The sequence below is a fragment of the Drosophila innubila genome (assembly GCF_004354385.1).
Source record: "Drosophila innubila isolate TH190305 chromosome 2L unlocalized genomic scaffold, UK_Dinn_1.0 4_B_2L, whole genome shotgun sequence".
Taxonomy (NCBI): Eukaryota; Metazoa; Arthropoda; class Insecta; order Diptera; family Drosophilidae; genus Drosophila; species Drosophila innubila.
The window spans coordinates 15,090,042-15,223,558 of record NW_022995372.1 but is presented as its reverse complement, the minus strand read 5'-3'; the positions used below and the strand labels follow the sequence as shown (position 1 = coordinate 15,223,558).

The window sequence follows — 133,517 nt, the reverse complement described above, 5'->3', positions numbered from 1 at the left end:
GCTAATTGCATTGAAATTAAAGTTTTATTTCACCAGACATATTGACAATAAATGGTAACAGTAAAGTACAGCTATAGCTATGATTTCCAATTCGTACAAAGTACAAAGTATTATCACTATCCCAAATTAATTCCCTGCGCACTACTTAAAAATAGAAAATTAATAGCAGAAAAATGATAAGCCATAAAAATCAGACAGACTTAATACGAGAAAAACTCATGAAACCAAAACAAATACACAAAAGGTTAAAAGCAATTAAAGAAGTGGCCGGCTCCTTCGCCTAGATACAATTAATACTATAATTTTTCATATGCGAGTATGAGTACGACTACGAGTTTGTACCTGTATCTGTATCTGGTATTGCAGTTCGTATCTGCCCCATTGCTATTGGGTTAATTCGTATCGGAGCAATCGATCGTGCGATTTGCTTTGGCAAATATGCGAAAGAAAAACATTCAATTTGGAATGTTTGCAATTGTATTGTAGCATCTAACCTGAAGATTGTCCAAGATCTTTTTTTTTGCTTGAGTAGGCGTGTTGCTTAATCATCGTTATGAAATTAATTTTTTTTGCTAACTATTTGAAAGGGTTGATTGGTTATCCCATGGAACTTACATATAACTTTTGCATGAAATATTTTCTGTGATACATATATATATATATATATATAAGAAAATTGTGAGTTGTAGAGAAAGCACGAATTTACTTAGATTTTATTTATATTATTCAAGGCTACAAGCCGGTTCTGAACCAAACCTCCCTAAACCGGTTCGGCTCGTGTTTTTAAGCAGCCTGAGCCTGATCATGAACCAAACCCTGAAAGTTATTTACCCTGCGAACCCGAACCTTAACCGAACCTTTTTCCTTATTAAAGGGTTTGGTTCGAAATAAAAATAATTACATACATTTTATGCTTTTCTAATATTACTTAACTATCTGAGACTTCGGTTAAAAATAGGTCAGATTAAAACCTTTAAATAAATTACGAAACTTAGTAAAGTCCTATTATTTTTCAAAATTTAATTGGTCAAGAAAAAATGCAATCAATAAAAATATATTTTTGAAAACCTTAGGTTCAGGGGGCACATAAACCGGTTCGCGAACAGAACCCAAGGCTTGGTCTATGGTTCGAACCGCCGAACCGAATCTTTATTTAAATGTTTGTGGCTTGCAGCCTTGATATTATTTATTTAATTTAGCAAGGGTATTGCAATTCCTGTAAAGCCTTTTCAAATTCTTCCAAGGCTCTGTTCGCGTGTTGTGCATCATTTGGCAGTCAGAGTCGCGTCGCGCTTGCAGCTAATTCGATTTGCTTTTTTTCCTCAATTTTTTTGTGTTTGTACCATCAACTGCAAAAAACGATCGAGAGATGTGCGTTTTTTTTTGCTCTCTGTGGCATGGTTTGGTTCGACTTCAGACAAACATATGTTGCATTAATTGTTCATGTTGCTCAAAAGCAACTCATGTTCAATGAGTTTTATTGCTGCTCAACACACAAACAACAACAGGAACAACAACAGCAACAGCAACAGCAGAGGAAATAAATGAAAAGAAAAATTGCAAACAAAACATTTTTCATTACGTGATATTTAAGCATGCCACTCTGCAGGAGAAGTAAGTTTAGAGGGTCGAGGGTAGAGTAAGATGCTCAGCTCAGCATAAGTGGCGACAGCCGGCAAAGTGCCATGTATACAATAACTACAACTACAACTACAACTACAACTCCCAATACAACTAAAACTGAGAGAGGATTGTTTAGGGTCGTCGCCAAACCATAAGGATCGACATCGCCTCGTCTGCATTCCCACACGCGATCCCAATCGCAGTCGTAGTCAATCGCCTAGCCCGTCTTTGGAGCTGCGAATGAAAAACCCGAAGAAGATTCAAACGTATTTATCAGCTCAGCTCAGCTTCGCTCCACTAAGCTCCGCTCAGCTCAGCACATGACCTCAGTCGTGAATCGCGACTCAATTACAATTTATTAAAAGCCGCACAACTGATTTATAACCAGAGTCCCCGAGTGTATACGAGTAGACCCTTTTTCCTGGCCAATGTTAACGTGTCTGGCCATTGACGTTTTGTTGCTCCGTTGGTTGTTCGCCTGTCATGCTGGTGGGGGCAAATTGGCGGCTTATTTGTGTGGAAATTGCCGGCAAACAAAAGAGAAGCTTTAAAGAGGAGCTTTAAGAATATGGCGCTGGGGCGCTGGTGGTGACAGTTCCTTGTCAGCAAGTTACACGGACCGAAGGAGTTACACACACACATACTTATTGATGATGATCTATGTATCTAGCTGCATCGGTTATGTGTTTATAGAGTGCAAGATCTGTAAGTAAAGAAGAAGTTTTCTATCCCCAATACCATGAACACTCATTAGTCATTGCATCTGAAGTCATTTTTGGGTTTGAAGTATATTGTCCTAAATAAATAAATTATTAACGATTGAAATAGATCATAAAGTCAGTAACAATTAAAATAATATAAGATTTAATAAATTGAATTGCAGAAAAAATCTGTATATTAAATCTTTCAATTTCAATATTAAATTAGTTATTGGAGTTCAAAGTTTAAAATGTTTTTTTTTCTCTAAAATATTTAAAAATATAATCCAGGCGTAAAATAAAATCCATTGAAAAAAATTTGTTTCTTAAATCTAGATATTAAATCAATCGGTTAATAGAGTTGTAGAAGTTTTGGGTTCTCAATTTCAATTCTAAAATTTTTTTCGTTTCAAAATAACATTAGAACCACAGGAAAAATTTCATAAAATTTGCAATAAATGATACGATTAATAGAAGAATTGAGGGAAATTCAAAAGAACATCTGTATAAATTTTTAGCCTCTATCTGTATCGCATTGATCCTTAGGGTTATCCATGTCCTCAATTGCAATGCAATTCGATGTAACTGGTTGTAGTCGAAAAGAAATCCGCTCAGCACAAGAGAAACCGCTTACAATATGCTATGTCAGCTTTTGTTCATAATTCTCCCTTTTGACAATGATTATGCCCGCAGAAGGAAAAGTAACAAAGAATTATAAAAAACATATTTTGCGTCCATTATTTCATAAATCCTCGAGAATCCCGGCGCTTCTGTGGCGGCATCGACCCCGATTCTACTTATATGTATATGTGAAAAGAAAAAGAAAAAACGATTCTAATGCATTGAGGCGAACAAGTTTTGCAATGCGGTTTCCCTTGCAACTATGGATAAAAAAAGGACCTATACTTGTATAGGTCTTATGAATGTAGCAACAACATGCAACAACTTGGAGTACTCGTACTCGTACTCATATTTGGAATTAGGCTTACATATGTCGAGGGCGCGGAAATTGCGGTTTGATTTCGTTGTGTAACTGGTGCAAGCTACTTTGAGAGTAGAGGTCCTGGCAGCTGACGTTACCCCGGGGTAATTACAACAATCTGCCCATAACATGACCAAAAAGGCAAGTGTGAGCCAGACTCTGGGCCAGAAACAGTAACAGAGACAGAGACAGAGTCTGATGGCTGTTCAAGTGGAAGTGGAACTGCCAGCAGTAGTTACCTCGTTCTCTCTCTGGTTCTCTCTCTCTCTTTCTCTGTCTGCAAAGGACATCTGATATTATTTCGCTAATTCGATACTTTTATTTCGTGAAACGGGCCAGCACACAATCAATAGCACTTTTCTTGTCTTTTGTGTTTTACTTTTTATAATAATTTTTTTTCTTTTTGCATTTCTTACATATTCTTAACACCCTGTAAGCATTGAAAAGGGTATAAGCTCTTTGAAAAATGCTCACGTAGATTGTCTATATTTTTTTGACACTTTCTTTCCTTCTGTCAGAATATTTCAGCTAAAAAATTATATACATTTTCTCATTCGCTGTATCCAGAATTTAGATGTTCGATTTTTTCTAGTTCACCATGCTAAAAAAAATAATAAAAAGAATACCTACATTTGTACAGGGTATTTCCCTGTCCAGAATCCTCGTCTAGAGCACTGCTACTTGTGCATAATACGGTTTGGCGGGTTGCTTATAGAGCAACCTTTGATTATACTTAATAATTTCCTGAAAAATAAACATAAATTTTGTGTGAATGCAATATGATCCGTTATTTATTTGCATTATCTTCTCAGTCCTCTGCAGTCTTCTTTACTGTCTGCGGGCTGTTCGTGTCCGAGAAATGCACAAAGTGCCCCCTGTCCCCTTTGCGCCCCTCTGGGTTGTCGCTCCTTTAAAATATTACCGTTATGTGACCAGACCACACATTATGTTAATTTTTTGGCGCGCTCATTGAGCAGGTTCTGTGATTTATACATGAGGTCTGGACACAGGTGACAACAGCTGTCAATTGCTGCCAGAGAATTAAAGCAATCGGCAACAGTTGCTGAGCATATTATTTTTTTTCCAATTTTTTTTTTGATTTATTTGTAAAAAATCTGAATCTGAGCGCATTCTCTCTTCCGGATGATGTGCCTGGCGAGCCAAGCAAACCACAACTTGTGCACGTTTCTTGTTTCAGTTCCCCCAACATTTGCCTAGATATGTATGTACATAGAGCCCCGTGTTTAATTTCACAGCAGCTTCAGTGCCCGCACAAACATAAGCACAATATCCATATCCTTATCCTTCTTGCTTAGCCTCTGGCAAGCAATGGGAAGATGCGAGGGAGAGAGGTAGAAAGGAGGCGGCTTGGAGTGGGCCGTGCCAGGAAAAAGAAAAGAAATGTTAAATTTCTTATGGGAAGTATGAATTACGGGCACTTTTTCCGCCTGTGCTCCTGTTTCTGCTTCTTGGAATGGATGTGGCCTTTCTGGGTCTTTGTTTTGTGAATTTAACAATGTATGTGCGCACTTACTTATATATATGAAATGTATATGACTTTATGTGGCGAAGTCTTATGAGAATGAATACTGTGCATGCCCCCATACAGGGTGATGTTGCAAAGCAATCTTGAGATTCTTAGCAGCAAAGAGATTTTTTCTTAACATGTTATATTATTGCATTTTCGCTGGGTAAATTTTTAATAATGTATATTTTAATATATATATATATATGTTTATATTAATTTTTAAAATTTTCTAAACTAAATTGATTTGAGTGAAGTCTTCAAAAATTTTTTATATTGCTTTATTGAACAAAGTACATTTGTTCAAGAGTCGCAAACTATTAGGACGGTAACTAAAACCATAACATACCAATTTATTTCAATAATATATATTTATGTTATCATATTAAAATTATAATTTTAAGTTTTATTTGTTTTCAAATTTTTTACGTGGATTCTGCATGGTAAAAAAAAACAATTCACGTCTTTATTTACGTATTTTTATATTTAACTTATCATTTAAATTTTGATTTTTTTTAAAATCATTTACCTTCCATATCACATTTTAAACTGTATATATTTCAGTTCTTTATTTAGTCTGTTTCCATTCTTACGTATCAATAATAAATGCGCCTGTATGAAATTCGCCTTATTCTTATACACATACGCATACATACACAGATTTAGACACACTCCCACACCCGTATTCACATATACATCGCTGAGCAAGTTTTTGTTTGAGTAAAATAAACGCCATATTGTAGACATTGTTAAGGTTTTTGAAAATTTTATAATTAATTTTCTGGTTAACATGTTTTTCATACATATGTGTAAATATGCGCAAAATCCATACAATACTAGCGAATTTACCACTCTGCAAATGTATGTGTGCATGTAGATGTGTGTGTGAGCGTGTGTGTGTGTATACTTGTCATAGTTGTTGCTATTGCTTTTGCTTCGCAAAGTTCAGGAAGTGTGTTTACAAAGAAAAGCCTTTTGTACAAGTATCAGATTCCTGTGCTGATTACAGAAGCACAACCCGACGAAAGGGGAAGAGTTCAGAGTGCACCCCCATGCCTAGGCATTTCCAGTTTCCCAACATACACACTAAATGTGTGTGTGTGTGCGAGGAATATTTATTAAAAATTTAAACATTATAAATGATTGTATGTTCATATCCTGTGTGTGCTGAGATCTTAAGCAAAATCGTTGAGGCAAACGCAGCCAAATGTCTTGTGTCTTGTGGCGCCATGACTGGACGATTTGGAGTCGCGATATTAACCATTAAGGCATTAAAGTCGGAACAACAACAGCAACAGCAACAGCAACAACAACAACAACAACAACAACAACAATGAGAAACCCAAGGAAAATCCTGTACATACGTTCGCATCTTGTAAGTTTTCAACGTCATTTACTTCGATTCAATTCAATTTGAAATTCAAACTCTTTTTGTGGTGAGTGGTGAGGGGACAAGGGATTGCATGAGATTGAGACTGAGTGACATGACCATGACGATAGGTAGCCAAATTGCTGTGTCATGCCGCCGCTTTTAGTGACTGCACCAAATGGCAAAGTCGCCGAAGATGTTTCGGTTTCGGTTTCGGTTCTTTCTTTTTATTATTATGCATCGATTTCATCGGACAATACTCGTAATCCTAACTCTACTTGGCTTCCACATAGTTACATATATTCTCCCGTTGTTTATCCTTTTTTTGTTGTTTTTTTTTATTAACACTACAGTGGGTCTTTTACTTCTGCTTTTTATGGCCGTCATGCCAAGTGATCCATCTTAATTCGTACAACATTCGTCATCAGTTTTAGAAATTCTATTGTGCAAGTCAACTTTTTGTTCGAGTTTTCCTTTTTTTTTGATTGTGCATTTTAATTTGTCAGTGCTATGTGGAAATGTGTTGCATAGAATTGAGCGCTCTGGCAGCTGTACTCAGATCTGATCGATGACGATTTTATTTGCCAGGATATATAAACTTCCGAGTACGTGATGGATGGCGACAGAAGGGATTTCTGTAATCTATTTAATGCAAATGAAAAGTTTGACGCATTTTAAAGTAGGGCAAAGAAAGTATGTAATATATATCCTGTGACCAAGTCTACACAGGGTGCATTAAAATTAATTATGTATGATTTCTACAGCCAAAGTCTTTCACTCCGGCAGACTGACTATAAAAATATAATCTAAATTTTATGATATAGATAAATTCTAATTCTAATGCATTTACATTTACTTTAATGAATCTCATTACGTATTTAATGAGATTGTGGAAATAATCATAATACTTTGGATAATTTGTTTATATTTCACATTTCACCTTCAAAGGCTTTTTGCGACAAGCGAATGATAATATTCTGATTATGATATTAAACATGGAAAGTAATATAAAATATATGCAACAAAAATATCCCGCTGTCTTGATTTGAAAACCAGAAACCTTCGGCCAACACATCACTTCATTTTTATTATTTTGATTTGATTTGATTTCATCACATACCAGATGCAGTACAATATTTGCTGAGATTTCCTGGTCCTGTGCTTCAAGGAAATTAGTATGCAACCCTTTTGCCGATGTTGAAAATAAAACGGGAATGTCAAACGCGGTTTAGCGATACGTCATCGTGATTTGGCAAATTTGACAGCCGATAACACCGAGAGAAAAGAAGCCGAGATGAGCATTAAAATGAAATAAACAGAGAGCAAGGGTGAAGGCAAGAAAGAGGTGAATGTTTGCTTAATTTTCGCATAAATTGTTCAACGTTTTTGTGTTGTACTCGTGCATTCAAAAGGTTGTCTTCTAACAGCAGCTGAGATGACAATGATTACATGTAAAGGAATATCAACAGCATCAACTGAAACGACAACAACAACAACAACAACAACAGCAACATCATCGACAACAACAACCACTTCGACACTTTGACATAAACACAATCTCTCATCATTGGTTGCGTGTCACGCACAGATTTCTCATTTGGTCGCAAAACGAACTGCCAACTGTCAAATTGTTGTTGATAAGATGTGCGTGTGTAACAGTTGTATAAATTGAATGCAAAAGGACCACTACAAATACACAGTCTCAGTAGAAGTCCAAGTCCCAGTCCAAGTTCCATGTTGTCTTTTGTCCAGCAAATAACAAAAATTAAATTATCAGTGGCTGGTGCATCAGGCTTAATTCGTTTTGGCGCTGTACGCGTGCGCACGCAATTTCCCAAGAGTGCGCCCAAGACCAGGGCCTCCAAGACCCCACGCAGGGATCCAAACACAAGCGACTGACATAATCGTGATATATTGACACGCCAGCAATATCCTTCTTCTTTCCCAAGGCAAGCAAAGTTAGGACCATTTTCAAATGCAATAGAAATGCGGATTGAATTATGTTCTACATGCTAAGGATTAAGTACATATTTTAAGCAGGTAAGATTGACAATTGCATTTAACTATAAATTTTGTGTAAGTCATTTTAAATAAACATAATTTTAAGTTGAAATTTGCTGAAGAAATATTTTAAGAAGCTTGAATTACAATTAAAAAGTTATTAACTAAAATTGTTTAATAGCAATTTTGGATTTTTGAAAATTAAACAATTTAATTCTCAAGTTTTCACTTCTAATCGACTCCTTATATTATAATTAGTATAAATTTGATTCTGAGACGCTAACATTTTTTTTTGTCAAATATTAAATATTAAAGTCAGAGGCTTGACCAACTTCAAACTGTCAAAGCTTTGTTAAAACAGGATCGATTTTGAAAGCTTAGGATGAAAATTTAGCAGGTTGATTAAGTTAGTTAAGAATATTTTCATAAATTAATTTTATGGGTTTAAAAATACATTTTGATTAGGGTTGATTTTGTTTAGATGGATAAATGAGTGCAAATATCGAATAAAAAATCATTCACTTCAGAAATATTGACAAGCAATAATAGTATAGAATCATTCGATTTGGAAATGTTTACAAACGCAATTGAAATACTCGTAGCATCGTCAAATACCAGGCGACGTTTTACGAGTGTTTATTTGTACATCTAAACATCTAAACGGTTCCGGATATCCCAAAGCAAACATCGCCAACACACGCTGGGTGGCAGTCGTGGCGTTTTGGATCGTTTTTGATTTTAATGATACACGGGCAAGTATTTTTTGAGTTATTGTACAGGGCCGTCGTAGTGTGTAATAAAATCTCACCCAGTCTCGATACTGATATACGTACGTATGTATGTGTGTATTCATCGGGATGCATGTAGTTTTATTGTTTTTCCGTCGATTTAATTAAAGCCAGAGCAAAGCGTACCGCCAGCGACGTTGTTACTTGGACAATTTACTTGGCGTTTATTTGTTTGTTTTAGGCGCGTCGTCATCAGTCTAATCCTCCCACCTCACACCTCCCACCTCCTGACGCCTAGCCCTCAACATCAGTTCATCGTTCAGTGTTTCAGTTGCAGTCAGATATTGTAGTTGCTCTTAATCTCTCAAGTCATTTCACACGTTTTCTTGTGTTATATGTGTATGGTATATATTCTGTATCGTGCCGTTTTTAGTGTGGTAATTAAAAGTTGTAAATGTTTATGCTCATTCTTTTGGTGACCACAAGTCTAGGGCAATCCAAATTGCGCATACACTGACTGATTGCAGGGGAGCATCGGAGTTGCGACTGTTTACGTTGTATTAAAGTGTAACAAAGAATAAATAAATTATTGCTAAAACTGCACACGATGTCCATTTGGATTTTGATACCCTATAAAATTTAGAATCGGTATTAAAACTGGCAGAATTTAATATTAGTAGTATAGGCTTACATCAAATTAAGTGTTCCATGCTCGGCAAACCAAAAATAAATCGAGTACAGAATGTATCGATTAATAGTTTATCCATAATTAAATGTCCATCTAAATATTTTAAAAATGCATTCATTTAAATATATGTATATACATTGTATAGTGGATCGATTTATAGCTCAGCTATAACTAAATAATAGGTGCAAAGGAGTTATCAAAGTGATTAAGTTAACTCCAAAAGTAGTTTATCCACGATACTCCAAAGATATTCACCTGTTATACAAGTATTCCTTTTATACGTAATCCATAAACTGCAGTATACGTTTCTTCATTAATTCCACGTGTTTATTTGTTTAAACTAACCTTTTATGGCGCAGTGGCGCTAGAAAAAGCTGCGGACATTACACACACACATGGTGGGGTAAATGTGAGAGAGAGTATTACATACACACACACACACACCCACACATACACAGCTTGTGTATCCACATCATAGGGCATCGCTGCCACTGCCGACAGCTAATTGAATTTAATTGGCGTGAAAAATCTGTAGAAAAATAAACAAAACTTTTAGTTTTTAAAATTGAACTTCTTGTTCATTTTCTTTTTTCATTGTTGTTGTTGTTGTTGCATAATTTTATGAGTTGTTTATTTCGTTTAGCAACAATAACTTTAACTTGTGCCAGACCACCATTTATGGCACATTTTTACTGTCGCTTGTAAATGAATAAAATAAAATAACGAGAAACAATAACAAAGTTAAAATAATTGTGGTCAGAAACCACGATTTGGGCGTTAAAAATCTATAAGCGAATGCGAGGCCAACTCTGCACGGTGCCAGTGAGATTTCATTTTTGGCGCCACTTGTCGAAACTTAACTAACGTCCAGACAGGTATCGTCATTGGGCCACTAGACTTAAATCATTCTGTGTGACAACCCGCTGAAAATTGTACGAAAACGAACAGTAACATCTCAATTCACGGTATCCAAATGATCAACTTAAAGACGAAGACGAACTGCGTCCATTTAACGATGCACTGCATCTTCGGTTGCTGCCAGTTGACTTATGGGTTTCAAATGCCAGGAGCAAGGCGAATACAACCATAAAGTCGCGTGGTTTATTTAAAATTAACAAAGCAATAAAAATGCAGACCAAAGGCATGCAAAACAATAACAAAGAATAAAAAAAGGCACCCAGTGAGCGAAGCATTGTGAAATAAAATGAGAAGCTGCCAAAAGAAAAGAAAAGAGAAGAAAAGACTTCATGTTGCGTTTTTCCATCTTGAACACATTATAAATATTAAAAGTAGTTTATTCTTTGCGATTCCTTCTTATCAGGAAACTTGAATGCATTTCAAATATAAAGAGGATATTTTAGAGTGTGCTAATTTTTCTGTTTGATATAACATTATCTTCTAAAGTGTACTTATAATTCGATTTTTTTTTTTTAACCTGCGCACAGTGACTGAATGATTTTTAATCTTAGAGACTTTAATTGCTTTAAAATTCTAGAGTGATTTAAATTTTAGTTTAGTTTCAAATAACTTTTTATTTTATTTGTATTCTTTCCATTTTGAATCAAAATAAAATAAAATGTTATTTGAAATTAAACAATTGAAATTTTTGAAATTAAAAATTATAAAATAAAAATGATGTGTTGATTTTAACAAAAAACTTGAAAAATAATTGTAAATTTAATTTTGTATAATAAAAATTAGTTTTTAAATAAATATGTATTTTTTCATCGACAAATAAGAGTTAAAATTAGCTTCAATTTATTTGCGATTCTTGTTCAAGCAGATAACAGATATTATATGTTAGGTTTTTTGATAAAGAGCACTTTAAAAACAGACTTATTAAATTGAGCTTTTTAAAAATTTTAGTTGAACATCTTGAGTATCAAAGATGGTATAAAAAATTTGGTAGTATTGTTAATCCACCAACATTTCTATGGAAATCTCTATTGATATTGACAGTGCCGCAGCTGATATGATATATCAGTAGTAGCCACAAGCCAGAGTTAGCCAAGTTGACCAGATTCAGTTAGCCAGCCATGTACTCCATGCATCTCTTATCGTCATCGTGAGCATCGACAAAGCAAAACAATGCAACGCGCAATCAGCGACACTTCATCGGCCACCGAATAAAAAAAAAAAAGATGCAGAAAACAAAAGGATACACAGAGCGTAATGAGGGCGAAAATATCTTTATTTAAAGAGGTAGCTTGCCCAGAGGTTGCTTGCCTTCCACAGAAGAAGGTAGGAGCATGGAGTATGGTGTAAGGAGTAAGGAGAAGTACGGAGTAGCATAAGCAACATATTTGTCATTCGCATGGGGCGCAGGCGCAGGCTGGCAATAATCGCAGAGCAAATATCATGCAGAGATCTTGTTGTCCCACTACGACCAATGCGGCTTAATTAGATGAGGCGACAAGCTGCCAGGAGACTTGCAGTCGCAAGTCAGAGTCAGAGTCGAAGTTTAAGTTGGAGTGGAGTTGGAGTCGGAGTGGAGCTAGGAGCAGCCACGATCGGTGATACTTTCGAAGGAATATGGCACACAGCTGAGATCTTAGACTGTAGACTAAGTTTGGCGTTGGCTACTGTTAAAACAATACCATGTTTACAAGTTGTAGGCATGCATATGTACTCGTAGCTAGTCTGTAGATAAGTTTCTTTCTTTTACCCTTCGACTCGCAGGCGTACTCGTACTCGTACTAAGGGTCTTGGCGTCAACTTGGTTTCGGGTGTGAGCTACTTTGGGAGCTTGGGAAGCAGCTACCATCCTCGATTGCCACTAATGGCATATTTTGCATTCCAAAAGGGCATTGCGCCAATTGCAAATAATTTTAGACTGTAGTTTGCTTAATAAGATCACGATTTACAAATAAACAGCAGAGACTAGACCACAACTGGCTTCTGATTTAGTTGAATATGGATAAAGTCTACGAGTTCTATGCTAAATTAATGAAGAACGTAAAAGCTTATAGTTATAATAAAATTATAATTTATCGAGCCCCAAAAGCGATTAAAAATGGTTAATGTTAAAAAAATTTTTTTAACGATTTTTGACTGAAAGTATTGTTCGACACAATATAGTTTATAATAATGTTATTATTTTAAGCGTTGGAAGTTATAAAAAAGAAGTAAAAAAACACCTTATTAAATGCTTTTATTTAATTTTATTATTTTGCATTAAAATAAAAAAAAAACAACACCTTAATGAAACATTTCAAGTAAATTCTAAAAATTAAAGGTCTAATATTCTTTCAGTAATTATTAATAAAATGAATATTATTGTTTTGCACGACATAGCATTATTTTGATTTTAAAATGCTGTTCGAAGTGTGTTGTGAAGTAAATTGTTGAAAATTTCTTTTTTTGCATAGTGTATACAAAAGTCCTTGTGTCATTGCCTCGTTTCGCAGAAACAATAACTTAATTTAGTTGTCTTACATCGTGTCGATGCCAACCGTCGGACAGTCCGACAGTCCACAGCCCAAGAGCCATGGTCCAGAAGGCGAATTCAATTGGTTGCCAATCGCCCTCTTACTTACCTACGTACTACCAGTACGACATACTCAAAAGACGGGTGGTATGTCAGTGTTGGCTTTTGCCTAAGACTTTGGGCTTTAACAGACAGAAAAAACTACGCATATGGAGCTCAGAGCACAGTCCGACTATCGAACGTAGCGCCAATTATACAAACGAAAACAAGCAAAAGCCCAGCCGACGCGAAGCAGACCGAAATCTGTAAATCTGCAAAGGAAAATAAGTAAAAAAGCCTTATGCAAAAAATACTCGACTACGAAATACCCTGGTTCAGTTTCTTACGTACTTAGATACTTGTCATGAGTGCCAAATATACATTTTCTTTTAATTTGCTTAATGTTAAAATTAATATTAACCTATTTTTCGATAAAATTATGAAATAATTATTTTTAATAATTTAATTTTTTTATTAAAAAATCATAAATTTACTCAAAATTTCAAATTTTTTGATAAAAATTAATAAAACAAAATCTGTTTTTAAATTTTGTAATAAGAATTACTTATGATGACTGCCAAAACTGATCTGCCTGCACATATGAAGCTAACATGGCAAATTTGGTGCTTCTAGCTCTTACCATCTGTTAGATCCTTTCGCCTAGATGGACAGGCAATATCGAGCGGACTTTTGATGCTAATCGAGATATATATTTTACTTTGCTCCAACTCAATATACTCGAGCAGGGTATAATAAGCAAAGTCTCACAAGGAACGATACAAAAACAAAAATGTACAAAAAAATACAAAATGCCATTTAAGCAAGATGGTTGAAAGGCGATAAACGAGAGGCGACTCCGTTGGGTGCCAAACCGAACCCGAATCCAAATCCAAACCCATACGCAAGCCAAATACGAGTACAATTAAAGCCAGATCGAGAGTAAGTCAAATGCGGCACTGGTAAGGAACAACTTCTTAATGAATTAATTTGCGGTGCATTTTAGTTTACAACTTTGTAATTAATTTGCAAGCGGGACAGATACATATACAGATACAGATACACACACAGATACAGGCTCTAGTGTACAGTGAGTACTCGTGCTCAGTGACATTTGGAGCAGCATGAATGGCACCAAAGCAGCTTAAAGTAGTCGAAATTTGATGGCACGCAGCATGGGGAATCGATCGCCAGTGCATTGACCTCGGAAATCGTCCAGCGTCAAATCGAAGAGAGCAAGACCGCCAAGATTCTTGGCCCGCACATACTGCGCCTTGCTGCCCGCCGTATCGGGATCATCGTAGCTAATCCACAAGCCGTGAGCTCCATCCGAATCGGCCACACGAAATGCAAAGCTGCCATAACGCTTTGTAGGATCCGCAACACGCTTTATGGGCTCAGCGGCGCCTTTGGCATTCATATTGTTGGGATTGGGAAGCAATTGACAGATCTCAGCCCAATTGAAGAGTCCCTCGGTCTTGGTTTGTAATCCCGCTGGTGCTGGGCCATTGGTGCTCGACACCACGGGCTGTGCCACACTGTCCGAGTCCAGAGTCAGTTTCCAGGCACGTCCATAGCTGGCAACTCCAATGTTCAACTTGTTGGCTGGAAAGCGTTGCAACAGCCAATGTTCCATTTGGAAGTTAACATTATAATGGGGCAGGCGATTCTCGCCAAAGACTTCGTAGAGTGGAGATGAGTAGTCCGCCTCCTCGGGATTGCGGGCAGGTGTGACAAAGTCAAAGGTGCCGAGATTGACAAAGTCCACCTTCGGAGCAATGGCAGGTGCATCAAAGTACCCTGTAAATTGGACACAATGAAACGGAGTTTTCTACATAAGTTGACCGACTTACAGCTGGAATTGACATTGGGTAAAACCGTGAGACTTAACAGCAGATCATTGGCCTTGAATGCGCTGCTCAGCTCCTTGATAAGCTCCGTCATCTGTGACTTGTGCGTATCGGCATTGGGATCCACAATAAAGTCGCCGGTAAAGAGCTTCTTGAAGCTCTTCCAGGCCGCACCTGTTCCGGAATGAACCTTTCGGGGCTTATTGCGGGGCAGCTGGAATGCCAAGTCCAGGCCATCGAAGTTAAAGCGACGCACAACATCCCTGGCCGACTCAATGAAGCGTCTTTGACTTTGAACACCTGCCTCCAGTAGCTTGACATATTTCTCCTCCTGCTCCAAATCCCGATCACCACCGACACTCAACAGAAACTTGACATATGGATACGTTTCCTTCAGATCAGTGACTTGGGCGAAATGACGACGTTCATAGTCCAATGGTTGATTCAGACTTTGCATCTCATAGGTATCTGGATGAATACCCGCATAGCCATAGATCACGTGAGTGCAAAATTGCAATGCCAACTTCAAATCGGTGAGCGAAAACTGAGCGAGACCTGTGAATCCACAACGGATGAAATGTGGAGAGTACGTTCAATTAAAGTGATAGATTATCCACATACCTTGTCGCAGAAAGCCGCGAGAGTCATAATAGCAAATGAGATTGGGACCAGCGGCAATGACTTGCAATGGAGCTGAGAGCAGACAGCTCAGTGCCAAACCGAGCCACAAAGAGCGCATGTTTGGAGACTTGGAGAACACTTATCAGAGACAGAGACAGAGACTCAGACAGTGAGAGAGTCTGAAGAGTTGCAAAGCGATCACAATTAAAATACGTCCGCCCGTAACGAGACACAAAACGAAACTGAATTCAAATGGAAACATCATCAACAGAGCTTTAAAAAGCCACAGAGACAAACTCGAGCAATAGGCTTGAATACTATCAACAAATTTCTACGGAATTGCTTGTTGTGTGTGAATACGGGAATATCAACACGACAGATGACGTCAAGGTCAATGAGATCACTCAGTTTGGGTGAATTACAAATCTTAAACGTATTTGTTTAGTGACTAGTTTAAGCACTATATAACAAAGTCTTAAATAATATTTATATTGGGCTTAAAAAAATCAAATATTTGCTGATAAGCCCGGAGTAAAGCATCATAGTTCAAACACGCAAATCTTTGACTGATAAGAAATTTTGTTAATTTAATAAAAATAACCAAATAATTTTATTAAGTATATTAAAACAGAGCAGAATTACATTTATTGTTCATTTGACTCAATCAACTGAAATTACAATCGATGTTTTATGGAGCGCAGTAGTGGAAACTTGTCACCGGTGCATAAACCACGGAAATCATCGTATCCCAGATCGAATAGAGCCACACCACCCAAATTCTTGACGCGTACATAGTCCGCCTTGTTGGATGCCGATTCAAGATCTTCATAGCTGATCCAGATGCCCTCAGTTACAGACTCGGCTACAGCCCGGAATGCGAAGGATCCATAACGTTTCATTGGATCGCTTACACGTCTCAATGGCGAGTCATTGCCCTTTAAAAACTCATTATGTGGATTCAACAGCTTGGCACAGATCTCTGGATAGCTGAGCAGTCCAGCCTTTTGGGATTGCAGACCTTCCGGAGCAGCACCCTCGGTGTGTGGCACTACGGGTGTGCCTTCTATGCCGGATTCGGCGGTTAGTTTCCAAGCATTTCCATAGCTGGCCACTCCCAAATTGAGCTTATTCGAGGGAAATCCTTCCTGCAACCAATATTGCACTTGGAAGTCGGCATTGTAATGGGGCAGTCGATTCTGTGTGGCCGAATCGTACAATGGCGCCGTATAGTCAGCTTCCTCGGGATTCCGGGCGGGTGTAAGAAAATCAAAGGCGGCAAGATTCACAAAGTCAACGAGGCCATTTAGAGCGGGAATGTCAAAGTACCCTGCGTAAAAAGTACTATTGAAAAATAATAATAATAAACATGTTAAATGTATTTACACGTAGAGTTGACATTTGGAAGCACAGTCAAGGTCAGCATTAATCCATCTGGACGTAACGCATCCTTTACATCACGAACAAATGCCGTAAATTGTTCCTTGTGCAGGGCTGCGTTGGTGTCCACAATGAAATCGCCAGTAAAAAGATTCTTAAAACTATTCCAAGCCGATCCCAGAAAGCTGTGCACCTTCTAGGTTGTTTCGAGGAACTGATATGCTAGATCAAGGCCATCAAAGCCATAGTTCTTAACCAGAGAGTAGGCTGACTGAATAAATCCAGCCTGTCGAAGTTTTCCCCCTTCGAGCAGCTCGATATACTTATCCGGATGATCCGCATCGATGTCATGATCACCGCCCACACTCAGTAGCACCTTCAAGTGTTGATGCTTGCTTTTTAAGGCCGTCACTTCGGAATACTGATGCTTATAAATGTCCAGATTTTCATTCAAACTCTGCGCCTGATAGTTGTCGTTCCGAATGCCAACATATCCGTACACCAAATGGGAACAGAACTGTAGAGCGACATCCAAGTCTGAATTCAAGAACTTGCCTAGACCTGTGTCAATTATTGAATAGAAATAAAATGTTCACTTTGTTAACTTCAATTGAATTGAGTGAAAAATTACCCTCACTTTGAGAGTTCTATCTGAAAACGGTACGCGACTATAATCAGATGACCCCCACTGTCACTGAGACTTTGGCCCCTCTGGTCTCCACAACATATTGTGATCACTGGCACTGGCTGTGACTCAATTTAGATTGAACAACAACAATCTTGTTGACATTATACATATGTATATTGAGAAATTTATCGTTCACTTGAAGTGCGCACAGTTGCCTGAGAGTCTATGAAAGTTGCATATAATATATTGTGTACAATAATTACTTTAAATTAATTTGTATGATTCATTTCCTGTTTTTTAAATGTTAACCATTTCAAGAGTACGTGTATGGCAGTATAATAATCGCTTATCGTGCATACCGATTTAAATACACTTTTGCCCTCGATTTGAATTTGGCTCCACTGTGCGTTGTGGTTTTCCAAAGTCATTCACTTGTTTGGTCTCCAACTGAGCAATGTTGCTCTGGCAGTTGTCGCGCTGGACTCGCTGAGAGTTGTACACTCAGGTTTCGGTTTCTAGTGCGTGGATTGTGTTGTTGGCTTTTCAAAAATACACTAGCTTATATATCGATATTCAACAGCATTAAATACGTTATACTATTGTCGGTAAGTTGACTTTTCGATCTATTCCACATGTGCAAATTGTTTACCTCAAGTGCAATACTGCAAACTAATCACGTTGTTTTTAATTTGTACAATAACATTGAGCGAGTATGTGAGTAAGCTTGGATTGTTTTTGTTTAAGAGAGAGCTGACTCTCTCCAAAAGCTCGAATGATAAGCCACTGACCTCCAGACCTGTCCACTACTCGTCTGTCATGAAGCTGCCTTGTCTCTGTGCCTACGCCATAAGCATTTTCAATTGAATTAATTCAAAGAAGCTTATTTGTTTTGTAAAATCCAATATTTACATATCTAGCTTTTGATATTGTTGGACCTACCTACTTATTTTTTGCACTCTTCTAGCTTAATAATAAATATATAAAGCTCTTTTAATACCGAAAAACACTAGAATATTGACTAAAAATAATAAATTGATCGGCAACTTCTAAAGTAAAATCAAAATTAAACAATATTAAAAAATCATAACATTGCATAATAAAGATGAAAACAAAAATAATACGATTAATTTGTGATCAAAACGAATGAATCAGTCGAGCTATTTTTATAAACTGTAATAAATATTAGCTAAAGAAATCTTGAAATTTATTGTCATGCTTTGAGGTATTTTTGTTTTAATTATTTATTTATTTATTTATGCACGACTAAAGGCAGTTGGAAAAAAAATACTAAGAATAAAAATTATGTTTAGAATTAACATTTAAAATGAATATTAAAAAGTAAAACAAGAAGATAAGTTTATAATTCTAGTTAATTAAAATGGGTTATAAGCATTTAATAATCACTCAATATAAAACTGTTATTCTTATCTTAAAATTCAGTTTAAAAATGTGCAATATTAATCACAATTATACAAACATTATTTTAATTCCGGTATTCTTATATAACACATTGTTAAAATTATTATTTTGTGTGTTCATTTCAATACAGACTTAATATATCTGGCAAGAGTGTTAATTGTCTAAACAAATTTTTTTACAAGTCAAGGTTTCTTGTATCAAAATGTGTTTATCAACATAATAATATTATTTGCAATTATTATAAGTATTAATGGGGATGCTTAGAAATTTAATTTGCAAGACTTTGCCTTACCTTCACGTGTATAGCTGGCTGAGTCATAATAGCAGACCAAGTTAGAGGCGGCACTTGTGACAGTCACATGGAGACACGCGAGAAGCGAGAAGAAAACCAACAGGTTCATGTTGATCAGCTTAAGAAAAACACTCTACAGACACTTTAGAGATACACGACCGCTACGCCGATTAAATGAAATCGCACTAAAGCTTAAACTGAAATCGAAACCGAAAATGACGAGCGACAAGCGACAAATTGAATGAGCTGAGCTTATGTCGATGACGATAGCAAAAGCTTACACAGAAGAGAGCACAACTTCAGCCATGTGTAATATTTATATTACTGGTAAAAAAGTATTCGGCTGATAAGCCCAAAAAATAGAAAAATTTAACTATCTTTTCTAATAGATGATCAAATATTTTTTTAACCTATTAACCAATTTTTCAATGTCTTATTTGAAATAAAATATTTTTATTGTGTTTTTAAGCCTTTTGATAATTTAAACCTTCTTTACTTAAATTATATTTTATGGTGTGCAGTACTGGGTATTTTCCAAAAACAATTATAACTTTATTAATCTATATTTTTTGCGCACCGTGTGTTAATTTCTATATGTTTTATGTTTGCAGCACTTAAATTTTTAAAATTTTATGAAAGTAGTATCGGAAAATTTTGACGTACCTTCAGGTGTAAAGATTGCTGAATTATGAAGACATACGAGACTAAAGGTTAAATTGATTTGAAGGATAATTATCTTTTTTAAGGTAAAATATCCTTTAGGATATTGAAAATGACACTAAAAAAACAATCAGCAAATGAAACTACACGCTAAACAAGTTGAGTTTATGAATTTTGATGACGCTAGCATAAGCACAACCTTATCTCCATACTTATATAAAGTGAGAACAAATCGAATCGAATGAAGTCAAGTTTTTATTTACAATTTCCCTGGCAATCTATTAATTGCGTAAATTAAGATTTTGCATGCACTTTTATTATTTTTATAATTAGTTCATTGGATAGAAGGCATGGCACAGTTATTAGTTAAGCCAGAAAATATTTGATTGATCGAACAATGGGAAACTTCTCTTGCGTGCAAAGGCCACGGAAATCATCGTAGCTCAAATCGAAGAGGGCAACACCGCCGAGTCCCCTGCTCTTGGCATAGGTTGCCTTGATGCCCGCAAAGTCGGGATCATCGTAGCTCACCCACATTCCATGATCGCCATTTTCATCAGATGGGCGTAGTGCATAGTTTCCATATTTCTGCGTGAGATCGGTGACCTTGCGAAGGGGCGCATTGGCACCACGATAGACAGTTGTTTGATTCAGTGGCAATTTCGAGCAAATTTCCGGCCAGCTTAGCAAACCTTCGGTGCTGGCAATTTGCAGTCCACCTTGACCGGCTCCACATGTATGTGGTACCACTGGCAATCCGCTTAAGCCAGAGTCTTTGCTGAGTTTCCAGGCGCGTCCATAGCTGGCAATGCCCAAATGCAGCTTTTTAGGTGGACAATGATTCTGCACCCAATAGTTTAACTGGAACTCAATATTAAGATGGGGCAGACGCTCTTGCTCGTCCAAAAAGAATATTGGCGCAGTGTAATCAGCCTCGTCGGGGTTGCGAAGGGGTGTTAGGAAATCAAATGCTGCCAGATTTATATAGTCCAAGTGATTATGTAATTTGGGAACATCAAAATACCCTGAAATTTACAAATTTGTTGTATTAAAATTCACTTAAATTATTATGAACTTAAACATAGATTTAATTTATAATATATGCTGTTCTAATCAATGATTACTTACAAGTTGAGTTTACGTTGGGCAGTACAGTCATGGTCAGCATTAGATTAGCGCTCTGAAATGCGGTTTTGAGATTCACCACAAGGTCTGTAAACTGTCCCTTGTGTTGATCTGCCGTACGATTTGCCTCCAGCAAAGCTATATATTTATTCGATTCCGATTGATCCACATCGCGATCGCCACCGACACTCAAGAGCACCTTCAGCTGCGGGAATTTTGAGCGCAATAGCGTAATGTCCTTGAAGTGGAACTATCGAGATCGACATTTAAGCTACTCCAAAGCGATCACAATTAAAATACGTCCGCACGTAACGAGACACAAAACGAAACTGAATTCAAATGGAAACATCATCAACAGAGCTTTAAAAAGCCACAGAGACAAACTCGAGCAATAGGCTTGAATACTATCAACAAATTTCTACGGAATTGCTTGTTGTGTGTGAATACGGGAATATCAACACGACAGATGACGTCAAGGTCAATGAGATCACTCAGTTTGGGTGAATTACAAATCTTAAACGTATTTGTTTAGTGACTAGTTTAAGCACTATATAACAAAGTCTTAAGTAATATTTATATTGGGCTTAAAAAATCAAATATTTGCTGATAAGCCCGGAGTAAAGCATCATAGTTCAAACACGCAAATCTTTGACTGATAAGAAATTTTGTTAATTTAATAAAAATAACCAAATAATTTTATTAAGTATATTAAAACAGAGCAGAATTACATTTATTGTTCATTTTACTCAATCAACTGAAATTACAATCGATATTTTATGGAGCGCAATAGTGGAAACTTGTCACCGGTGCATAAACCACGGAAATCATCGTATCCCAGATCGAATAGAGCCACACCACCCAAATTCTTGACGCGTGCATAGACCGCCTTGTTGGATGCCGATTCAAAATCTTCATAGCTTATCCAGATGCCCTCAGTTACGGACTCGTCTACAGCTCGGAATGCGATGGATCCATAACGTTTCACTGGATCGCATCCACGTCCCAATGGCGAGTCATTGCCCTTTAAAAACTCATTTTGTGGATTCACCAGCTTGGCACAGATCTCTGGAAAGCTGAGCAGTCCAGCCTTTTGGGATTGCAGACCTTCCGGAGCAGCACCCTCCGTGTGTGGCACTACCGGTGTGCCTCCTATGTCGGATTCGGCGGTTAGTTTCCAAGCATTTCCATAGCTGGCCACTCCCAAATTGAGCTTATTCGAGGGAAATCCTTCCTGCAACCAATATTGCACTTGGAAGTCGGCATTGTAATGGGGAAGTCGATTCTGTGTGGCCGAATCGTACAATGGCGCCGTATGGTCAGCTTCCTCGGGATTCCGGGCGGGTGTAAGAAAATCAAAGGCGGCAAGATTCACAAAGTCAACGAGGCCATTTAGAGCGGGAATGTCAAAGTACCCTGCGTAAAAAGTACTATTGAAAAATAATAATAATAAACATGTTAAATGTATTTACACGTAGAGTTGACATTTGGAAGCACAGTCAAGGTCAGCATTAATCCATCTGGACGTAACGCATCCTTTACATCACGAACAAATGCCGTAAATTGTTCCTTGTGCAGGGCTGCGTTGGTGTCCACAATGAAATCGCCAGTAAAAAGATTCTTAAAACTATTCCAAGCCGATCCCAGAAAGCTGTGCACCTTTCTAGGGTTGTTTCGAGGGAACTGATATGCTAGATCAAGGCCATCAAAGCCATAGTTCTTAACCAGAGAGTAGGCTGACTGAATAAATCCAGCCTGTCGAAGTTTTCCCCCTTCGAGCAGCTCGATATACTTATCCGGATGATCCGCATCGATGTCATGATCACCGCCCACACTCAGTAGCACCTTCAAGTGTTGATGCTTGCTTTTTAAGGCCGTCACTTCGGAATACTGATGCTTATAAATGTCCAGATTTTCATTCAAACTCTGCGCCTGATAGTTGTCGTTCCGAATGCCAACATATCCGTACACCAAATGGGAACAGAACTGTAGAGCGACATCCAAGTCTGAATTCAAGAACTTGCCTAGACCTGTGTCAATTATTGAATAGAAATAAAATAAAAATCAGTTGGAAAAAAAAATACTAAGAATAAAAATTATGTTAAGAATTAAAATTTAAAATGAATATTAAAAAGTTAAAACAAGAAGATAAGTTTATAGTTCCAGCTAATTCTTATGGGTTATAAGCATTTAATAATCACTCAATAAAAAACTGTTATGGTTATCTTTAAATTCAGTTATAAAATGTGCAATATTGATGACTATTATACATACATTATTTCAATTCCGGTATTCTTATATAACACATTGTTAAATTTATTCTTTTTATTGATTTTTAAATTTGTGTGTTCATTTCAATACAGACTTAATATATCTGGCAAGAGTGTTAATTGTCTAAACAAATTTTTTTACAAGTCAAGGTTTCTTGTATCAAAATGTGTTTATCAACATAATAATATTATTTGCAATTATTATAAGTATTAATGGGGATGCTTAGAAATTTAATTTGCAAGACTTTGCCTTACCTTCACGTGTATAGCTGGCTGAGTCATAATAGCAGACCAAGTTAGAGGCGGCACTTGTGACAGTCACATGGAGACACGCGAGAAGCGAGAAGAAAACCAACAGGATCATGTTGATCAGCTTAAGAAAAACACTCTACAGACACTTTAGAGATACACGACCGCTACGCCGATTAAATGAAATCGCACTAAAGCTTAAACTGAAATCGAAACCGAAAATGACGAGCGACAAGCGACAAATTGAATGAGCTGAGCTTATGTCGATGACGATAGCAAAAGCTTACACAGAAGAGAGCACAACTTCAGCCATGTGTAATATTTATATTACTGGTAAAAAAGTATTCGGCAGATAAGCCCAGAAAATAGAAAAATTGAACTATCTTTTCTAATAGATGATCAAATATTTTTTTAACCTATTAACCAATTTTTCAATGTCTTATTTGAAATAAAATATTTTTATTGTGTTTTTAAGCCTTTTGATAATTTAAACCTTCTTTACTTAAATTATATTTTATTGTGTGCAGTACTGAGTATTTTCCAAAAACAATTATAACTTTATTAATCTATATTTTTTGGGCACCGTGTGTTAATTTCTATATGTTTTATGTTTGCCGCACTTAATTTTTTTAAATTTTATAAAAGTAGTATCGGAAAATTTTGACGTACCTTCAGGTGTAAAGATTGCTGAATTATGAAGACATACGAGACTAAAGGTTAAATTGATTTGAAGGATAATTCTCTTTTTTAAGGTAAAATATCCTTTAGGATATTGAAAATGACACTAAAAAAACAATCAGCAAATGAAACTACACGCTAAACAAGTTGAGTTTATGAATTTTGATGACGCTAGCATAAGCACAACCTTATCTCCATACTTATATAAAGTGAGAACAAATCGAATCGAATGAAGTCAAGTTTTTATTTACAATTTCCTGGCAATCTATTAATTGCGTAAATTAAGATTTTGCATGCACTTTATTATTTTATAATTAGTTCATTGGATAGAAGGCATGGCACAGTTATTAGTTAAGCCAGACAATATTTGATTGTTTGAACAATGGGAAACTTCACTTGCGTGCAAAGGCCACGGAAATCATCGTAGCTCAAATCGAAGAGGGCAACACCACCAAGTCCCCTGCTCTTGGCATAGGTTGCCTTGATGCCCGCAAAGTCGGGATCATCGTAGCTCACCCACATTCCATGATCGCCATTTTCATCAGATGGGCGTAGTGCATAGTTTCCATATTTCTGCGTGAGATCGGTGACCTTGCGAAGGGGCGCATTGGCACCACGATAGACAGTTGTTTGATTCAGTGGCAATTTCGAGCAAATTTCCGGCCAGCTTAGCAAACCTTCGGTGCTGGCAATTTGCAGTCCACCTTGACCGGCTCCACATGTATGGGGTACCACTGGCAATCCGCTTAAGCCAGAGTCTTTGCTGAGTTTCCAGGCGCGTCCATAGCTGGCAATGCCCAAATGCAGCTTATTAAGTGGACAATGATTCTGCACCCAATAGTTTAGCTGGAACTCAATATTGAGATGGGGCAGACGCTCTTGCTCGTCCAAAAAGAATATTGGCGCAGTGTAATCAGCCTCGTCGGGGTTGCGAAGGGGTGTTAGGAAATCAAATGCTGCCAGATTTATATAGTCCAAGTGATTATGTAATTTGGGAACATCAAAATACCCTGAAATTTACAAATTTGTTGTATTAAAATTCACTTAAATTATTATGAACTTAAACATAGATTTCATTTATAATATATACTGTTCTTATCAATGATTACTTACAAGTTGAGTTTACGTTGGGCAGTACAGTCATGGTCAGCATTAGATTAGCGCTCTGAAATGCGGTTCTGAGATTCACCACAAGGTCTGTAAACTGTCCCTTGTGTTGATCTGCCAAAGGATCTACAATAAAATCGCCAGTGAAAAGTTTCTTAAACTTTTTCCAGTAGGTGCCAACTGTTCCATGAACTTTTCTCGGTTTGTTCTTGGGCAGTTGGAAAGCCAAATCCAAGCCATCGAATCCATTACGGCGTAACATAAGCATGCTGCTATCAATGAAATTCTGTTGTGCCGTACGATTTGCCTCCAGCAAAGCTATATATTTATTCGATTCCGATTGATCCACATCGCGATCGCCACCGACACTCAAGAGCACCTTCAGCTGCGGGAATTTTAAGCGCAATAGCGTAATGTCCTGGAAGTGGAATATATCGAAATCGACATTTAAGCTATACAGGTCAAATGTATCTGGCTTGAGACCCGCATAGCCATAAACCAAATGCGTACAGAACTGCAGGGCCAGGTCCAGATGGTCGGAATCCAGCCTGGCTGGACCCTGACGTAGATACGATGCCGAATCATAGTAGCAAATCAGTTTTGAATTGGCATTGCCCAGAGCGAGTGTTAAGCTCTGAATACCGAGTACACAAAGCAATAACAGCTTCATTTTTTAATAAATTGAATTGCGACACTACGTGCTGACTTTGTGAATGCTTAATTAAAACTGTGAATTGATGCTCACACTCTCAGCTAAAAAGCTTTTATTCCCACTTACGCCTCGGGAGCTTATCTCACCCCTTACTGATAATCGTTTGTCTGATGATTAATTTCTAGTGTTTTTTGCTTTCTGTTCAAATAATGAGCAATTCTCTCAAATTTTTATTTGTATTTACATCCGCAGTTTTTACAATGAATGAAAGGTTGTAAATTTTAAAAATTTGCAAAGCTCGAGAACCTCTATGGCCTTTAGTAATCTGTAGCACATAATATATTATTTTCATTATTTTCTTGACCTGTAATAACGGGGAAAAGGAAGCAACATTCCTCTCGATTCGGTAACAAGACTGTTAAGTAGCAGAAACAGAACTGAGTTATTATTCTTTGTTGTTTCGAGTACTTTGCTTTTGTGATTCACAGTGTGAAACCTCTGTGCGCATCATAAGGCCTAAATGATCAGCAAGTTGTCTTAAAGACTTTAAGGAAGGCAACCTGCTGGGCTTTACAAACAGGCAGACTATGAACAGCAGCTGCCATTAAATTAAAAATCAATTGAAGCATTAAATACCCGAAACAAATACGTAAAAATATTTGTGGGCTCACAAAAAATAGCTAGAGTACTAATCACAACCGTCACAACAATACCAGTTAGCCATATACATAGGTACATTTGTGTGTGGAAGAGGGGACGAGAAGGATGCGTATGTGACACCACCAATTAGACAAAAGACATGCGAACAATATTTATCAGAGCCTGTAAAAGAATGCCATGCACTTACACTCACGAATAATCCTCACACGCTGCTTAGTGTTGACAATGGGACAGATCACAAAGGCGAAAGGCGTGTACCGAGTGCGAGGAGGCGCACAGTTAATCTGCTATGTCCCCTGATTTCGAGTGTGCGATACAGTGATGGACAACATCATAGAAACGACGGGCAAATATTTACTCAAAAATATTTATATTTTCATATTTCATATTCATATATACAACTAATATTTATTTTAAATGCATAAAAAAATAAAATAATACAACAAAATAAACAAAAATGTATAAAGTTGTAAGGCAATATGATAAAAAGCGGCACAGATAATACAGTGTTAACGGTTTCAGGATATCAGGACTTTCTTTCGGGTTAGCTTGAAATGTTACCATTTTATTTCTCGGTAGAAAATGTTAAAAATAAAAAAAAATTGATCGTTTATATTATTATTTCCATTACTGTAAATACGTACATATACTCGTTTGTATGTGTGCTTTACTTTGTATTACTATCTGTGTTTCCTATTGTTCGTTGATTTATATCAGCTAGAGCAGTGTATAAGTTAAACAGTCCCAGACCTATCCATGGACTTAGATTGAAAGAGAGAAAGAGAGAGAGAGAGAGAAATATGTAGGTCAACCAAATATGAGAAATATAATACCAGTTTTATATGTAATATTTATGGTTAACGCTCATTGTACAAAATCCGCAAATCTGTCACACTATGCTCATACACATTCGTACATATCTCAGTCATATCTCAGTCACTAATGGAGTGCACTTTTTCGATGATATGTACTGTTGACATGGCTTATAAACAAACATGAACAAATGTATGTTTTGTGTGCTAGTTGGACTTAAATGGGACTGGCATTTGCAAATATCATTAGTCAATCTGCTATTGAAATATGATATTTATTTGAGAATCGATCTGTTTTCATATAGTATATTGGGTTGTATTTCTATAATATAATTATAACATGGTTTATCAAATATTTCCAGAATGACTTTATAAAAATCTTTAAGATATTTTTGTTGGTAATTGCTAGCAGTGTATTTTATTTATTTCGATGTATCTTTAAGTAGCATTATTTATTTCTATACAGTAACATTTTCCTTTTTACTTTGTAATTCTCGTCTGTTTTTCATGTTCTTTCTCTCATAATTTCTGCAAAGTTCTGCGCCTTTCTTGAATTTCCACTTTAGTTTGGCTTCTATTCACTTCACTTTCTTTGTTTCAACTGATGCCGCCCCTCAGGTAAGCCAACATGGCATAATTAAGTCCAATAATAATTTAAATAAATACCTTTACCAATTTAGGGCTCCCGCCCCATTCACCTTTCATAATTATCTATGCTCGGTTGGTAGCAGGTGCACAAAACCGAAAAGCATTTGCCTTTTTACTTATTTGTAATTAGAAATCCAGCAACTTGGATGTTTGGCGGGCTTTTGGAGGGCTGCCTTACAATGCAATATAAGATACAAAAGAAAATTCACTTTTCACAAAACAATTGCCATTAGGAGCGCACACCAAATTTATTTAGTGTGCTGCCCAATTGATGTGCTTAATCAGTTTATCTGCAGAGTTTTCTTCTGTTATTATTCTTTTTTTTTTTTTTGCCATCTTTGAGGGTGACTCCCCTAGCAGATTCATCATTGTCAAACGTGGCTTGACAGTTTTTTAAGGTTGGCAACTGAAAAAAAAAGAAATACGGTAAAAATGTAAACTTTTTTGAGGGGTTTTTTGTCGGTTACTTTAGTCCGGCGCTATAATTAGAAATTCATAATGAATTTTATTTGCTCTGGCCACAAAAAAAAGGAAACAAAAATACGTTGTGACGTTGTGACATAAAAACGTTCCTTCAAATTGATGCGCATTTTTGTGCAAATAAAATTAAAGGCCTCCCCGCAACCGACCCCGGTATAAGCCAAAGGCATATCAAATTATCAGCCAAGGGCCGGCTAGTCCGTCAGACAGTCGATGAAATGAATGGGGAGGGTGTTAATGCGGCATGCAGGTATCAAAGCGACGCGGCGTTTGAAAAATGAAATTAAAAATTTTTGTTGACTTAAGCGCAAGGGAAATGTACAAATAAGCCAAAATGAAGAAAAGTTGACGAATTCCGAATACTCTCTGAAAGGTTGTACCTCCATTTCAAAATGTAAAAGTCAAATTGACAGAATCTATTATTTACAACTATAATTAAAAATTCATATTAAATTTGACTTTAAAAATATATTAAAAGTAAGCTTCACCAATACAACATTTTTGTAAATCGAAACGAAAATGTCTTAAATATAATTTTGTAAGTTTAAGATATATAATATTGGCATTGATATCTCATAATTTTATTATTCCAACAAAATAGAGAGTATTTCTATAAATTAAATTTTTTTTAATGAGGCGAAGTGCTTTTCCCTCACAGACTATAATTTGAGGGCCCTGTCATTCATTAGACATCAACATTTTGTATCTTCATTAGAGGTTGCATCAAAAGAAAACTTCTGCATTTTTGTCTTTATCCTAGCAAGAAGCGAGTCCAGTCCGCCATTTGCTTTTAAGTTAATTCCAGTAACGGAAATTGCTTTGGGTTTTGCACTCTGATTCTTTGGCGCCACATGTCATCGAGCTTGAAGGACTTTGCTTTCGGGGTGACCTTCGTGCTGTTGCTCATATTCATTATAAGCCTAAATAACTGTTGTTTACAAGCGGTGGCAAGTGTCAAAATACCGGCACAAGGGTTCGAGATTGAGATTGACCATCGACTGGCACTGGCGCCTTCTGGTTTTCTGCTCAATTTGCTGATGTCTCAGTCTCAGTGTTCAGTGTTCAGTCTTCAGTCTCGGGTTACCAGTTGCAACTAACTGAGTGACTTCTTATTGGGTTAGCCAGGGTTATTCTTGGTTTTGATTCGACTCACGGACCACGGTCAGGCACTCAAGTGTCAGAGACTTCTCCCTGAAAGAAACCATACTGGCGTCAGACGACAGTTGGGCATTGTTGTTGTTAGTATCTCAGTGCATTTGCTGTTGGAAATCAATATCTACATTAAGTATTATATAAACGAAAAAAAGTCGACATATTTTATAATTATCTGATGGTGTTTATTTTAAATTTATATACTGGTTTTGAATAAAACGTTAATAAAATGATAACGGTATTAATTTGTCATTGTTTCTTTGTGCGTTTTAATTATTAATTAATGGTTGAGACACAAAACAATTTCAAATTCAATCAAAGAATAATTCAATAATGCAAGTAAATATTATCACAAATATTTACAAATTAAAGAATATATTTTTTTTATAGTCAGGAGAGATCAAAGTGTTGGTTTCATGGATACCCTACAATATCTCGTAAAATTTGTATTCCTCAAGCTAAACTATTGAAAACTAGTTGAAATATTTTAAAAATTCTGGGATCGTAGTCTACATTGCTTATATTTATGCTTCCTTCTTTATCAATTTCTAAGGGATTTAAATGATACTAAAAATAAAATGTAATTTACACAACTTTATCATTATTTTATGTATGTTTTTTCATGTATCTATAAAGGAACACATATAAAACATTTTTACAACGTTTGTTAGTTTTGAACATGAATAAATTAATGGCAACGGCTTTCATTATTCTCATAAAAAAATGAGATGGGAAAATTGGACGCAGATGAATTTTTAATTTCATATTTAACGCTGCATATAAAATGTAATTAAAACAGAATAACAACAAATTAAGTGGTTTGTAAATAAATTAAAAAGTTGCCATTGCTGTGACGCCAACTGCCGTGGTTAATTTCCAATATGAATCATTATATAAATTATTATACAGAGAAGTGCATTAACGTTGTTTTTCTGGTTTAATCGTTTTTGGATAAAATAAGCAAAATACTTTATTTTATTTATTTCCAATAAACCCACATCAACCATACTTTATCATTTAAATGGAACAACGACTTATAACTTAGTTTCACTTAACCCTGCCAAAATTAAAATAATATTTTCCCCACTCGAACCAACCCCGAACTTTGCCACCACTACCAAAGGAAAATCTTATGCCCTACAGGCCAATATCACGGACAGCCAAAGACCTCACCACTCGCATTTTCTATTTTCTATTTTTCTATGCAAATGCCGAGGCCGCAGACTAAAACACAGTTCTATAACTTGAGAAGCAACCCTTTACGCATAATGCGTAAATCTCGAAATGTTTTCTTTGCTGCCTTATTATACTCTTACAGCGGGTATTCTAAGTTTGTCATACAATAGGCAACGATTAAATAAATTTGTCCTATAAACTGGTACTTTTAATGCCCCAAACATTATTACTAAAATCAAATAAGCTAACATGAAGCATTTAATACAATGTTTTTTGACTAATTCTTGTGGCTTTCCTTTAAGGGTATCACATCTTCGGCACTTCAAATTTAGTTGCTATTTCTTGTTTTTTAATTGTTAAGTTTTGTTTTCTGCCACCCACCTTACAGCATTGAAGTACAAATGTCGAATCCCGTAACACCGAAAAAAAGATTCTCCCCAGAAACCCCAACCCTTGAGAACTTAGCCACTGCCAAAAGTTTAACGAAGTGTGTAAAGTTTTTCTGCCTTGCAGAACAGAAGCGGCTTTTGCATTAAATTTGTGTAAATGGATTTTGCTAATGGATCCAATAATTCATTTAGAATTTACTTTTCAGCTGGCAAATGTTGTTTGCGCTGAGGTAAATAGACAATAACTTGGCGTCATTTTCGTGGTAGCACAGATACCAAAGCTGTCTTAGAAGCCACTGATTACTGCTGGAGGTTGAGAGGGAGCTAATATATAGAGTCTTCTCGGCATGAATTTTTAAGTATATTTAATTCTATATTTATATAAATTCATGTATACATTTACTTTTTGAGCTGATTGGTGAACTAAGCTTCAATATATTTTATTCATTTAAAACAAGGCTGCAAACCGGTTCTGAACCGGGTTTTGAAGCAGCCTGGACCGGATCATGAACATATATTTATTATATTATTATTATTATTATTTCAGTCTTCGGATTAAAATAAGACATATAAATAATTAAAATTTAAAATTTGATTTCTTTTTAAAAAGAAATTTAATTACTTAAAAATGTAGAGAAAAATGTATATATTTGTATGAAATTGAACCAAGGCTCGAACCCAAACCTTGAGCTCAGTGGGTATATAAACCAATTCGAGAGCCGAACCGATGTCTAGCTCTATGGTTCGAACCGCCGAGCCAAATCTTTAACAACATTTTGGAGGGTTGCAGCCTTGATTTAAATAAATGTAATATAAATTTCATTCGACTATACCATATTTTATTGAAATTTTCGATTTCTTTACAGCCTTTTCTGTCAACTAATTTGATGTTTATTCAAACACACAATTAATTATAATTTGTGCGCGCAATAAATTTATTGAAAAATACATGAGAATACGTTTGTGCCCTTTTTTTTTTGTTATTCGTCTGCTTAACAATATGAAAAATAAAGCTGACCATTTTTTTCACACGTCAGACACGCAAGTGAAAAGAGAGGGAGGTTGAGTTGGAAATTAAAGTAGAGGGAGTAAAGGGAAATATAGGGTAAAGGACGCGTGCTTACGGAAAGGACGAAAAAGGCCAAACAATGGACATCACTTTGTCTTTTGTTGATACACAAACAAACACACACACTCACACACACACACTCACACACACACACGCACACACACACACACACACACGCACACACATATGAGTATGTATTTCATACTGATAAAAAAAGTCAGTGCCGCGTAACGAAGGTCCTTTTAGCGTTTTGTTGTTGATGCTGCACCATTATTTTACTTAATTATTTACATGAGTAAACAGTTGAGTTAAATTGAGTTGAGGCGCGGGCTTTGCGTGTAAGTCTACAACGCCAGTGGTTTTCATATAATTTTATATCAACACTCACATGTAAATGTTACAAAAAGGATATAGGCGTCTGTTCTAGGCTATAGTATACAATATAAGCGCAAAAAGTGTCATCAAGTAGTTATAAAATCCTCAACGATCCGATTATAAATTTGAAACTAATTAAATAAACTCTATAGCATAGTTGCCTATTAGATGTAGCATGACAGATTGGCTTGTGTTCTTTTACAGGGTATTTAAATGTCGAGTTAATAAAGTTAAATTGGGTGTTTTTGCTACAGCTCCCTCATATTTATTTTGTGTATTGTGAGGCGATTCGAGCTCATTCGTTTAAATAACCGCAAGCGCGGCGGAAAAATGGTCAAAAGCACATTTAACGGGTCGCTACGTGAGAAAATTGGAGGAGTGAAGGATAATTTGGTCAAAGGAAATATACACTGTGGTAAAAACTGGCGGAAATTGCCCATAAATACTTATGTATATGTATGTTTCCATATAAATATTTCAAGACCATTTCATTAGATACTCAGTAACGTCTGAAGTTCCTTCATTTCCGCTAATGTCTTCTCACAGCAAATCAAATCGAAAACAACACAGCGCAGACTCTATTCCAATCACACAAAAGTTGTTTCAACAGCAGATTTTGTTTCTTTTTTTTGGTTTTTTTCATTTTGTTTGCCAATCTGAGTTCCATCAACGCCATCAAGTTGAACGCGTGCAACATCTTCGACTCCTCCTTTTGCAACCCTGACAATAATAATTTTGAAATTACAAATTCACAAAACGTATACGAAATTATGCACAATGTCTGCACTCTGAGTCGTCTGCTCTGCCTCTTACCTCTCGGGCAACCTACTTGAAACCGTTGCCAAAGTCGTTGTCGTCCTCTTTATTCCTCCTTTCGCCATATAACATAGTATCTTTCCATCTTTTAGCTGCCATCTGCCGCTGTTGCTGTTGCTGTTGCTGCCTCTGAATCGCAGTGCCGCGCCTAAAGCTCTTTCATGCTACACATACGTATACTTTATATATTTTTATATACACACGTTTTTATGTACATTTATATATTAATATATATTTATCATCGATATTGTATATTTGTATGTAGGAGTACATAGATTCGGATTCAAGACACAGCAAGGATTACGCGTTGTGCAACTTTTTGCCACATCCTCAACTTTGTTTCTGCACAGTGTACATAATTCAACAATTTTTGATTAAATATTAAATAAGCATCGAGCATATAGTTATATTACATCGTCTACGAAAGCTTTCAGTTCAGCAGAAAAATAGAAATTTTTTTTCATACGAATTTTAAAATATAAATTATTTAAAAAAATATAGAATGAGATGCTTAAGTTTTGGATTATTATGTTAGATGAACATTGAACATTGAACATGAAATTTTACGAGCTCGTTAAAATCTATGCTTCATTTTTGTTGCTGCACAAAAAGAACTCTAGTGAAAATACTTAAATTAGATACATTTTTCATGATCATTGATTTATTTCACTCGAGTGTACAGACGTCACTAGTTATAAAACGATATTGCAGTTGATGATCTCATAAATCAAATTTTTTATATCCTAGTTGAACTCGACCCAAATTTTTTGATTGAAGCGAAGGATTTTAAAAGTAGTTATTTAACTTAATTAGGGAGCTTTATAAATGTAATTTTGGTCAAGGGGGGGCATTTAAAAAACTTGATCATATTGCTTAGTCTTATCACATATTTTGAAGTATTTATTTTAACATTTTGTGGTTAAGATTTACTAAAATTAACATATATATTTTGTTTTCATTAAACCACTGTGGCATTTCCTTGTTCACCTTGTATAAAATCCATAAAATTCACATTTAGATATTGCTCAGCTGCCACAACAGAGTCTGGCTTCTTGAGACCTGGAATGGCATACATCATTCATTCATAGCCTCAACTGTTGCTGCGATTTTTCATTGCAACATGGCGAAGTTGAAGTTGGAGTTGCAGTCGCGAGTCGAGTCAATCAAATGCCTCAAGTTCATTACGAGCTGCCAGAGTTGTTTGGTAAGTAATAAGCCTCGAATCTGGTTGTCGTTGTTGTTGTTGTTGTTGTTGTTGTAATAGTTGCTGCTGGAACAGTTTGTGAGTTAGGCAGAGGCGAGACCACGCCACGTCTGAGCAGGCCTCCTTCCCATCATCATCATCATCATCATCTCATCGTAGTCCATTTTCCATTGCTACTTTGCGCCATGCTGAAGTTGCCTCCGTTGTTTACTTCGTTGCCGCTGCCTCTGCTGCCTCTGTCTCTGCCGCTGCTGCTGCCACAGCCTCTGCTGATGAGGATGTGGATGAGTTTGATGCATGTTTTGTTAGCTTCTGTTGTTGATTTGGAATGCAGTTTGGTGGTATAGCCCGAGGCTGTGATGCTGTGATGCTGTTCCCGCATCCGCTACTTCGGTTCAGCTCTGAATTTCGATTACTTTTTCTTATCAATATCGGAGTCAATACTTTATGCTGAGCTGTTGGAATTTTGCCTTTTGCAATTTATGTGCATAATTGTGCAATGGCGGGATTTTATTTCGTAACATATATTTTTTAGTTGTATAAGAATTTCATTATTTTTGTTTGGTTTCATTGTAGGAAATTTAGTATAGTGAAAAATTGAAAACAGATGTGAAACTAAAAATTTTTTATATTATTCTTTCTGCATTAATTTTTTACAAAACATATTGTACATAAGATAGCAAAGACTACCGATCTATAGAAAATTATAAGGAATATATATTTTTTTTATTTACTTGTATATAATTATTCTATATATTATTTGGTAGGAATGTTTTCTCAACATCTAAGCTAATTGTAATAAATAAATATCGATCATATTTCTATAAACATAAATTGCAATTTAAACTTTCTTTCTATGTAATTTATTGTACAACTCTATTCTGATTTTAATTTATAAACTGAACTTTGAAAGTTTTTCTCGTTGCATGCAAAATTTCAATTTTTCGAGAGGGACATAAATTTATTTTAGTTTTTCGTGTTGGGCCTGTAGCTTGAAAGTAAATGAGTGTGAGTGTGAGTGTGAGTACGAGTACTCGTATGAGAGCCCCTATTTCCATGCACAAAATGGCGTATTCATGGGCTTGAAAATGGCGAATATTTGCATATTTTGCGCATTCTGCGACATTTTATTTGGAAAAGTGCAGCAGAGTGGCAGCAGAGGGTGCCAAAATGGCGGACAGAATTGTTTGGAAAATGTCAACCAAGAGCGGAGCAGAGTCCATTACCATTACCAGTTAAACAGCCTCGTGTGCTATTTGCCATTTGTAGTCGGACAGTCAGTCAGTCAGCCAACCAAAGCGTCGGCCATGCAACGCCGTCGAAACTGTAATTATGCTGTAGACCTAAGCAAAATAATTACTTTGATCGCAAATGATATTATTTTGTCGCCAGCGCAGAGTATAGTACGTGGTAGTGGCGCGGCAAGTGTGAGGGGCGTGACCGAATGTATTCTCTCTGCATGCAATTGAGCTGTGCAATGGCCGCCTGCAAACAGCGAACAGCAAACAGCGAACAGCGACCAGCGACGACAACGATGGTCACCATTAGCCAAAAGTGCATTGCATTTGCCAAATTTGCATATGATATGGGTAGCATGGGTTAAGGGACGGATCGGTACTAGGATGTAGGTATGTACGTATGTACACTGAAAAAAAGACCTACTTCTAAAATCAAGAACATTCATCTTAAATAAGAACATTTTAAGACCATATTACTTAAACTTAGAATATTAATCTAACAATTCAAAGTTCTTAATACAATAATAAATATCTTAAATTGTTAGAAAAGTATAAATATGTACTAATTCATATAAAACAATTGGTTGCACCTTGGCCCTCTGGTTAGAGGAAACGCTTCAGTTGCGAAGCATTAGGCTCCGGTTCGAATCCCACTCGTAACAAATTATAATAACATTTATAAAATTACCAAAATAGAAAAACTTTATAGTAATAAAAATGAATAAAATTATAAATTTTAGAAATCATTTTAATTTTTTTATATATAAATTTTGAAAATGATTTTTAAGTTTTTTATTTTTGATTTTAATTTAAGAACATTTATTCTTAAAATAAGAGCTTGGTCTTATTTGAAATATTCTTAAATCCAAAATGTGTTTATTTAATTAAGAATTTTATATTCTTGACTCATTTTTAAGACCAAAAGTCTTAGTTTTGAGACCAAAATCATGATTTAGAACATTTTTTTTATCAGTGTATGTACGTATGTATGTGCTTAGTTTCTGCAACCGTTTTACCGCCTTGTCCAGCCACAAGTTAATTACTTTTTCGTACATTTTCGATGGCCGTTCGCACAAAAATGTTATTTATTTCACTGCACACGGAGCTGGTCCTATTTCCAGCTCCATATTCACATCAAAAGTCCCTCTACTCCTTTATACATATATAAGAGTATGTGTGGAGTATGTATGTATGCATGTATGTGTATGTGTATATATATCCGCTTGCCATTGCTCTTTGTTAGTTTGAATGCGTTTTCGCATTTATATGTAAATTTTTTGTTAGCATGCTGAAAATATTGCTTCGTTGTTCGCTCCTAAAGTTCGACAAATGCACAAGGACTATTGACGCAGCGGAGTCCCGTGCTGCCAGTCGCATAGAGGGGCAGGACTTAGAGTCCGCCCAGGTATGACCCTGAAGCACTGCAGCACTCGAATTGGCTGGCAAGTGCGGTAACCAATGGGCGACCAAATATATCAATTTGGTCGGAGACTGACCATGTATTTCATCAACATTAAATAAGAGTTTTCTACTGAAAGATACCCTGCTCCAAGCTCACTCTCAGAAAAAAGAAACCACACTCTCGAGAGTATAAATTTGGTACGGTAACAATGCCTCTTCCTCCGCATCATAATCTGATGCTTTATATCACATTGTTATAAAATTTTAAATTATTTGTGTGACTTATTCGAAAACATTAATAAATATATATATCAAGAATTATAAATGTAGTAAACATGATGGAATAAAGTTCAATGCTATATTTTTCATATTTTGCTTATATTTGACATTCTTAATATGAAGACAGTTCGGAAATATTTGAAATAGAAGTGAAGTGGAAAAATAGAATACATTTTTGGTTTTTTAAGAATTTAAAGCGATGTGAGATCGTTGTTCAAGTTTTGAATTAAAAAAATATTTTATTATTTTTATATTTTATCTGGCGCTACTTAACTTTAATTAATTTATAATATTAATAAAAATATATATGTTTATAAGTTACTAAATTTTCAAATTCTAAGGAACTAACAATTATATTCAATTCTATAACAATTATAAATTTTCTGAAAAAGTAAAATTTTCTTTACTACATACTGTCCATTTTAGAAATCAATTCAATTTCAAGGTTTTTGTGACGGTGGATCTTTCTATCAACTAAATTGATTTTAAGATATGAACAGATAGTTGTAGGAAGTTAAATCATATTTAATACTGCTGAACAAATAGTATATTTGAAATTCCAAAGTATTCAGATAGTGACTCCAACATAGGGATTAGAGGGAAAATTGATTGAGCTGAAAACGTAAGCGTGATGAGTGTTTATGGTTTGAGTAGGATGATACTTATAATGGAAAGCAGAGCTACAATAAGCACATACTTACATACATAATACAAATTGTCTTCTCTCTGTGTGTGTGTGTGTGTTCGATTGCGTAGAATGCACAAGCCATTTCTCCCTTTCTCTTACGCTTTAGACGCCCCTTAGAATTCATAAATTTTATCAATGCTAATCGCGTTGGGGAAGAAGTATTGGGGATGTTCGAAGACTGCATCGCTGCATGGTCAGCAAACTCCATATTGGAGTCCTTGCATAAGCATATGCATATGCATTGGTTCTTTGTGGCTGCCAGCACAGCTGGATTGGGAGGGGGGAAAGGGGGTGCAAAGATGATGTTGTAGGGGTAGAGATGCGTTGCCACCCAAACAATCACTCGACGCTTTTGTTCTTGCTGATGGAATTATTTGTTCGCACATTGTCAACTTGCTGACATCCCCACTCTCCAGGCTCCTATCTGGCCGTGTGCATCTCTCTGTGCAGGCTCTGCCTTTAACACTGCCACGCCTCCACGCCTCTCCGCCCTCGACGGCACAACAACACGCATAGGTCGCATGCAAAATGCAATTTACCGCCACCACTGCAAAAATGGGTTTTTTCGATGTGTTTTGGATCGACTCGGCTCGGCGCTTATCTTTGCTTTCATTTCATAAACCAGTGACTCTTGCAGGTCCCTGGACCATCCCTGATCCCTGATCCCTCAAACCATCCCGCATCCGTTTCAGCTCCTGCACTTGGCTCGGCATTTGGTTACAGTTTGTACATTTTTGGACCCCAAACACAAACTCAAAACTGAAACAGTGAACTGCGAGATTCTCGACTGCAACTGCAATTGAGAGACTATACATACATATTTCTGTATGTGTATGTGCATTGTCCTCATATGTATGTGTCTTTGGTGCAGTTTCAGCCACAATGTATCATCAGAGTTGAACTTTTGTTAGGCTGTCATAAACTGAAGCTCGCTCGTTGCATGCAGACAAAACAAACAGGCAAATTTCCGAGTCCAGTCTGCGACTTGATTTGTAACTTCATTAAGTCATGGTCGACTCTATATACACGTACATATATGGGGGGACACAGCTGCAAGAGGCTAGCCAGATTTCCTATAAATCATATGAATTTGACAACAATGTGAACACAGTTTGATTGCTTTTTGATGAGATCTGCAGTTGTGTTAAAAATTATCAAAGTAAGATATATGTACACTCTGAAAAATATGCCATCCTAAAATTAGGTACGACCGTACTTGAATTTATACCGTTTCGATCTTAAAATTTTAAGATTACTGTGTACTAAAAATCTTGAATTAAGTATGAACCGATCTTAAATTTAGATTTCTGACTTCACATTCCTATGGCAGCTATCCGAAATAGTAGTCCGATTTTATCCAAACTTAGTCAGAATATATAAGACCATGGAAAATATATTTAATCCGTGAGGCTCGTAATGATACCTCCAGAAACAAATGAGTTATTTGTACTGAACTAGCTTAAGATTTTTTCGTACTTAAAATAACTTTTTTCAAGATTGAATCCTCAACTGGTTCTAGCGACGCAAATATGACGTTAAGGTTGGATCGCTGGCAAAGTCAGCACCTACTCCGAAAGGTCGCTAATCAAGAAAATACAAAATTATTAAATGGTATTTTATTTTGGTATTTTGCTTAATTTTAGTACACATACTAGTGCTAATGCTTTAAGATTAAAATTAATTAATTATGACAATTTTTTGTACTAGAAACAAGTACATTTCGGGATAAGTTCAAGATTGATGTGTACTTAAAGTAGTATGTTTTCAATTTTTTCAGACTTGAATTAAACCCAAAGCGAACTTAAAATATCCCCGATTATTCTCATTTTAAGATTTCCGTACTTGCGAAAACCGAACTTGAAATAAGATTTTTGTTCTCAACTTTAGAAATTCCGAACTTAGACAGGTTTTGAGATCGTTTGTACTTGAAAACTTGAACTGTTTAAGTAAGGAAATTTTGATTTTGTTTTCTGAGTGTATATGTCCTACATAGGCAAAACCAATTTACCAATACTTATATTATTTTTTGCAAATATTTTTAAGTATTTCTTGCAGATTTCTTGCTTTGGGTGAGAAAATTCTGTGACAACCTATTATGTATAATTAACATGATATTAAATTTGCAAAGTATGTATTATATACATAGTTTAGACTTGTACTCAGTCTTAAGCTCAGTTAATATCATGCAACCATGCAAATTGATAATTTAGATATAATTTCTTAGCCGTCACTGAGTCAAAGTAGCTCTAGTTTCATTCCTCGTTTTATTTTCCTTACAACAAAATAATTTTCCACATCATTTTCCCTAAACTTATACCCTTCAGACTTAAGGTATTTCGACTTTGTTATCAACTCAAAATTCGATACAAGAAAAGCAATATTTAAACTACCATACACTGATAAAAAAAATGTCCTTATTAAAGATTTTGGTCTCAACACTAAGAATATTGGTCAAAAAAATGCGTTGAGAATATGAAATTCTTTTATTATGAAAACACATCTTGGGTTTAAGAACATTTCAAATAAGACCAAGCTTTTAATTTAAGAATAAATGTTCTTAAAATTAAAATCAGAAAAATAAAATTATGTTTATATTTAAAAAAATTGTTTTTAATTTTGTCTTTTATACATTTTATTCCGTCTTGGTAATTTTTTAGCGGTTTCTCCAACCAGATCGCCAAGGAGCAACCATTTTTTATATGAAATAGTACATATTTAATACTTTCCTAACACTTTAAGATTTTTATTCTTGTTTTAAGATTTTTTAGATTAATATTCTTAGTATTAGTAATATGGACTTAAATATTTGAGGTAAATGTTCTTGATTTTGGAAGTTGGTTTTTTTTTCAGTGTAAGAATACACATTTTGCAGTTTCTTTAAGAAATTTGTTTGGTGAATTTAAAAATGAGAATACAGATAATCAATCAATTCCCGATCAGTCGATTAATCTTATTGACACTGCAACGATAATGTTACAAACTATCTAAAAAAGCTAAAGTATCCATTAAGAGTTCTTTCATTCATGAAATTAATCTGTTAAATTACAAGTCAGCCAGACTTTTTATGGCTAATATTAAAATATATAAAAATTGTAATATTTAATAAGTTGAAGGCCCGCAGGCAGGTCTTTTAGCCAGACACTTAAGTCGCCATGAAAACAAAAAACTGAAAACAGAAAACAGAAAACAAAAACCGTTGCAACAACAACTTATGCTAAATAAATGGCAACAAGTGGAGAAATTGTTGTTATTATTATTCGTATTGGCTAGGCGATATCATGTCAAACAGACATTTCAATTCAATTAAGTTTTGTTGTACAAAGTTGCATCCGATGGCCAAGCTGAACACTTTTATGCAACAATTTTCCATTTTCCATTTTAAGGCTGAATAAATTAATTTGAAAACAACCGGAGAGAAGTTGTCTGGATTCTATTCTCTCAGTTGTTTGCTGTTTGTGTAATACGCCCCTTCTCTTCCCGCTCCCGCTCTCTCTTTCTCTCTCTCTCTCTATCTCTTTCCTGCACTCTTGAATCATTCTGCAAATCAGAGCAACAAAAGCATAAATCGATTAAATTTGCTGTCATTTTAAATTTGACACATGAAACAAAATGCTTTGAGCTCCCCGCCAAAAGAATGAGTGGGAATGGGAATGGGAATGGGAAGGGGTTGTGGATAGGGATGTTAACGGTTTGGGGTGTTGGGGATTGTGCTTGTTGCTTGGCGTGAAAACGACAACAACAACAACAGACTGATAAAACAGCAACACCAACAACAACAGAGGAACATATGCTCGTTTCAAGCACCCCGCAAATTTCCACTGGCAGCCCTTTGATGAAGCTTAATGGTAGATGGAACCATGGTTTGAGGGGGCAAGGGTGAAAAGAGGGTGCTATTGTCGCGACGTTTATGCAAATTGTCATTCGATTGTCTGTAAAAACAATGTGAAGACATTTGATCTTTGGCCGACACAGCAAGGAATGACAAAGAGTCGGAAAAACTGAAGCACTTTTCTTGGAACCAAATAAATGCAGATAAAGTACAACATATAAATTTATAAAAAAATCAAATCTACTTGATCAATAATTTGATTAGTAAATAAAAGAAAAATTTAGTGATGTAAAAATTCAGTGATGAATTGATTCATTGCAAGAACAATTTTAGATACTATAATTCGATGTTGTTTTCTGATGGTTAATCGAGCGATTAAATAAAGAAAGATCTCCTTCAATTCAACTGACCAGAATTCTTATTTTGTTTCCTTTGTTTGTCTGTTTCTTAAATTATTTTCAACGCGCAACAAAATCTAAGTGGATTTTTAAATGAATTCAAGAAATTGCATATAAATCCAAAAATAAAAATATCTTGCAATATTTGAAAAATATATACGGCATTCGATGAATCTGTATAGTTTTTCCAATGATTCAACAATTTTATGTTTTCAGTGCAATTAATAAGATTCAATTTTAAACTCATCGTTCACTTTAGATTGATATCGCTAAATTGCAATTGTGTTTTTAAATCTGGCTAATAATTTAAGAGTTTCGCCTTGAACAGGGCTTAAAGTGCATCCGGCATTTGCAATTGGAACGCGCTTCCGACTTGTGTATGGAATATGCAGTCGTCACGCCCCATTCCCATCGATGGCTACGGTTACATATCTCAAATCTCATACCACAACAACACCCACTGTGGCCAGAACACTGGCGACAACATAATTTCAACGAAACATGCATGCCGAGTATGTCCAAGTTTCCGTTGGTTGTTTCTTGAACGCAGTCAAAGGCCTGAAGAGCGGACAAAGACAAAGACGAAGACGAAGACGGAGGTCAAAACTATAAGAACCAATTGAAAATACTTGCTATTAAGCTGGGAGCTAAAGCATTCGCAGTGTTTTCCCCATGCGTGCTATTGGCCAATTTATGTGTTTTCTAATGAATTTTTAATTGTTTTTAAGGTAAAACTAAAAGATTCGATCTACAACGAAATTGAAACTAGTTCTTCTAGAGCCAAGTTAGCACCCACTCCACTGCTTGAAGTTGGCCACATAAATAAATTGCTGGCAATTACGGCGTTAACAAGTTTTATTGACTGACTAAATGTGCTGGGCAATCTCCCCAATTCCCCCAATCTCCCAAACTTTCAATCCCCAAATCGCATTCAATGTATGGAGTGTTCCCCTCCCGTCGTTTGTCTTTTGTCCTTCTGGCAAAAGGACATTTCATGGGCTTGTACAAACGTTTAAATGTCTGTTAAGCTCCGTTCTACGCTCTGCATTCTCCGTTCTCCATCCGAATCATGTGCCCATCGAAAATTTATTTGCGCTTTGTCGCCGTCTGGCCAACATTTTTTTTCTTTTTGTGTTTTGGACATCACTCGTGGAGGGTGTCTGGCCTTTTGGAAGGGACAACAATGAATAATACGAGTATTCGCAGTCAGCCAGTCAAAATCACTTGCAGTCAGTTGGTTCATTCCCCACTGGCCTCTTTCCACTCCCAATCTCACAACGTGTAGCCCCATTTATTCCGCCAAATCAATCTTCGTTGAATCCCTGACCATGTCCACATCCACATCCACAGCCACATTCACATCCACATCCAGCATAGTTGACTATCGGTTCGACACTTTGTTGCGTTTGAAATTTATTAGCAACATTCGCCAACTCGACTTACTCCCAAGTGTGCCGCGATAGGAAATGGAATCGGAAACGGAATCAGAATCATGTGTGGCAGAATTCACACTTAATAAATATCCTATAGCTTACCGAAAATTAACATTACAAAAAATACAGGGGAAAATCGCATAAGAATTGAGTAGAAAAATGAAAATTCTCGTAATATGGCATTTATCTATATATTTGTTGCTGTTTTTTTTCGCTTACTTTTCTGTGTCTTGGGAGTCGACGACGGCAGCCAATAAAAAGATAAAGCAACGACTCATATCTCCCCGGTTCTGAACATGTGCCTGCGTTTGGGCCATGTGTAACGGTCTCGGGTGGATTGTCAAGCCGTCAGGATAAAGAAGGCAGGAGGCAGAAGGCAGGAGCAGGGAGGAGGGAGAAAGGAGCAGAAGGAGCGCTATCACCATATGCGGTTTAAGTTGCGGTTGACATTTATTTCACGCGCCATTGCACAAATAAATGCGTTGCGGCTTGCCATTTGGGTAGTGATTAGAGGATGAGGGGTGACGGGGGAGAGACAGGGACAATAAACAAGAAATATAGCTAGACATTTTAAAATTACAAAAACAACAGGGAGTAACTGCCAATACTGATAAGTAATCATTGGTTAACAGCTTTCAAGAGTCTCAAAAATTCACAACATTCGCTTTTATAATATAAAAATATACCCTCAATAATTTGTATAAAATATAATTAAAATTCGCCTAAATCAGTCAATTATATATACGATATATATTAAGGGTAAATATTGCTAAAATAGAAATATATATACTTTTATTATTATAATCAGGGAATAACACCGTTTCATATTAAGTACCGGATCTGAGACCGTAACCGAAGAAAATTCTCTGTCCAGAACCGAATACAGAAACGTTTATACCGGTACGGTTAAAGAGTTGACCAACTTCAAACTGTCATAACTTGATCAAAACTAAACCGATTTTCAAACGGATTGTCATTTTGGACTTGATTTGGCCTCTAAATTTATTTTGAATTATGAAATACTTAAAAAAATATTTTCCTCTAGGTTCTTCTAGATATTGATTTTGATGCTAAGGGTCCCCATTTTAAAATTCAAAATTTCAAGTTTTCACTTTTAATCAACTGACTGTTTCGTAATTAGTATAAGACATCACTTTAAACTTGATTCTAAAACCTTGCATTTTGTTGTAAAAAATCATTACAAATTGACCAAAAATTTTGACTTGTAAAGTGACTAAATCCGCAGTCTGACCAACTTCAAACTGTCATAACTTGATCAAAACTGAACCGATTCATTCTGCATCTAAATTTTGTTCATTTAGAAAATTTAATTATTTTTGACCAAGATTCGATATCGATGGTAAGGGTCCCCCTTTGAAATATTAAAAATTCAAAATTTTAAATTTCAAGTTATTACTTTTAATCCACTGACTGTATCGTAATTAGTATAAGACATCACTTTAAACTTGATTCTGAAACCTTTAATTGTTTTGTAAAAAATCATGCCAAATTGAACAATAATTTGGACTTGTAAAGTGGCTAAGTCCGCATTCTAACCAACTTCAAACTGTCATAACTTGGTCAAATCTGAGCCGATTTGCAAGCGGAATGATCATGGTCTTTATTAATTCTGCATTAAAATATTTATTCGTTAAAAAATTCGTTTTGCCGGAACCGAAACCGTAACCTAAATTTGTTTCGGTTTTATTTCCTGATTATAACTGTCATAGTTATTAAAATTTATAAATAAAAATATTTTAAGTTAGTTTAATATTTTTTTTAAGTTGACACAAATTGATGTATTATTAATATATTTTTTGTTTTGTTTTTATAAGATAAGAATAAAAAATTCAGCTTTAAACCACTTTTTTGTCGCATCTCTGCCAATTTCCCTCAGGTACTTATTTATCTATTAACTAAGCTCAATTAACAATTGTTAGTCAATTGTTATAAATAAATTTGAGTATATTAAGAATATAGCTAATTAATATTTAGATCATAAGAGTGCTGTTCATATAAATCAAAGTTTGATTATTGTTTTAATCTTTCGCATTCCCATTATCAAGATCTACAAGTTGAATGTTATTCGTCGTTGGTGCAACATGAGGCAACGCCCACAACATTTGGCCTCTTTTTCAGGTCATCCGACTTGACTTCTACTCGATTTCTTCGACGGTTCTTCTTCACTACTTGGTGTTCTTCTTCTTCTTCTCTGGCGAATTTTAATTTTACGCTTCAAAGTTTCATAATTTTTGTACATTGTATTGTGTTGTTGTTCGTTGTTTGGTGTTCTGTGTACGTTGTTGTTGTTGCAGCTTTCGTTCATGTTGCCTTCGGAGCGAACATCAAAAGTGGAAACTTTTGACTTGCTGCATAAAATTCTTGTCACGTACGCAAAATTTTAATTGATGCCATTAAAAGGCCGACCGAAAAACGAGTTAGGAAAGGCATAGAAACTGCAGGACGGATGCGGATGCGGATGGTTGGGATAGGAAACAATTGTGTCTGCGAAATGAATTTAAATTTTTCACTTGGCCAACAACACGAGTGGAAGATAAACCGCAGAAGGACATTACGATATGTGTAGAGGAGCAAAGATATTAAATAAAAGGAGTAAAGCCTTGAAGGACTAAAAGGCATTTCAGCGGTCAATTAGCTAAATGATTAAGCTCATTTTAGTAAAGTGCTAAATCAGTGATAGTTACTTACTTAAGATACAGATGTGCACTTTCGCTGACATTAATTAATAGAAACGCTGATCTACATCTCAATATAACTACGTACACATATTTACTCAAACCAACAGATTCCATATATGAACACACATACTATATATCACATGAAATGCCAAAAACTAAATGAAACTGTGAAAAGGGCAAATGAAAACTTGACGTGGCATTTGAAAATTTTAATTGCGTCCCCACGGGCCCTATGTGTGTGCGTGTGTGTGTGAGTGTGTGTGTTGACTTTAATTGTGTGAAAAAGCAAAAACATTCTAATTTACGATGCCATGCTTATCAAGTGCGCGAACAATGTGTGTTTGGAATGTGATAGCGTAATTACGAGTATGTTATTATGCAGAGGCACAAATGCAAGAGGAAGAGCGCCTTTTTAAGGACATCCTTACCGAACGGGCGAACAATTGCAACCAAAACCAAGATTAGGCAGCTTAGCCGTCACGCCCTGTTTCTGTTTCTGTTCCTGTTCCTGCTGCTGCTCCTGCTGATCCTCATCCTGATTCTGCAGCACCCGTCGTCGAGTCCCTTTAATCTTTGTGTGCTTGCCTTTTGCATACTCACATTTGTGACTGTAAAGCAAATCGGCAGTTGGCATAACAGAGACCACAATGTGTAAATGTACGCCCAGAAAGTGTTTTCTGCAATTTCCCTTTGTTTGGCATTGTAATTAAGTTGACAATCCATCATCATACATCATCATCAGGCTTAGGAAATATTTCCAAATTGTTTCTCCCTATGCATTGAAAATCTCATTTTAATTTTTCTATCCGCTTTTTGTCCGGCGCTTACGATTTTCTAATTTTTCACAATTTGTTTAATACATTTTGCATTGGGACTCACATTTCAATTGTGCCAACAGATTGCCACGTGATGTTGGGCAATGTGGTCAGTGAAGTATCAGAAAAGGATTACACTGCAGAAAAATATGGTGACAAAACAATGCTTACTAAGATTTATTTTTTTAATTAACTTAAGAGTGACTTCAGTCGTTTGTGTATTTAAACTAATTAAGTAGTCATTTTATTGTATACATATAGATCAGTCAATTTTTTCCATACCTTTTCAAACTCTAATAACTTTGTTAAATTTTTACCGATTTTCTTGTGGAAAGTAAATTTAATCATTATTTGGCGTCTGTTTTAATTCTGCGTCAATATTGGAAAATCTAATTTTTTTCCATTACTGTCAATTTTTTTTCGTATTTTTCGGATTCACAACTGGATTTACATTTACATCACTAGTTTTAAGTAAAATGCTTAATTTTAGTACTTCTGTTTTACGGTAATCTACTAAAATTTCTTGATAAGTAATTTAAATTTACATTTAAATTTAATTTTTTAAATTACTATACAGTTTTGGGGAGAGAGGACTCTCTAGTTTTCCATAACTGTCATCAGTCTGTAAGTGGCAGCCTCGAACCCTTGCAAACCCCATTCCAGACGGACCACAAATATGACAAAAGTTGCAGGCAAAAAAAAGGCAATGACTGAAAAAAAGGCGATAGAACATGAGGCAGAGAATGAGACAGAGGGAGAGAGAGAGCAAAAGATGTATGTAAGTGTGTTTAAACTCAATTAGCATAAAATGCAATCCATCATACAAAATGTCAAAAACTGCTGAGCAAAGTTTTCACAAGTCAGTCAGCAAACTGATAAAAAAAAATTAGAACCGTGAATAGGGGAAGCAAATGGGAAAATATACGTATAGAATGAGCTCTGCTATAGAAATTCTAATATATTAAAGAAATATGATAATAAAGTTGGGTTGCTAACTTTGGGTTCGTGTTGGAAACATTGGCCAAATAAAAAAAAAGTAGCCTTGTAAAAATTATATTCAAAAAAATCACATGTGTGGCAAATAATACCCTGTAAATGCTGCATGCAGTATGGTAAGAAAATATGCAGAAGAAGTTAATCTACAGAAGAATTTTTTATTAGAGTGACTAATACAGAAATAGATAATTCAATATTTTCGCTTATAAAATTGTTTTTATCTTTTACAATTTTGCATAATATATTTGATATCCTTCTTGAACATTTCTATGTCAACAGGGTATTGAAATTTTTGCATAGATTTTGGCCATTCGAGCGATTTTCCGCACATCTTCTCAGGTATTTACGAGCTTCCTGAACTATAAAATACGCCGTTATGCCAAATTTAAAATCCAAAAATAAAGGAAAAACTGTGGAAAATCTAGCCCAAGCATGTGGGCAGATTCTTTTGTGATGGATGGGGGTGGGGGGGTTGGAAAATCATAAATTTTCAGGTGAACTGTGCTTGCCTTTTGTCTGGCTTTGAATTATTGTCACTTCTCTGGCGATGAAAAACATGGCCAGAAAGTTATAAACTTTCAACAAAAGAGGATCAGGATGTGGCCAGGCACAGGACGATGTCATAAACAAACTTTAGGAACTCTCAGAAATACATTCTCCCACATTTTATGGCTGATCATTCAAGCACAGATCTAATAAAACTATGCATAGGATTTGGATATTTTCATATCTAAATTACGTTTATTCTTTGGTATATCCTGGTATTTGAAGAGAATAGAAACTCATTTCTCTGCAGGACCAAGAAGTAAATTTAAATTTTATATGTGAAAATCTTTCTTTTCGATATGTACTTAAATCAGAGCTGGAAAATATTGCAATCAAATTCGATTACAAGCAACTGTGTTTTTTTTAAATTTATTTATTTATTTATTTGTTTATTTATTTATTTTTTTATTTTATTTATTTATTTAGTTATTTATTTATTTATTTATTTATTTATTTATTTATTTATTTATTTATTTATTTATTTATTTATTTATTCATTCATTAATTAAATTTTAATTAAATTAAAAAATAAGTAACAATTAAATTAATTAAACTGAAACGAAAAAAAGTACACAAAAATTATATTTGATCCAAATTTATTGAAAGAATTGAAGAAATGAAAGTACATAAAAAAAACACAGATTTTTTTTTTTTATTAAAATAAAAAATTATTATGATTGAAATTACATGCTGTAAAATTATTGTAGAATGTAACATTCATTTCTAATTTGTAGATAAAATTATTACAAATGTCTGATATATAAATAGTATGTGTGAATATAGCAACATTAATGTCTTTGGCTATTGTATTTGGGGGCGTGGCCGACTGTTTGCAGATTAATTGGCCTTTGGTCTAGACTCTATAGCAACTAATATAAATCCTGACCGAGCCGGCGAATTCAGTAGCATCAAGGAATTGAAATGGCAGCCGGCAAACAGGAAAATTGCAAAGAGACCAAAAAATATAAGGAAACTAAAGAAAGGAACATAAAACAGGAGAGAACCGCCAGCAAGAGGAAATTTTCACTGGCATGCCAAGAAAATTGCATTACGCAGATGTTGCCAATTGCCAAGGAGCTCAGTAAAAAAATAAAATGGAAGTGGGCGTGGTAGCCGAAAAGTGCTAAGGAAAAAGTCATAAAATGCAAACATAAGAAGAAAATTGCAAATGAAATGTTGAGAGTTTTGTAGCCAAGCAGAAAACGGCAATAAAATAAGTAGATATAAAGAAATGAGAAATTCGAGAGAAATGTGCTCGGTAACAAGGAAGTTTGTTAGGAATTTTTAATGCATTCTAAGCAACAATCGCTAGAATATTTGGAGTATATTTAAGCATTATCATAAAGTTTTCATAAAAAACTACTGCAACAAAAAATGAAATTGCCAAGCAAAATGTAGAATGCATATATTTTAAATTAGACAGAGAGATAGGATAACGGTCAAATTAAGCAGAGACTAAAACCAAAATATTGTTTTTACCTTGCAAGTAAAATATTTAGTTAATATAGTAGTACAATATTTTAGGGGAGGACGCGCTCAAAGGGAAATGCCTTTAAATTGTAAAACGAGACACATCAACAAACGCACAACAGGACAAACATAAATATATATGCATCATACACACACACACACTCTCTCTCTCTCACTTTAGCCAAATTGTAAAGACAAAAGCAAAAACAAAAGCTCTTAAGTAAATAATGAATATTGTACTCTTAAAAGCCAGGCAAAGACATTGAAATGTCAAATGCAAAGACAGCAAAGCAAAATGCAAACACACAGCACAATCGGGTTGTACATAAGAAACGGAATGGAAGTGGAACACAGTGTAGCGCATTTATGGGCGGAGTCATGTAAGAAGCATGGAAATGAAATTCCGCAATGAAATAGAAATGGTATATGAAACACTCACTAGGAAGGGAGAGACAGAGAGAGAGAGGTGCACATACACATACGCACGCTCAGAGAGCGAAACAAGAGACGAATACTAATGCATTCTCGAAATGTATTGTAAGTGTATGTAGGCACATACAAATATAAATATCTACACACAAAGAGATGTAACAGCAGTTGCCGCTCGGTTCGTGCATTGGTTGCCAAGAAGTCGACGCAACTGTTGTTGTTCAGTTCAGACTGCGGCGGCAGCTGCAGCTGCTGCTTTTTTTATTATTACATACTAAATGCAGACAAATAAGAAATCAAAATTGGCAGAATTAAACACTCATTAATACATTCATGTGTGACTATTATTTATTTAATTATTTTTATTTTTAATCGCGTGGCTTTGCACCGCCCATCGATCGGCCAATCAACAACTGTTCGTCCGCTTCTTGCAATGTCTTCTATGTCTACACACATCTGCCATCTACATATGTACATATGTATGTGCATACAGTTAGTCTACAAAGTGGTTTGACAAAATCAAAAGTCACGTTTTTTATTTTTTAATAAAACGATATTATAGTTTAATGAAAATCCTTTTTGCCTTTTGTTTATAGCCAAGAATAATAAAATAAGAATTTAAGAAATTGTCCCTAAAAAACATATTTTTTTTTTAAAGAGAAAATATGTAAAAAAAACTTTCTTGACTAACTTTTTGCATTTACATACTTGTAATATCCATTTCTCGTCGGGGTCAATTTTCTTGTTGTTATAATTGTTATTGTTGTCGCGTCTTGCATAGCATTAAATAAAAAACCAAAGGAAAATGTTGGCGATTTCTGTTTTCAGAATTTGCATATGGAATTACAACAAACGCTTTAATGAAAAGCGCTCAAGCCCAATTTCCCTGTACTTATCCTTTTATCAAGTTAGTTTAATTGTAGAATTTTCGGACATTTGGCAGACTTAAATATTCAGATAGAAGATGACACCTGCAACATTTACAAGTCAGCCCTTTGCTAAAATAACGATGACTGTATTTGGCCACATTTAGTTGCACACTCACATGCCAGACGTCCACTTAACCACACAACCTGTGATGGCCAACAATGTAAGCTACCAATTTTGCATTTTGACTTCAGGGAGTCCAGAAATTAAGTTGAATTTCTTACAACTAAATCAAATGCCTTGATAAATTACATTACACACGCAAACTTTTCGTTCAACAAAATGGCCGAGCGACTTTCGATGCCTATCTTCCATTAAAGTGGGACCAAATAACACCCCTCTTTCTCCTCTTCCACACCTCTCTTCTCATACTCCCCCCTTCGAGACACCTTTATGAGTGCTGTGCAATTTGCGTGTCTTTTAATGCCTTTTCTGCGTTTTGCATTGAAATTCTTCTCTCGCGTTTTGTTTCTGTTTTCTGTCAGTTTTCCATTTGTATAAATTTTTATAAGTAAATAGTAAATGCATATATAAATGCATTAACTGGAGCTTGTCAACACAATTAACCAATTTGATACACAATCATCTCTGAAAGAGTTTCTTCCCATTCTTAATCTTGCCATCATCAAATCTCTTGCTGTCTCCCGTGTCAGGGAATTTCCCAGTGTAGGAATTTTCATTTTGATATCATGTGGTGGCATCAAGACTGCACCTCAACAAATGTTGCAGCTTACAGAGGGAACATATTTTTGATTTACAGCGCAGTTTTAGTTGTCAGCAATGAACATCTTGAGAGCTTAGGGTTGTCATCGTTTCATATATTTACGATTATTATGATTACAACTCGCTCGTGAGCTTTGAACTGTAATCTAATTCATAGCAAATTATTAAATTCGTTTGGATTGCTGTAATTGCAGCTCTTAGCTGCTAGTCGATAGTTGTTTGAGATGAAGTAGAAGTGGCTACACTGATAGAAAATAACAACGATTTCTTAAATCAAGAATATTCTCTAGAAAATGTTTTGTTTTAAAAGACAACTTTAAGAAAAATTTAAAAAAAACCTTACAATGAAAAGATAGATCAAAATTATATATAAATAACATTTTTGTAATCAATTAAATAATTGTTACATCTTAATTTGTACCAAGTGTGTTTTTCAAATGAAAATATTTTTTTATTTATTAAAAGACAATAGATAATAGTGAAAGTTGCCGAATATTCTAAAAATGCACAGTTTGAAAAAGTGTGATTGCCTGAGCAATGACAGTAGAAAACAGAGTACAAAATTTAATGTAAAATTTGGTATAGTAAACCAAAGTCTGATTTGTAGAATTAATATTTTATCTGCAAAATTAGCGTTGAGAACAAGCTTGTTTTTGGCTGCAGTGTAAATTCAGAGTTATGTGAGTACGAGAATTATGAATTTGATCAGTTGGAGGTCTATGACGATGACGATGACGATAGCTTTGGCTTTCTATTTTTATGCGGCGTGTGTGCGGAATCAGCGAGTGGAAGGTAATTGTATAGAGCATTTATTTTATTATTTACATTAACATGAGCAACAACAAACACGTTACATGGTTCACGGCTAACGGTTAACGGTTTACGGTGAAAGGAGCTTCAACACGTGTGAAAATCAAATTCCATGGCATCACCTACGCAAATTGCCAAATGAGCACACGCACCACAAATATCAGAGGTGGGGGGGAATCGGAGGCAGTTGTTAACCTGGAGGGTCTTCACTTCACTCCAATGGGTTAAACGCGTACATCATGCCAAGCAGGTCATTCCCCAATCCTCCTTTAGCCTTCTTGTCTGTTGTCTCTTGTCTCTTGTCCGTTGTCTCTTGTCTCTCGTCTGTTGGCTGCACACTCATATTCATTCATCGATGATTATTGCGTTAATTATTATCCTGCTCGCTGCCTGGACACGCTAATGGGCCAAAAGGGGCACGTGGATAGGGAATATTTGTGCGTAAACTTCAAAAGGAATGCCAGCTATTTTCGTGTAAGTCCAACCTGTACCTGAACCCCATTCAGGACTCAACGCATCGCATACACATAGGCATGCCAACATCCTCGACCATCCTGCTTTCAACATCATCATCATCATCATCTCCATCGTTGCTATCGTTGTGACGCCTCCGGTGCGTCCACCTCCTGTTTCCCAACTGACCTAATAATGGTACACAAAGCAACCGCTAAATGAGAAAGTGTTGCCCTCAGTTTTAATGCTGTTATTTCTTTTGTTATTATCGTGCACATGTCATACAGTTTTTCAAACAGTTCTTGGTTGCTTGTTTTATATAATATCTTTTTAGCTTTCCAATAGGTTGGTATCTAACCAACTTAACATTATAAATGGCCAATATCTATAACTTCTTGACAGTTGGAGTTGCGGCTCAGTTAAACAGTTAGCATAAAAAAATTTCCAAGCACGAGTTAGAAATTCCAAATTAGAGAACAAGAGTATTATAATATCTGCACGATATTTATTTGCTCCATGTGTTTTAATTTAACCGGGGAATCAGACCAAAACAAATATCGGTTCATCTCGAAACAACTATTTCGATAAAAGGTTCTATTTCGGTATTTTCCTTTCGGTCCCAGTATCAGTACCGGTAAAACAATTATTAACATATTTGAATAATACATACGTACGAACTATATGGTATAAGCGTATTTTATCAAGACAAACATACATTAAATTTAAGTTACTTTTTAAAGCAAAATCATGCACATCCAGAAAACAGCAAATAATGTTTAAGAAAGTGTAAATAAAGCGCACTGGCACACTGGTGTTTCGGTACTCGGTTCTTAAAAGATCATTTATTTCTGTTCCGGTACTCAAAATGAAACGTTTAACTTGGGTAAACTGTTGCGGTATTATTCGCTGATTTAGCCAATCTTTATAAAATATACTTTGCTAAAAGCATACAAAAAAATTAAGATTTTCGATAATTATGTACCATTCACTGAACTATCGAATAAAATGCCTCGCTTAATCAATTCTCACACTTATACATAATTATATACCAGAATCGAAATGATAACTAAAACTTAATCAGTCGGTCAATTAGAGAATCGGATGCAATCGGAAAATCGCTTGGGCATCATTAGCAGCTATTCGGCAGCAGCTTGAAACTCATTCCAATTTATTTATCTAATTGAGGCTTTCTCTGATACGTAGCTATAATCAATCAAGAAATTAATTGAATGAAGTTGTGGAAATAAATGTCGATAGTCATGTGAGTATGAACTGCAATCCATTGAAATTGTAATTAAAATTGAAATTCAAGGCAAATGAAGAAGGTTTCTCTGCATTTGTTGCTCCTGCTCTTGTTCCTCTGCCTCTGCTTGTTTCACCTTGCTCACATTCTGCACACACCTTAAAGTGCCAATTAGGCATTTTGTACATTTCCAAAGTGACAATTATATTGAGGTTGAGATCAGGTGTTTTTCAATTCCATGCGACATTTGTTCGCTTCATTTGTTTGTTTGCCTTTTGCCGCGTTTCTCCTGTCTGTCTGTCTGTCTGTCTGTTTGTCTGAGGACTAATCGAAATTAAATGACGTGTGAATGTTGGCAGCTGTTGGGCATAGCTTTCAGTTGTTGTCAGCTCCCGGTGACTTGTACAGTGTACAGTGTACACTATACAGGCTCACTTGATAATTTTCGATTCCCAATTGCCACTGGCTTAAATTCAATTGCCTTCCTTTTACCTTTTTTCATGACGTCTGCTGCCTGTTGATTGTTGATTGTTGACTGTGGATTGCTGATTGTCGGCTGTCATTTTTGTGGTTTTTATCAATTTTGTCGACGCTTTTCGTTAGGGGTACAATCAATATGCACTACTCATAAATTATGACGATTGTCGATTACGACTACGACTACGATGACGATTATGGTTATGATTATGATTGCCAACTGCCGTTTGCAACATTCATAAATAACCTTTTTTTGTCGTACATTTTACGGTTATACAAGTACTGGTAATTGATAAAAAAAAATGTACACTGCTCAACATTAAATGTTAAAAATTATTAAAAAATTTTTAATAAATATCGAGTTAATTGCTGGGTATTTACAGGGTATATCGTAGTCAAGCACGCAGTCTGTACAAATTTTATGCGAACTATTTCAGCTATTTAGTTATTTATATTTCTTTGCCAGCTTGTGTGTGATCCCAGACTAAACATTTAATTAATGCTTAAATAAAAGGCGAGTTTTTTTTTCTTGCTTAGCCTCGAGGTATTTTGGATCAAAACTGTGAGAAAACTGATGCCAGTCGAATGCTAGAGTAGATCATCAATTTGATCGGTCAGGGCTTTCAAGCTAAATAATCGAATCACCTATAAAATGTGAAACAAAGCTCAAAATTTAAAAAAGTTCTTAACACACAGAATAAATACGTGTGAGATATTCATTTTGAATACAAAGTAACATCTAGTCGGGCAATTTTCTTGTTTACTCTTTCTATTTTGTGCTATTTACATACACACTTATATTTGATTAAAATCTTAGCTTTTTTTGTATGCGAGGTTAATGTAATCTGCAAAGATAAATGGACCAAGTTGAACTCGCGTGTAAAATATTAATTGTTATGCTTGATTTGTTATGGTTTCTTTGGTGATCTTATGGCATTCGTTATATGAAGGGTAATAAACAATATGATATAGCAAGATTTCACAACTAAAGATACTCCATACATTTAAATATGTATTGAATCTGCAGGGTGGATTTCCTTTTAGTTGTAAGCAAATAAAATCCCTCAAGCTGGGACACGAGTATAAAAGCAGAAGCTGACTGCAACTGTCATCAAATTTCACTCAAAGTGTCATTATTTGCAGTTTTGTGCTAATAGTTTTCATTTCTTGCTTCATGCCTAGTTGACGAGCTACATGCAAAAAAAGTAAATCGCAGACAGTGTAGCAAGCTGTCTACGCTTTAGACCAAAAGAAAAAAAATCAGAACACAGATAATTTACATATAAATTAAAACTTAAAAGCTGCTCAAAAAAGAAACCGAGACACATACTATACACCACATATACAGAAATAATTTGATGCTGCTGGGGAAGCTGACAGTCAGTCGAGTCAGTTTGTTCACCTCGTCTTTTCTCGCATCTCGTATTTTTAGTGCTCATCTGGCAACATTGTTGAACAAAAGGACTGTGATTCCCTAAATCTTAGAATGTGTGTGTGTGTGTGTGTGTGTCCTGCCATGTCCAGGAACATCTACTATAGAACAGACCGCAAAATGTTTAAATGTCTTTGATAGCTATGCATGTGACACAACCCCAACCTGTGAGCGGAAAACCAAATGAATTTTTGTTTTCAGCTCGGTATTTTGTGAGCTTCAAAGAATTTTAACAGTTCGAATTTCAAATATTTGTGAAACTATAACGGAAAATGTGAAACTAGTACGGACCCAATAGAAAATCATTTCAAACTCGTACATGTAACCTGTATGAAGAAGGCGAAAGCGCAGATAGGAAAACAAAAAAAAGGAATGTTAGCCAACATTCACTGTGCTGACTTGAAAGGCGATTGATATATCCGATCATTAATTATCTTCAGGTTGTCTCGAGACTCAAGTGAAGGCGCCTACTTTCTTGCCACATTATTTGTTCAATTTCACGGTTCATATTTGTAAAGATACAAAATTTGTTATTTTATCCGATGGCAATCTAACAAATTATTGATTGTGTTTCGAAATTCGTTTTAGCTACTCTGCCGAATCATTCGGATTCATTTTTTGTGGCATTGCCTAATGATGATAGTTCTTGTTTAATTAGTCTACGAATAGTAAGGTAACCGGACAAAATTAAAAAGTAAAATAGTAAAACTAAAATTTCATGTGTCACAACTATATTAATGATCTCGATGGAAGTCAAAAGATGAAGTATATACTATATGATAATAAAGTCATGATCTCAGATATTATTAGAGTTAACTTTAGTGCGATCACTGAATATCTCAGTTAAGTTCTTCAAAAATGACTGAATATACCATTTAATTCATCTGTAAGGTATCTTGATGAACTTACACTGAAAAATATGTCAATCCCACCCTCACCGACACACTCTATAATTGGCATAATCCATTTATAGAAGGTAACCATCATACAATGTACAATATACAATATAAGACGACCCTGCCGACGACAATAGAAAAAGTGAAAAGAAAAAACAAACAGAATAAGTCAAACGAGATTGCGGGTAGTTGGAATATGACAAGTCTACTAAATAAATAATGCCCCTTCTTGCCACACCCCGCCTCGTCCCGTATCGACCACCCGCTGACTTCTGTGTAATAATAAAGAGAAATACGAGACGCCTTCGTCGAAAATCCTTTTTATTAGTCCGATAAAAGCTGGGAATGAGCAAAACATGAAAAGCCAATGGGCCGCCAGACGATTTGCATTGCCTACTTTGCGGCGTCTTTTATTTTCTTCGTTCTGTTCGCTCGAGTTGTACATGAAAAACGCTGTGCTTATTATAATTTCTTTTGTGCATTAGTCGCTGTTCCCCATCCTCATCAGCTTCGCTCCGCCCACTGTGCACAGTGGGTTAAATGGCTAAATGCCATTTCGCTGTAAGCGCCTGTTTTTTATGTTTTACTTTTTTTTATGCTTATTACGATTTATAAGTGCAGTTGTTGTTGCTATTTTCCGAATGCATTTACCACACTCAACCCCGTTGTAGGAAAAAAATTTTAAAAAAGAAACAAATACCAGATAAGTCGTTTAATTTTCTAACAAGATTTCGCGGTATTTTTGTTACAAATTCATGAAAACTCCCCCTGGCACGTGCTACCCTAATAAGCCCACCCAAAAGAATCTCCTTCAACAAATTTGCTACAGAAATTACCCCAAAAATGCAAAGAATGTTTGTATTTTTTTCAAATCTCATTTGATTTTCATGGGTTTCAGTTTCATTTGGCTTAGGATGACTTTGATTTGTTTGCTTATCTTTTAAATTTTTACTCTTTGTGCACGCTGTGTTCATTTATATTTTAAGATTGTAAGTAAACGACTAGAAAATACCCATTTCAATTGTCAAAGATATTAATAAATATTATAATTATGGCAAATATTGAATGGTAATTGGCGAAAAATAATACTGTTCAATATCGAAAGTAAATAAAAGTTTATTAATCACTATTTTTAACAGGAAAGGAAAAACTCAGTTACGTAGTGTTAGTTTGTGGTAATGTAAAGGGTAACTCGTAGTTGTTCACATCGTTTTTGCATGGTCATAATTAGATGGATCGAATAATAAGCTCAGCAGTAACAGGTGCAATAGAAAAGCTTCCTTTACGGAAGGTAATTGTAACATTTAATGAATTTATCTTACTTGTTCAAAGTCATACTTACATTTGTGTATAGGCATGTGAAAAGTGCAATTTGTTTTCCACGTGCCAGGCATAAATTCATTAAACTCATTGAATGTGCCCAAGTACAGCTGTCAATTTGAAGTACTAGATAAATAGCGCGCCACATACTGATAGATAATGCAATGATAGATATAGAAATGCTTACAATATTATTGTTAGTTATGTCTGGTGTCTAGTCTAATGTTTGTCCTGTTCTAAATGCATAATGTTAATGGGAAATACATGAACACGACAGTCGGCAAATCCATTAAAACAAAAAGTAAATAATAATATAGATATATGTTGGGCTTTCTATAAATGTACTTAGTTTAGTCTGCAGTCTGGCAACAAAGTAGCCGTCATAGCTTTGAAGTCAACCGCTGGGTCATTCAATTAGCTATAGTCGTATTCACACCTACCAGTAGTCACTGTACAGGAGCCCACACAAAACGAGATACGTCAAGTTCTTAAGAAAGAGAATCCCAGAATCACAATAAGAATGCGGCAGCTTTAAAGTCTCCCATTTAGTTGATACTTTTATTGATCGTTAAACATGATTTAGGCCTGACAATAAGACATTGTTAAGATCGAGCGCGTCATAAAGTCTTGTGGTTTTTGTGTCGGTTTTAGCCACTTTACCTTGCCAACAATTTGCAGTTCAAATTTAACAATTTGGTTACTGTTGCTGTGCCGACAAAAGATGCAACCAGCTACCGTTGGGTTTGACAGGATAACAACAAAAGCAACATGCATCGTTCTGAAATTAAATTTTTATATGTACTTTTATAGTTCTGAATACCCTGTATATACTTAAAAATAGCTGTTTAATCATGTTCGACCTTATTAATGTTCGAAATTATAATTAAACAAAGAATTTCATCAGAAATTATTTAAGAGACTATTTGTCTCAGTTTCGAACAGCACTGTCGCCACCTAGCGGATATGATCGGCAGCTGTAGCTGAATATTTTCTGTTAATCAGCAGTCAGCAATCGTATGATAAGCTCTTTTATTTTTTTAATTAAATCTCTGAAAGGGTATTTACTTTCTGGCAAGTCTTTCTTTTTGTGTCTTGTTATACTTTTGTTGCACGCCTAAATGACTTCTAAGTGGCGTAAATTTTAAATTGTTGCCCCAAGGCGCGACGCTTATTGCTGTTTTTTTTGCTTGTTTTTTTTTTTTTGCTGCAACATTTTTATTCGAACAGCAATTGGTCAAGATTTTAGGGATTAGTTTTAGCAGTTGCTGCCTGGGATTTATGAATAATTTGATATGCAAATTATTAAAGGATACATACTTATTTATAAAATGAAGATCCTTTTTTTTTGCAAATTTCGACTTATGAAAAAACATTTTGGTGAGATTTTTAGGTGCAGTCGGTAAAATCTCAAAAAAAAGAAGAGAAAATAAATGCATGATTGACTGAAAGAAACCCAGTACACACACTCACATGCATGCACATACACACACTCTCAGACAAGTTTCAAGCAACACACGCTAGATGGCGACAGCTCGGCTTCGTCTGATTTGCAAAGTAATTTGGTAAATAAGAAAAGACTATTTCGTTTAAAGAGCAAATTTATTAAAAGCAATAGAGTATTTTCGAGTGTAACACTCTCCATTGTGGTACTTTAACTGTTGTACACAAAATATACAATTTGATTGATTGTTGTCCATAGTTGAATCAAATGAAAGCAACTAAGTAGAAATGGAATTAGTATTTCAAGTATCAAGCATACTCGTGCCAAACAAACTTTTCACATCCACCATAAATTGGCAGCCAAAATCGCTATCAATGACAACAGCTGTCAAAGCTAGGCATCAAATAAATGACACTGAGAGTCAAAAATTTTTGTCACGCAGCTTCATTGGCTCTGACGATAGACGCATAATCAGTTCCGCTTACGCAAGTCATAAGTCGAAGTCTGGAGTAGAAGTTAAAGTCGGAAGTCGGAAGTCTGTAGACCTTCAAAAGCTTCAGTTGAAAACTAGCGGATAGGCAATAGATGCTTCGGTTTATGTTGGTCATGTGGAGTCTCGTTTTGGTCCCGAGGCTGATGATGATGATGACAGTAAAAGGAGAAGGAAGCGAGAGGAATTGGGGAGTGTGTCACGCGTGTGATTGACAAGGATTTATGATTGTTGTGCAAATGTTTTCAGTCAGTTGAAAATTTTAATATCAAGTGAACGACCTGCTTAGATCACTTGAAAATGCCAGCATTCAATGAAATGCTAAGAAAATTACATACACTTATGTACGTGTATTATGTACTCATAATGCTCAACATTCAGTTCACTCACCTCAGACATTTGTTGTGGTTAAAAAAAAAAAAACCAGAAAAAACGAGAAAAAAGAAGAAAAAGTTAAACACTTCCATCTGTGCAAACATTCGCTGTAAATTTTTCTATGCGCATTGCATTTCATCTCTAAGTCGAGATATGGACGAGCAGGACAACAACCAGAGTCCCTTTTAAGTTGCAGCCACAGAAGTGAATATGTGCGTGTGTGCATGAATATTCATGCCTTGTTTATGCATATTTACGTGTCAAGTGAATTCCGTCCCATCCTTCTTAGCACTGTCTTTGTCTCGCGCTCTCTCCCTCTCTGTCTCTGTCTCTGTCTCTCTTTATCTACACATGTACGACTTGCATCCTGTCGTATGAGCAATGTTTTCCCCAGTAATTCACATCCTTCTCATCTCGTCTCGGCTCAAGTTTGTTTGCCTTGGCAAATGTGACGGCGTCGGGCGCTGTGTGAAAATTTTTTGTTTATGCTCACATTTCATTTAAACGTGAGTTTGTTTGCTTGCCAATTTGAAGTGCTAAAAAGGGGGGAAGGGGGAAAGGGATGGAAGCTGGGAAAAGTACGCCCGTCAGGGTGGGAACGATGCTGCAGCAGACTTCGATTGCAGTTTCTGCTGTGTATGCGAAAAATTGTTTTACAAAAAATAAATGGGGTCGGTCTAACTCTTTATGTGCAATGGCCAAATGGGCAAAATGGCCCTTGATTAGAGTGCTTAAAGCAGAAAGTATTACGCGAATTCACACAAATGTTAAAGACAGCGGCGAAACATTAATTAAGCTTTGTTGCAGCCAGATTGTAACCTTTTCATCAAAATATTTACATACACAAAAAAATCAATTCTAAAAGTGTTCCACGGTATAACTTTTTTGTGAATCTGTAGAACTTAATAACTTTTTAAATTTAGGTGTAACATTTTCGAGACTAAATAAAAAACGCAAGCTAATAAAATAGTTATTGAGAAATGCCAAGCAAAAATGATTTTATTTTCAAAAGTAGAAACATTTCAAAAGTGTATCAGAAAAGGTTGATTTAGTAAAGTTAATATTGCTGCATAGTGTTATGTGAATTCTCTAAAACAAAGCGTCATTTTATTAACCTAAAGACGTTTTAATGATTTTTATATTGTCCTTAATGTATGTGAATAGTGTGAAAACAAACAGCCTATAAAGCTTAAACAAAAGAAGGCCACGTTGTGCTAGGATAATTGAACTGACTTAGCCAAAAGAAATGGCCAACAAACATCATCAACAACAACAACAACACAAACAACAACAATCACAACAACTAATTAAATGCTACAACCCCCGCGAAGTCAAAGTTTGTGAACTCGTTTTCATTACGAGTTAATTTGAATGTAAATGAACACAGGGGCAATAAGAGAGGAAGATAGAGGCAGCAAGAGATAGAGAGAGAGAGAGAGTTGACTGGGACGGAGTAGATAAAATGTTTTTGGCTAATGTTTCAATTAAGTAGACAGTCAAAAATTTAATTTTCTTTCATTTGGCAAGCAATGTGGAAATGCAAATTGCTGAAAAGTGCCACCCAAGCTGAACCCCACGAGACTCAGACTCCAACTTTGACTGTGAATTTGACTTTGAGTCTGAATTACAACAAAGTTGGCAATTGAGCTATGGATGCTGCTTCGGTTCTACTTCGGTTGTCCTGGGTGATGTTCACAAGGAATTTCAATGTTCCACTCATAATTTCATGTAATTTCCATTAATTGTATTAAATTAATGCCGTTGGCTCAGCGAGCTCAGGCTCAGTAGCCATTTTCATGATTTTCTACGCACTTTTGCAATAGCTGCAAGTGCATCAAAGTAGCAAGAAGAAGAACATCAAAAGTAACAACAAGAGCAACAGTAACAACAACAGCAACAGCAACAACAACAACAACGACAACAATCAGCCATCCAACAACGAACAGCAGCAAAGTATCTATGCTAATTTCGGACTTCTGATGACTAGCCGGCTACTGGCGATCAGCTACCTTTTTATTTCCAGGCGACGCGATGCGTCGGCCAACGGTGACTAGGCCGTTAAGAAAGAAACTTAGCCACGTTTTGGACACGATCATGATCAGAGTAACCAAATCCTAGAACACTGCACTTTTTTGCAAATACCACTCAGGGGCATTTTTAAGCTGGCTTTTGTTCTGCTCATGCTGATCAGTCAGCTCCTCCATTTCTTATACCTTTGCTCGCTCGTCGGAAGGCGGTATTATAAATTTACTGTTGAAGCTTGTGCAGCCTGAATGGTCACGCCCATTTTGCATGGTAGTCGACTGCAGTTGTCATGAGAGCACACAGTGTAACCAAGGAGTAACTTCCCAAATCAGAAATATTGCTTAAAAAACAACCTGGTAACTTGAGATAATTGAATACAAATTTCGAGAAAATATTAAAATTGTGGCAATCAATAAAGCAATACATTGAGAAAAGAAAGAAAATTATAGTTAACTGGCCAATAAATACTTTTTCACAAACCTCAAATTGTCATCATTTTGTAAGATCTTAATTTTATCATTATTTGTCCCCTATTTTGATTCTGCATCAAAATTGAAAAATTACATTTCACTGTCCAATGTTTCCATACTTTCTTCCTTATTCGATTTCCTTGCGGAATGTCAATTCTATCATTCAAATTTTTAATATTTATTGAAACTATGAAAAGTGAAAATATATATTAAATTGTATTATTTGTAAAATATTAATAATATATTAAGTAACAATAAATTCATATATTCAAGAAAAGAATGCTCACTTGCATACGCTTAAGTAAATGTAAAATACCGTTCTCTCAATTTAAAAGATATACCTTTGTAAATACTAGAAAAATATATCTTACTTGCTTGGTTACCGAAGTTTCAGTACACATTCAGAGTTGAGGCCGTTCTCAATTACACTTGCGTCAATTTCAGCTACTCTACCCCATGCGGTGATCAACCTCTTTCACAGTTCCATTCAGTTGCTTGTCGCAAAGTTGGCTTGGTAAATAAAAACAAGAAAACAGCAACACGTGTCCGTTTTAATTAAAATAAATAAACAGGCGGAAACATAGAAATAAGCTCAATAGAATAGAAGAAAAACTAAGAGTTCCATATATTAAGGAGACGAAAGTTGCGGAGAAAGGGCGTTGCCCAAGTTCATGTTGCCAATAACATTACCAACACCATTTTCATTTCCATTTTCATTTTCATTTGTTTTCAAAGGCAAACGTCAAAAATTGTTCGTACTATTAAATTTCATGCGTCTATTTGATTTGCCACTGAGGGGGCAACATGGTGTGGCAAGACGTGAGGGCTACGCACATGCCTTGGGCAAAGGGTTTGGCTGGAGCACTCTCTCCATCCCTCCCTGTCTCCCTGTCTCCCTCTCTCTCTTTTTCTCTGGTTGCGTGGGCGCTTCAGGCAGTGTAATATTTTTTGGCTCCCGTCTTGTACTTTTGTTGTGCATTATTTTTGTTATAAAACGTGCGTATTCGAATTTAAGGCGAATTATTATTTGAGCAACGATGGAAAAGACCTTCACGGCAATATTAGCGCAACTGAAAACGTTTCTTGGAAAACCATTGCAGAACAACTTAATGTTTCTTTTCTTTTTTTTTTTTTTTTTGTTGTACGAGTATAGCTACCAATTTGCATGCGGCGTATAATTTATAATAAATAAATCAAATGAAAAACGCATAAAAAGAAGACCACCAACCCCATTGCTGGATTTCCCATTAGATGGCCAGACATTCGAAGAGAGCACAGTGTATGAGTGAGTTATTAGCTTGGACCGAGACGGAGACGGAGACGGAGACCGAGGCCGTTTCCCTATTGTGAATGCAGCCCTTTGTCTGGGCAGGATTATGACCATTTATTTGCCTGTCATGTTGTGCGGCAGTCTTACAAAATTATTTACCATTTGAGGTAGCTTCAAGTCCGTTTACCTACGAGTTGGTCTAGGCTAAAGTTTTAGCATAAGGCGATTTAGCGTGCCAGTGAAAGAAATCAAAATCAATGAAGATTTGTGGATACTGTGGAGCTCGACAGAAGCACGGCTTCCAGTTGCCTTGCCCTTGACTCTAGCTCTTGACAGGATTCATAAACTTTTGAGCCTATTGAATATTGGTTTTAACTTGGCATCGTTTATTTAATACAAACTTTTGTTCGAATTTTAAATTAATTACTCACCCAAGTGCGATTGACTATTGGGCAGATTAAAACTTGTCTAAAAAGTTAATTAAGAGTTATTTATCGGTTAGTTATTTTTGAGGTCAAGACATCCTGTTGGCATGGCGGATTTGGACCCACTGTCTACTATTGATTTGATTGCGCATATCCAGCATCGAGCAAATGGAAACCAATCAAATTTAATGTTCAACTGGCAGACACAAGTTCTCTTACAGATGTATGGCCATAATAATAATTTATGTTGTGTTGTGGAGAAGATCTGCAAACGATATATATAGTATGTATGGCTATGGCTATGGCGGTCAGGCCTTTATATTAATGCACATTTTTTGATTGATTCAATCAAATCGATGGAAACGCAACAACGCGACGAGATCACTTCTCATTCCATGTGCATGTTCAGTGGAGGCATCGAGCATCAAGTTTTCTGCATGCCTGTCACGTAATTTATTGATTTAGCTCTTGGGAATACGAAACGGCGGATCGAAGCACCAAAAGCAAATCGTGAAAAATGAAATGTTTGCCACCGCAGTGCCTTTTTAGCCAACGGCAAGAGGATGAGGACGACGATGGGGATGGGGATGGGGATGGGGCTGAAAGTGGAGATGAGGACAGAGGCTGAGGCAGAGGCAAACGTAGGAAAGTGCCCCGAATTGAGACTGGCTAGCTGATTGGTTCATGTCGATGTGATCATATGGCTGGCGGCTGCAAATTCAAATGCATTGGCCAGATCTGTGAATGCAACTGCGTAAAGGAGGCAAAGCCATTTACGCATGTACACATTTAACGATATACAAGACCTGAGCTCCATCTCCATTGGACCTCGACTGGGATAGTCAGCCAGCGATCATCGATCAACGATCAACAGACGCGAATGAAGATAATGGCCGACTTGCCATTTTGCATTTTTGCATTTGTAATGAAAAAGAAAACCAGAATAAAATGTAATTTTTTCATCTTCTGCTGTTATATATGTATTTTTATTTTTTTCGTTTTTCAACCAAGCCGCAGCAGCACTTGAGAGATACAAGCAGACAGGCGGTTGTCGATCCACTCTTGGCAACTGTTTCTGCGATACTCGAACTTGTATCAAAACCAAATTACTGGCGCATTGAACTTAAGCTGTACAGTGCTACATATTTAAATATAACAAAACAAAGTTGAGAAGATGAATATACACACGGTACAAAATTAAAAGATATGCCGTATTTAGCATAAATAATCCTTTTTTAAAATACATTTTATAAGTAGAAAATCAATGGTTCCGAGAAATAATGCAAAGCTTATTTTAACAAAAAATAAGAATGTAACCAATAGATGTATATTTATAATTTGCGTTATTTATCGTGGAATAAATAATGATCAAGAAATCTTTTGCTATGAATTATTTTATGAGTAGAAAATCACAGGCTATTTATTTAAATATTAAAAAAAAAAAACAAAAGTATACAGGCTCAATCAACAGACATATTTTGAAATAGGTCCAACCGTTTGGGCTCCAAAAGATCACTTTAAAGATCAGGTCAATAGTCATAAAATAATTTTATCCAGAGATGCTATTTATAAGTTTATACTCATTTAATTTAGGTAAGAAATAAAACCCTGTGAATTCACGCACTATTTTGCAATACAGAATAAAAAATATATTCAGGCATAAAAGAAATTCAAAACTCAAATTAATTCGACTATTTATTAATTTCACTAATTTTTATTGACCAGATTTTTTCTTACCTGGAAGGCAAGCCTACTTCTTCTTAGTCTCAGCAATAGCTCAAGTCAAGTACTCGTTTTTTATTCAGCTAAACAGACCATTTAATGCAGACATTAAGGTGTGCAGACAGGTAAACTCCAAATATGAGTGGCAGGTAGCTTGCAAGATGCAGATACATTGTTCATGGCTTAAAATTGGGTATCAATTTTGGCTCAATCTGTATCTCATTAAGTGCACTTCCATTGAACTGCATTTATTTTACCTGGGTGTTGAGCTGAGTTGATTTGGGTTGAAAACAGCTGTTTGTATTGTCTAATCGATGTTCAGCTGTGTAATTTTTTTCTTGTTGCAGGACTCAGTCAATGTGTGTGCATCATTCGAGGATGTTGCTTGTGCTCTTCTTGTTGAATCTGATTGTGGCCAGTCTGCAGGACAATGTCACCGTTTCGGACGGATCAACAGCCCTATATACAACCAAGGCGGGCTGTGAGACATTGCTGAAGGGTAACAATGAATGCGAGTGTAAGGATCAGCGCATCAAGTGCGGTATGGTAACACTAAGCAGCTCAAATCAGCTTTATAGCATCAGCTGCAGCATTTTTGATGTTCGTGGTTTTGGCTATTTACCGCCATTGAAAGCCGGCCGTATTGGCCAACTCAGTATCGACAATTGCGCAATACCCAACGAGCAGACAATTCGCCAGATGCTTTTGAAATTGGGCATCAGCAACTATACCGAACTCGAGGTGTCCAACTACTTTGAGACGCGTGACGAGCGGGATGAGTTGTTGCAACAACGATTTACCAACTATCCAGGCCTTAAAAAACTTTCGCTAATCGGCTTTAAAGCTCTGCTACCAGCTAATTTTCTGGAGAACGTCACAGATATCACAGACCTAACGCTAAAGGGCCGCAGCGATTTGCCAGCCACATTGTTGCATCCCCTCGTCCATCTGAAGCGACTGTCGATTGTTGTGAGAAACATGGCGAATGTGGCAAGTGAAATCTTTGCCAAACAAACCGAGTTGTTGCAACTCTCACTTGACTGCTCGCTGAAGAACAGCAGCGTGGAGATGTCGCTTCTGAGCTCCCAAGAGTTGTGGCACATGACAAAGCTACGTGGCTTCGAGCTGCACAACTGTGGCGACAATGTGCCCGCCGAACTGTTCTGGAAGTCGGAGAATCTTTCCTACATTGGCATACGAAGCAACATTAGCTATCTGGGCAGAGATTTTCTTAAAGCACAAAAGCAGCTGCTGGTTTTGCACCTGGAACGCAACAATATTGCGAGACTACCAGACGAACTCTTTCATCACTCCCCTCTACTACTCGAGATTCATCTGGCCCACAACAATTTGGATCGCATTCAGGGGTGACTATCAAAGAGTTGTTAACCTTCAAGTCTTCTCTAAAAGTGTTCTGCTTTCAGTGGCCTTTTCGACAAGCTCAATAATCTACAGATTCTCAACCTGGAGCATAATCCAATTACAACTGTGGCATTCAATGCATTTGCCGCAGTTTCCACTGCTCGCATTTACATCGGGGATCTATTCAAGGCTCAGAATAATGCGGATTGGGCGCGTGCCACAAATGCGACCCTGTGTGAGGAGGAATATGTCAATGGTGTATGTCGCTACTGCAAACGTGATGAGTACCTGGATCACTTTTCGGACAAGGAAATATGTAACAAGCGTAATGATCCTGGCAAACTTATCGAGGTGCTAACCCGTAAAGTTTTTGAGAATCGCCTAAAGCTCTCGCCCAGCTATCAAACTAAATTAAAGGACAACAGTGAGTACAAATTCGACCATGTTCGGCTATGATAAATGATATTTTTATAATATTAATATTTCTATTTGCATTAATGTCTCAAATCGTTAAAGCTTTCTCTCACATTTCGCAATATTAAATTTGGCATTCGACTCCCTCATAAATTCCCAAACTGAAAATGAAATAAAAGGCAGCAGATATACAAACAATATTAATATTTGTTGCTTTCTTTCAACACCAGCGATAAGAAACCAAAGAGAAAGTAATGCCTTAAAAGAGTAGCTTAAGAGGGGGAAAGGGAATGAGGATGGAAAGATGGGAATGCTGCAAGTCAACATCATATTTTTATATATAAATCATGAACAAAAACAATTTATCTTTTGATTTGTAGCAAGGGATGTTTCGTACAAAATACTCTTATATAAAAAAAAACGTTGCTTCTGTTCATCTGTTACTGTTCTGTTCTTTTCTGTTAAGGGAAACAAGCGCAACATGTCAAATGTAATAAGGCCTACGTTTATTTTTGTTTTTTTTTTTTGCTTCTTCTTCTTTTTTTTTTTTTTGTTAGCAGAGATTGTAAGTGAAAGTTACACGTTTGAAATTTTGCACAGCAAAATGAAACTTTAGCTTTACTCAACACTTAACAGAAAACAATCGATTTATATACAGATTACTATCATTTGTAATTTATGAACAATTTAGCATTTTTTGCAGATATCATATAGCATTTGTTAACATAAGAATCACTTGATGAAAGTGAAATATCTAAGCATTATGCCTTTTATCATTCACAATACCCATAAGTGTTTATTGCTTTGCAATACTTTGAATAAATGCGAATCATTTTTTCTACTTTTCTATTTACCAAGAAGCTTGAACCCATCTGAAAACCTGTCAGTCTTTGGTCTATACTTAGCGATATCTTTGGCTGTCAAAGTCATTGACAAAAACAGAGGCACACAACACAACTTCAATATACTCGTACATATGTTTGGATGTATCTTTAAAGTTCACGTTTGAGTCACATTAACTTTTTTTTGCGCTTTAATGCATGCTATAACTCATGGGTTTAGGTTCTTTCAGTTAGCGTCGGGACTCTTATCTTAATTTGTCGATTGAGGTGCCACTAATAAAACGCACGACAAACTGACGCCGCCAGGGAGCAGGAAGGAGCAGGGGAAGAGAGGTGAAGAGCAGGGAGAATCTCATGTTAAACAATCTGAATGCATTTTTCGCGTTTAAAAATATGTTTGGGGTTTTCTCTCCTTCCAGGATAAGCAACATTTGTCGCGCAGAGAATTAAGGTAACACTAATAGGTATTTAGAAAAATTGAGTAGAATATAAATGAATTTATAGAAGGCATTGTAGCTTAAATTATTAACAAACTCATGCACTGATACAAAACAAATACAATATGCAACAATTAAAAAAATTGTCTTTCGAAAATGAGCTGCAATGAAAACAAGTTGGAAGAAAATCACAAAAACACAGTCTTACAATAGTCTTGAAAATTAGATTTTTGTTACAATCAATAAGAAGTCAACAAAATTACACATTTTAAAATTAAAAAAACAATAAAAATTAAAAATATATATAATATAATTGTTAAATGTTCCAAAGTAAAGATGATGCAAGAAATAACTATATTATATTTTCTAAAAACAATTTCAATATATGGAGATTGACTCTACTTGCTGGCTAGAATGAACTACTTTAATTTTATCTCTTAGCCTCTACTCTAACCTGACACAATCAGCACATACATACACAAATCTATGTATGTTTGTTTGTATGCTTGTTGTGGGGCATGTGGCAGATTCATTTCAAAGCAATACCAACTGACCGAACCGAGCTGCGGCCTTATAAGCAGCGTTTATCGCTTTATAGCTAAAAGATGCCTAACCAACAACGGCAGCCAGAAACAAACAAACCAAAAACACAAACGCCGTATGTGAAATTTATGGTCATCAACGTTGATTTTGCATCGGACCACCGAATGGCGACCGACAGTGAATATGTGGATATGGATGTGGATGTGGATGTGAACTAAGAGATGTGGATGTGGATGTGAGATTCAGTTGGCGGGTTTCGTGCTCGTTGCTAGTCAGTGGCTGAGTTGGCATTTGTAATGCCTAAATGCTTTAGCGAATTGATTTTTGGTGTAAACGATGTGCAATTTTAATGGATTGTGCTGCCAGATAAGCAACTCATGCAAAGGCTTCAACTCAAGCCTCGACTTGGAGCAGGAAAAGCAACAACAACTGCAACAGGAACAGCATCAATCGAACCAACTTGGTTGGCCATCCCGAAATTCGTGTCGTTTAATTGAATTTGTTTTGATTAGTTGTATCTGGAGATGGGAAGCATTTTGCAAATGCAACTTAAAGTGTCTGGCATGCAAATTGACAGTTAAGGAATTTTAAAGTCTGCCTCTGACACGATAATGTTTTCTACATAGCACACATTGTATGTTCCGAGTATACCACGACTACTCGTATGTATTTCATCATCATCATCATCATCATCATCGTGCTTTCAACCTTTTTATCCTGAGGCTGCTTTGCCGACAAATTGACATTGTTCATATTCATAACATGGCAGCGAAAAATGCAAACCAGAAAGTTTCACAAAAAATGTCAATTTAAATATTTACAATATTTTTAACAAGACATGAGAGGAAGCAGCGCTAATTTGCAAAAACCGAAAAAGTGTGCGAAATACAAATTGCGAACATTTTTAACCCAAAGGCGCATCCCAGAAACAAGTCAAAGAGTTCTAGACAAGTTTGTTGGACTAAGAGATACGCTATATTCTGCTTTAAAAGATTACTTAATATTCCATTAAAAGACGGGCGAGTTTCTTAAAGTCTTCTTCATTATCGATATAATATTCTCGTTCTATTTCTGATGGAAGCATTTTAATCCCAAATTATAAATGCTAGCCATTTCCAATGCAGACACAGGGTACACAAATAAAGGGCACCGAACCATTTTAATTAATAAGGACAAAGAATTCGAGAATAAAAAATAACCAACACAAAAAAATATAGCCAGTTTTTATCTCAGACAAAAGACTGAAATATTTCATAAATCAAGAATGCAATGCAAAATATTCATCCGTTATCTAGGATTAGCCCAACGTCTGGTTTCCAATTCAAAAGTCAAGTGGCTGAGTCAATTAGAAATCGGGCAATATAACAAAGGCCTGGTGTAATTGAATGACAGGACGGAGCAAGAAACAGAAACAGGAATAGGAATAGGAATTGGAAACCAAGGTGCAGGCAGTGCATTTAACTTGTTGATTTTGATAAGAACCCAAGTGTGGGCCTCCCAAGCTATGCAATTTCAATTGTTTATGCGTTGAAGTCAATTTGTGAACCGACACAGAGAGGCTGTATGTATGTGCATTTCAATTAGAATAAGATTGACAGCTGAGCGTTTGGCTAGTCCTGCAATTTAACAATGGAGTTGGGCAGGACTTTAACGGTCCTTAACTGGCTTTTACTGGCACTGGTCCTGGCCACTGACCGATAAGGTTAAGCGCCTACCCAAGACAACTGCACTTGGCTTGTGGTTTTACGAATTTAATTGAATTTAATTGATTTGGTTTCGTTTCGTGCGAGGGGATTGCATGGGTCCTCAGTCGATAGTGTTTTCATTTGGGGTTGGTCGCCTTTAGACGTGGGTCTGCACTTTAAAGTTGCATGACTTCTTTACCAAGTAGACAACAGTGAAAAATTGCAGCTGTCAGCGTTGAAAAGAAATATAATTTGTTGATTTTGTGCAGAGGCTGGCAATGAGGTGCATAAATCATAAAATACTTTACATGTTTCAACTGACAAGTTAGTTGTTGAATTCCGTATGTTGCGTCTTGTATAAACTGAATGTTGCAACACAGATCTTACAATTTATAGATACATTCAATTTATCACATATTCCGGAATTTGTGCTTACTTTATTCCTCAAGCTGCAACAAACGACAAAAATAAAACAATTTATTGAATATATATTGCATTTCAATGATTTACTAATTCGACACTAATCAACACCTTTTTTTTGTTTTCATTTACAGTTTTTGCAGAGACTAGCATCCTAAAAGAAGAAGATGACCAACAACACAATAATTAAATAAAATATGAAGTTGTTAAGAAATAAATATATAATTTATAAGACTAAAATGCATTATATTTCAACAATAAAAACCCGATCTAACAAGTTTTTATACATATAAATTAGTACATATTACCAATATGTGAATTCGACAGCCATATAGTAGTCTAATGGGTAATGGGTATAAATACCATTTGTTTTTAGACAATATACCAATATTTGCCAATATGCAAAAGCAAAGCGACTCACATAAAATCACAATAAAATAAAACAAAGCAATCAAACTGACTGTTAAAGGAAAGAATTTCCTTAACATTTTGGGGATGGAATCGAATGAATAAATCGAGTAGCATTACGTTGAAAGCTCTACCCAAAAATGGCCCTGTCTCTCCGCAGTGTTTACATGCCGATATTTTGGCACGCGATATTCTTTTGACTTCTGCGCTACTTTGCATTACATTTTATACCCTGCAGCTATTGAGCAAATGCAAAGAGGGTATAAGAACTTTGTGCGTATGTCTTTCAGAGCAAAAAAGTAACTCAGACACCTTGGTAGGATATCTCAAAGATGAACACAGAGTGTCTCTTAGTTGAGCATTCTCCACTGAAGCGTTCTCACTTGGGTCTACCCGTCTGTTGGGTTGTTTGCCTCTGGTAGCTGTCATATAGTCCATCACACATTAGCCATTGTTTACACACGATGGTAGTCTGGACATATACATCAACATATATGTTGGGGTCGCTTTTTATATTCTGATATGCTTTGGTAGCGTTCCATGTCAATGTTGCCATTGCATTGTTCCCCAAACAAAAGACTCGACCTGTAATAATAACAACATTTGTCGACAAACTATACATTACAATTCATTTATTAGCTTGCATTTTAAGTTTCCTTCCTAATGACAAATAATACACAGCGATTATTATTTTTCACAACTCGAAGTTCGATCATATGAATTTCTTATCCCTTAAATTGATATAAATTTTGTTGAAATCAGGAATACCCATTTTATTACAATATTTTGTAAATACTTTCCGATAATAGGATTGTTTTAGGACTTAAAAATAACTTAGCGAAGAGTTCTATTTTTCGAGCGACCACTGTACTTAATCTCCAGGCAAAATAACAGAATGCAAACAATGATGGAAACCGCATTGCGGAATGCCACGTAAACATATAAAATATGCAACGTTTATGTGACCAAATCGCCATTCGCAGTACCTAAAGCATCCATACCTAAGCATCAAATTAGCATAAGCAATTAAAAATGCTTGAATGCATTTAATTAGTTCGTTGATTGTTGGTGCAAATATAACGAACATGTCAAAACTAATCAAAAATTCAATCGAATAATACTTGACAGAAATTTAATTAAAATTATCGAGCCGAGCAAAGCGAACACATCAACAAAAGCATCGAAATTTGAACAATAAATAAAAAAGAAATACAAGCATTGCATGTAATTAATTAGCTGATGAATAAACAATTAGACCAGTTGTACATGTTTAAAAAATATTTGTTGTAGTATTTACGATTTTCATGTAACTTATAGACTAGGAATTGACGCCCTCTTGACGCCAGCCTTCGACTCAAAAATCGGCCCGCAAATCAAACATGCCGTTAGCAGTTGCCAATCCCCACTTAGATTCAAGATAACTGAAACTGAAGTAGTCTCTGAACTGTAAGTGGGTGGAGTAGTAGCTGTAATACCCACTGTAAGCTCGCTTCCAAAAACCAGACACTTCAATTGACTACTGTTGGTATCAAGTTGTTGTTAGCTAAACAAGCCCTGAAATTAAAAAAAAAGGTTTGAAATATTTAATAGATATTCCTATATATATAAATATTTTTTAAGCTGTAACCAGCAAATACATTTTTAAATTTTAACAATTTGCCAGATATTCAGTTACTCCATTTACTAAAATCCTAGATAAAGTCCCTCACTACAAAACACTCCCTACTACTAAGGAATTGCGAAACGAGCTAACAAATTAAATTAAATGCTGTGAATCTCTTAGCAAAATTTAAAACTGCTCGCAATATGTTAATTTTACTGGAGTAATCAGGAGTTAACTGTAAAAAAAACATAGCCAGATCCCTTCCATTGTCATTTCAGATCAAATAAAAATTAAGTGCGTTAATTGAAACATTACAGCAATAAAAGCAGCAACATTGTGTTGCTTAATTTACATGTAAATTAACTAGAGTAGAGGCGGAAATCTCAGAATCTAATATTTTTTTTTTGGATTTCAAAACGAAGTCGAACCAAACTAAAGTCTTCAACTTGTTACCAAAAACCTAAGAAAATGTCGAAGGTCGAATACCAAACCACCCCAGTGTAAGGCAGACAAACAAACAGGCCATAAAGACGCAGCCATTAAGATGTTTTAATTCTTGATTTCGCACCCCACTGACAGCTGACCCGGCAATGCACCCCGACCAGTTTCAGTTCCAGTTCGGAGTTCGCAGTTCGCAGTTCGCTGTCAATTTCTGTGCTTTATGCTTTGATGCACGCCAAATGTTTGTCGCCTCGCGCTTCTTCTTCTTATGCTCTTTCCGATGAGTCTTAAAGACTCAGCTTGGAGCTTGGCACAAATTCAAGAAAGCAACTTTATCTCTACTATTATATTTACTTAATTTATTCTTCCAGTTTGTGAATATCTACTTTTAAAGCAAATTAAATTATGTATCATTTTTAGGTAGTAATATAAATACAAAATTTGTAATTTTATGGACATAAAGTTCATTATTATTATTTTATATTTTAAGTTAATTGTATATGAATATAAATTAATTAAAATAAATCTCATTAAAATTAACATGAATGAATCTCAAATTAAATTACTATTTTGATAATCATAAAATTTTAGAGTATTGAGGAGTCCGATTTTCAAATATATAAGTCCTTTGTTCATTTTGCTTCGTTCTTTTTTAATTTTGTCTTTTTTATGCCGTCGAGGCTCATTAGATTTGCAAACTGTTTTGAGGCCAGTCCTGACAGCGGTTCTGGCGGTCATTAATGATATTAAGTCCTTGCCCTTGGCCCGGGCAAAACGAGCCATACAATTGGATTAATAAATGCCATTACGTATAGACACTGCCTTATTTTTATTCCCGTATTTTGGTAATGCTTTTTTCCATTTCATATTTATACTCAAATATTATGGTACATTTGAAGCGCGTCATTGATAAAAAGTGTGTGGTAGTGGACAAATTAATGACTACTGCCGAGACGGTCAGTAAATGGAAGTGAGAAACGCACATGTCACACTCTTCAAACAGTGGGAGGTGGCCAACACTTAACAAACAAAATTTTTGACAGCAATTAGAGTGGAGAATACTCGTGTGTTGTGACTTTCGCGACTCAGTTATTTTAATATAAATGAAGCGAAATTAAAAGGCAGATGATGTTGACAAAGGCCAAGTTGAATTTGCTGTTAACCAGCAGCCCCTAATGGTCATGTGAGAGAAAAGTCGTGGTCAGCTACCAAATATTCAACTTCAATATAAAATGTCACATTGGCGGCATCAAAGCCCACGCACGTGGCTGGGCGGATGATGAGGTTTGACAGCAAATGCGTTTGACACCTTCTAAAAAGGTCACAAAGGAGCTCAAACAATTAGACAGGTCAAACTGCTGACCAGCTGGCCAAATACATCAACTGAAAACAGAAGAGAGCGACCTTCACTGACAGACTAACATAACAACACCTTTTGTGATGCAAATAGGTAATCAAAATCTGGGCGTTCAACTTTGAATTAGGGTTAATGCAGAATCACCACTTAGTATATACGTGAAGCTTCAAGAAATCGCAATCTTTTCACTTTCGAAAACATTTAAGTTACTATCGACAACTTTAAAGTTTATTTATAAAGTTTTTTATTCATTAACTATACTCACAAGGGTAGAGTAACCAACCTACCTCATCTTAGAGAATGTTGCCACCATTTCAACGTGTTTATTCAATCAGTCTATTAATATTATACAAACTTGCCTCTCCTCTTTGATATGCTTCTTAGCCCACTCTACTAAATGCTTATTTGGGGGGCATAACCAACTAAAAGAATCTCCACAGGGACTATCTCTGCAATTTGTCAGACCCTTGGCAAATTTTCTCTAAGGGAACAAATTGAATCCTTTTCGGCAAATGAATCTAATCAAATTAAAAGTGCGCTATATCAACACTTGCGACGCTCACATAAATCGTAGTGAATGTGGGTGTAATGAAGTATTTAACAGAGTTCAACAACGACCTCAAAGACATGAACAGCCAAGCTTAGATGCTTGGTCATACAGGGTATTTCTTAGTTCAGCACTTGCTGTTGAACTTGCCTTGAAATCAAATGCAAAAAATAATTAAATGATAAACTAATCTACGGCCTGAAATAAGCCCCAACAAGGACAGAGGCACAAACTGATAGAGTTAGAGTTATTAGTGTCTATGTGGGAAGTGTTCCCTTCCAGATCGAGTGATGGATGGAGTGCTGCAGTTGGTTTTTGCGGCTCCCCTTGGCCATGTGTAAATAATTATTATTTTTCCAAGCTATAAATCAGCTTATAAAATAATTTCATACATTTTTCTGTGCGCCACCCACAACTGCGATGAAACATTATGTCGAGAAGCGAGAATCAATTGGCAGCGGGAAGCTGTGCAGCTATGTACAAGCTATGGCAATGATATACAGTTTTTAATTATAAAATATACGAGTATTCTAATAAAATTGTGCTGGGTCCATGGCTGGAGCTGGTCCGCTCTTTGGAAGCAACGGTGAAAAGGACTATTTGGTTCTTTGCAATATTTAATTATAGTTACAGCGTCGTACAAGGTCTAGCTGTAATTTCGATTTCTCAGGTCCTTAAGCCGTAGTCTATGCAATTACTACCAGGCTGGTAGTCATCCCCAAAAATAGTTTTGCTTAAAAATTTCAAATTGTTTTTCTCTTTAGGTTACATTTTGTTTGTTTTTCCCAAATTGTGCATCCTTCCACCCAAAATGGCACAAAAGGCAGCACCTGTCCCGTGGCCAAAAGCAGTGGGTTTTGCATGGTTCTTTTAGTTTTTCTATTCGACACTATTTATTATATGTTGGACCCCAAAAAATGTGTATTGTAACAGTAAACGCCACATGTCCTGCACAGCCATTCACCCTTTGTGAGTGAAACGAAACATTGTTGATTTTTTGTTTGCAGTTTGAGTAATTTGCTTTTAAGCGGTTTTTAATATTAAAGTGCGATTGCCAACACTATTGTGCAAATATTTTATTACTACAAAATAACTTATTACCGAAACACCACACGAAACGAAAATACCTAGAAAGTGTGTTTAAAATTGTTATGGCATATTTATGCAAAATATTTTTTGAAACTGCTGAATAAAGGTAAGAAAAATGGAAATGGAAAACAAATTCCTCACGCACCGTAACAGTCATAAAAGAAGAACATTTTAACAGCTAAAAGCTGCTATTGCTGCTATTGAGCATAATGGGATTAGAGACCCACCCAAAAGTAAAGAAGTCATCAAAATGTAACTCAAGACATTTACCGCGACGGGGTGCGACTAATTTGTGTCCACGGCAGGTCCTGTCAAGTTTTGGCTATCCTCATTTTTTCGATTTGTTACACTCTGTTACAAATTCAAATTTCATACCGTGGGCTTTCCAGGATTGGCTGGGGTTGTCACAGCAAACAGCTCATTAGGTGGACTTTGCAGTTACTCCAAAAAAATGCAACGAAATTGTATATGAAATGTCGAGTTTTTCTAGAGCAGCGAAAAAAGGTAAATATTCTTTGCTTTTAACTTTTATGTTGCTGATTTCAGGGGTAGGTAGCATCTTTTAGATATTACTTAAATATTCGGCGAGCAGCTGAGCCCAAGGTACAATTACCATGAATATTAAGCCACAATAACTGGCGCTAAAGTTGGAGTTAAAATTGGCCGAATCGCAGCTGGGTTTCCTCCTCTGTGCTCATCTTTTCTAAGGTAAGTGGAATTTTGGGTAAATGCTTTGGGATGTGGTGAAATAAGTTCCCGAAAATGCATTTTTAATGAAATTTATGAACTTTCGCATTAGTAATTTAAAGAAAAAATAAAAATGGAATAAAAGGTTGGCTATACATAATAAGATACAATTCAGGTTATTAATTAGAGTAAGATTATTTAGATATTTCTATTATACAATAATCAATCACTTTCAAATTATTCAAAGACAAACAATTGGGGTATATTGACAGCATTTCAGTAACGGAAAATATAGAGTTTCAATAAAGCTAATAAAAGGAAATCCCTAGAGAAATATCCATTCATATGATTGCCAATATAAATTTCTGAGAGCAGTGCAAAAAAATGGCCAGCAGACAATTCTCTCTCTCAATTGAGAATTGAATCCATCAAATCCATTTGTACAACCCCCTCAATCAGAAGCTGAAACATGTTAACTTCCCATTACATACGCACTTAACTCGATTTTTCTTTGTCTGTCCGCTCGACCTAAGTTCAAGTACTGGCAACCAAATTGAATTTAAATTCAATTTGAACTTTTCAATTTCGACAGTCGAGGTGGCGGAGGACAACAGAGAATTTCCACATTTCGAATGCGTAAAATATAATGAGAATTATGAAATGGCAGCCCGAGAAAAAAAATATAAAAATGTTAAAGTAAAATGAAAATGAAATTTTATAAACCAAGTTGTTCATGCACTTTTAAGCACCACTTTTCCGCGTTAACAGACAGATGGATAGATGAAAACTCCATCCAGCTAACACTAAAATAAATGAAATGAAACATAAATTGAAATTGAAATACGCAAACGTCAGAGAAGCGTCAAAATTGCCATGGGCCAAGTCTTTGAAGCGTTTTTGTGCTTGTGTATAGTATATGGTACTATGGTCTAAAAAGGTGTGACGTTTAACGGTTACAAGGGACGTTGTACTGGCTAGTTATGACAGCTACAACTTTAATCAGACAGCGAGGACTAAACTCTATTACTGTCCGCCGCAACTTTTATGAGTCACTTGCCAAGTTGATGACGTGCACGACATGAACAGCAGAGTGTACTATGTACTACACTGATAAAAAAAATGTTCTACAATCAAGATTTTGGTCTCAGAACTAAGATTTATGGTCTAAAAAATGCGTCGAGAACATAAAATTCGTAAATTAAGAGAACACATCTGGATTTTAAGAACATTTTAAATAAGACCAAGTTCTACTTTTAAGAATAAATGTTTTTAAAATTAAAATCAAAAAATAAAAACAAAAAAAAAATATTTTTTATATTTATAATTTTTTTTATTTTTAAATATTATTTTTATTTATATTTTATTCTGTTTTAGTAATTTTGTAAATGTTATTTCAATTTGTTACTAGTGGGATTCGAACCGCCGCCTAGTGTTTCATAACTGAAGCGGCCTCTCTAACCAGAGCGCCACGGTGCCACCATTTACTTGACACGAAATAGTACCTATTTATACTTTCCTAACAATTTAAGATTTTTATTCTTATATTAAGATTTTAAGATTTTTTAGATTAATAATCTTAAGTTCAGTAATTTGGTCTTAAAATAATCTTATTTTAAGAAAAAAAATATTCAAGATGAATGTTCTTGATATTAGAACTTGGTCTTTTTTTTCAGTGTATGTACTATGTACCATGTACTATACGGCGTACAGGTACCACGTTCCACAATGTTGACCGAACATAATAAAAAGACGCCGTTTTTGTCAACAGCAATGAAAATGATGTTGAGAGTGAACGTCAAACTGACAGAGTGTTTTCGTACTCGCACAATATCATCAGGGATTGGAGAACGTTGCATTCGCCATTCGAGTCCTTTGTATTTAGCTGTCAATTGAGGTGCAGACTCGTACTACGAAGATAGGATATCAGCAGAAGCAGCAATAGGAGTAGTAGCATCTATAGACACATATGGCAGCTGGATCCCAAACCAAACACAGCCGACCAGCAATTATTATTTAACAAATTGTTATTTATGAAGCAATTTACAAAATGTTTTTACTCCAAACGACTTTTTCACATGTCCTCGCTCGAGGCAGCCTCCACACGGAGCTCTGAGGCTTGTACAAACATTGCACAGATTGCAGATTGCAGAGTGCAGAGTGCATTGCAGTCAAAATAGCGTCACAGGCATTTCACATATTGCAATGTCATTGCAACGACCCAAAATTGCCATGAATACGAGTACTTGTATCAGCCGGAAAAAAGGACGAATCAAAGAACGAGGCGACCGTGCAACGATGGCTTTTCCCAAAATGCCCACAAATGTTTATAATTTTATTGAACAATTAATTAAATGCGGCAAAACGTTTTGCCATTCCCAACTCTCATCCCCAGACAGAAACCCAAGCCCGAACTCATCTGCAGTCCTCCAGCCCGACACTGCCGACAGCTGCAGACGACGATGCGACGATGAGTTGCATTGCGCCTGCAAATATGCAACACAATATTAAAATACAACAGCGTGCCTCAATCCACGTTGGTTTTTATACACTGTGCACATCCACACGTGGATATTATTATTTTGTGAATATGGCAAATGCATTTAACAGGCTGAACGACTCTATAAAATATTTATTATTGTTCACTTCCAACTGCCCAGTCGATTAGCCATTACGTTTTTTCTTGATTTTTTTATCAACTCTTCTATATACAAATGAAAACAAGTGCTGAAAAGGTAACAATTAAATTTTTCAAATGGTTTCTTTGCAATTTTATGCACCTTAGTTTTCGGAGACTGAGGTTTAATTACTCTCGGAACCATTTGGATCCAATATTGTTATGATTGTTGGTCAACTGAACGACTGAGGATATGCATTTGGGGTACTAGTAAATCAGACCCAAAGTCACAACCCCAGCTGGACTTTCCGAGGGTGGATTGCATCAAAAAGGTTTTATTTCACTGCTATTTAGCGGACTCGTTGACTTAAGCAAATACAAATTTACATTTCGCTGTCATAAACACTTTTAAATTTGAATTTCATTTTGTACTCGTATGTTCTTTTTTTTTTTGTTTTCTGCACTCATTGTATTGATCAAAATAAAGGGTATGATAAATTTTTGAAAATGTCAACAGTCGAAAGATTCGATTAACATTTTTCTGTACATTCTATATTTGATTACGTTTGGATAAAAAACTCAGAAATATATAGTAGGAGACTTAAATATCTTAAACAAATTACATAAAATTTAACATTACTATTGGTACGTGCTTTTGACTTTAAATATATGTATACACGGTATCTCCTAGTTGAGTTCTTTAAATGAGAGCAGTCTCACTTGTGCATGCACATGCAAATTGAAATTGATGCTAAGGTAAACATTACGAAAACTCAAACAGAGGTTGGTTTTTTATTCCTTTCAAGTCCCAATCCCCTTGTTAGTGTGAAGAACACCCCGGCAATTGTGTTGACATCTTGACTGGTTACTATTTCGTTCCAGCTTGGTCAGCATTTCTGCTCGAATGTCAATACCAAAACAAAACAAGTAAAAACACTGCAGTCGAGTGTGCTTGAATGCCAGATACCAGATACCCATTTTTTAGATACCCTAAAACGTATATTTTTAAAATATTCACCATGGAAATTTATTACTACAAGTAAGTTTAATATTTGATCAAATATATAAATTGCAACGGTCAAGACTATATTCTTTCCCATATCATCAGATGGACAGAAAGATGAACAGACTCCATATTGTGACTTGTTGCTGTGTTGTAAGTATTTATCCCACTAACAAGCAAACACCTTGACTCTACTCCTTTTTGGTGCTCCCTTTTATTTTGGGCAATTGAAATTCGACTTTTATTTTCTAGTGGGCACTTGTTGCTTAGCTCTTTCTCTATAGACAGATGCCTTTTCTTTGCCAGACAAGTTGAAACTTTAGCATCGCGTTTGCTCATAGTTTTTGGTGGTTGTTCAGCTAAACAATATACAATACACATACACATACAATACACATACACACACTGAAGCTCTTTCAGCCCCAGCTAAAGGAAAAACGTCGCTTAAAAAGGGACGTTTAGTGTGGAAAAAAAAAAGAAAGTCTGAGCAGGGTGTGTCACCCTTATTGTTTTTGTTAAATTTTGCAGAAAGTGCTCTTCGGCAGCAGCACCCACCTTCAATTCACATAGATTTTGTTTGTATGGTGGCCTGGTGGTTTCTACACCAGTTTTTATTTTTTTTTTTTAGCCTTTCGGGTATTTAAACTAAGCGGATTGTGTGTGTGTGACATGAGTGGGTGTTAAGTGGCTCTGTCACTTGCCAGTTAGCCCCGATAAGTGTGGGAAAATTCCAATACAACTCGGACTATACAAGAACGGTACTACAATTACACAGCAATGTCAGAACTTGCAACAATTTGGTGCAATTTAAGAGGTATGCAAATCACTTTTCACTTAGCTCAACTTGGATATTGCTTTTTGGAATCAAATGCGAGTTAGTGTGAAATCTCATAAAATTAATCAGTTTTCCCACTTGGCCCATGCAATTAATCTATCTTAATTGACTGACTGAGAGGGCTTACTCAATCCAATGAAATATCCAATTGCTCACCGACTAAGCAATAAATCGCTGCTCCTGTTATTGCTGCTGTTAATTTGCAATTCCGATTTCAATTTCAACAAATTTTTGCACCGAAAAATATGCCTGCGGGGATTTACCGACTTCATTGGTTTCCAACTGGCTATGTGGAGTTTGTGGTGTTCGGGTTGGGTTCCAAACCGCAAACAGTCGACGTGTTTGGTCAGTATAGCCGGCAGTCGTGTGGTACGTATGCAAGTGGTTGCCTATCCCTTCCTCCGTCCGTCCGTCCGTCCGTCCGTCCGCTTGTCCGCCTGTCCGTTTGAAAGCCATTCATTTGTCCAATCATTCAACCGGAAGCTATACCGTTTGACACACATATACCTCATGGTCCCCACTTCCTGGTGCTCTTCTCTTCCACGCCTGGTGTCACATGAAACACCCGCACTCGGACACTTTCATGACACATGCAAATTTCCAGCTGCTTGGCATCCCCAGGAACAGAAGCAGCAGCACAATTGGGGGGCAACTCCATCCACATCCACATCCACATCCTGTGTTATGTGAAACGCGTTGCCGCTGTGCGCCACTTAATTCATTTGATGCCGTAATTTGGCAATTTCTCGCAGATTTCAGTCTGACATTCGGATTTGATCAATTAATTTGAATAACACCGGTCATTTATCATGTCGCAGGCAAGGGTTGTGCTATCTGTACGTAGATATAGCTGCCAAGAGTCTATTAAGTCGATTCCTTCTATTGACGGCAACGGGAGTAGGCGAACTTAATCTGCGTTTTACATCCTGATTCGCTTTTTGCGTGTTACGCGAATCCTTTCCTTTTAATTCGCTGATTTTATTCCGGTAGAAGATCTGAATTTCTATTTTAATCTTTCAAACCAAGACTTACATGCAGAAGATAGTCAGCCAGTCAAACCAGACATAAACACAAAAGAATATCTAAAACACTTGTTTTTCCTGTGAATTCCTACTGGCTCAGCTCCGAGATGATTGTGCAGCAAGGACAGCATCTATTGTCAGAAAAATAATGATAATAAATGATAGATAAAATGCTGAAATTATGTTTTTTAATAAAAACAACAATACTTTATGACAGTACACCACCCACCCTTCTGCACGCATTTTTCATATATTTTTCTTGGCTTTTTCCTTTCATTTCGAGCCCCAGCCAGAAATCACAAGACAGCAAACGTAAAAAATAAGCTTAATAAGCGGAACAACAAAGAAATAAGCCAAAGACACGAACGCTTAGATAAATGAATGAATACAGGAACACAACACATACTTTACATACTTTCCAGCATTAGGAATTTGAATTCGACTAACAGGCGTGAAGCAGAAAGGAAACCACATCAGCGACAACGTCAACTGCGGAATTTAAAAGGAAAATAAAAGAAAAACAACAGCATCAGGAAGAAATATATAAATGACTTTTTATGTTGATTTCATGGACGCAGCTGTTCAAGCAATGTCTTTTTTCTACTCATTATTTATTATGCTTTAGCGTTGTTTTATGAACTTTATATACAAATTTAGAAGTAATCCAGCAGAACAGATGACAGTACTAAGGACAGACCAAAGCGATTCATAAAGTGGCAATCCAACAAATCAATACATAGGTTATTATAATTTATAACATCGAATAATGTTAAATCGGGGAGCCAGTACTGGAACCGTTAGCCGAAAGTAAGCGTTTTATTTTTAGTACTGGAACCGAAACCGAAAGCCTATTTTTTCGTTATACCAAAACTAATTTTTTTTCTGCTTTTTATTAAAAAATTAAAAACACTTTTGACTTATAAAGTGGCTAGTTCAAAAGTCTGACAAACTTCCAAACATCATATCTTTATCGAAAATAGACTGAATTTTAAATGGAATGTCATTTTGATAATGGTTTGGCCTCTTTATTCATTCTGCAATCAAATCATATTAAATGAAGAAATAAAACATTGTCGCCTATTAGGATGCTAAGGGTTTCCCTTTGGAATTTTAAGATATCACTTTTAATCAACTTCTTATACCATATTTAGTATAAAACATCAGTTAAAATTAAATTCTGAGACGTTTTATTTTTTTGTTAAAAATCATGTCAAATTGAACAAAATCTGTAATTTGTAAAGCTTGTTGTTGTTTAGTTAAACGTCTGACCAACTTCAAACACTTATAACTTTGTAGAAACTTAACCGATTTTAAAACGGATTGTCAAGCGGTACCGATGTTTGTGTCGGTGTGATGCCCTGTCGAAATTATAACTATTAAAATTATTTCCAAACTTACTACCATTACAATTCATGAAAAAGCAGGTCTTTGATTGACATTCGTAAGGACGTTTAAGGTATCTACTATTTGAAATTATTTACTTATATTTACAAAAAATAATTCTGTTTTCATTCCACAAGCGTAGCTCTCCAATAATCCTTTTATTAAAGATCCATCCTCAACCTTAATAGAAAGGATTGGCGATATGATGAAATATAACAGCGTTTTATGTTTATGCTTACGGTACTAACAATTGATGCTGGCATAAAATTAAAGATAAGTTTAAGCTTTTTATTGGCTCAAGAATCAATAAGCTAGTATAAGATAGTCTGAGTATTATACCCGAAGATTTCTTTCCTCATTCCTTTGAGGTGATGACTCGTTTTTTGCCAACATAAATGGGGTACAGGGTATTTCGGAGACGAAACTCTTAGCTGCCATATTTATGTATTGTAACCTGTAGACCGTGTGAAAATCTTGACTTCAATTTCCTAACTATCATTGGGATTTGGAGCTTGAAAGCCTCTGATAAGAAAAATACATTGAACATTGTGCATTTTATTTTCCACTTTGCTTGTATTTATTTAAATTCGAACTTGGGTAATATGGGTGATATGGTCCATGATAGCAAACCGAGTCCATGAACTGTGGCTTATCGCTTGCTCAGCTTATTTGCACAGGCGATTGCTGAAAACCAATCAGCGTAAAATTGAAACCAGCCGAACAGGACATGCAAAAACGTAAACAGGGATCAGAGCGGTGCCAGAATTTTGGGTGGGTTCGTTTTACAGGGCGTGTGCCAGGGCATAATAATAAAAACCAAATAAATGTGAAGTGAGCACACCGTGAAAGTCAGTCAATGTTTTGCCAACTTATGGGCGACGAAATATGAATTCTGAAAATTAAACATACCGCTGGGAGGTGCAGGAGTGCAGAGAAGTTGACAGACGCTTACCGATTACCGCTTACCGCTTACATAAACATCGATTGATTGACGCGCGATTTGACACGTGGAAAATGCATAAAAAACGCTTAGGCTGAGGCTGCCATCTGTAATTGTTGCAGCAACCCCCTAGGATGGTCCGGGATTGTCATTCTCGAGATGTTGTCCGGGATGCTCTCGTTACATTCTCCCGCTGCGACATTCGAATTTCGTATGCAAATCGACGACAGGAAACGGGAAAACCACGTTGTTAAGCGTGAAATTTGTTTTCCACTCTTTAGAGGGGGGCGGGAGTGGTTTGTCTTTGGTTGACATACATTCAAATCGAATTTTAGCTGCAAACTCATAAGAAAATATTTGAGCAAAAGAAAGCGTAACGGAAAAAAATGAACTCTACTCTTGGGGTGGCGTCCGGCTCCTGTCTCATTTCAACTTGACGCGCTTTTTTGCCACATTATGCAAAATGAACATGCAAATAAGGTTTGCAGTTAATAAAATTGGTGTACAACAGTTGTTCGCCTTGTTGGTTGGAGATTAGAACACCCCTCAAAACAGACAACCCCTCCATATGCCACTTTGGGGAACAATTATATGCAATTTTAATTTGATTGCCCAACGATTTTTTTTGTCAAAATGATGTTAAGCTAACTTTATAAGCTTTTTAATATGCAAAAAAAAACTCTGTAAGTGTATATACCAAAAATATAATAATAAAAGTGTATTCCATGGTAAATATTTTCGAGAACTTTATTCAAGCAAATAAAATTGGCATCTAGCAGTTTATCGTATATTTTCTAACCTTTTATTAAATCTTTAATCAAGAAAATATAATAGTTGACTAGCAGTTTATCATATATTTTCTAATAGGAAATAACAAGATAATAACCATTAATTTATGTAAAACACAGTCAAATTACGTTCCCCTTTTTATGTATAAATATTTAGATGGTCGCCACTAGAAAATCTTAAAAGGAATACAAGCTTATTAAAAATTTAAGTGTTGCCAATTTTATGTTACTCTTCAAGCCAACAAAGGCAATGTAATACGATCCGAAGCAAAATTGGAATGAGAATAAAGACACATGGCACTGTCGACAAGCCACTTACAACAATGGTAATGATTTTTGCATAATTTATTCGATGATTATTAGAAAGTCTTCGCAACTGGGATACCGTTTTTAAGCGCGCAACTTAGACCCAATGCCCCTCCATTTCAGTGAATTGTCGCATTTGATTGCAATTACAATATTTCGCATACAGAAAAGGATCTTCTGGCGCAATGTCAGACGTTGCTCTGGTTTCGTGTGTTTCAGCATATTCCTTGGATTTAATTTTATTGCTGGCAAAAGTGATTATGTCCTGTGTGAGGTGCACCTTTTCAACTCGACAAGAATTGTGTCCCCAGTGGCCTCCACAGCCATCTGCCTCCGTCACATCAAGAACTCTTACACATGGGGCCCGTGAAGTGGTTGCTTCGTTGCTCAGTTTTATTTCGACTTCAATCATATTTCATGCGTTTCAGCGTCGCCGGAGTTTCTCGTCCTTGTCGTCTTCTGGTTTATGTTTATTGTTTTTGTCAGCTTTTTGCCGTGTGCCGTGCGCTCTCACACACTTCGACATAATCAAAAAAGGTAATCAACATAAAGTTGAACGTTGACAGCAATGTTGTCAACTCCAAGTGCGACTACAGCTCTCCAATTCTCATTTCAGTCCCCGTCTCGCTCTTGGTCTCAGCTCGTGGCCATAAGCTCATGGCTTAGCGTCGTTTGAGCCGCTTGTCTCATTCACAAATGAATTAAGTGCCAAAAGCACAACTGCGACACCGAATTGATGTCGAGACTGGTTTAATGGGCAACTTGAATCTTGTGTGATTAACGTTTGTGCATTACGAATTAAAAGTGCACCTTACTTTCCATGTGTAATATTTAAAATATATATGACATTTTTTACAAAATAAGCAGTATGAAGAATTTTAGAATATTATTAAAATAATTTTTAATAAATTGTTCATTCCTCCTACAAATTTTAATACACAACATATATTTCCATTATCCTAATATACTCTTCAAATTGAGCAACACATGTGTATAAAACGAAAATTGATTAATCAACTCATTCGGTCATGTATTTGCGTTTTGTGTTTCGTCAAGCAGAAGAATTCAATTATTCAATAGACGAAAACAACATCAAGGTGGAGTAAAGGGATTGCCTGTTTGGTTGGGCCCCCCCTATTCTAGGGAACTGATTTGTTCATAAACATATGAAATTCACGTAAATTGCTATACTAAAATGCTCATACCCAGTGTATTGAATTGTAATTTATTTAAGCTAAACAGCAAATATATATTAGTTATTACCACTGCAATTATATAACTTTAAAATGAATCGAAAGTCTATCTTTAAAAAAATTAATGGACTGCATAAAGCTGTGCCTTTTGCGGACAGTTGCTCATTATGGTCACTTAAAGGAACGTCTCAAAATTAAAACAAACACTTATTATCACCCATCGATAGATGCCACCAGATGCTACTGTCAGAGAGCAACATTTTCGGTTGAACTCCACCAAAAGTCTCACCCCACAACGTGCTGTCCCTCTTGCATGTTCATATTGTGGCCGTTGTACACTTAATTAAATCATAAATAAGCATAAAGCAACGCATCGACAATAAAACAAACATAAAAACAAACCAAGTGGCAATGCCCTTAGCCTTGCAAGGAAGCCAAAACAACCACAAACAGAAAATTGCGCACTCAAATGACCGAAACGCATTTAAAATTGCATTTAATTAAATCAATTCTCGTGCAAAAGCCGTTGCATACTTTCGGGATTTGGGGGAATTTCGGTTACGGTAAAATGCCTTAATTGAGTGTAGCACCTTAGCTAGGAAGTCTATTTGGTATCAAAGTTGACAATTGCACTGAAGTGACAATTTCTTATTATTCTTAAATTAAGCATACAAGAACACTCAGTGAATAGTTTTTAACACGCACTTTACAGTGAGCTTAATTAAACCTGTTTATATGTCTTTATACTAAGAAAATTTGCGACACACACAAATTTAACTTTAATATATTGTTTTAAAAAGTGCAAAATATTAATTTGATTTTCATTTTTAAGGTAAGCAGTAACACAAATATTTGATTTTTAAATAAAAATAGCGAAGTAACAGGATTTTAGAAATTTTAAAATAAAATTTTAATTCAAAAAGGGATTGCAGTATTTTTTTGGTAGCTTTACAAGTTATTGGTAACTTTTAAATAAAATTTGAATCACAGTTTGTATTTTAGAATCTTTCAATAAAAATAAAAAATGTTAATTCTTTTTAAAGCAGTATAAAAAAAAAATTGAAAAATAAATTTGTCGGAATTTTTATTTTAAGACTTATAGCAGATCGAATCTTTGGTAATTTATCATGTATATCAGGAATTATTATAAGTCTTCTGATAGAGTAAAAATCCGTCGGTGCATTTATATCATTAAATGTATCTTGTTGATTTTGACAAAACAAGTTGACGTGGCGACTCCATCATCAAAATGCATGCAAATGCATAGAATATGATATGTTCAGCAAATGGGGAAGAAACGCGGTGTGGGAGTGATAATGAAATGATGAGAGATGAGAGTATGATAATTATGACAATGTTACAGCTGAATATGTCTCCTTCATCGACCATTGACCGGTGCACTGGCTTGGTCACAATGTTTATTTTAATTACTGAAATTGCATTCGAGTGCCAACTGCCAACTGCCAAATGGCTGTAAAGCTGAGTTCTGTTCCCAGTCTTAATATACCTATCTGGATGCTATACAACTCACTGTTGTTGTGCCAACATCCGCTGCATTGTTGTTGTATTGCATTGTTGGAACTGCCGCTAACATGGTTGCTTTCATTTGACTTTGAGAATGGTTTGGTTTGGTTTGGTTTTCGTCATTTGCCTTCGGCCCGTATTCGTGCATATGTGAAGCCGTCTCTCTCTCTCTCTCTCTCTCCAGTGTATATCAAAGTTTGTTCAGTTAAAATGCCGCCCCCGCAATGGCCGGGGCAATTGTTATGAGTGTCATCATCAGCATCAGCATCGAGGACGTCGTCGACGGTTAAACATGCGACAGGCCACATTATCGATGCAGGCGCTCCTATTCAGGGAGGTGGCAGCAGTTCCACAATTTGATGTCCACATGAAGTCTGTTGTTGGTCAGCGACCGCGCGCTTTATGCAAACACTTGGCAAACGGAAATGAAAGCATAATATTGAGCTCTCTCTGCACTGAGAGGAAGGAGCGAGTAGAATTTCAGAGATACTAGTAGCATAGAGTGTACAATTTCATGTTCAAAAAGTGCACTGACTATAGAGTGGACTTGTCTAAGTGCAGACGTTAAAATTTCAAAGGGCAACGCACGAAACGACAAAATTAAATACAGCAAACTATCACATCTTAGCAAACTTGCTCATTAATTACTTTTAAAATTTATTCTGTTTTGAAACTCAAAAATATACTTATGTATTATTATAATGGAAATAACTTTAATAAAACTCATGTATGCTTGAAAAAATGTGTGTACATAGCTCGATTTTTACCTCCCGCCAATCAGCCAGCAAGAAAGCGAAGCACAGGACCGAGTTTGGCCCGCAAATAGGCAATGTAACCAGGCGTATGAGTAATAAATTTGTAAGTCTCAAAAAGGGGTACGCAAAGTAACCGCGACAGCCAAAAATGCGCTGGCAACAGCACGTAATCAGTGAATAACTAAGTTAAAAGAAAATAATTTTTCGCCAAACATTAAAAAAGAGCAAAACGAAAGAGACAGCCGCTCCCCATGGTGGTAGTTTAGAGCCGCAACAATAATAGACAAGAATCACAGCAGAGACGACGACGACGATGGAAATACGATGGCAAAGACGAAGACGCCTGGCGTCATGTAAATAAGAATTATGAAAATAATAATGGAAAAAGGATTAAGACGCCCGCATACGCCAGAATTTCCACAACACTCCCATTACCTTAAGCACAAACGGGTGGTTGGGTTTTTGGTTTCACAGACATGAAAAGCTCCGCGTAATTGTAGTCAAGATTTAAATTTCTTAAATTTGTGTTGTTCAAATACCCCGCAGAAAAACAGCTTTTAAATAGAGCACAATAATATGAGTACATTATACAAGATATAAGATATTTATTTGATAATTAAAAAGTAAACAACGTTTTTTAAATATAGCACAATAATATTAAAACATTAGCAATTTTAAATGTTTATATGATACTAAAAAAAAGCATAAGTCATTATATGTTGAGCTAAAATAGTATAGTACAAATATAAACGAAAGTCTATTATATAGAGCATAACAATTTACTTAAATATAATACGATTTGATATATTTATTTGTTGAGTATATTTTATATAATGCTAATACTCTGAAGTAAATTATTTATATTATAATAGCTCGGAAATCTTTTTCTTTACTCGTGTTGCACATGTTAAAGTCTAACATACCCATTGTTATATGTGTACGGACTTTGAAGACTGTGATACAAATGCTAAGAAACTGGCAAGTAAAAATATGGGGATTTTAAGACGACGACGCTGTTGGCTGTAAAAGGTTTTGATGGTTGGCGTGTGTGTGCAGTGTGCACCACAGGTTGTCAACAGGATGTGAATTGGGCGGAGGGTTCTCGAGAAGATGTAGTCGCATATAATTATGGCATTTTTACACAGTGGTTATGTTACCTTTTCGTAAATTTAATTACTTTCGCATTTCACATGAAATATTGAAATGCTGCTGAGCGGCAAAGGTTGAAGGTAACATAGGTAATAGGTAAGCAACTTTCTGCATTTTAAATACAACCGCAACCGAAGAGAAAAATAGAGAAAGAACTTAACAGCCAAGCGTCGACGACACCTGCGTGATTTATCGCTAAAAACGCGACAATTTCCCAAAGCGTCATCCCCACACCTCCATCCGCGATCCACCCTGCCAGGGACACCACAAGAGGTTGTTAACATTTTAAAGTTTTTTATATAATACCCCGTACTCACAGATACTATGGTATTATAAGTCTGTGCTAATAAAATATTCAAAAGAAACTGAGTTGAGTATGAGTTAAAGTTGAGTACAGAGTATCTTCTAGTCGAATCCCCTTGACTGTAGCGTTCCAACTTGTTTTGGTTTAATTTCAATTTTCTACTTGACAAACGACGGCCCTCAATTTGTCGGTGTGGTGTCCTTGTTAGCCCTGTGAATATACATGGCATAGCAGGTAGACAGAGAGAGGCCCGGATACGCTTTAGCTTATTTTGTATGTGGTGTGTAATTGTCTAGTTATTGTTGCTGTTACTGCTAAAAATTAATTTTTATTTATGAGACTTTTCTCACTCAAGACTCGAGACGCACCCAAGGTGCAAAATGAGGCAATTACAAGAGCATCCCCACCAATAGTACCCACCGAAACAATAAAAACAATGCCATTGCCATGAAGTAATTATATTTTGTAGCAAATTTATTGCATTTCTGACTTTTTTCATTTTATTTTCACGCCACGCCAAGAAAAGTATTCTTGGTGAATATTTTTCCATGCTCTTCGTTTTTATTGTGTGAATTATATGGGGCAGAAATTAATTAAAAACAAGTAACAATGCCACGATGTCGACTAAGAGACACATTATTCTCCCGCTTTTAAGTACCCTTAACCCATCTCACATATTCTTGTGGAGTGTGTAGTTAAATTTGACTGGTAATTACATATGTTTTCTTGAATTTTATGTTGAAAGATAAACAATGATTTGTTGTCGTTTGACAAATAATGTAAAAGAAGGTAGGAAGATAGACTTAGACACCTAAGTTAGCTCCTACAAGAATTAAACAGCATAATATCAATTCAGGTGACAAAAATATAATACTTAATACCACCTATTAATGCCCGACGTTATATGTATGGTATTAATCATTACGCACACTCATACTTTTTAAGCTGTGAATAAATTTTAACAACCCAATGCACATTTTTATAACCAAAAGATAAATATCAAATGTGACTTTTTGACTGTGCCATAAAAATTGATAGAATATGCTACACAGACTGAAATGTGTCCACACATGAATTGTATACCCTGTACATATCATTTTGGCTAAAGGGTATCTTAAATATCGTTAGCTATATAACAGATTCACCGAATAAAACAAGTTTCTTGAGTATGTTCTTTATTTTATTAACAAATGTATTTCATTAATAGAAACTGACAGCAAATCTGGACTTAGGGTATTTCCAAGTTGCGCAAACTTGTCTTCTTATTTCAGTTAAAATTTCAATAATTCTCAGAGGGTTGCTGAATGTAATCGTGGGGTAAGCGTTACCTTTTGACGTACTTAATCTGTCAATAAAAGTAAATCAAAGTCAACCCCCAAACCAATAAGCGCATCACTTCAAGAGGCATTTCCTGTTTTAAATTGAGGTAGCATCCATATGACATGAGTGAATATGCCGATATCGATATGGATATGGGATACGGCAAATTCTTTGCATTTTTTTCTATTTTTTTTTGTAACAATAAATTTGCCTTGTCTTTCGGTTGAGAGGATTCCATTCACTTCTGCTCGTATCTCTGTTTAGAATGTGTGCTGAAAAGTGTAATTTTAAAAAGTCATAATCGCAGATAAGTGCGGTCTCATTGCCCAAGCAAATGCCAGCCAAGGCTATTCATTACAGCGATGGGCCCGACAAGGGCGGTTATATCGTATATAACATACATAGTCGTATAATATGATATGCGTGTGTGTGTGAGCTAACAATTTTTTATACACTTTTTGCCTATAATCTGTCCGCACCGTTCCCCCGCATTCCATCAACCATATACCAATTTGGTTCATTCCAAATCCATTGTTGTTGCCATGATATATGTGCATAGGTATTAAACGTTATTGAAAAAACTGCTGACAAAAGAAGTATAAATATTTACCCAAAATACTATTTGAAAATCAGCCAATGATGGAGACATAATGGGGAGAAATCTGCGATTAGCATTGTCAAGAACTCCTGTTTAATGCAAATTATTGCTCTTTGATGTTGAAACGGATTTTACAAAGTAATTTATGGAACGCACTGATAATGAAGCTTCGAATTAAGTCTGAAATATTTTAGATTGCATTTTAATACTTAACTAGACAAGCACTAACCAAAAAAAAACCTTAATAATATTAATCACTTTTCTCAATACGTAAAAATATAATTTGTTAAAATATGTAAGATAAAGAAGAGTATTTAAAATATGGAAAGGCATCTGCACATATAACCCGTTTGAAAAATAAATGAACACATATAAATATCGATTTAATTATAAATTAATAATTTAACACATTTAAAAAAAAAATAATTACAAATTAATAATTTAACACAATTTTAAAAAAATAATGAACCCAATGAAATAGCTGGCAAGCAAACTGTTTCCTTTGTGGGTCACAATGTTCATTTAAATTAAAATCCATGCGTGTGCGCTTCGCTCATTTAATCTTAATGAAAAACCGGTTTTTCGGGTTTTGTTACATTCAGTTTAACCCATTTTTGGTGCCGGATTTGTTGAGAAGATTTTCGTTTTATTGCCAAGGCCGAAGGATTCTAAAGGCCCAAATTCGATCCTTAACACAAAACTTTTATTTAGTATTCATCAAATTTCTGATTTATTCAGTCCAAATGGGCAAACGTATTTCTGCTCATAATTACCCCACAAAACTTAACCTTAACATGCATATGCCCATTCACACATGCGCTAGAAATACATATAATAACCCCTTCAAGTTTCATAGGGGTTGGATGTGAGAGTGTGGATATTTATTCATGGAAAAACTGTGGCGTTTATTTTAGTCATAATTTCATGGGTAAATTTACTCCCTTGGGATTAGATTACAGTAAAATATAGAACTGGAAATTGTTACAAGCATTTGCTAATTTGTAATTGTATAGAAACTTTTGTATGAAATATGAATATAATAAATACACAGCATATATTTAACAGAATATTTTAAATATATTATTTTCAAACGAAGTAAAGTCGATGCTTAAATTATCATTTTATCGCCTAATGATGTTTTAGTGAAATGTGAATTTCAAATTGTTATCTAAGTATAATTACCCATTCCTTCTACCTTTGCCCCCTATTTTCTTCTCTTCTTTGTTATCATAAAATACGTTTATATTTCAAATGAATTTAAACTCTTTACATGCGGAAACCTGGGTAAAAAGTCGCTTTGATATTCAAATGCCGCTTAAAAGTTTTATTTTGCAGCTTGCGCAACTAATTTTCACATTTTATGCATAATTCAAGAGTGCTAGACATTTGGCACTTTGGTCACCTAAGGGTTAAAGGGGTGGGGGCATAGCATATTTCATGGTTTCATGACCAAATAAATGCAATGAAATTCATCAATTGACTTGATGCGCACGTCGTCATCTTCAGAGCTTTCGCTACTGGCGTCGCAGTCGCCGTCGACGTCGACGTCTCTGTCGACAGCGATATTTGCATATAAATTGGTTTTGGTTTTTGAGTTCGTGTTTGGTAAATTTTTCGGTATATTCTTTTTGTCAACTGCTAATCGGGTTGTTGGCATCTGTTTTAAAAAGCAATTGCAGAACGCAGAATTGTCGATTTGCTTATTATTAATTGTCGCAATTTGGGCTTAAACGATTTGGCAATTCAACATGGCCTGCAGCCGATATCACCAACACCCATGGTGACAATTATACGTATACGCAAATTGGAGCTGGGGTATACGACATACTGCCCTTAGGCCAATTTGGGCTAAAAAGCCCACCCACTAGATGTAGGGCTTTTAAGCTAGGCGGGTACGCTAGAGCATAAACAGTCAGAAAAATAAAAACAAAGTTTTCATTATAAAATCACCGTTCATTTCATGCTCTACCAGCATAAAACAGTCGAAGAAAATGTATACGACTAATATAATATTTAACGAAAATATTATAAAGTGTTCTAGCTTTCCAAAAACATTAAAATCAGAAGTATCTTAGTCCCTGATTAGATTTGATAATAAAGATAATAGTTTGGTTAGTCTTTTTTCAGCGGACTCACAAATATTGCAACCAGCTTCATGTTGTAGTTATTGTATCCTCATTGAAGCATAATTTGAAGCACGTCCGCCAACTTTCTTTGAAAACAAAACACGGCGCTGACAAAAAATTTGTTAAAAAAGCAAAAGACGCGATTTGAAACGTACCAAAGTCGCGGGACGCCAACAAGGAAAATCATAAGGTTTGGGGGTGACATTATTTTTCATGTCGATGCCTAAAAAGGTCAAACGTCTGGCAGACTTTTTGGTGGTTTTGTGTTCGCAGCGTTTTGTTTGCCTTGCTGATTCTTTGCATTTTTTATGTCAACCGACCTAAAACATTTTGCCCCAAGGGCAGGTGATGCTGTTGCGCTTTGTTTCTATTGTCATCAACTGAAATTGGCTTTTAATGTTGCCGCAGAGATATCTTAAGAATAATTGTTTTGCGTGTTTTTCTTGATTTCTGCACCGTCTTTAGCCCCGCAGGTGCGTTTTATTCCAAACTGGCGTAATTTTTAGAAAAAGTAATGTTTGTTTGGGGTAATACTTCGGAAAGCACTGAAACATCTTGGGAGCTTTTATTTGGGCAAGAGGGCAAAACTTTTTAGTAACAACACCTGTGGAGACTCATTTCGAAGCTGTTACAATAAAGCTCTCCTCCAAGGTTTAATCATTATATATATATATAATACCCAAAATTTTCAGTGCACATTATTTTAGTTTTAATTGATTTTGAACAACAACCAAAAACACCTGAACAACTTGAAAACTTATTTTTAATAACTGTATTGACTGAACTTCATAAAAGTCGAATAATCCTCCTAAGTGGTTGCAAAGTTTAGAAAAGTAAAGTTACTTCCGTTTTAGAAGAGAAATATTTCGGAGTCCGACATTAAAGATCTGCTCTGTCATATGTATAAGCAAATAATAAAAGTAAAACTATCATCTTTTCGTCTATTCCAATTCCACATAGTTCCACCCCATTGAAATTGATTTCCGCTTGATATTCTCGGTTTGGGTTACGACAATTGTTATCAAGCAACCAGCGACCCATATAACTGCTTTTGTCAGAGAAATAAGAACAAACAGATTAAGAATGCTCGACTAAAAGATACCTCGGCTAGAAGCTTCCTATGTTGTTTGTATTATATCATATAATATTATTTTTGAAATAAAATCACGACTTTTTATTAAAAATCACTTCAAATTTTCTCCCGTTTGTCACTCGCAACACTTTACTATACCCCTTTAGCCCATCTAATAGATACAGGGTAGTAAAAAATTTGCAGAAGAACACACACAAAATGAACTCAAAGCAAAAGAAAACAAAAATTTTAAAAAAGCCAATGCTAGGAAGAGGGTTTGGGGTGGTTTGCTGTTTGCTGTGGTTCGGGGTGGGTTCAGCTTGCTCCAAGGTTTGCCGGCGGCTGCAGATAGGCACAATAATTGTATCAAAAGCATATTTTCCATTCTGGTAGAACGAATTTTATGCTTTTTCAATAAACATTAACCGATTTTGGTATTTTTTCATAAGAGAACAGCAGCAGAGCCAACAAAAAAAAAAACAAGTGCAAATGCTTTAGTTGAAAACACTGAACATTCAGATACCCTATTCCCTAATTCTAAAAAGTAATAATTGTAAGCTAAATAAAATAAATATTTTAATAAATGCATAGCAATTATTAAATAGTTAATTATTTATAATTGTAAACTTCTAAAAAAACATTACTAATTATTGACCATTATTCTCATAAACTTCATATATGTATGTTTTGTAAGCAAAGGGTATAGAGTACAGGGTATAGAAATAACAAAACGGCAACTCAAACTGCCAGCGAGTATGCATTGCTTTTGTGCGGCAATCATTCATGCGTTCATTATTTCATAGACTACGAGATGAGTGCGTCGCTTGCCACACTCATCCGTACACACACGCACATACACGCACATACACACGCAGACCGCTTAAATATTTTGCTGTCCATTTTTTCTACAAGGATATGCAAACAAGAGAGCCCCAAGAAAAATGGCAATCAATGATTTGGAAATATTTTTTTTCTTTTTGCTCTATAAGCTAATAGCTCTTTTTTGTTGTTTATCAATTTTTTCTCTAATCACATTCCATCTGTAGCTCGAGCATTTTTCATTTAAGCACAAATCAAATAAGGTATTTCTGTAATTATATAAGTCTTTATTTATATATTTTTAAACACTCCTGAAATTTGTTGTATAAATTTAAATTGTTTTTTCCATCATGCACTTAGTTGTGGACTATATTTTGGTTATGAGATCTTTATTATACTGATACTGAAAACTAAAAGCTGTATATGTTGATTTAAAATTGGAATATCCATCACACTATATTCAAATTTCTAAGTTATAGGTTTGCAGCTCCGAAGTATCTAAACTTATAGTGTCATAACAAACGTATAAAACACATAGCAATTGTTTAAGAAACTATTTTGCATGATGCCGCTTTCTGTCCATTGTGCTATTGAAGCTGTTATCATTATTGGAGCTATTTGAAGGCGTAATAGCAACGCTCCACATAATTATTTCCTCACCATCCGCCTTTGGCAGACGTCGCATCGATTTTGTTCTCAAGTTACGCTTGCTTTTGTTTACACAAAAATTATGTTTAATGAGAGACCCCCGCCGCTTTGCCTACCCTCTGCTTTTGGCCTTCTGCTGGGGTTGAATCGCGCCTGGGATACAAAACTGACAATTATAATTACAAGGTCTTAAGTTTTTCGTGAAAATTATTATTTTAATTATGGTTTGGCAGCGAAAAACGAGGGTTGCAATAAAATTCTATATATTATATTTATGGACGCATATACGTAGATCATAAATCGCTCAACAATAAACACAAATATCCGTATTTATATCGCTTTATGCGAATGACTGTCTCGCGCATAAAAATCGAAAATCATGTACTGAAAATAACCTAATCAACTGATCCAATCAGTTTTTATGGTTCAACTCTGTCCAGTACGAAGCAATCATAACTTTGTCATATGAGTATGAAGTGAGTTTTATTTTCGCAACGAACACGTTGATAATTTTTATTTGCAATTTCGCATTTAACGCCAGCAAATACTGTGTTAGCCATGATAGCTGACTGGTCTCCATACTGTCCTTAGCAAATAAAATAAATATTCTGCTGTACTTTTATTTCTGAGAGCGGAGGAGTAATAATCATTTACTTAATGTGCCCAACATTTATTATTTTTGCTGACCTTTCCCGACAACGAAGCTGACACTTACAAAGGACAGTCCACTGATGGTCAAAGTTAGATTGGACACTTGCGCAATTTGCGAGTAGTGAATCTAATTGAGTTTATCATGTAACTACAGCATCTTTCTGACTCACTAGAACGTGGTAGGTCAAGTTACCTTTAATATAAAAAGAATCTCAATCGTATGCTATTTGATACTGTAATATAAATTGATTTTTAATTAAGTCTATAACAAATTGGGGAAGTCGGAATGTAAGTTCCTATTTACCATCAAGAAATACATTTTTTTACGCCGCTTAAACGCATTTATAAATGGAGAGACTATTCCTGTTTTTTACCAAGTCATCTTTCAACCCTGAAATTTTAAATTTCATGAGTAACATAAATGTTCTTTATTTAGATGTTGGTGTGCGTAAGATTGACGAAAACGGACTTATCAAATTGCCCTCGTATGTGTCAGCTGTTTCATATGTAATTAACATGTAACAAGTCAACAACTCAATGTGGGCTTAACAACAGTCACATACCCTACCCTATGCTGACAAGTATATTTTCGAGAATAAGCAACTCATTTGCAAAGTATAGAGATGAGACCATTAATTAAGTGGCTGATTGCAGCTTCAAAGTATGCTTAAAAACAATTGGCATTGACAATACGAGTACTAACTGGATAATTGCAAAAAAGCTAACCACAAACCGCATGCTGATGAGACAAAGAAGCACAATTCAAAAGCAAAACTGTGTCATCCACAATATTGGAAAAAAAAATGAGAAATGTTCCGACGAGGCAAACATATTCCCCTTTCCGGGCCATATGTGCACTTGTGCAGTTGACCACAATAATATGCCACAAAATTGACGTGAATTATTGTGCCAGCGGCATCACATTGAAATCGAAAAGTGAAGCGTATTGAATGCCAAATTGATATAAAATTGAAATTTGATTGAACCTGGTTATAAAACGATAACGAGACGTCCAACAAATTTGCCGCTGGCTAATTTTGGGGACATTGGTCGAGACTGTTTGGGTGCTAAATTGTTGCCTGCTTTTAGGCTGCAATTAAATAAACATTAAATGTCAGCGACTTGGCAAATAATTGCAATAACCAAAACACCACTACACCAATGAACTAGAACCAGGGCTGCGGCTGCGGCCAGGGAGGGTTATGGGAACGCTTGTGGTCGTTTTAAACAAACCGCAGGTGTTGCATACATTTGCTAGCTTTGCATTAATTATGATATGCTGTGCAGCATGGAGAACTCTGGGGTCGAGGGGCGTGGCAAACTATATTTGCCGTTCCAACGAAAATTGTAGCATACTTATGGGGTAAAGCAATTTTATTGCCATGCACAGGAAGCTGCATAGACGACGCCATTGGAGTCGCCCAGTCGCCGAGTCGCTCTACGTTGGAGTCCTGGGAGCATGCACCGTGTGACCCGTAAACTTTACAATTTCTTTGTTTGGACTTGTACCAACGATGAGCTTGTAGTTGTAGCTGTAGTTGTTGTTGTTGTTGTTGTTGTTGCACCAAGTTTCTTGCTATTATTATTTTAGTTGGCTGCTCTACCAGTTTTTGGTAGACTCAAGTGGACTCATAGCACAGGCAAGGCATGCCCACATAAAATGTTATTGCAAAAAACTATTAAATTTCTCCAGGGATGAAAATATGATCAGAAATTTAAATCGATTTATTAAAAGCCACAGTTGTTGTCGTTGCTGTAACGAAAGGGTCTCACCTGCATATACATACATACATACAGACATATGTTGCCAAAAACTTTTCAGCTGCAATACCAAAGGGTTTTCACCAAACTCTGTGGCAAGTGAAGACATGTGACTGCTGCCTAGTGGGCACTGTGGCTATTAACTGTAAGTGACATGTATGTTGAGTATACTAAAGTGATTAGCGCAGTACTTAAGCTACTAGCAATATCAAACTTTCAAAAATAATAAACAACTGCATGGAAGATAAAATGTAAAGAATTTTAAATGATGTCTGATTATTTTTTATCAATTATTTACACATTTGAAAAAAAAAAAAGATGAGAGCTTGAAATTAATTAAATCAATATATTCCACTGTGCACAGTTGTTGCACATCAACCCATTGACCACACCCTCACAGTTCTGGCAACTTGAAAAACAAATTTACTATGTACACTTAATGTCTAGACAAAGCCTCCAATTACCTTATCCGATTACACGAAGATTTTCGCTGCAAAGTGTTGCCCATTTTGGGGCAACCCAAATGTAACCCGTTGACCCAGCATTCCTCTTGCCGCAAAAGAAGTCTTCATGCACTCGTATTACTGCTGTCCCTTTGGTCCCGTCTCACATTGTCCTTGTTGACGTCATCAAAAATGTTTCAAATTATTTTCGAGCAAAAGAAATATACTCACACCTCAATACAACAAAAGGAGTAAAAAGCACTTAAGTGCCTTGGCTAGAATCCGGATTTTTAATTGAAGTGCAGCGGTGATTTTACAGTCCTTGTCGTTTTCGGTATTGTTTTCGTTGTGCGTTAGTACAACCCCCCCCTCCTCGCATTCAACCCCTTTGTCCACCCACTCAATGGGGTGGTGGCCATCTCGAAAAGCAGGTGTAAAGTTAAATCACAAAATGAAATTAAAATAAACCAAAAGACTGGCTAAGCAAACGTAATGAAGTGGCCAAAATGAAAAAGGATTAACTTGCCTGTCCCCTGGGTTGGGCCCTATACGTTGTGCATAATTAGCTGGGCCAAAACATTTTTTTGCATTTTATAAAGGAAAATTTGTTAAAAAATTCATAAGTGCGGCTGCAGCGGGCGTGGCATTAAATAACCCCTACAACAAAATATTATCATCTAACAAACCATCTACCGGTCATCCACACAGAAAAGATAACGAGACTCAAAGCAAAAACGTTGCTTATATTTTGTCATTTCACAACATAATTTATTAAAATTCTTATTTAGTAAGCGAGCTGCAAGGAATCCAAGCAGAAATGCAAGTAAATACCCTCAGCACAACATTAATTTATATACTCGAAATGTTGAAGTTTTTATAATATATAATTATAATATTTTTTAAAAATAAAACAAATTATAATACCGTACATTTGGTGTATAAATAATTATATTAATTCATTTTTAGTTGTCATATTATACTAATTAGAATAAACAACTAATGGATATATTTTATAGGCATTTTATTTTAAAATAACTGATCGCATTATTCGAAAAAAAAATCTGGTAAAGTGATTGTACGCATAAATGTTGTGCTCAGTGTTAGTGATAAATACAAAATGGTCGACTCTGGTAAATTTCAAAACTACCCGCTAGTTCTGCATAGTTAATAATATGAAAAAATAAGCATGAAATAAAAATTAAACAAGTATTTCTTATTTGACTTGGTAATTCTTGTAACCAGGTTGTGGTAAAGTTGCTAGGTCAAAGAATTGACAAACTACCAACTGTCATAACTTAAAGAAAACTGACCCAATTTTCAATCGGAATGCAAATTTCATCATGGTTTTGTCCCTATATTCATTCTGTATTTAAAAATTTTGAAAATTCTAAATTTTAAATCTCAAGATTTTACTATTAATCAACTCCTGATATCGTAATTAGTATAAAACGACACTTTAAACGTGATTCTAAATCATCTCAAAATTAAGACATATTTTGACTTGTAAAGTTGCTAGATCAGAGGCTTAAGCAACTTCGAACTGTTATAACTGTCATTTTGATCATAATTTGGTCGCTTTATTAATTTTGTATTCAAATTTTACTAAATTCGTTCAAAAAATTGTATTCCTCTGGATCTAGATAATTATTTCGATGTCATAATTATTATAAAATGGCACCTTATCATTTTCAAATGTTTCAAAATGATTTGGTGTAATGTTACGTACTGATACAGAAACCGAAAGAAGAAATCTAGTTGTTTCGAAACGTACCGGAACCGAAACCGTAACCTTTATTGGTTTCGGTTTGATTCCTTGCTTGTGACTATTTATATTAATAGCGTGGGCACAAGCATTAATGTGTATATTTAGAAGTCTTGATTGTTCAACCATTTGTTGGGCATTTACTAGATACCCTGGCTACAGTTGGGCTGTGGCTGTGTCTGTGTATGTGACCAAAACCACGCTCTGGTCAATAGCCATTTGCATATGAAACGCAATCAAAATGTCAAAATAAACAGCACCAGGTCAACAAAACGTCAAACATTAGACAAACCCTCGGTCGAAAGTCGCTTATTTCATTCAACGTTTTTGGTATAATTGTTTGTACTTTGACATACACATACACGCCCCCAAAATTCAAATGCAAACATACGAGCATTCACATGCTCAGATATGCACACAGTGGCACCCACATTGGATCCGTCATCCTATTGTTTGTTTACGGCTACGCCTCAGCAATTCCAACAATTTCAGCATTTTCTGTTTTGCCTGGAACGTAGCGAATAAAAATCAAAAAAATAATACCATATTGGATACTAACTTCTTTGAATAGAGCTTAGTAGTTAAGGCAAGTTAACAGACGATCCTTGCCTTTTGAAAATTTAAGTTCAAATACATTTTTTTACTCTTAAAATTAGTATAATGATATTTAATCATTTTAGTGCGATTTACATGAATTTTAGATAATCAATTGCCTTTCGAAATATCCAAATGAACAGAGGGTTAGATTCGAAGGGGGGTTTGAGAATCAAACTTTTCAATTGTTATTTCCAAATCAAAGCACAAAAATGTCGCTGTTAAGGGGAAGTAATTCATCTTCAAAACCTAAGAAATTAGCCAAGCAAATGATGCGAGAAAAACCAAATGCCAGGCACAGTCCCAGAGACCGAGACTCAGCACTGTTGGGCAATTAAAGGACGCCCAGCTACGCTGATCCCGCTATTCGCTGTTCGCTATTCTCACCCAGCTCCATCAAATCCCTGAGGCTCTTCAGCAGTGCACGCAGCGAAGTAAACGGAAAATTCATTACAAACAAATTAACAAATAAATCAAATTTCAATACGAAAATTTTGTGTTTGCGAAAACAATTTTGAGTGGGGTACCCCGGATAGCACAAATCGCATGCCACGCCCAAACGCTTCGCACATCATCCCAAAAACAATACCGAGATGGGGGCTTGACTGACAGCCGGCAAATCGTCTAAAACTGAAACTGAAACTGAAACTGAAGCTCTCCACTTGAGAAATCATTTGTCTAAATTAATTCCTGTCGTTTACATTTGCCAGAAGAGAAAAGCAACAAAAATCAAAGATTAAGACAAACATTTACTACTCCTTACCCACAACCACCACTGCCATCTCCACCACCACAACCATCTTCAACCAGCACCACGCCACGGACGAGCCAGAGTTGTATAATTCTGTTAAGCATTGCCTCGAAGCTGTGCAAATCTAAACTCCAAATGTGTGCTATGTGTGTTGTTGTTGTTGTTGTTGTTGTTGTTGTTGTTGTTGCCTCACGCCTCCCTTCCATGATAAATGACATGATGCGCATTTGGTGTATCAACATTTTGCCGTCGTCGCGTTAATAACTCATTCGAAAATTCCACCGACAACGTTGCATACGTACATTTTTGCCCGAAAAACAATTAAAATTGTTCCGAGCTCTGAGTCAGGTAGCGCATAATTATAACTGCTAAATCCAAAATAATATAATATGTGAAAGTAACAGGATTTCAACCCTTTGTCAGTATTAGTAGAGAGAGACATGAGCTTTTCTGTCTCGTGTCTGTCAAACTATTTCTATTGCAACTTTATTGAGAGCTCATAATATCGACTAGAAGCCTCTCCTCTGTCCTTAAATACTTTTCAATAATTAGTTCTGTCAAACGCAGAAAAATACTGTCAACTGCAGTAAAAGCAGATTCTTAACAGTTTCTTGTTTAACCATTTATTCAGATGCTCTTTCAAAAATCAAACATTCTATTAATCAAATTCGAGTGCTATAACTTAAACATTATTATATTTACATTCTGAAGGACATATAATCATAAATATTAAAATATATCTGTTAGAAAATAGAATCTGATAACGACATAGTTGCTTCATGACAAGTTTCAAGTTTTTACTGTCTTTGACTAAGAAGTTGATTCCTTATATCGTAATTAGTATAAAATAGCACTTTAAATTAGATTCTGAAATCATGTAAAAATTTTGAATTGTAAAGATCATAAGTCATAGGTTTGAACTTCAAACCTACAACTTTGTCATAAAATGATCGATTTTTAGACAAAATGTCGTTTTGAGCCTGGTTCAATTCACTCTGCATTCAAACTTAATTACTTTCATAAAAAAAATAATAATTTTCGGTCGAATTTGATTTAGTTTTTTCGAAAATTCAAAATTTTAAATCTCAAGCTTTTACTTTTAATCAACTTTTTTATTATAAAATTATAAAAATTTGAAAATTGTTAAAAATAGATTTGTTATAGCTCTAAGTACCGGTATTGAAACCGAAACCGAAAGGACTAAACCAAAAAAAACCTTATAACGACATAGTTATTTCGAGATTTATAGTTTTTTGGTTTGATTTCCTGTTTTTATTAAGAACAATTTTGACAGTTGCAAATTTAACTATTTTTTTAGACGCTCATTTTAAAATCTAACATTTTATTAATTAAATAGGAGTGCAATACCTTTAACATTTGTATGCTTCCTATTGAACAACATTTATTCATAATTATTAAAATATATTAGCTATATTTCCCCTTGTTTTATCTATAAGACAAGTTATTTTAAAGATACAAATTTTAAAGTTGACTGTAGGCTATGTGACACCTTTAAAACTCCTTGTACTGGACATTTCGCTAAGCACATTGTCTAATAAATCAGATGACTTACGGGCATAGGCCACAAGCAGCTTATAGGGTGATTTAAAGCGCTGTTGCAACTGATCCTTATCGACATCGCATTGCTGATCCTCTTGAAGGTTCATGGAGATAACGACGTCAATGAAATCATCGAGAAATTCTTCGTGCTGAGCAACTGGAATACGATCCAGGAAAGGACAAATCGCCTTAACATTGTCTGCCAAAAGGATTCGCAATAAGTCACATGATAAGTTATCTAAACGTTATAAAACTCACCCTTTAATGTGTGAACACCCTCATAAACGAAGACCTCGCTGCGCACCTCAACATTTTTGAAATGGAAGCCGGCTTCATCCAGAAGTTGAGTGAATTTCTGTGCAGGATCAGAGCTATAATGTAGAGGCGAAATAAACTGTTCCACATCCTGCATGTAGGCTGCCCATTTTGCGTTCTTGTGAAGAACCTTGTACACTTCATAAACTGGATTGGTGGCAAGAAAGGCAAGTAAACAATCGCCACCTTCATTTTTTAGCAATTCATAAATGTTATTTAAAGCTGCAGAAAGGTTCTGCACCCAATGCAGACAATAAAATGATGTAACATGATCAAAACGTCCCTTGAGCTGATCTGGCAAGCGTTCACAACCAATATCCAATACCTGGAACTGTGTTCTCGCATAGCGTTGATAACAGTTGTTGGCATAACCCACCATCTTGCTGGAAATATCCGTGCCAACGAGCTGTTCATAGCTCTTTGGTAGCAAAGGATACACAAAATCCATCAGCACATTGCCCGATCCGGAACCCACATCCAACAGCGAGTCCTGGCCATCGGAACGCCACTGGAGTATCGAGGAATACTCATCCAATATGAGCTTGGCATCATGACGCTGCACCTGGTTGGCGCGATGGTAGAGCGAGGCCTGGTTCATTCTGGCCACTGATATTGGGAGCATGATTTCACAGCTTATATAGCTCCTAACAGCCCCATAGAAACAATAGACAGTGTCGTCAGCTTTGGTGATATCGTCACTCATCGCTCAATGCTCATTTATTTTTAAAGCTCCAAATGCTCTCCATTTTTTTTCGAACTCACAGCTACACTCATAAACAAAATTTTAACCACATGTTGTCAAAGCAACATATTCGAAGTGTTGCTCAGAAAATAAATAGATGATATTTACTATTTAGTTATGAAATTATCATTTATAAATGAGACCCAGCACTATTTCAAGATCATTGCCTAATATACAGATAATGTCAAACTTAAAGTGAATAGAATAATTCCAATTGAGCAAATTCATCCTCATTTATATGCAGTTCATAAAAAATATAAAATACAACAATAGAGACTGTCAAGGTGTTTTTATTATCTAGATCATCGAACAAAACAGTTCAAGTTCTAGGTTATTTGTGCTTAGCTAACCATTACTTCCTCCCTGGAAACTGAAGCTACATAACAGCTAATTGAAATGCAAAATCATTTAAAAAGTTTACATATTTACATATTTTTGTGTGCAGTGTAATGGGAATGAGTACAACAACACAAACATCAGGCAGTTTTTAAAGATTTATGAGTCGGAGTATATATAAATGCAAGTAGTCAAGTATAACCAAAATATTTTTAGAGTGCATTGATCTGACACAAACCCCAAAAATTCAATCAGTTCAACGACCTACCTTAAGATTTAACGCGATGTGTGTAAAAATAGTGGGACGAACTTACTGCAGGTCTTTCTATTTTGGGACCCATTTTAAAAATGATTTCTAATTGAATTTTTCACCCTTTTTGGCACTCAACATGTAAATTCATTAAAACATTCCATTTAGCTGCAAAATACATTTCTGTAATTGCTGTTAGACCCCAGATAACTGTGATATGCTTATCATATTTCAAATATTTCACATATGACGTTGCGACGACAAGGACAACGTTTGATGTACCTTTAAAGCTGATACTCCCACATGTTTGTCATATGTACGAGGACTCATATTTTGATTAACCAAGTGACATCAAAAAGCCTTCGTTTGCCTAATTTTGGGATTCCTTGCGCTGTCTAATGTATGGGCGTTACGGCTGGTTAATTGCATTTGAGGCAACGCGTCGCCAAATACTGTCCCAAAGGGTTTTTGCCAAAGAATCGTTTCGGTTGGCTTCACTGCCAGCAATAAGACTGAGCTGTTGATTGAAGGCTGTACATCGCATTGCCAAAGATACAAAAATCAATTATTTTGAGGCATATTACAGTGGTATTGAATTATACCTAAACAGAAGATGAAAAATATATTTTTCTTTATTTTTTTTAAGCTATTATTATTGTTCACCTTTAAAATTTACATCATTTTTGCAGCCAGCTCTAGCGAAATTCTAGTTTTATTTGGTGAGTAATAGATTTACAAATATTTGGCTTACACGCTCACCTCCTTCCTTCACACCTTCAACAATCCCTGAGTTGCAAGTCTTTTTGTTCATTGAGGAAGTAGTTGGCTTATTCAAATCATTGTTTTTGTTGTGTGTACACAGTCGGCAAACAAAACAGGAGTTGTCTGACAGAAGGGTTGAGATTCTGGACTTGGGTTTATAGTTTGCTATGAGTAAACGAGATTTTAATGTCCCATAAGGGAATTCCAGCCATATGAGTGCGTGAAAAGACAGTGTGTAGACCAAAAACAGAGGGCAAGTTTGAATTTCAAATACAAAGTAAACGGTGATTTGTTGTTATTGATTAAAGAGGACTTTCCATAAGGGGATAAAGAGAGAAAGAGTCAGGGAGGGGTAAAGAGGGCAGAAACTCCTCGTGTGTATCCTTAAGACGTAGCCACAACTTGATGAGTATTTAAAAGTTTTCCATTGTGTGTTTGATGAATATTTAATTAAGCATAAAAGGAGCGAAAGTTTTATTCCTAAAAGTGTAGCCCCCAAGAAGCTGATAACAAGGAAAAGGCAGCGAAAGGACGAAAGGATTGCGCACCAGCTTAAGCAGTCGCTATAAGAAAAGAAAGAAAAAAAATAAAACAGAATCAATTATCGCTTTGTGCGCTTTGCTGGTGGTCGCTCTTTCGCTTGGTTTATTCTTTTTTTATATTATTTTAATATGTGTATATGTATAAGAAGAGTTTACAAGTAGCGAGCAAGGCGAAAATAATTAAATAGTAAGCACAGACAAGCCGCCTTCAAAAACCAAACACACCCAAACCCTTTGGGGCAGTAGAGTAGAGGGGAGAAACTTTTTTGGCTGCTCATTAAAGTTGAAAGGGTATGAGGATAGGAGGAAAGGGTAGGGAAATGGGCTACGTTACCCACAAATAGCCAAAAGCGTGCGAATGTTGCTGGCAGTCCAGAGCCCATATACTTACACAATTTTTCTTATATTAATTTGTTTTCCTTTTGTTTCGATTTGCTGCTGCTGAAAAATTAATTAAAAATTACATAAATGAACGTTGGAGGATAACGAGCCCCTAAGCTGATTTTGCGATGAAAAATATTTAACAAAAAAAAAAATTGTCGACCTACCGCGTGCCACATGACAAAAGGAAAAAAGCAACAAAATTATCTCACCACTTGCCACGCACACACACACACACACACACACACACAGGTATGCAACACAGGCAAAATAACAGCAACGAAGCTTCCATTTTTTGTCGCTTTTTGTTTTTATTTAATATCGACGAAGCACCAACAAAGCAAAGAAGTAGAGAAAAAAAAGGCTATGAAAGAATCCAATGGAGTGGAGCGTCGAAAAAAGAGAGAGAGAAAGAGGAAAAAATTGGAAAATGTTCTTTAACATAACAAAATATTTTTATAAAATAATCAAATTTTTGTTCTTTTTGTTTGCTGCAAATTATTTTTAGCTCTTTAGACAGGGAAAATGCTCCGAGAATCAGTTTGGGGGGGTGGATGGTCTTTGTACTTGTTTGTAAATTAAAATTGGCAACTCTACTAACTTTTGAACTGGATATTTTTGGTAATATTTCATTAAGAAATCGGATATCTATTAGAATGCAGCTTAAGATTCATTCTTAAGTAGTATTCACAAGTAGAAGATATTTTTAAGTAATTAGAAATCAGTTAACAGCAATTTAATTGAATAATGTACAATTTTAACACAAATGTGTAACTAAAAGTTTAAGAAAGCTTAAAAAAAATTATATATAAATTACCCAATCTTAAGACGGAACTTTTATAAATCATTTAAAATACCAATTATATGCACACTCCTTCGATGGTCCGCTATTAAAAATTAGTTACATTGAAATTATTGTCTGGCTATGGGGCCCGTTAATCATTAGACTTTAACAAAGCAAGGATCCCATACTACATTTTGAAAAGCTATTGAAAACTTTAATTGAAAGTATCAAATTATTTTCATGTTAACGTCAGCAGAAAAACACCAGAGTCGCCAAGTTGGAGAGGAATATGCCAACCAAGAAGCTTGCCAAGGTAAAATCTTATATATCTATGTACATGTAGTACATATAAATCTATAAATTGGTATATACTTCTTATAAACACTTAAATTACATTTTTCGACGACATTGTGAAGTAATGGGGCCTTGTCTTCAAGAAAGTTACCCAATTCAAATTGTAATGAGTTGGCATTTTCTGAAATTGTCGTAGACACAAGCTGCTAAAACAGCTTGTTGGTTGTAAAGTAGCTGAAATGACATTAAAAACACAACACTCAAAAGTGGAGAAAACGCACAGTGGTCTAATCAGTTAATTTTGCGAACATTTTTAAATCTTAATGGGATTGAGATGGAAAAGCATCAGGGAGATCGATTCACCATTTCTGTGTTCAGTCAAAATTTGTTTAAATATATTTTTTTTTAAATAATTCAAGTGGTTTGTAAATGGCATTAACAATTTCACAAGTCGGATAATAAATGACATAGGTGAAAAAAAGACCTTGTTTTTAGTTGTACTTTTATTCGATTTTCAGAAGCTCACATTTATAGTTTATGTGAAAAGTAATTGTATTTCATAATTGAAAAATTATTTTTTTTGGTCAGTTGTGCCATTTGGACCACTGTGCAGCGTAGGCGTTGCGGACCAACAGGAAGGTAGCGTGGACACGACACACATACACATGAAATATGTGATAAACCCAAGCCGTTGATACCACTCAACCACTCCAGTGGAGTCGTTTCATACTTAGTTTACAATCTTATTATCTTCGCAGGCATCTCAAGTCCACACATACACACACACAAACCCACGGGACCCCGAGCCCAAAAATATACACCACATTATCCTAGGCAATTAAAAACCTTCCAGGCGTTGATGTCATTGCATCCTTTTTCGGTTATTTGCTGTCATTCCTATCACCCTTGGTCTTTGGCTTCTTATGTGGTGTTTGAGGATAGTCGTCGCAAGCTTGATTGTGTTTATTAAACATATTTTGCATAAAATTCACTTTATTTGCAGTTTATTTCATAAGAGAATTACTAGTTGAACGGTTGATAGTTTGGCTGAAGATTTTACTATATGGGGAATGCACCTTTTTCTTGAATTATGTTTGATCACGTTTTGCTTTTCGGCCTTGTTTGATGAATACTTATACATATAAATGGAATGTAAACTTACTCTTTGCAAAATTTACCAACCACGATAATTAATATTTTCTTGGAAAGTTTTTTGTTATTTTTATAATTTTTAAAATAGTCTTTGATTTGTCATTAAGTAATATAATCTAAGGTATCAATATGGAAGCTGTCATTGTTTGCATGTCATAAGAAAGTATATTTATACGAAATAAAAGCTTATCAAAATCAACAACCATATCTTAATCTTTTTTCAGGTCTGCCTTATGTTCAATAGAAAATCGCCGGCAAATCAACCAAAAATCCGCACACTTTGACACATAAACATCCCCAGAATCGATGAAACCCGGGTCATAGATAAACCACTCCATTTTAAACCAGAAGCAAACCAAGCATATCCCATAAAAAACAGTTCAATGGTATAAAAAAAAATAGATAACGCAACATTTGCAAAGCAACGACAAGGAAAATCCAAAAAAAATCAAGTAAACTCAACAAGGAGATTCCCTGCACAGAAACATGAACACATATCAGCAGCGATGCTCCTTATTTTCTGTGACTAACACTAAAAAATTTGATTATTCGAACAACTTTGGTGTTGCTAATTAGATCCATATGTGAATTTTATTTCAAAACTTTATTTAAAAAAATAAAAACCGAGTCCCGAGATAAATTCTTAAGGTAAAATAGACTTGAGAGTTTTAATATGTACCCCTGTTAATTCACTTTAACTCTTACAGGGTATAATAAAATCGAGAAAATATAAGAAGTGTGTCAAAAAATCAGCTTTAAACTAAGCCGCAAAAGCACTCGAACCAAATGTCGTCAAGTGAATAATGGGCAAATCCGCAAAGTAAATATGACACATCGCAAAATGGCATTTGACGATAAAAAAAAAAAAAGAAAAGAGGAGAGGAGAGGTGAAGAAAAAGTAACCCGCCTATTGACAGCATCATGTCAATGGCATTCGCATATCCATGTCCCCATATCGAGAAAGGTGTTTTGACAAGTCGTCTGCAAGGGGTTAATCTTGGGTCTGCACCCTCTACATTTCACCCTCTTGAATACATCCCCAACCCCCGTAAAACAAATGCGTATCAATAAAAAAATTGTTCCGCTGGGCATACGTATTGGCTAGAGCTCCTTGATAATGGGAAGGGGACTCCCACATATACAAATTTTATGCTTAAAAGAAAATGCAACGCAAATGTGGCATAAAGATTACATTCGTGTGGCTGGGTGAGCAGCCTAAAGGGTTGCTTATTACCCCTTTGTCTTGCAATTTATGACTTTTTGACATTGAATCTTTATTTGAAAAGACAGTGGGACCATTCGATGTGCATTAAAATTCAATAATCATAAAATAACGCAACAAACACCAACGACTGTCAATTAACCCTTCGCACAAAGCATTCAACTTCAGGGGCAATAGAGAAGCAAATTCCCGCTATGAAATCACAGTCGCAGGCAATAAACGTTGAAGAAGAAGAAGAAGTTGCTCGCTAGTACGACGCACGCAATATTAACGTCACATAAATCTTGCAAACACTATTACTAAGTCGCTATTAAGTGAAATTGACCACATATTTTATCTCATACGCCCACGCAGACCAATGTCAGACAATAACAGCCACACTACACAGTGGTGGATGGGGGAGAATGCTTGGATTGTTAGGCACTTAATTGGTGCGACAGGCGCAGCATAAAGCAATCTGAGAGTAAATTATATAAAAGCTGCTACTGGACACGTGAAATTAGTTACTAACCAAAAAAGTTGGAACCAGCATACTTTAAGAGAAAAAAAGATGCTTGCCGCTCTTTGTTTTGTAGTTCGCGCCAAAAGGGGATCGACACAAACGCGGCGCTGCCCATCATAAAAGTTTCATCTGGTTGATTTTTTGCTTACATATACATTTGAAAATGGTTTCTTAACCTATTTTCGTTTTTTTTTTTTTTGCTAGAATTTTTAAATTTTTGAATAATTTTTTTTTGAATTTGATATAATTTCTTATATGAAACTTCATATCCGAGGGCTAGAACTTCATATATCATTTATTAAAATAAAACCTTAATACTTCATAAATTTAAATCAAATAGGTTTTCATAAATTTATTAATTTTTTAGAATTTTTTAACGTTTTATAAATACCAATATTTTTAAATGATTTTTATTAAATGAGTAGAACAATTTCATAAATTTAAAAAAAAAATTAATTCAGAAAAGTAATTTGCTTTTCAAAACAAAGGCTCGTGTTGAGCCACTCTCTTGTCTTTATCAAATACTAGGCTCAATTAAAGTAAACACATGTTTCATTCTCGAACGGGAATCTGTTAGTAACACCGTACGTGAATGTTTGTTAATTATGTTTATAAATTTTGTCAAGATAAGTTTCTAAATTTTACTTTATCGCTATTTTGCGAAAATGATTAAAACTTATATCTTCAACTCATCTGTTTCTGTTGCGATAAGTCGACACGTAAGTCGAAAGTGCTAGAAGCAGTGAAAACCATTTGCTTTTACTATTGATGCTGCATGAACCTGTTAACATAAATGACCCTGTACTTTAAGTATCTTGCTTGCCGCTCTTTGTTTTGTAGTTCGCGCCAAAAGGGGATCGACACAAACGCGGCGCTGCCCATCCGGTAAAAGTTTCCAATCTGGTTTGATTTTTGTACTTACGAAAATGGGTATTCTTAAAAAGAATTTTTAAATTTTTGAATAATTTTTTTTTTGAATTTGATATAATTTCTTATATGAAACTTCTCTTTCCGAGGGCTGACGAACTTCAAATCTTTATTAAAATGTTAACCTTAATTTTGTCTAATTTCTAAATTTTACTTTTCATCAAATTTATTAATTTTTTTGAGTTTTTTGCGTTTTAAAATATGCAATATTTTTCAGTGATGGACAATTTTTTGAGCTGAGATGAGACGGCACAGCTGACTTACAAGTTTTTGCAAGGAGACAATAGGTGGGGCTATTAAATATTAAAAAAAAAAAATTAATTTTGTTTTAAAAAGCGCGACATCCATATTAAGCTCAAAACCATAGGTGGCGTAGTTGATGCGCCACCTCTTGTCTGTTTGCAAAAATTGCTCCACCTACCGGTCGGAGTTCAAAGTGGCCACATGGCTTTCTATTTGATCTGAATATGGGAATGGATTTTTTTCTGGGAACCAGCACTGTGCTGAGTAACACCGTATGAAAACTGTGTTCAATAACACCGTTTTCAAACTGTGTTGAGTAGAGAGAGAGAGTGACGTGTACACGACTTATTGTCGGCTTTTTGCACAATATAAAAACTATACAACTCATTGTTGTTACACACATTGAAAGCGACACGTAAGTCGAGCATAGTGCTAGAAGCTCAAAGTGAAAACCCGAAACAACGATGATGCAGTTATTGTGCGCATGTAAGTAATTACATATGGATACATGTCGTTTTTGTACATATGCATGCATGTATATTTAACCTACCTGTTAACAAAAAATACGCCCATTTACAGCAAGCGTATTGTTGTTAGTGCTGGTTTGTGGCAGCACTAGCGCATTCTACTCACCCTCTGACGCCGTCGTGGAGCTGACGCCATCAAACTTTGATCGCGAGGTTGTCCAGGACGATGCCATCTGGGTTGTGGAGTTCTATGCTCCCTGGTGCGGACACTGCCAGACCTTGGTGCCGGAGTACAAGAAGCTGGCCAAGGCGCTCAAGGGTGTCATCAAGGTGGGCTCGGTTAATGCCGATGAGCACAACGAGCTAAGCGGCAAATACGGTGTACGTGGCTTTCCCACCATCAAAATCTTCGGCGCCAACAAACGCACGCCCACCGATTACAGCGGACAGCGTACCGCCAACGCAATTGCGGAGGCGGCTCTCGCCGAGGCCAAGAAGAAGGTGCAAGCCGCTTTTGGAGGCGGTAGCGGTGGCAGCAGCGGCGGTGGCAGCTCATCAAACTCTCGTGGTGATGTCATCGAGCTGACGGAAGACAACTTTGACAAGTTGGTGTTAAATTCCGATGATATTTGGCTGGTGGAATTCTTTGCACCCTGGTGCGGTCACTGCAAGAATCTGGAGCCCGAGTGGGCCAAGGCCGCTAAGGAGCTCAAGGGCAAGGTCAAACTGGGTGCTCTGGATGCCACCGCACACCAGACTAAAGCAGCCGAATACAATGTACGCGGTTATCCCACAATCAAGTTCTTCCCAGCCGGCTCGAAGCGATCCAGCGATGCTCAGGAATACGATGGCGGTCGCACTGCATCCGACATTATAAGCTGGGCCAGCGACAAGCATGTGGAGAATGTGCCAGCACCAGAGCTCGTGGAGATTACGGATGACTCGAGCTTTGACAGCGCGTGCGAGGGCAAACCATTGTGTGTGGTCTCCGTGCTGCCGCATATTCTGGACTGCAATGCCAAGTGCCGCAACAAGTTCCTGGACACTTTGCGCACCTTGGGCGACAAGTTCAAGCAGAAGCAGTGGGGATGGGCGTGGTCCGAGGGCGGTCAACAGCCAGCTCTCGAGGAGTCTCTGGAAGTGGGAGGCTTTGGTTATCCAGCCATGGCCGTGGTCAACTTTAAGAAAATGAAATTCTCCGTACTGAAGGGATCCTTCTCCAAGGATGGCATCAATGAATTCTTGCGCGACATTTCCTATGGACGCGGACACACTGCGCCCGTGCGTGGCGCCAAAAAGCCAACGATAACAAGCGTCGATGCTTGGGACGGCAAGGATGGCCAGCTACCCACCGAGGAGGACATCGATCTAAGTGACATTGACCTGGACGATGATGTCAAGGACGAGCTGTAAAGATGCCGGCTGACACCGACAACACTTTTTCCCACTAAGACTGCAGTTCAGGCTACTTTTCTACTTATCCAATAAATTAATTCAACCAATTGTCTGCAATCATTTAAACCCAAGTCGCAGGTGCATCTGAATACTATGTATTAGATTTAGTCACTAAACGATATTGCGATAAATCGAGCATGCAAATAAACTACCAATGAACAAGACCAATACACTTTTATTTGGATGGCTTTTATTATTGAGTAATGTGAAAATGCACAACACATATAAAGCGTACTATTAACTAATGTAAAAAGCGATTCCAAATTGTATCAGCTAATAAGTACTAAATGCATTATTTGTAAATTCAGATCTTTGCTTAATCTAAAGGTAAATTTTTTTATAAAAATATGTCAAGATTGGCATAAGTATTGCATAAATTAAGTACGTGGTGTTTCTATAAACAACCTGTGAGCTAAACAATGAAATCGTTGGTGCGGATTCTTCAACGGTGCTAAAAAATAATTATATGAAAATCTACGACCTTAAAACAATTTGACTTGGACTTTAACTGTCAGTGAAAACGTTTTTGAAGCCGCAAAAAGAAAATGAAAACTACCTGCGATGATTGGGGAACAAATAAGACAGACATACATAAACACAGTGAATCAAAAAAGTATGCGCACTAGCGTGTATCGATTTTGTTTTATTTTCCAACGAATGGTAACCAAAACTAGTTAACTACGGAAACTACAAGAAAGTTTTTAAGTTGAAAAATTTATTGTTTAGCATGTTATCATTAGCATATTATTAGTGTTTTTAGTCCGATCCTGATATTGATATTAAAACTCTTTTTAGAACCAGGAATTTCAAAATTTCAGGAAATCAAATGACCAATTGTCCTTAAAACATAGTTTTCGTCCATGCAAGGTTTGTTGGTGAAAACATCTTAGATTTGACCGCACCGAATCGAGGCACCCTAATAGGCACACCTCGAATATTTTACTTTGTTTGATAACTATTAGAGCAATTAACTTGAAGAATATAAAACGATGCAATTTAAATTAGACAAAACTTTGTAATAAATGTAAGCAAAAATTCATAAAAATTTCCTTCAATTTGAATTAAGTCTTAAGTATAGAAACATTTGTTGGTTATGTTAGATTCAAAATATAATAAATTATCTAGTTACATAAAAAATAAAAATTATTGGTGTGTAAATACTTTTTTGATTCACTGTAAATTCACCTCATTCAGGTAGACGGACATATGTGCATATGTATGTGTGTGTGCGTGTACGCATGCGCAGGCTAAGAAAGATTTAAAATAAATTCTTTAAAATGGAGTCTGTTATATGATGTCAATGTTGTAGCATAAAACGACACGAAAATAAACTAATATGAAGCAAAAAACTAAAATAGCGAATACAGACTCTAAATATATAATAATATGAATATTTAAATTTTCAGACAACAGCTGAACTGGTTATTGCTACATACATATGCATGAGTAAATGAGTGTGCAGGTATATAGGTGTGTGTGTGTGTTTGTATGCTTGTATGTGTGTGTGTATACATGAATACTAATGATTTGTATCCTTGTTTTCGTTCTTTCGTTTTAAGTACTTAGTTTATCGGTTTTGGATTTCGTGTAAAATGAGGCAATTACTTAGGCAAGTTGATGATGATGCTTCTGGTCCACCGGATAGTTCTCTATCGATTGTATGGATCGCGATGTGGCCGTCGTGATGGTAGATGACACGTCCATGAAGCGATATTTCTTATCATCGCGACATAACAGCGGATAACACATAACTCCATAGTAAAACACTAGTGAAAGCACAATAATCGTAAAGATTATGGCAATAATGCCAAATGTTGAGAAACCCGACTTGCTATCCAAATATTCCTTGGGCGTTAAAGATGTCGTTGTCGGCGGCGCCGTTGTTGTTGGTCCTCCTCGTGGATATCCGTATCCATATCCATATCCATTACGATGGCTGTTCACAGTGGAAACTAGACAACTGGAGGCTGCGGGCGTAACAAAGACCGATTAAATTAGATCGCATGTCTAATAATACAATATTTTATATGTTTTCATATAAACTGACATCGCTCTTACCTAAAACAAGCACTAAATAAAAAACACAAGATTGGCAAGCGCGCAACATGTTAAATGCAGTGTATACAATTAATAAATACAGGGGCGCAGACGCAGAACCAATCAAAGAACCACAAAGCCACTATATTCCGAATTGTATCGAAGTTCTATTGAACTAGTCCCGAACTAAATCCCTGATTGTAGGTCATTTAGTTCAGTGACTAGCATTTTAATCAGTGATGCCATCTTTTTTTTGGGAAAATAGGACAAAACGACCAAGGAAAACAGGGAAAGAAGGATAAAAAAAATAAAAAATAGGACAGAAAATAGAACATTTTTTATTTGTTTATTTAACAGTTTGAGGGCATCCCTGATTATTTTGAAAATAATATTTTCTCCTCGGCCTTTTCTTTTAAGTCATATGCCGCCACATCTCCAATTTGTTTTGGGTATTTGTCGGGTAATTGATAAAGAAGGCACCAAGGCTTGTTTGTGCTGACGCAATCCGAATCTTCAGAAGATAAAATATACATAAACATATAATTGAAAAATTGTATAATATACACTTTTACTTAATGGTTAATTTAACTTCTCTATTTCAAGGCGGTTTCTTAATTTTGTTTTTACTAATTGAACTTGACTGAACACCCTCTCTACTTCTGCATTTGATTAAGGCAGTACCAATGCGGTCAGAGCAATATTGACTAGTTCCCAAAAAGGGTTATTGTCCGCCGTCTTTTGATATTTTTTTTGCTTCGATCCAAAACTTTTCGTATTTTCAACATTCTGCCATTTTATTTACTAAGTGGATATTGGCATATTGAGAAACTATCTTAAAAAAAAGGCCAGGTTTTCGGATAGAGGATGTTTGAGATTTTTCCCGGCTGGAGCAGTTTAAAATAGGACAAATCTATCCGCAAAAAGGCCAAATCGGCATCACTGATTCTAATATAGTTTGTTCAGTGAATAGATCCTAAGACAGTTCGTTCAGTGAACGAAAAGTGCCGTTGTTTTTCGGGGCAGCGTCCGTCAACCGAGTGTTGCCATTCCAGTAAAAATTTTCGATCTAAATTTATTTTTTTTTTTTTTAACTTAAAAAAATAGATACATTTCCGAAGAAAGGTAATCTGAATTTTTGTACCATTTTACAATTTTTTTTTTGGCTAGAATTTTTAAGAAATTTTTCCAAAATTTTGTTGGAATTTTCTCGATTTTGATTTTTTTTTTTTTTTTTTTTTTTTATAATTTAGTTTTCTAACGTATCTTTCCCGAGGGCTGACGAATTTAACACCTTCATTAAAATCTTTACATTAATTTTGTCAAATTTTCTATTTTACATTTTTATCAAGCTTACTAATTTTTTGCGTTTTTAAGTATTTAATTTTCATCAGTGATAATATCGACAAAATAAGCTGACCATCGATGCCAAAGATACTCGTCTTCTTGTTATCGATGTTTGTGAAGTGCGCAATCGATAAGACCACAGAAGTATCGATAAAAACATTATTTCAAATTTTCTATTTATTAATTTAACATTTTACTTGGCCACCGTTGTCATACAACGTGAAAACTAAACTGAAGGTACAGATTATTTAAATACACATAAAACAAATAAATAAAATGAAGAAATAAAAATAAATCAATCGAGCCAACTGATCTAAATGACCTACAATCAGCGATTTAGTTCGTTCGTTCACTTCACTAGTTAGTTCAATTGAACTTAATCTGAACGATTTACACAGAATTGTGAGTTGTGTTGTGCGAGTTGAACGAACATTGTTGGTGCATTTTATTTTATGGATATTGTTATAAAATCATTGATCAAATATGTAAAAATGTTATAACATTTTCGAGTAAAAGCTGTTCGTAAACAATAGAAATAATGAACGGCCACGCAATTAGCTGAAAAATTTCAAAGCAATAACAACGAAAAGGTGACGCGACGACGACGACGCTCGTTTTCAACCGTTCTGTTCTCATCTTGGCATTGCCAGAAGCAACTTATCAATTCGCCACAAGCAAATACAGTTAAAGAATTGAAAATCAGTCGTGAAATACATACGCGAATCGTGCAGTGTTTGCGACAAAATTGAATGAGAAAAAAGGTACAGTGAAAATTTTCTTGCTTGTCAATTCGATTGTCGGCAGGCTGCAAACAGCAGCACAAAGCGGGTACAAGAAGAAGCACAGGCAGAAAGTGAACAGCAAAGAAACGGAGCAACAACAAACGAAAGAAGGAGAAACGAAATACAAAGTTGCCGTTGTATTTGTATTAGTTGTGTGTGAGCTTGTACGTACGAGTGTATGTGTAGTTTACGAATACAGTCACAATTTTTATAATAACAATCAGTAAATGCTTGTACTGGAAAAATGTCACATTTGCCATTGGATGCGCGGGCCATACTCCAGCACCTAAATGAATTGGGCTATAGAAATATATCCGCCGAACAACTACGTGAATTTCTAAAAGGTAAGACCCACCCCCTACCCCCCGAATAAGCCAACCAAAGGCAGCTCAGTTCCCGCCATTGCATCTTGTGTGCATATACATATATAAATTATGCGCGAGTGTGTGTGTGTGTGCGTTAGTGGTGTGCAATAAGCATTTAAAAGAGTTATTTGTTTTACAGCAAGTTTATTTCTATTTTCGCACTTTTACGAACGATTCGTCACCATTTTTTTTTTCCTTCATGCATAAGTACGAGAAAAGCAAGCAACAATGACGACGACATGTCGAAGGTGTGTGTAAGAAATGAAAAAAACGAGTATTACTCGCAATTTGTAAATAACAGCAGAAATAACGAACAAAAATTGGCCACAGCGCTTTGTTTATGTACTTGAGGTTACACAGATACACATGCATACGTACGTGAATATGTGTGTACGTACATACAAACAGACACATTAAATTGCAGGCGTTTTAGAGCAAAGCAACGCCAAATTACAAATACTCTGCCGCCGCTGGGCTCATGGCAGTGTGTTTATGTGTGTGTGGAAATAACTAATGTGTATGTGTAGCTGCGTGTGGACATGTTTCTGGTTCCACGGCATAGACACACATAAATGCCGAAACTCGTAAAATGTGCATGCTCTCGTCGTATGTACATATGTATGTATGTACATACAACATTTGTTTCGTTAGCTGTCTGGCAGCTCCATCTACAACTTAACACGAATATTATTTTATCTACACACACACATATTACATATTATGCACGTTTGTATCTGTGTGCGCGCGCTTTGAAATTGTGCGTTACGTTGTTGTTGTTTTTGCTTTTGCTCTCTGCGTTTACGCTTTCTTGTTTTATTTTTTTGTTGTCCATCTTTCCACTCCGTTTGAAGCTTTGTTGTTTTTGTTTTCAGTCTGCTGTGGTGAATTTGACAACAAAATTGGTCTCTTTTACTCTGCTGTTCATTATGTAGAAACTTTTTGCGCATTCGTTTACTAAAAAATCTGTAGAGTTGTGCAAATGTGGTAACATCTTAAAATTAAGAGGCAGCTGCTAATATATATACATATATGTATACGTATTCGAATAATGCATGAAATTGAACGTGTGCGCTATATTCTGTTAGCCAAACGGTCGACGACTCGTTAACTCGTGGTTGTTGTTATTGCTGTTGACATGGCTGGTATTCAACCCTGCACACGCATTTTGACATAAATACACACACACACACATGTTCATTTGTGAGTGTATGTTTTGTGCTGCGCATGCAATGTGTCTTCGTAACGGTCAGCAAACCAATGTTTGGATGTATGTACTCACATATACGAACATAAAATGTGGACTCGTTTTCTGTAAAACATTACATTTTCTATTCGCTCAAAAGACAATTCAAAGAATCGTATTTAAATTTATCTGGTTATAATTAAAGTCATATCTGTCTGTCTACAGCTGTTAAGGTGCCCACACACGACAAACATGCGCGCTGAGCATGCTCGGCACGCGGGAATTTTCATTGTGTGAACATCAAATCAAAACACACAAAAAGTCCGTTTGATTTAAACGTCAATGAGATAAAAATTGAGCAAAATATTTATTGAAAACGTAACACGTAGTCTTGTTATTAACGAGCCGCTCGCTGTCTGTGGGCAAAGAAAAACTTCGACGACCCGAGCATGCTCAGCGCACATGTTTGTCGTGTGTGGGCACCTATATTAATATCTGCAGTCGAATTTATCGAACTAATAAACAAAATGAACGAACATAAGCCATTTTGAGCAAGCTGAAAGTATCGATATATTTTGTTTAATTTTCTTTACGTTTCTAATTTTGTATTTTACTGCCTATTTTTTCTACCTATCTTGTTTTTTGGTTTGCTAATTTTGTTGTAGTTTGATGTTTTATTTAAGTGTATCGATATCTTTATTTTTTCTCTAAGCAACGATCTGGCAACCCGCAAAAGACGCCGCTGTTTTTTGTTCCTTTTTTGTTGTGCTAAAAAAAATTATCAAATCGCCGCTTAATTTAATTAATTTATATAAAATAAATCAACGCATTGCACACACATTAAAGCCGTGACAAGAACTAATACGCACACAAAGTAAATAGAAAGACGCCCCAGGGCGATGTATGAATGAACATGTAAAATAGAATAGAAAAGAAAAAGTGTAAATATTGTGGATTAAAAGCTGCTGAAAGAGATGTGAATCTTTTGGTTGGTTGGCTGCTGTGTAGTAGGCTAAGAGGGCAATCAATAATAATGAAACTAATTGTATATGTATTTTTCAATTTGTTTACTTCTAATTCTTGGTCCATCGCAACAGTTTATTTGCGCCTAAAGGTATGCAACCGCAGTCGGATAAGCAAAGTGCTATTAAAAGCAAACTTTCAACAACAACAACAACAAGAGCAACAAATCCTCAACAGCAGCAGCAGCCACAACCAGAGCCATACCAACAGCCACAGTCTCGGTCTCATCAGCGATCTAAAGTAAAGGTCATCAAGAGCAAACGTCCACTTTGCCATTTCAAGTTCTATTTGGACATTTGCGATCATCAGCTGACCAAGCGCATTGAGTCGGAAATCAAAGCGCTTGGAGGCACACTTGAGTTCTTTCTCAACGACAGTATTACACATTTCATAACCGATAAGGACAAGAGTTGTCCAAATCCCATTCCTGTTGCCGTTCCTGCCGCAACTAATCAGAATCAGAATAGTCGCAGTCGTCCTGGAACGCCTTTAACGCCTGCAACCCCGAATACCAGCGCATCTGGAATCAACGAGGATGTCACTGGCGGAATTCAGCGCAAAAGTCGGCAGACACGAGCCGACACGATTCTAAGTCGTGTGCGGGAAGCACAACAGAGTCCATCCATCCCAATCGATTCGAATCCTAGTCAAAAGCATCATCAGCGACACAACAGCAACAGTAACAACAAACAAAACTTGAATGTAACGTACATTGTCTGGCAGACTGAGTACGCATTACGTTTCTTTCAGCGCATACAGACGGAACTACGTCAATATCTACAGGGTGGAGGAGGAGGAGGAGCTGAGGGATCTTTAACTGGAAGCGGAACAAGTGACAGATCAGCCAATATCCAATTGAAGGGCAATTTCATCAAGATCGAGTCAATCAAGCGAAACCATCGACCCTATTATCATTTGATTAAACAACCCGAGGAGTGGCCAAAATTAGATTTGAGCAGTGACGACGGCGCCTTTCGTTTGCAGGCCAAGAAGACGACGACGACGACGGATGTGTTGCAGAGTATGACACGCAAGTCGCTTGGCTCACGAACATCGCAGCGTCAGCTGGATAAGGATCAAGATACGAGTAAGGAACAGGCACAGCGAACAGCACAATTGGTGCCACTGCAGCACGCCGCGTTGCAAGCGTGTAAAAAGCAAGCAGCTTCCATACAAACGCCGGATAGTCCAAGATCACATTGCCGAGATCACATTAAGGAGTCGAGTGACAAGCAGTGTGGTGTTTGTGAGATTTGCAAGATTGAATACGACACATTAACCATACATTTGCAGAGCAAGGATCACGAGCTGTTTGCCAAGAACGCAAACAATTTTTTGGGCTTGGATACACTCATCCAAGTTTCGGCCAGTTTAAGCGGGTTTCTTCAACGGGAAGAGCAGCTGCAAAAGCTGCAAACGGAGAAAACAGAAACGGAAACGGAGCAAAAAGACATTGAGATCTACAGCGATATGGAAGTGGATGAGCTGTTGAGCGATAGCGCTATTGCTCTCACCTTGAAATCGGTTAATCAAACGGATAACAACAACAGCAGTGGCAATAACAATAGCAACAACAATAACAACAACAATAACAGGCAGCGACCATCGCCGGTTTTGCGTGAAAAATCCAAGCGGATCACCAAGGGAAAGCACTCATCAGAAAAGTTCCAGGCAACGCCAAATTCACCAACGAATCCACACGCACAGACACCAACACAAACGCCATCGCCAACGAAGAAAGTGACGAGTCTTGCGGAATTGCAGCGCATGGAGCTATCGGCCAGTAATAATGCCACAACAACCGCTGCCACGCCCACAAATCCGACGCGACGCAAGACAAATAATTCGGTGTTGTCGCCACCGATTCGCGCCATGCTGCCGCCCTCATCTCTGTACAAGGTGGTAGAAGCTAGCGATGCAACAGCGACACCGCCTCGCATGAGACGAGGTGCCACAAATGCCACAATTGATTCACCCTCCTTAATTGTCAAGTTCCAGAAGGTGCGACAATCGGAGCTGCAGCGACTCAACGGTGAGGCAGAGAATTTCATGTTTCCCAGAACAACAACGACGACGACAACAACCACACGCAGCAGCAGTGAGTTGCTTACGGATGTGGATCGCCAGACAACATCTGATGCACGTGGTCATCATAGTATATCCTCGGCCAGCATAGACAGTACCAGCGAACTGGAGGCAGTTGCTTGCTCCACAGCGACAACAGCAGTAATGCCCGGACGTGCCGCGGCTGTGGGAAGGCGTCGCAAGGGAGCGGGAGTGGGAACAGGAACTGGAACGGGAGTGGCACCGTTGCAACTGCTACGTCAATTGTCAACTGGCAGCAGTAGCAGCAATGGCAGCGGCGGTGGCGGGGGTCAGCAGCGCTTTCCAAACGCCCCCATCCAGCCGGAGATGCAATCGCAACTGTTAAAGTCACGCCAAACGATGGCAACGACGACGACAACGGCGACAGCGACAGCCACCCGGAAGAGCAGCCGGATGGCGACAGCCATTGTGACGGCGGCAACGACCAGCAGTCAGCTGCAGTTGCGCCGACAGACGCAGTCCAAACTGGAGGATGGGATGGGGGAGCAAGCAAACACAAATAGAAAGAAGATGACAAAGCAGCTACAACAACAACAACAACAACAGGAACAGCAAATACAAGAGGATGAGCACGAAGACGAGAACGAGGAGGATGATGATGAGGACGATGACGTTTCCAGTTGTTCCTCTGGCAGCGATGAAGACTATGTGGCCAGCACAAAGTTGAGCAAATCCCTGCCAGCAACAACAACAGCAACAAGTCGTGTCGATACACGCGAAGAGCGTGCTGCCAGAAGGCTATCACGTATATCCATCAATCTGAAACGAAATGCTGGCCAAGCAAACACTCTCAAAAAGTCACCAGCAAGGCGTTCCATCAAATACCAAAAACTGACAACACCCAAAGCCAAACAGGAGAAACAACAGACGCAACTGACGGCGACAACAACAACGCCAACAACAACAACAAAGGGAACAAAGGCGACGATGACGAAGATGACAACGACGACGCTGGGAACCGATCTCATGTTTGACTGCAGCAAAAGTCTGAGATTGCAAAAGTTACGCTACGCATTTGAGGAGCTGCCCAATGCGGATCTGTGGCATCATGTGTTCCAGCGCCAGGATGCTGGAGAGGAGCACTATTATAGTTACTATGGCTCAACGCGTTATCGTAAGCTTCCCTACGAGATGGGACCCATTCCCATGGAGCGCACTAAGTCACACAATTGCAAGTTGTGTCCGCAGCAGCAGCAGCAACAACAAAAGGAGCAGGAGCAACACTCGAGCGAATTAAAGTCACAAATTAAACTGGAACAGTCGGATAGCAATCAGACAACAACAACAACAAACACCACTTGCTCCATGTACAAGCACAAAAAGTTGCATCTCCTGCAGCGCTATCAACAGGAGCAGCAGCAGCAACAAAAACGACAGCAACAACAACAACTAAACATTCGCTTGCCAATAGTCAAATGTGATAGCAAGGCCAGCACACCAGAGCTAATGGAACGTGACTTTGTGCCGCTAAGCGAACGCGCTCAATTGCTGGAGGTGGAACGGGCGTGCAGCTCCAGCTCCAGCTGCAGTAATAGTAATAGTAATAGTAATAGCCAAAAGAGCAGTGTCAACTCGCGTAATAAACACTTGGCCAGAGTTGTGGATTTACCGCCACGTAAATCGCCCAGAGAGCATGCATCCACATTGGCATTGGTTAGTTGTATTATACGCCAGCGACAGGATTCACAAAGCAAGACCAATTCGGAGGCAGAGGAACCAACACTTAAACAGCCATTGAAACAGGAGAAGGAACAGCAGGAGGTGGCAACGACACCAACGACAGCAGCTGCATCCGTATCCGTATCAACAACCACAACCACATGTGCTCCTCCAAACAAGATACGTTCGCAAGCGGCGACACCAGTGGAGGAGCTGCGTTTCGCCACCGAGATAAGTGAGACTGTGAAGCGTATGCGACGTGGCCAAAATAAATATGATGCCGTAACCACAACAGTTCCTGCCACGGAGTGCACATCCACGCCAGCTAGATGCCGTCGTCCGACTGCCGCTGCAGCTGCCGCCGCCGCAGCAGCAGCTGTCACTGCAGCCGTTAGTTACTCCCGACGTCTGGAGTTGGCCAGAAGAGAGGTGAACAGCAGCAGCGTGATGCTGGGCAAGCGCAAGCGACGTCAAATGACAATAAAATCGGGCACAGTGCAGTCGGCATCGGGCATGTCCTTGGCGGCAGGAGTACGCAAGCTGCCCAGCAAAAAGGGGATACTCGAGTATGAGATGGAGGACAGTGCACTGAAAGCCTTGGATGCGAGCATGCAATATGTGAACCCCATGTTAATTGCCTGGCAAATTGATAAATATCTTGAGCTGACTAACCGCGATCTGAATGAACTGAGTCTCAATGTGGAGGAAGAGGAACGGGATCAGGATCAGGAACAACATCGGGTGCAACAACAGGTACAGACTCCACCGCCAACGGATTATTGTTTTACCAGCGAATTTGATCTGTGCGATCTGTTGGCCGCCAGTGCTGGCAGTGGCGATGATGATGATGAGTTCCGCTCTTCCCGCTCCGGCTGTCGTCGAAATAGTCGAATGAATCTGTTTAGCAGCTATCAGCGAAAGCGCAAGTGCCTCAAATCGAATCGCACTGGTTGGCCCCGGGTTCAGAGACGTCGTGCCGCAAGAACGCAGAACGATGAGCCCATTAATTTCCGAGAATTGGGTGTTTTCGACAATCTGGAGACAGGAAAACATCAAGGCTTAAAGCAAGAGCCGCTGGAAACAGAGGAAGAGCAAACAACGACGACAACAACAACAACAACTGTCGATAAGGAGATCAACAGAGAACAAGATGACGATGATAATGATGAAGGAGATGGAGGCAAGGCAGCTAATAAAGATGAGGGAACAACACGCCAGGATGCAGTAATGACACCACCAGCCACCGATGTGGAAGAACAAGTCGGCTGCCATGAAAATGATGATGAGTCCGTTGATGAGGCTGCAGTCATTGAAAGTCAAGGCGGCGACGACAACGACGATGATGATGATGATGATGATGAAACAATGGCCGATTCTGTTGATCAACAGCATAATGATGAGGCGGAAATTGAAGCAACTGATGCGGATGTTGAGGAAGATGAGGATGCTGAAGACGACGACGACGAAGATGATAATGATGATGACGATGATGATGATGTGTATGAGGATGCCTACGGTGAGGGACAGGCAACAGCAAATAATCAGTTGACCTCCCAGTTGACTACTGATGAGCCGCCTATTAAAAGGGAGCGCATTAAATACGAGACAATTGCCAAAGGTCCAGTTGACAATGCTCGTAGTCCAGCAAAGGAGCCTTTAATCGCATCCAATGGATACTGCCTGAATGTGACATCGACACCAAACACACGACAACCGCGACAACAACAACATCGTCGGACGCCACAATTAAACGGCAGCTTGGGCAGCTGCATTTCGCCGAGCGAGAAACTAGGTGACAATTCTGACATCTTTACCGTTTCCTCTGATGGCTTGGAGACTGACCTGGATTTGAGCAACACTCAAGCCGGCGACTCCATGGATCATTGTCAGCATCAGCATTTACGTCATCAGACAACGCCGCCCAAGCGCAAGTTTGACATCAGCAAATATGCGCCACCCAACAGTGGTGGTAAGGCAGCCAGTAGTTGTGCCGCCGAAGCGGCAACAGCAGCTGTTAAATCGCTGGCCATATCGCAGTTCCTGAAAAAGGAGGTGCGTGTCCAATGCCGGCGACTGCGAGCGCCATTTCGTCGATTTCGATATCGTCGCTGATCATTAACATCATCATCATATCTTCACTATCAACTTACGAGTATCAGCCATTATCATTAATAAGCCAATGTGTTTAGTTTTAATGTAAAATTGTAAAGTCAATATGCAAAATGTTTATTAAATTATCAATCACACACACACACCCACACCCACACAAGTACATTAAAAATCCCTAGCATATGAAATTGTATTTTGTTTTTCATCCTTTTTTTTTTCTCATCGCGTCATTCTGCTGTAAATTATACATTCTCAATTTTAACACACACACACACATACTTAGCATAATTTGAAATACAACAACAGCAAAATACGTAAAATAAGCTTAGAATAATTATAGTTTAGAACAAATTCCATACCCTTTAATATGCTATAGCCGAGAGTATCTCCAATCATAAAAAAAAGAAAAAAAACAATATCATTCAAATTTAAAGACTTTTTTGCTAAATTAAAAACTTTAAATTCGCTGTTCGTTTCTAAAAAAAAAAAAAAAAATAACAAAAAAATATCAACATATGATGCTCAAGCTAATGTAAGACCACAAATTAAAACCAAAAGCAATTGTAAAAAAAGAATAAACCTAAAATACAAAGAGAACATTAAACATGCAATTAAATATTATATGGTAAATTGCTTTTCATTTTAAAATAAGATTCGCAATATTTTCATTAAATAACGTTTAATATGAATTTCACTTTTTTGAATCCAGACCTCCGCAAACTTATCAAATATGATGAGCGTTTGGCGTCGTACTCGAAGGAGGACTATTTCAGCAGTCTGCATAAACGCGCCACCGTCAGCTCACGCGCTAAATTAGGCGACAGGGATACGGATAAGGAGAATGTGCCGCAGGAACGCCTTTCCGGTGGCAGCAAGGATCGTCCCAGTAGCGACAAAGGATTGGACACCTTGAATTTAGCATGCTTGCTTCAAGATAAACTCTCTATAGATGCAACAAAGAAGCCAAACAAAGAGAGCGATTGTAAGCGTCGCAGTCGCAGCAAGACTCGCAAGCATCCAAAGCATATGACCTGCGGTCCATCCAGTGATGAGTCTGACCCAAACCAGGGCCCAAATGTCGCCACTCACTCGTCCAAAGTGCGCAGATCATCTCGTCCTCGCAGTGCCGGTCGTTTTTCAGCTCTGGGTATGACACTCACTGCTGTGCTTTAAATTCATATCTATAATGATATTCCTTTACTTAACAGCTCAATCCCAGGCCAAGCATAGGCTAAGAAATCCACAAAACGATCCGGTCGCCCTGTACCATTACTATCAGAACGAGTGGGCTCACTTTCGACACCAAATACCTGGCGAGAAAGTGCATGGAGATCAGCGCTGGGGAGTACGACACAAACTCAAGGGCTCCAAGTGATGTGGAGGCCATTCAATCCGTTTAATTAATTTCCTTTTTATTTTTCATTTCACTTCATTTAAAACTTTTGACAAATGTATCAATTAAATCGAATATATAACACAAAATCTTATATGATATGATAATTTGATTAACATTTATACGTAGTATTGTATATTGTCCTTTACAACAGTTGCAGCCAATAACATTTTCATATTCCATTTGACACACATTGTAGGGCTTTGTCAATAAATAATATAATTTGTACAATATAAACATATATATGAAACATGTTTTTTACATTTCGAATGTCTTTTGATTGCTAATTGCTAATGCAACTGAAAGATAATTGTTTTTTTGAGCTTAAGAAATGCTATCGAAAAGCTGATTTAACGCTTTTTCGGATTTATTTTTATTTATCTATAGGTCCTTGGGCCTGTTTTCAATGTCTCCTTTAAACTTACCAGAGAGATATTTTCCAGTTTGACATTAATTTCCAAACATTTTACATCAAAATATCTCTGTTATAGTTATCAAAATTCTTAACTAGACATTGAAATACCGGCCTTTAAGGTTGTATTATATTATTTTAAATAAAATATGTAAAATTTAAATTTGTTGGAAATGTAATTTGTGGCCCTGAAACGGCCCTTTTAGTTTAGGTTGCAATTAAATTTCCAATGAAATTAACTTAGAGCTTGTATACATGGTGGCAGCCTTGGTTCCCTCACTGACAGCGTGCTTGCCCGATTCTTCGGGCAGCAAAACACAGACAGCGGCTTGGATTTCCCGACTGGTGATGGTGGATGAAGGGACTATTATGAAAGGAGACAAATCAATAAGCGATCTCATTTCTCAAATCATTTCTAACTCGGGAATTGTCGATGGATCACACTGAAATTCGCAAGCAGCAGATGAATTGGAATAATTGTTACCTCGAAAATCAAAAATAGTAAATAAATAATAAAATAAATAAGTGTTGCCGTATATAACAAAGTGAAAAATACCACAAATACGAGCACTTTATCTTTGTTAATTTTAGTATTTTTAAAAACGGAAAAAATACCACAAATTTGTTATGTTCATGTTTTATCGTTTGTGCCAGCTCGATGTTTATTGTTATTTGTATTTCCTTAATTATCGGCGCTGTCGATATATTTTGTTATTTATTTAAATAGGCGGCTATCGATAGGTGATATCGTCAAATGCGGCGAGTAGTCTGTGGGGGGAGTGGCAACTCCAGATGTTTTGCTAGACAGAGATAGGTAGCAACTACAAAGCGAGACAGCACATATGCGCTACCCCTTCATGCCCCTCGATGCAATTGAGTCAAATTGGACTCAAACTGCAGCAACGGTGGGATGAATAGGAGAAAAAGGGAATTGGCAAATTTTCATCAAACCACGTTGCTGCAGAGCATGCGGACGAGAGTTGGAGGTTGACAGCGGTCAGGAGCGGTTGCCATTGGGCAGACACACATTTTATTTTTTGAAAGGTTGTCGCGCATTGGGATCCATTCGTCCAAGAGAGTCGCAGCCCGTTGTGACATCGTACGAGTGAGTCAGAACCAATTGCCAGCCACGAGTGTGGCCAAATTCTAAGTTGAAGAGCTGCAAAAAAAAAACGTTCGCTTGTTTCCCTTTGTACCGCCCAAAATAAGTTCGACGCCGCTGTCTTAAGTAATCATTAATATTTTTTGGAAATATAAATGGAGTGTCGTACATAACAAAAAAGTCGAACAAAATTATAAATTAATACTTATATAAAATTAAATAATAATATAATTAAATTAAATAATTAATAAAATTAAAGTAAAGTAAAAATAATAAAAATTTAAAGTAAAATATAAATATTAAAGTAAAATTAAAATTTAAAGTAAAGTAAAGTAAATAAAAATAAAACCTTTAAAAAAATAAGGCACA

At 36.4% G+C, this 133,517-nt stretch overlaps 9 protein-coding genes and 1 long non-coding RNA gene across 14 annotated transcripts in view; 3 read left to right on the top strand and 7 right to left on the bottom strand.

The window, feature by feature from the left end:
- Positions 1-14,051: 14,051 nt before the first annotated feature.
- LOC117781977 (chitinase-like protein Idgf3) lies at positions 14,052-15,787 on the bottom strand. Its single transcript, XM_034618874.1, has 3 exons — positions 15,549-15,787; positions 14,931-15,482; positions 14,052-14,877 (listed from the first exon to the last, which is right to left on the bottom strand). The coding sequence occupies exons 1-3, from the start codon at positions 15,664-15,666 to the stop codon at positions 14,222-14,224; spliced, it is 1,326 nt and encodes a 441-aa protein (XP_034474765.1). The 5' UTR covers positions 15,667-15,787; the 3' UTR covers positions 14,052-14,221.
- Positions 15,788-16,156: 369 nt separating this feature from the next.
- LOC117781979 (chitinase-like protein Idgf2) lies at positions 16,157-19,451 on the bottom strand. The gene is given in 3 exon segments (XM_034618876.1): positions 16,157-16,875; positions 16,932-17,486; positions 19,265-19,451. Coding segments are annotated over 3 exon segments (1,317 nt in total). The 5' UTR covers positions 19,374-19,451; the 3' UTR covers positions 16,157-16,222.
- LOC117781976 (leucine-rich repeat-containing protein 15) lies at positions 18,015-73,440 on the top strand. Its single transcript, XM_034618873.1, has 4 exons — positions 18,015-18,158; positions 67,851-68,870; positions 68,928-69,289; positions 73,341-73,440. The coding sequence occupies exons 2-4, from the start codon at positions 67,861-67,863 to the stop codon at positions 73,394-73,396; spliced, it is 1,428 nt and encodes a 475-aa protein (XP_034474764.1). The 5' UTR covers positions 18,015-18,158; positions 67,851-67,860; the 3' UTR covers positions 73,397-73,440.
- On the bottom strand, positions 20,162-23,705 carry LOC117779868 (chitinase-like protein Idgf2). The gene is given in 6 exon segments (XM_034616205.1): positions 20,162-20,949; positions 21,053-21,301; positions 21,304-21,320; positions 21,811-22,462; positions 22,519-23,076; positions 23,572-23,705. Coding segments are annotated over 6 exon segments (2,244 nt in total). The 5' UTR covers positions 23,681-23,705; the 3' UTR covers positions 20,162-20,290.
- LOC117781978 (chitinase-like protein Idgf1) lies at positions 24,548-26,070 on the bottom strand. Its single transcript, XM_034618875.1, has 2 exons — positions 25,357-26,070; positions 24,548-25,253 (listed from the first exon to the last, which is right to left on the bottom strand). Exons 1-2 carry the CDS (start codon positions 26,018-26,020, stop codon positions 24,595-24,597), a joined length of 1,323 nt encoding a protein of 440 aa, XP_034474766.1. The 5' UTR covers positions 26,021-26,070; the 3' UTR covers positions 24,548-24,594.
- A 33,508-nt stretch (positions 73,441-106,948) lies between the features above and the next one.
- Positions 106,949-108,172, bottom strand: LOC117780862 (juvenile hormone acid O-methyltransferase). The gene is made up of 2 exons (XM_034617537.1): positions 107,518-108,172; positions 106,949-107,458 (listed from the first exon to the last, which is right to left on the bottom strand). The coding sequence occupies exons 1-2, from the start codon at positions 108,170-108,172 to the stop codon at positions 107,199-107,201; spliced, it is 915 nt and encodes a 304-aa protein (XP_034473428.1). The 3' UTR covers positions 106,949-107,198.
- A 7,855-nt stretch (positions 108,173-116,027) lies between these two features.
- LOC117781860 (protein disulfide-isomerase A6 homolog) lies at positions 116,028-117,811 on the top strand. The gene is made up of 2 exons (XM_034618737.1): positions 116,028-116,197; positions 116,291-117,811. The coding sequence occupies exons 1-2, from the start codon at positions 116,176-116,178 to the stop codon at positions 117,589-117,591; spliced, it is 1,323 nt and encodes a 440-aa protein (XP_034474628.1). The 5' UTR covers positions 116,028-116,175; the 3' UTR covers positions 117,592-117,811.
- On the bottom strand, positions 117,812-119,810 carry LOC117781861. 2 transcript variants are annotated; one of them, XM_034618739.1, is made up of 3 exons: positions 119,692-119,810; positions 119,239-119,600; positions 117,812-118,880 (listed from the first exon to the last, which is right to left on the bottom strand). In XM_034618739.1, exons 1-2 carry the CDS (start codon positions 119,738-119,740, stop codon positions 119,239-119,241), a joined length of 411 nt encoding a protein of 136 aa, XP_034474630.1. In that variant the 5' UTR covers positions 119,741-119,810; the 3' UTR covers positions 117,812-118,880. The 2 variants fall into 2 exon arrangements, with proteins under 2 accessions (XP_034474630.1, XP_034474629.1); XM_034618738.1 differs by having other exon boundaries at positions 117,812-119,600.
- A 1,588-nt stretch (positions 119,811-121,398) lies between these two features.
- Positions 121,399-131,191, top strand: LOC117781859 (protein chiffon-like). 4 transcript variants are annotated; one of them, XM_034618736.1, is made up of 4 exons: positions 121,399-122,140; positions 124,442-124,458; positions 125,091-130,184; positions 130,951-131,191. In XM_034618736.1, exons 1-4 carry the CDS (start codon positions 122,041-122,043, stop codon positions 131,056-131,058), a joined length of 5,319 nt encoding a protein of 1,772 aa, XP_034474627.1. In that variant the 5' UTR covers positions 121,399-122,040; the 3' UTR covers positions 131,059-131,191. The 4 variants fall into 4 exon arrangements, with proteins under 4 accessions (XP_034474627.1, XP_034474626.1, XP_034474623.1 ...); XM_034618735.1 differs by having other exon boundaries at positions 124,442-129,480; positions 129,601-130,184; XM_034618732.1 differs by having other exon boundaries at positions 124,442-130,184.
- A 2,315-nt stretch (positions 131,192-133,506) lies between these two features.
- The window catches only part of LOC117781086, a 778-nt gene continuing 767 nt past the window's right edge, over positions 133,507-133,517 (bottom strand). The window contains exon 3 of the long non-coding RNA XR_004617146.1: positions 133,507-133,517. This exon is cut by the window's right edge and continues 391 nt beyond it. This is a non-coding gene — a long non-coding RNA (uncharacterized LOC117781086).

What these genes read in the sequence shown, in the direction of transcription:
- LOC117781977 (XM_034618874.1), bottom strand. Translation starts at nt 15,666, where the DNA reads ATGCGCTCTTTGTGGCTCGGTTTGGCACTGAGCTGTCTGCTCTCAGCT. An exon ending in TCGCGGCTTTCTGCGACAAG is followed by an intron (nt 15,483 to 15,548) that starts GTATGTGGATAA and finishes GTGGATTCACAG; the next exon opens with GTCTCGCTCAGTTTTCGCTC. An exon ending in ACCCAATGTCAATTCCAGCT is followed by an intron (nt 14,878 to 14,930) that starts GTAAGTCGGTCA and finishes TCCAATTTACAG; the next exon opens with GGTACTTTGATGCACCTGCC.
- LOC117781978 (XM_034618875.1), bottom strand. Translation starts at nt 26,020, where the DNA reads ATGAAGCTGTTATTGCTTTGTGTACTCGGTATTCAGAGCTTAACACTC. An exon ending in GCCCAACGTAAACTCAACTT is followed by an intron (nt 25,254 to 25,356) that starts GTAAGTAATCAT and finishes TGTAAATTTCAG; the next exon opens with GGTATTTTGATGTTCCCAAA.
- LOC117781976 (XM_034618873.1), top strand. Translation starts at nt 67,861, where the DNA reads ATGTGTGTGCATCATTCGAGGATGTTGCTTGTGCTCTTCTTGTTGAAT. An exon ending in AATTTGGATCGCATTCAGGG is followed by an intron (nt 68,871 to 68,927) that starts GTGACTATCAAA and finishes TTCTGCTTTCAG; the next exon opens with TGGCCTTTTCGACAAGCTCA. An exon ending in AACTAAATTAAAGGACAACA is followed by an intron (nt 69,290 to 73,340) that starts GTGAGTACAAAT and finishes TTTCATTTACAG; the next exon opens with TTTTTGCAGAGACTAGCATC.
- LOC117780862 (XM_034617537.1), bottom strand. Translation starts at nt 108,172, where the DNA reads ATGAACCAGGCCTCGCTCTACCATCGCGCCAACCAGGTGCAGCGTCAT. An exon ending in GGGTGTTCACACATTAAAGG is followed by an intron (nt 107,459 to 107,517) that starts GTGAGTTTTATA and finishes TCCTTTTGGCAG; the next exon opens with ACAATGTTAAGGCGATTTGT.
- LOC117781860 (XM_034618737.1), top strand. Translation starts at nt 116,176, where the DNA reads ATGATGCAGTTATTGTGCGCAT. An exon ending in GATGCAGTTATTGTGCGCAT is followed by an intron (nt 116,198 to 116,290) that starts GTAAGTAATTAC and finishes GCCCATTTACAG; the next exon opens with CAAGCGTATTGTTGTTAGTG.
- LOC117781861 (XM_034618738.1), bottom strand. Translation starts at nt 119,740, where the DNA reads ATGTTGCGCGCTTGCCAATCTTGTGTTTTTTATTTAGTGCTTGTTTTA. An exon ending in TTATTTAGTGCTTGTTTTAG is followed by an intron (nt 119,601 to 119,691) that starts GTAAGAGCGATG and finishes TTACGCCCGCAG; the next exon opens with CCTCCAGTTGTCTAGTTTCC.
- LOC117781859 (XM_034618732.1), top strand. Translation starts at nt 124,461, where the DNA reads ATGCAACCGCAGTCGGATAAGCAAAGTGCTATTAAAAGCAAACTTTCA. An exon ending in CGCAGTTCCTGAAAAAGGAG is followed by an intron (nt 130,185 to 130,950) that starts GTGCGTGTCCAA and finishes TTTTGAATCCAG; the next exon opens with ACCTCCGCAAACTTATCAAA.